Source organism: Gouania willdenowi, chromosome 19, assembly GCF_900634775.1.
Source record: "Gouania willdenowi chromosome 19, fGouWil2.1, whole genome shotgun sequence".
NCBI lineage: Eukaryota > Metazoa > Chordata > Actinopteri > Blenniiformes > Gobiesocidae > Gouania > Gouania willdenowi.
The window spans coordinates 22,001,270-22,145,448 of NC_041062.1; the positions used below are offsets into that span (position 1 = coordinate 22,001,270).

The following is a 144,179-nucleotide window of genomic DNA, read 5'->3' on the forward strand; positions in this document are numbered from 1 at the left end:
TTAATTAAAAAAAAATAATGGACCTGGTTAGTGAATGGTAGACCTCATGAATTTACTTTTTCTCAGTGAGAACTCATACTGTTTTTTTCACACTCGGAAATCTTGCTTTACCATCAATAATAATAATACCTTTTCAAAAACACTTTACAGTTGTTAAAATAACTACAAAAGTCAAGAAAAAAAACAAACTACCAACAATAAAGATAAATAGAGAAAATACAGGAGTAGGAAGCAGAGGAGGTCAGTTGCTTTAATACTGCATCTCCCATCGGTTTTCCAAAAGTGCTCGGATAAGTGCATCATTCCCGGGTAGAGTCCAAATTCCGCCTGCTGGAGACCTAGCTAGTCGGTGTTTTCGTCATCCAGGGGAGTATTTCATCAATCTCAGCTCAGGGTTAAGTCCAGGTTTAACCTGAGAGTCCGGCTCCTTTAACCCAGGTTTTAACTGGAACAGCTGTTTCATCAACGGTAAAACACCTTGGTTACCATAGTAACACAGTCCGTGGGTCGAACCGGCTCCTGACCAGGTTTAAGCTGCAGGCTTGGCTAAAGCTGCAGACGCACTCTCATGAAACCACGTCATCATTATTAAATAATTCATTTAGTGATGCTTTAAAACACTCAACAAAGATCTGCAAAAGGATACAAAATGAGTAAAAAAGACTTCTGTTATACTTTTACTTTTTTTAAATACCACTTTATTACGGTATTTTAAAAGGAAATGAAACACGAATATCATGGTAAATGTTTTAATGTGATTTTAAATCCATACAAATGACGACATAATCATTGTTTTATTATATGTTTAATGTGTACCGTACTTTTAATGAGATATCACAGTCTCCATGTGTTTAAACCATCAGTAATTAATATATAAGGATACGTGCGTATCCATCTCCTCCGTTTACTGCACGGTATAAATGTGTCCATTCATTGATCAGAGATTAATTATGAGAAAGCTGTGGATATACAGAGAGGGAGGGGCTTCAGGGACAGTCACAGAGCAGAGCACTAAAACTCCCAATGACAAAGATACACATCCCATGCACAGCTCACCTGCACCTGCAGCGTCTACAGTGTTGGACGTGACATCCAGCAGCACCGCTGCTGCTCCCGCTGTTCATTTAGTGCTGAGTTTAACAAACTATTCATCAAACACTCACAAGTCTCAGAAATTACACATTATTTAATTGTGAATTACATCATCTCTTTTAATAAATGCTGACAGGTATTAAAAAACTTATCAAACGCACATGATCAGTGCGTGATCACATGGTTAAGGTTGTTTGCTATGATAATTTGACTAAATAACACCTATTTTTGACACCTTTTTTTTTTTTTTAACCCATTACTACTTTTAAAATGTTCAAACCACAAAACCTTTTTTTTTTTTTAAATTTTTTTTACGTGTCTGTTATTTATTTTCACTGTTCAGTAACAGATGATGTCACGTCCTGTTGGTCTAGGCATTGGTTCCTATTGGCTTTTCATTCATCGTAAAAGCTGCAGCGCAAGCGCCGTCACTCTCCATTAAATCGGTGATCGATCTCGTGGGTCTTATGACGGTGTTCGCTTAAGCTAAACACTGTCAGCTGGCTCTGCTCAGCTGGAGAGATTGAAGCTGAGAAGAGTTTAATGAAATGGTAAAAGCCAGCATGGTCACGGACAGCTTAGCTGAACCAGGTTTAAACCATAAGCCTGGCTCTACCTGAGAACACTTTGATGAAATGCCCAGGGGTCACCTGTGTGGAAGCGAGGGGACTGCCCTGGCTTCCATACTGCTGCTGAGCTGCTTCCATTGGTTTTTAAAAGCGCTCGGATCGGCCGTAAGTGACATCAGCGGAAAACCCTGGTCACGTCCTCGATTCTGAATATGTGTAATATTGATAATACGAACATTATTAAAACACTAAAGATCTCTGGAATAACATTACAAACACTGTCAGGTTGGAAATATCAACAGAGCGAACAAGCTGGCTTACGTTTTTGTACCTCTCAACCTATGACCCCCCCCCCCCCCCCACCACCACCACCACCCAGGTCGCGCATGCGCAGCTCCAAAAGGATTATACAAAGAGATGAATTTGCATTTGCAACAGGGCAAAAACATTTGGAGAGTGGAACCCAATCAAACTGACAAAAGCAATAATAGATACAATTGGAAAAGTTAAAGATGTGAAAGTGTTGAGAAATGGATCATTACTGATTAGCCCTGGGTATCGCCAGGTACCTCGCAATACATTGCAATATTTTCCTCGCAATAACGATATCGCAGGAAATTTCATCCACGATATCTGTGTCACTGAAGAAATTCAGACTTTATCTACTACACTGAATCCATTTCACAGGAATTACAAAACATTGTCAATCAATTTCACATGAATGACAGCCAAGTAAAACACAGTGTATACTGCACAGTGGCTCTTCTTAACACACACTGACTACAACTTGTCACATGTCCTTGTGTCATATTTAAGCCTTTAAGAGAGGACTGATACAAAGTAATGCTTCTGCATATAACTGTAGGCGGGCAAAAAAGCGCTTAAATCCAGACGGGAGAATAGACCCCTTAGTGAATTCGCCCCTCAGTCTGCAGTCACTCACTTATACCGTCTTTCAAAGTTTCAACGAATATTTGTGCTTATTTTTAATGGAGGATGGGTTGCAATCAGTGACGTGCAGTCAGGGTAGACAAGGTAGGCAGTGCCTACCCAAGGGTGAATTGATATTTTGATTATTTGTTTTAATTATAATATTATTATAAATTACTTATTTTTCAATTTCGGATAGCCTACAATACCTATAAGTTTGAGAGTGTCAGCATTTTGTGTTTTTCGTAGCCCAAATTGCTAAACATCGCTATTTCCTAATCGCTGTAAGGCAGGAGGAGGCCACACCCCTTCTCAAAGGCACGTTGCTGCTCTGCCTCTGTTCCTATAGTGTTTTTTTGTGTTTGCGCATGCAGTCAGTTCCCCAAGATCACAACCATTTACGTCCAAAGGCAGCTCTCTACGCTGCCTTTGGACGTAACCGTGCTATGCTAAATGCTATACGTAAGTTCACAGTGGATTAGTGAATTGATATCACGTGACGTTGCTATGTTCTCTAGCTAGTGGGCAGGTTAACACTACAGTCAGGATGACAGCGCTAGAGACTAGGGATGTAACGATTCACTCAACTCCCGATACGATTCGATTCACGATACTGGGTTCACGATACGATTCTCTCACAATTTATTTTGCAAAATGGGACTAGACAAAAAATTTTATTGGGAAAAAAACTAGAAAATATTGTACTATTTTCATTTTATTTTTCATTGTCAAAAGAATTCCTTGATAAACAATTCAAAACAATGCAATTTAACTAAAAATAAATCTTGAATGAAATAAATAAAGGAATAATACAAATGAAAATGAAGCCTATTAATTTAAATTCTGGTTCTATAATAAACAATGCAAAACTGCATAATAGTTATTTTTCTTTTAAAAGTGCAACTGAAAATGTATTTTGTGCCTTAACAATTGGACTTTAAAAAAAAAAAAAACCGTGTTTACACTGATTTATGTCATATTTGTTTGGACCAGCAGAGGGGGCTGGTAGCACAGTGGTCGGTTGACATGCAGATATCTTGCAGTGAAGAAGAGAAGCTATGCTAGCAGACAGAACTAATAGAAAAACGTGACTTTTACAGATATTCTTTCGGTGCTAAAGGGGTAATGAATCATTTATAAACATATTTCAGAGTAGAAGGCGGCCAGAAAGAAAGTATTAGCAAACTCCGCCCGCCGCTTACACTTGTGAATAGCGCCCTCTGCTGGTTAAAAAAAAGTACTGCGATTCAATTTTCAGAAAATCGATATCAACCGTGATACCTATGAATCGATTTTTAACTGCCTTACGATTAATCGTTATATCCCTACTAGAGACAATAAAAAAACTTTTTTTTTTGAGGAAAAACTACAGCTTTTAAAAGATGGGAGACCAACACCTGAGCTACCAGACCTTCAATAAAGGTAAGGTCAGAAAATTGTTCGTATTTTCCACAGTGGATGGAAGGATTGACTTTGTGGATTTGCCTCACTGAGGCTGTTCCAAGTTGTTGTCATTTTCTCTGTGTTTCCAACACAAACAACGGATGTGCTGCCGTGTCATGAGATATATCTTGTTGGGAGAGTATGGAGGCTATATTAAATAATTGTTATTGTTTATTTAATGGTGTTTTACGACATTGATTTTGTTAAATGGCTAAATACTTGTTCATGTGGATCTTGTTGGGTTTTTTCTTTCTTATTATGAATTTTATATTTTGATAAGCGCATTGAGATGACTTTGTTGTAAATTGCACTATACAAATAAAGTTGAATTTAATTTAATTGAATTGACACTTGTCAGCAGAAACATATGAAATTGTCATTGGTGTTGACATTGGTGGTCTCCATTTGGAACGTCCTGCCTACCCAACCCTAGTGCTCACGGCACGTCACTGGTTGCAATAAAATTTGGTTTGCTAAAGATTTTCTGCTGTCAGTTTTACTGGAAAGATTAAAAAAAAATAGTAAAAATTGAGTGATTTCAGGAAACCACAACTGCTCATTGGAGGAGGTAAAAATCAAATCAAAATATTCCATGATTGCTACCAACAGTAAGGGCAGCCCACCAGCATCACACAGATCTTATATTAATGTGAATAAAATGGATAAATATAAATAATATTATGAATAATCATACATTTATGGTAGTGGTACTGTGAGATGGTGAAAATACACAGAAAAGAACAGAATATACTGTGCCTATCACCTATTTCTATTAATTTGAATCTGACCATTATTATGGCCTCTTATCATATTTAGTACTGTACATGATGTACAGTACATCATACCATTGCAGTATACTCTGAAAACTTGGATTATGGAACCTAGACATTGTAGACAGGACCCATAAATCTGCCAAAACAAGTTCCATTTACTTATTTTGACAAATAAAATTGATTAATTAGTAAACTCTGTAAACATCATGAGATTTATTAATTGGTCATTTCTTTTACTCCACCATAACATTTTTACTTTATCACTGATTTTTGAGGTTTCATAACAACATTTTTCAGACTACATAACCAGTTTGAATTATTTTTTCAGATGCCCAAAGTCTACTGCTGTGTCCCAAACTGCAACAGCAGTACTTATCATCTCAAGAAATGGAAGCAACAAACCTGTGAACGGCATGGAATTAACTTTGGTGTCGGCAAATGCATTTGCAACCCACCCTTTCAACTCTTTCCATTTCCCAAAGAGGAGGACACTAGGAAGATGTGGATCAAGAACGTTGGTCGCAGGGATGTGACTCACTGTTGGAAGAGCTGGACCCCGAATAAAGATTCTAGGATATGCAGTAAGCATTTCAAAGACGGAAGTCCAACCAAGGAGCACCCATACCCGACCATTCACATGACCAACGTTTCACGACCAAAGAAAGGAGGGAGGATCATCAAGAGAATAGCAATAGTCGAAACGAAGAAAAAGATCACCAGCAACAGAAAACCTGCAAACACTCCACAGCCTGTTGGTCATGATGCAGTTGACAGTGCACCAGTTGTGATGGAAGTTTCTTCTAGTCATCAGTTTACCACAGCTAGTATTCTTGATGAACACAATTACATGTTTAAATGTGACTGTTCTTCTTCATGCACATGCATTGGATGTATGGTCAAACAGCGAGAGATAACGAAGCTGCGGCAGAAAATTTCAGAATTAGAAAATGAACTGTTGGCAGAAAGGCACAAAAGGAAGCTGAAACAAAGCAAAGTTCAACAACTCCTGACATCAAATGAAAAAGTTTAATTTCAGACTGGACTACCATCCAACTGAGTGTTTCAGGAAGCTTTCCAATTTTTTAAGCCACTTGCACAGAAAGTGTGTTACTGTAGAGGCATCATGCCGATCGAATTCACGTGTCTGTATCTACAGCTTCGAGTAGTCAACACTTGGATTCGGTTGCTCAGCAAGAATTTAAAAAAACTAATATTTTTGTTAAAGCTTCGATGCCAGAACAATTTTACATGATCCATACACAAGCATTAACATAGTCAGACTACAAAAAGAATAACACTGTGAAATTTGCTGTGGGCATAACCCCTCAAGGACATATCAGATTTGTTTGCTCAGCGTGGGACAGATGAACATCTGACAGGGTAATTGTGCAAGAATCAGAATTTCTCATGATTATTTTCTGATGTCCAAACATTATTACATGTATTTTACAAGTTACTTTTTACGTATTTAAAAATCCATAGCGTTAAACACATCACAAACAGAGTTGGAACTTTGTTGCAAAAACTCTCTGCTTAATATTCTTAAAACTATTGTAAAAAAATATTTTCACGTTCAAAGGATTTTTGATGAATGAAACACTATTTTCTGCATGCATCTGAAAGAAATTTTTAGTGTTGTCCTGCCTTTTAAGCTATCAATGTCTGGGTTGTAGATTTATTAAAGGTTACAGTAGGCTTGGGCGGTATCCAAATTTTGATACCGTTATACCGCCTCTGTATGTTATTGCGGCATACGGTAATACCGTGACGATTTAAAAAAATGTCTGTCGGTCGGTGCCGAGTGATGGCAATTTTTTTGATTGTTTGTTCACATTACTATTATAATGTGACCTTTATCAGACTCCAGTGTGAATGGTTTGTGGCTCCAATCTGACCCACGTGTCCATTGTCGCGTTTGTCCCAAAGTTTTTGTGCAGCGGAGCCGGAGAATGAATGAGCAGGTGGAGGAGGCCAAGGAAAAAGAAAAAGAGAGACAAATATTTTGTTTTGGATTTTTGTGGTGCGGACCTGCTTTTAAACCATTTATGATGTGAACCTTATTCAAGCTTTGACCAGAACCCAAAAAAGCAAAAGTGAACCTACAGGTCCGACAGACATTGGGTATTTATATCAGAGCCCGACCTGAAACCGACAGTTAAAAACTATTTTCTCCTCATACAAATGATATATTTACGTTTGTTTTAGTGGTAAGCCTGCTTTCATTAACAGACAGCTGTCAACGTCGGTTCAGCGCAGGGGGAAACCAGCACGTCAAACACACAGGTGCAGAGTGTGCCCGCAGCACCAGAGACAGTGGATCTACTTACCGTATTTTTTGGACTATATAAGGCGCACTGAAATTATTATGTGAAAATGTTTTAGTACAACTTCGGTAAACTATGAAACTGCACCACTTGATGGATTTTTGGCGCTTCATGGCTACCGTAGTCAGACGCCTCGTGGAGTGATATGTACCTGTACTGTGGTTCAACATACTGAACTGAAAAAGTGTGTAATGTTCTATATTTTATGTGTTAAACCTGAACAATGTTGAGTTATTGTTAATGAGTTGAATAAACTTTGACTTATCTGACTATTTTGTTTTGCTTAATGGGCCTTAATAATAATAACAAACCGGTGCGCCTTATGTATGAAAATACACCCGGTCAGACCCATTCATTGATAGTGCGCCTTATAATCCGGTGCGCCTTATAGTCTGAAAAATACGGTACATAATCCACGTATCAAATATAAGGGTAATCCATGTTCTTGCACAGAAAAGGATTGATAAAATATGGGTGGATGCTCATTTTTTACACTTTCATTTTTTAAATTCTGTTTTTTTTTTTTTTTTAGAAATATTTATAATTTTTTAAAGAAAATATTAGTTTTTAACTCCTGTGAGGAAACAAAAAAAATAATAAATTAAAAAAAAACTCATAAGTAAACAAAAATGTATGTCAAAAATAAAGTACACACAATTAAAAGGTAGATAAGTTGTAGTGTCATGGATTATTCTGACTGTTCCTTTTTAATTATTTATGTCATATAAAGAATCAGAATCAGAAATGTTTTTATTGGCCATGTACAGTTTTAAGGACAGTACAAGGAATTTGTCTTGGTAGTTGGTGCACAAAACAACAAAAAACCAAAAAAAAAACAACCAAAGAACAACCCAGCAACAACAATAATAATAATAATGATAAATATAAAGGATGAGGGATAAATAAAGGATAGATAGAGAATAAAGGATACATATATATATATATATATATATATATATATATATATATATATATATATATATATATATATATATATATATATATATATACAGTGCAGCAGATGTATGAGAACAGCATTAATGTGACCTGATTTCCTCTCAGGGATCAATGGTTTACTGAATATGATCAGGTTTATTAATTAGGTTCTGATCAGCTTAGTTTAAATTAACCTAATTTAAATGATCTTATCTTCTGTGAACTGTGGAATTTGAAGTTGACTAGATGTTGCACTTTGTTACTTTTGTCTCCCATAGTCAGGACGAAAGTAACACCATCAATACACTGAAGTTAAAAAACTAAAGAAAACAAAATATATTTCTAAGGAAAACAACAAAACAAAACAATGTTCTGGCTAATAAGCCATTCACTCTCGAAATAGAAAAAAAATATTACGTTTTTCATTGCTTTATTAAAAAAATAAAATTAAGTATAAACTTTGATTGTTTTCATTATTGTGTTTCATTAGTTAATTTTTTATTAAGTCATTATTTCAACATGTAATAAGATGTTAGAATGTAACATTCTAATAACGTTGCTCCAACAGACTTTTGTTTTGTAAACCGGAAGTTCCCACTGAAACGGCTGTATTTGAGGTAGCTTGCTGACTGAATGTGTACTGAGGAGACGCGGACAAAAAGCTGGAATAAAAAGAACTAAATTACAACACGGACTGAGTTATTCTTAGTTAACCAGGCATAACAGTTCTAACACTGAGCAGGTGAAGATGATTAAAGCTGATCACGTTGTCATGGAGCGCTACACGAAGCACGGACGGAGCTTCACAGGCACAGCAAAGTTAACGGGCACTAGAGGTTCTGTATTTAGGAGTCAGTGATGATTTGCGTTGTTTTAGAGGGTGTTTGTGTTGGTTTAAGATGAGTTTAATGCAGCCAGGACAGGAGGAGAGAGGGCGGTGCACCTAATAAGCGGTCCCCAGAAACAATTCCCCATAAAAAAAACGGTGACGCCGTTTCATGCCCATTTCCGCGTTGAAACGTTTTTATTGGGCGATTCCGTGATTCCGTTAACGCGGATTTTTATAGGGCCCTACTTGTGCTTCAAGCCTGTCTTTAGTTCCCTCTCTGCTCTGAGGACAGCGCACTTTACTGACAGCTGAAGCACAACACTCTTTTTTGCAGTCAGCATTCACTTAAACAGCTGTTGCTGGTCATATAATTATGTTTAGGCATTAAATTAAACATGTTTGATTTTTAATCTATCTCCTATTGAAGTGCTTTGCATTTTTTTTTCTTAAACTGATACCGTTGCTATTTCATGACACTGCAGTAAACGCCCAAGCCTAGGGTACAGCATGTATAGTTGAATTGAATGAATGCAAAACATTATCAAATCTAATTATCTCAACCACAACTGAAACACAGTCAGAAATTTTTAGTTAATTCCCTGCAGTTTTTGGACAATCTGGTACAAGGATAATGATACCAGTTACTACAATTGTCACAACACACAGAGTACTCAAATTCATTCTCAGTGTCCTTTTTACACACTCATTGACATTCAGCAGATGTAGTTGGGCCTCAAACTCTTCTCCTGCTTTTCTGCATTCTTTTACTTCTTCCCGAGGTTCAAGTGTTCGCCGATGACAGTGAGTCCCGCAGTTAAAATGATGAATAAGTAGCATGTGACAGTGGGCCTGTTGTGATGGAGGTTGAAGCACACGGCAGACCCACGGTTGAAGCATTGCCCGATGGCAGGGTGAATCCCACGGTTGAAGTTCTTGATGAAGAACACTCATAAGTAGCCTGTAATGATCTTGAGACAAGCTCAGGTGCAACAGTATTTTTTTTATTTAATTTATTTTTTTAATAATCAGATTTTGCAAAACTCGCTCCCAAAACATGCATTGTCATTGAAAAAAGCATTTTTTAATTACAAAGCCATGCTAACTGTAAACAAATAACATAGACTTGATGTTAACTTTGTATTTGTTACCAAAGTTAACAATTTAACTTATGCAACGTACTTTCAGCAGCAATGTGATCAGTGGTTTGATGGAGATGTTGCGCCTTCTGCGTGGATTGAAAAATTCCTGTTTGCAACACGTGTGGTCATCCTTCCAGCATCTGAAACAGAACAGATTGAGATTAGTTATAATGACTGACTTTCAAGTATGTTCAAATGCACACATGGTTATGGCATTACAAATCTAACTGGATATGCATTGTCTGGGAGATTTTGTGTACCAGTATCCACCACCAGCACAATCCACAGCTTAACTTGTTGCTGTCCTATTTCATAATCATAAAGCCAACTAGTGAAATTTGGTACATGGTGAGATCCTAGGCTCACAGACAGCACATTGTAAGTCTATATTATCCATGGCAATGGATACAATTTGAAATTAAAGCAACCAGTGGTTTTAAGTACTATTATTGACATTACCAATACAACTGAATGTATGATGCTTTCTAGATATTTTGAAGCGTGGGTTCTCCCACTGCATATCTTAGTTTTGGTTGGCTGTCGAAGGTCTTTCGTCTTGGAGGGCTGTTTCCATCTGTGTAGGCTGGACTTGTCACAACAGCTTTCCAGGCTGCATCCATGTGGAACAGAACAGCAGTAATGAGTGCATGTTTGAAAAAGTTTTAAAATAAACAATATACACCTGTTTTGTACAAAAAAAATCACACGTCGAAACAACACCATGAGCAAAATCATATATGTTTGCTTGGCTGTTTTTCAGCAGAGCAGCATTTGGCTTTGCAGCTCTCAGACTTGCCATGGAAGCTCTAACTTGGACACTCATCTTCACTTTGTATTTATAAAATGTTATGTTTATATCAAGAAGGTGTCACATCATCACATTAACATTTAGATAAAGGGGAACCCACCACACAGTGCAAGCCACTTTCAAGAAATGGTGGGAGAACTCTTTGTCAGTCAGGTGGAATGTATTTCCTTTACCCAACATGCAAATGAAAATATCCATTTACATGAAGTAATTGACATGCTTGTATTGAAACACTGAGCAACAACAGAACCGCAGTGCACATATCACTGCATGTTTTACTGTAGGTCATAGGTTTTACAGTCACTTTCATGTAACCTGAATGAAGGCAAAAAAACTTGAAAACCATAACTTACTTAATTAAAAACCCATTGTTTTTCACGTTTTGACCTGCCACCAAACTTACCATGAAAATAGTGTTGTATTCTCAGTCATGACGGCTAAGCCGTTGCTGCATTTTGTTTATTCTGAGTTTGCATTGTAAATAAAAAAATAAAATCAACAACAAACAAACCTTAACAAAGGCAAAAGAAATGAATATTGAAGATGTTTACTTGATGTAAAAATTGAAGCTCTTGCAATTTTTGTAGTCCTTCATGAGTCGCTGAGTCAGGTCAGATGTTCCCTCAAAACCCATTAGTCCCATGGTGGGTGGCCATTGCGACATCCCACTCTTTTCGTCCAGCCAGTCAGGGAACGATTTACCTTTGCCATTTTGCAAAAGGGCAGTTAAATGTTTTGCCTGCTCTGTTGTAATAAAACAGTGCCTGTTTCCCACATCAGAATAAGGACAGTTTTATTGCCAAGTAGAGTTTAAAATAATACAAGGAATGTGACTTGGTCTAATCTTGATGTGTTCATGACCAACAATTGATCCATATCACATGTATATAAACTAGCCATAATATGACACCAGATGTGGACCAGGCATGTACTGTATTACAGTATGAGTTCTCATTTTTAAATGTACACACATATTACAATACAACCAACATAATTTAATGTAATCAATAATGTAATTATTATGAATTTTATATTTTGATAAGCACATTGAGATGACACTTGCCAGCAGAAACATATGAAATTGTCATTGGTGTTGACATAGGTGGTCTCGATTTGGGACGCCCTGCCTACATTACCCTAGTGCTCACAGCATGTCACTGGTATTGATGTACTTAACATTTTGATAATAAAGGTTTAGGATATTACTACAGTTATTATTGCTATAGCACACTGGGCCTCATTCTCACTAATACTCAAAAAATGAAGGCCTCTCAGGTCTGCTGAGGACATACATGTGTTGAAACTGTTGACCTTAGTTCAAAAGAGTATAAACCTTAATATCAAAATGTTAAGTACATCAATACATTACAGTACAAACAGCACACAAACAAGCAAATCCCGAATTTTGAAAGGAAATGGTGAACTATTGTCGTGTTTTTGGCTGTACTAATCGGTCAGAACGTGAAATACATGTGGAGTTTTATAGACTGCCACAAGTTATAACAGATCAGGAGAGAACAATGTCTGTATTTTATAATCAGTTCTACATCAGGAGAGCAGTGACATGAGACTAGCTCACCGTTGTTGCACCAGTTGTTATTGATGTTTATGCAAACACCGCCGCCCTCATCTCCCGTCTTACATTTAAATTCACCTTGAGGTAGTCCAGTTTGTTCTCCAGAGAGCGGACATTAGAACACAGGATGGAAGAAAGCGGCGTTCTCTGAGTATTAGCTTTTAGCTTGGTTGCTAGCCCTGCTCCTGCTTCCGATCACACCGCTTACATGTACACGTATGCTGGCAGACAATGCTGGTACAAGATCAGCTTCTCCACTGGTCGCTGGATGTAGCTGGCTTAGCAGTCCGATGATCGAGGTCCAGAGTAGTCACATCTAACGGACTAGAACTGTTTGATTTGCCTAAATCTAAGATAGCCTGATGGTCGTATACTATTTTAGAGTAACTACGCTGCACGGTCACTGTGAAATTATTAGAACTGACTAAGTTACCTGCGATATATATCCATTGCTAACGCGAAGCTCTGCAGCCGACCTCCAAACTTCTATAAGATTCCGCTGTGTATGGGCTTGGTGAAATCCAGGTATTTGATGATATAAGGATACATAAAAGTCTAGATTTTTGCCTCGTACCTCCTGGTTTTAGCTTCGCTAACCACAAGCACCTCCTTTCCTCTGATAACTTGTGAGACTGTTCTCCCTGATTTGTGATGACAAAAAAACACGGCAGTTCTTCACCTCAAAATTCGGGATTTTCTTGTCTGCGTGCTGTTTGTCGACCTGCTGCTTTATCTCCAAAATGGCGACTTCCGGGTTGAAGACGCGATTTGATGACGCGTCGTGAAAACCCTCTATTCAATTAACACAAACTGCTGCGGTGTTAAACACTATGCAGTACTAGAGCACCATCAAAGGGAGAATGTGCAATGACACTGAACTAATATACTGTAACGCAGGGAGTAATGCTGCGTTCACACCAAATACGTCTTCTGTGTCTTAGTGGCTAATGCTATCCTAGCTACAGAGATAACTTTTACCTGCTACTATCACCTCCTCGCTGATTCTCCTCCATGCCATATCCTTCCTAGTCCAGTCCCAGTTATAAAGGATGTGTCATACAGCTCCAGGTGGTCACACACAGCTTCTACTCCATGGTTGAATAGGTGAACAGACCGGTGTCCGTGTTGACGGCCCAACGTCATCGTCAACAAAGACTCTGATTGGCTTTCGTCATGCGGATCTAACCGCACCATCCCACAGGAAAGTTTTCACATCTGGGACGCATCTATCCATTGACTTTGTATGTAATCTGGACGAACGAACATTTTGTGACACATCCGGTGTGAACGCAGCATAAGGGGTCTATTCTCCCATCTGGACTTAAGCGCTTCTTTGCGCGCCTGTATTTACGCACTTCTCTCCTACTTGTATTCTCCGGTCCAGGCTGCTGACACAGCCACCATGCGTAAGGTAGACCAAAAGCTTGTATGTTGATTGTTACACATCATCCTGCATGTGCATTATATATAGTATAAATGTGTAGATTTAACCAACTGTTGGAGAAACCATTGTCATTGTCTTTCAGTTACTGGAAACATTTCATCCAAGTGTTGAGCGTGGTGCAGTTAATAAAAAAATCCAACCAGATTTGTCTGGAAAAGCCAACAATTACACCACTTGTGCATATTCCAAATGGCTTCAGTTCATAATTAGAGTCAACATGTTTTCAGCGTAGAACTTTTAATGGTGGTGAGGGTGTACTCACACTGGCAACCAGGGCTGTTCCTAACCAGCTTTGTGCATGTGTGAAACCATGTGGGATCTTTGTCTGGCCTGCGTAGGTGTGAACTGCACTGCAGGGGGGGGTAACGGCCCAATGGTCCTGCTGGAAGAGGTGGGCCAAACAGCGTGCCAGATTGGCACGGTGGCCCGCGCATGCGCAACACACAACTCGAATCTACTAGTGCGCAAAACATGATGATGTTTGTATATACAGTATATATATATACATGAACAGCACCACAGAGAACTCATGGAGGCAGAGGACAGGACTTCTCTTTGCTCAGCCGACAGCGGGACAGTAACGGAGTGTAGCAGCTCATCATCGGGTTTGGGTATTTCCGAGGGTATAAATATACATATAAACACATTACTGGTATATTAACCCATATAAATAAAAAAATATGGAAATGTACATTTGCAGTAGTAAAATGTTCCATTTCCATATTTTTTTAGTTTATATGGGTTAATATTCCAGTAATGTGTGTTTATATGCATGTTTATACCCTTCAAATTACCTTGGAATTCTGGATTTTACTCAAACCCCTCATCATCACGTCTCTGCAGAAGAAGACCCTCCCCTGCACCTCAGCACTTTAACAACTCACTAAATTCACAATTTAAATACACAATTTCTACCTTCGTTTTTCTGTTTGCATGTCGTTTGTATTTAATAAAATGGTTTCTCCAACAGTTGGTTAAATCTACACATTTATACTGTATATAATGTACATGCAGGATGATGTGTAACAATAATCAGTAAAATTAGCTGTAAACATATTTTTTAGAACTAAATATAAGGTTTTGCTGTGAACAGAAAGAAACAGATACAGATAATTCTAAACTTTATAATATAATACAATCATAACTTTTAATCATAAATACGATTCCTCAAAATAACAACCTTTGATATCTTTGTCACACAATATCTAAGCTTCCAGTGAATAATTTACAAATAAATAAAAAAAAAAGTTCACTGATGGTGACATTGAGATCTCAATGTCACCATCAGTGAACTTTTTTTGGATTTGTATATTATTCACTGGAAGCTTCTCTAGTGGCGTGTGCAGTTGTTGTTGTTGTTGTTGTTGTATGAAGCCAATATTTCTGCAGCCTTGCACATCATTGTTGTCCTGTTAAAGTATCTTTATACAAAGACTTAAAAACAATCTGAAATTAGTGGTGACTCAAGTAAATCACCTTTATTATGCATTATAACAATCTGTCCTTGAAACACATCATATAAACCTTCCTTAAGTCTCTAAATTAATGAAAAAATGAAAAACATCTACTAGAAAATAAAATCACAGAACATTAACTAATCATGTAATATACATTTCAATAAATAAGTGCATCCCATGTTCCCATGTTGACTCTGAGCTTTATTCTGTCTGTTGTCTGTAGAAGTGATGGGTCTAGATCAGATGATGGAAACTAGGATCAGCTCATGGTTTTAATGTCCAGGGAGGGGCGTGTCCACTCTGCATGGACTTAAAGAAGAATAATAAAAGAAGAGTTAGATAATGTCATGTTCATCAAAAGGAAAACTGAAAGTGATGGAAATAAATATCCTCATATGGACACACACACACAAAGTTTAAACAAACACACAAATACTGTCCTAAACTGTCTCACACATTAAAAGCATCTATTTACATTAAACTTACATTAATGTACACAAAGACTAGCTCCTCAAAAGCAGAACAACATTTATTGATCCAGAAATTAAACTGATCTTACCTTTATAGGCTCAGTTTCCTCCTTTGTTTTCAAATCCCTTTGAACCTCCATTCATGGTGGTTTTTATCAAGAGTTTCATTTTCAATAAATCCACTGTTATTTGGTCTGTTTTAATCTCTTTCTCTCTTTCTTTCTGACTCACTCTCTGTTCCTCGTGTCGATTTTGTCAAAACAAAGCGGCATCTTTAATGTTTCCGTTACGTGTGAGTAAAATTACCGCAATTTACCGACACTGATTGTAAAGAGCAACTTCTTATCTTTCATAAACTGATGATATTTCTCCGATAGAGCAAATTTGAGCAGAGTTACGGTCATTTAAATTAACATGTTGCGTTTAGGGGCCCTGGGAAACCCAGTCCGTTTGTATAATCTAGCAGTGAAAAGACTTGGCACGTGTCTGGGTAAATATTGACATATACACCTTTTTGCGGTGACATCATCATCCGGGACATTTGCCTTAGCAACGTCCTCTGTCATCTTAAGAGTGTTTTACATTTGCCTGACAACCGCTAATTACACTATTTACCACGGACAACACAAAGGTTTTACTCAATGTTGTATGAATATTTCAGCAGATTAGAGCCAAATGCCAAGCACCGATATGCAGGGAAGTTACATCTGGTTGGTTTGGAATCATGTCCATACAGAGCACCTCAAGGTTCATGGAAAAACGACCCGACAACATGGCCAGATCTCCGATTGCCTGATATTTATGAGTACTTCATTAACAGCCCTGGCGTCTATAATGGAGAAGATGAGGACTTACAAAAGCTTGGTTGCATATATTTTCTTTAAGGTAGGCTTATGTATTTGTTTTTGTGTCTATATAGGCCTGTGTCATCATGATAATTGGCTCGTTGCGCGATGTGGCTATGCTTGGCTATTAGCGCCGCTAATGATATAATAATAATGATAATACAGCCTAAATTAAAACATAAATCGATATATGAAGCACCTTTGTTTATTTAGTATACTTACAGTTCATATACAATTCAAAACATTGCATATTTACTGTTAATTTCACATTGCTTGTCTTCAAGTTAGACATACTAGCCATAAACATTTCAGTCATTATCTCAAAATATAGTGCAATTTAAATGTAGGATAATTCATAATCAATGTCATAAAATCAGTCAGGAAGAAATTAGATCCCCAAAATACACAACCTACCATTAACTAAATTGGAAATTGCTTTGATCCATAATTTCCATTTCTGGCCTTTTTCTGTAGGTATTCCGTAAAAGGCTATATTTTCCTTCAGCTTTGAGTGGGAACAGCTAAAGCCAAATACTACACAGGATTTGGGCATTATACGATAAAAAATCAGCCAGACTGCAAAATCTCCACCGTGATATCAGCGGTAAATAGCGGTTGTCAGGCAAATGATTTACCACTCTTAAAATGGCAGCGTGCATTGCTAAGTCAAGTGCTGACGTCATGCGAAAAGGTGTGTAGTTACCCTACGCAACAGAAGATATGAAATTAACAGCATGTACTGTCAATAACAAACCCAGAGTCGCTTAATGGTGAGGTAATGCCATACGTGTGTCATAAATTAACGTAATGACGAGTTTGTCTGTGGGAACCAAGTTGAGCTGGTGATCGAGTCCGTTCTACCGTGCCAGAGGAGGGACGAGGAGGGTGGGATTCCTGCTGTGAGCTTCGAACGGCCCAAGCTGGCAGTATGAGTACGCCCTCAAATGACCTAGACATCAGTCAATTTCTTTCTTTCATCACCTCAAACAGATGACTAGATTTATTAATGCAATCAATAACCCTGATACATGTAAAGCTTCAACATCCATTCTCGGCTTCCTTTACAGCAAGAGACATTTTACTCTTTCATGCTTCTGGTGCTTTTACACCAACAGTTCAACGTTTAGGGGTGGTGGTTGCAAGATGGCAGCGCCCCTAAACGCTGTGTTATGGCTTCTTTGAGTTGGAACAGCTACAGTGTACACCCACTGGTTTATACATTTACCAAGTCCAGTTCCCGAATAATGATTCTACAAAATAATTCAGGTTAGAAGCTAACGTAATGACAATGTTTTAGCTTAGCTTCTAGAATCTGAGTACAGAATCTGACAATGCCAAAGAAAATTGGTTCCAGGGTTTACATACATGAGTTACATCAGCTGCTTCCTTTGTCTTCATTCCACACCACTGGGGGCAAGAAATTTCAACAGATGTCTCACTGTAATATGGGTCACCATGTGTCCAGCTTGAATACATTTTGGGTGGTGAAACTTGTATACATAAAGCCTCTCAAGGTTCTCAAGTTGATCAATGAGGAACGCTGCTACCTCCAGAGGATCCGACTGGTTTTTCCTTCTGTATAGCCCCATAATTTTAAGCTTTCTCCTCAGTGTGCACATACTAATAACAATACTATCCACCAAATAAAGCATCATCAGAATTTCTCCATGCCTCAGTACAAGCATGAAGTAAAGTTTGAGCAAATCCTGTGAATTGATTGTACAATTTAATTGTTTGCATGAAATAATTACATTGTTTGTACCACATAATGTTTTGTACAATATAACTGTGTTTTACAACATATATTGCTTGATCAATTTAACATGTTTGTACAATATAATTATATATACATTTAATTTATTATACAAGTTGTATAATATCGATTTATTTATTTATCATTTATTTTCTACTTCTTTTGTACATGTTGTAAGAAATAGTAAGTATGAAGATAAGTACAAGACATCCCAACACTGACGACAAACCAATCAGCACATTCATATTCTTCCCTGTACCTGCAAAACAATTGAAAAAACAAAACAATCAATGTTGAAATAATTTGACAGATTCCAAAGGTCTTTGTAATAGAGTTCACAGAACAAACTCAAAGAGCGTTTAATTGTTGCTCTTTGGAACTGAAAGTGACCCCTTAAATGTGATAAGATATGACTTTACGGCTGTTGGCTAATGCATGTACAGACTGTTGTGTTGCTAAGAACGTTGAGCCTCATCTTACTAATATGAAGTCTATGAGGCTTTTTTAAAACTTATTTTTGAAAGCAGGTAAACAGCAAATGATTTGCATTGTTGGACGTCTATGACAGCAATGTATTGCCTGACTCATCCGAGCCAACAGGGGCAGTAGATAGCACCGTAATGTATAGGCAGCTCATTAGAGTGAAGGGGAAGGCCTTCAGTGTTAGAGGGAGGAGAGCGAAATGCACTGTGCTGTTTGTTAAAGGGCACCTGTACAGTTATGCATGTAACATAAAATGTGTTATTTTGTCACCAATCAAGAATATATGCACATTAAATAAAATTTAAAAAAAGTCATTCTTTTTGAACGAGATGTGGTGTGATGTGTGCTTTGGGGTGGGATGATATGTTTACGATAGACGGTAATGGACTCGTGATAACGATGCTATATTTTTGGAAGGAAAAAAATTGCAGTTGGAAAAATGAAAAATAGCCATGCTTTTATTTCGCTTTGACTCTGAACATACTTACAGGCTTACTCTGAGTATGATCTTTTAAACTCAAAATGAAGAAAAACCATAACAATCTTGTCAGAAGACAACCTCTCTACCACCTGAACCACGGTCCCTAGATCATATGAATATAATTTTATCTGACCCCACCCCCCGACTTTACTTCTCGTATTATATAAATATGATTTTTTGATAGATCTTGTACCGTATTTTTCGGACTATACACTTAAAATCCTTTAATTTTCTCAAAAATTGACAGTGCGCCTTATAATCAGGTGCACCTTATATATGAAATGAATATGTCAAAATGTTTTAGTACAACTTTGGTAAACTATGAAGCTGAACCTCTTGATGGATTTTTGGCACTTTAGGGCTAACGTAGTCAGGCGCCTCGTGGAGTGATATGTACCTGTACAGTGCTTCAACATACTGAACTGAAAAAGTGAGTGTAATGTTCTGTATTTTATGTGTTAAACCTGAACAATGTTGAGAGTTATTATTAATGAGTTGAATATAGTTTGACTTATGTGACTATTTTGTTTCACTTAATACCTCTTAATAATAATAATAATAATAATAATAATAGTAATAATAATAATAATAATAATAATAATAACAACAACAACAAACCGGTGCGCCTTATAGTCCGGTGCGCCTTATGTATGAAAATAGACCCAGTCAGACCCATTCACTGATACGGTAATTAAAAATCACCCCTTAAGTAAAGTTGCTAAAACGTTTGTTGTGACAGCTCTAATATTACAGGACAACACAAGTAAAATTCAGACTGAGAGCCTTAAGTGGTGTTTAAATTTGACTTGTGCCTCATTTTAACAGGTGAGTGAGTCTAGGGACAGTGCACCCAAAGATTTATTTCAGAACCTAAAAATAAGAGATTATTTTGAATTGTGCAATTAACTTTTTTCTTACTAATTCATGTAAAGGTACTTACCATTGCTGTGACCTTCTGTGGTTACCTTGGGAAGAAGCATGTGTTTCCCATTTTCCAGGTGTCCATCATGGACTTCAGGCTTTATTCCCAGAAGGTGGCACATCAGCGGGTACAAATCCACAAGATCAAAAGCATCAACTATTACATTTTTCTGGAAATCTGGTCCTACTGCCCTGAAGATGGACTTCATATCCATGACTTCATTATCAAAGCCATGATCTCCTTTATTATTGTTCAATGGAAGAAACTGTATGGACAAAACAAATCAAATGTTTGATTTAAAACATGACGATGAAATAACTTGTCTACCAAAAATCAAGATTTAAACTAAATATAAAGCATGTATTTTAGACACGAACATGGTTTGTTTGGATTACAAATTTAATCTACTTTTGAGAGCCCTAACATGGTTTAGGGTTAGGCGTTAAGAATATGAACATTTACTCAAAAGATAATGTTTTTAAATATGTTATCTGAACACTGATCAAAGACAAGGAACTGGAAAAATTTCAAGCTGAGGTCTGGTGCTCACTTCTGGACCGCTCTGAAGCAGTCGGTAGTGGATTCAATAATTTTCCTCCACAACATGTAGCCTAATCTAGATGTGTATAGTTTTCCAAAATTAACCCCAAAATTTAGTGTTGAATTTATGAAAAACTTTAGGGCAGCTAAAAAAACAATAGCGCGCTATGGTAAAAACTTAAAATTTTCTTACCCCATTGACAATGTATCCGGGATCTGCTATGAGGATTAGGGGTAGGAGACGTGGGTGGTTACTGTAATACAGGCGAGCTGGTATATCCTCTTTTTTAAACACATGGAGGTGAGGGTGAGCTCCCTTTAGAGCCTTGTAGACTTTGTCAAGCTTTCCTTCTTTTGGAAGCAGCATTCCAACAGGCCCATAATCCAGCAGTTGAAATTGAATGTCTCTAAAGCTAAAGTTAGGAATCTTTGAAAGTACAATCTTCTCAACAAGTTCTCCATGGAAGATCGTAGCCATTCCATGGTCAGCAGTGATAATAATATTCAGCCGATCAGTAAGACCTTTGTCTTGGATCTTTTCTCGAATGTAGCCAACAGTACGATCTACTTGCTGAACCATTTTCTTCAATTCTGGTGAATCAGGCCCTTGTTTATGACCAATTAAATCAGGTTCTCCAAAGTACAAAGAAACAAAGTCCAAGTCCTGTTGGTGGAACCATTCTCCAATCACTTTGTCAATGTTACACCTCCAGTCAGTCTCATTGGAATGATTGTAAAAACGAGGCTCTACTTTCCTTATTTTGACAGTTTCCCCTCTGTATGTGGCAGCTGTCCCAGGGAAATGGAGAGAACCAGCTTTGAGACCCTGAGGGAGGACAACATATAACAAAACATACCATACTGATCACATTATGATGAACATACATAATATATATATATAGAAATAATTTTAAGAACCTGTCTCTGTGCTGTTATCCAGATGGGCAAGCTCCCGTTGTCCCAGTAGAAATCTACAAACTGAGTCTCATAATATTGCTTCTTTTCCTGCGTGGTTGTGTTGAACCATATGTTGTGAATGACTCCATGATTCTCAATGTAACGTCCTAGTGAGTTGAGAGCAAACAAAGGTAAGAAATTGGCAAATATTCATCAAGTACTTCACGAAGAACTTCATAATTTTGTTCTAGATGCACACAGAAAAAAAGTTGCTGACATGGACAAGCCTCATGGAAGCCACAGAGTTTGAGTCTCAAGTTTTTTCTGTTTATAAAAAAGTTTATTCAGTAAGAACCAGAGAGGCTGAAGCAAACTGGGAGGAGCTAGTTTGGTGCTACAAACCAACCTGATTCTCTCCTGGAAGTGAGAACTCTTCCCTAAACTATCTGGTACCAAGGGCGTAAATCTCACCCGTGGTTGTCCTATCGGGGCTGCTGTTCCCAGCACTAGGGAACTACTTCTGATTTTTTTTGCGTGAGTTCCCTCTTCCTCTTCTGTGTTTTTGGAGGTGGTTTGGTTGGGAAACAACGTGTCTTATAAACATGTTTTGTTAATAAGTTATATAACATATGTGATTTATACAGTTACAAAAATATTGATAGAAAAAAGTGTATTATGTCACTTGGTACCAGCAACAACTGCTGGTTTCTAGCGATACTACAGGAGATTCAGTGTGTTTGTTTGTGTTTCATTAACAGCAAACAATGACCGACATGATGTAGAGGCTGGGGGTGGAGCGCAGACATAAAGTTATGTTTAAAGTCTACAGCTCAATAAAGCTCAAGTTTTGAAATAGTACATATATGGTTAAGTAGGTAAATAATAATTCAGAAATAAATTGCATTTTAAGATGCTTAAAAAAATATGAAACATTGTTTACTGTGACCGGAAGATAAACAAGAGCTTTTTAATGTTTCTTTGAAACCACATCCCCAAGCGGCATGGCGGGCAATTGCATAGCGATACATTCTCTCAACAAAGAAGTGCTTTTGTTTAACCTCTGCGTCACATCGACGCCGTACCTAGGCGTAGGTCCAGACGCAGTAGTATATATCAGGCTTTAGGGTTAAGAGACTTGCTCAAGGTTTCTCAGAGATGGCCCACAATAGAGTTGAACCGGTGACCAATAAATTACATTTGGCAAAATGGACCACGATAAAATGGATAAGGTGGTCACAAAGTGCTCTACACTGATGGTTGAAGGGGCTTTGTTAGTACCTCTGTTATTATCTTAGCTTTGGCCAAAAGTAAACAACAAATATTTGTATTGACATTCTATGCAAATGTTGGTAAAGTGAACTCAGGAGTTTTGGAATATCAAAAATAAAACTGGTGAGAGATGAAACATGAGTCTTGTAAACATGAGTGCCTATTATGCATTCAACACAAATAGCATGCCTGAGCATTAGCCAAATAATTTTGAAACTAGCCACAAGTAGACTTCATATGCATGTAATAATAATGTAACAATGTGTCATGGAAAGTGCCATGCTTACCTGTCAGCATTGTGAAGTGGGAAGGGCTGGTAATAGTGATGTAGGGTGGTGTAGCATAGAGGGCTCTTACTCCATCCTGGGCCATCTTGTCCAGATGTGGTGTGTCGGTGTTCCGGTCATAGTCCCAGCGGAATCCATCAAATGAGATTAGCAGCAGCTTGTTTCTTTGGGGCTCCGTAAGGAATGGTAGCTCCAACAGTGGAGCAGCATCACAGAGAGAGTTAGCAAAGACGCAAAGAACAGCTAAGAATGGGAACAACATTTTCAAAAGTAAAGGATTGCTTTACAAGTTTAAGATTTTCACTGTTTCCTCCAACATTCTCCGTCTCCAAATAGAAGTGTACAGGACGAAGTGAAAACAATACCCACTAACTCTTGTTAGCATACGCCCACATGTTAGTGAGTCTAATAAGAGTTATCAGTCTGCTCTTATCTACCCACAGCATAGATAAAGGTAGTGAAGGCATATCTACCTTGTCTGAAATTGTTGTCAGCAAATACAAATGGTGTTTTACAAAATATGCAGTGTGTGTGAATGTCTATACAGGGTATGTTGTTTAGGGCGGCCATATGTCTGACTTTTTCTCACACAGTCCAGTTTTATGAAGGCCTGTTTACAGACGCAGCCATTTGTCCTCCTTCTGAGTTAATCCCCTATTATTGATTTCCTCCAAAACTAAACTTATGGGTAATCAATATCGATACAGTTTTTGAGGTTTGTAAATACTGGCACTAGAGCTGTAATCGGGCATCAAAAATGTCCAGTGTGTGTCAGGAGAGTAATAAACAGAGATTGTTCTGCAACTAACTGCAAACACGAGCCACGACTGAGACCCAGTAATAAACAGACTTATCACATGACAGAAGGTAACAACACAGACATATGCCTAAAGCAGTCACAGAAGGAGGGGGCATGATAACAAATGAGGCTGACTAGTTTTGGGATTGTTTGTACACAAGTCTCACCATTGGTCTCAGTCATTAACAGAATTGGAGGTGAGCTTTTTAGTCACGGATTGAAACTTAAAATATAGGTTAACAGTTTTATACATAAAGGCTGATATTACACTGCGATTATTATGACGTGACACCTGTCATTAGCATGAATACGGTGTCATGATTTGAAGGCTATCATTAAATGTTGTTCGTTACCCTAACCCCAACCCTTACCGTAACCTTAACCATAACCCTACCTAACCCCACGAGATCCCTCTACTCAGGAGCATAGCACCACACTGGTTACAAACCGTCTTGTTGGACCCCTACTGTAAGTTATGTACACACATAGGGCCCTTTTCATTTCAACACTTCGTTACACCTTATTCATGCTAATGACATATAATGACAGAGTAATGTCTGCGTTATATCTATTTATAAAAGCAAAGAAGTTCTGTGTGCGTGTGTGCATGCGTGTGTGTGTGTGGAGCAAATATCTTCCTGACGCGGTATGAGTTCAACCTGAAACTTAGTCAACGGCTTCCAAATACCCCAAGTATGTGTATCTGTTATTCGTTATTTTGGAGTAATTTGGTCATTTCCAAATGTTTATTTTAATTTTATTTAACTTCTGGACAGCCCAGAAGTGAAACCTATTCAGCTTTTGACCTCAGCGTGTGAGGTGGCGCTCGCGCACCATCTATATCTATTTCACTGCACAGCTCTTCACCCAAGCAAGAGTCACGTGTGCAGCCAGAGCCAATCGCTGCACACACAGCCAAGCAGACACGGACTGCAAAGACTGGCCGTTTCTCAGTCTGTGTACTTCTGCGGACTTGTGTGCTCGTAGACTCGTGAAACTTCATCACGCGCAGCCCAAGTTCTGTTCCAATTCAAAGTCCGCTTCTCAGCAAGTACGCTGTAAATCCCCGGATGAGAACTTGCTTTGCCCATTTTACCAAGCATGCATCAGAGGAGACTTGTGCGTACTCCGTCAGCCATATTTTCCAGCATGCAATTCATAAAGGCGCATGATTTCAAAGATGACAACGGAGGAGGATAAGCCGCACATGTGTAAGTTACAAAAAATACATTGACCAGCATATTGAATATAATAATAATAATAATAATAATAATAATAATAATAATAATAATGCATTCGATTAGGAGTTTAATTACATACCTGAAGTGGTGCAGATTTTGTTTTGTCCTAAAGAAAATATTTTGATTACAGAATTATGTTTTATTAAAAAACCTTATTCAAAACGGAAAATTACTTTTACATAATTTTTATTATCATTATTATCAATATTATTAATAATATTATTTCTTATGTTCTTATGTTCTTTGTGGGCCTAAATTATTTCTACAATCTATCCTGAATTATTTATTTATTAGTTTCTAGCTTATTATTATTATTATTATTATTATTATTATTATTATTATTTAACAATGATTATGAATTAAATACCTAAAAAATCTAATTATTAAGTAAGAATTAAAATACCTTATTTTGATATAAAATATTTTATTATTGTTGTTATACATAAAATGTTCATAAAATCTGTTCAGAATTTTTTTTAATTTATCACCAAATGTTTTATTGGTTTACAAAATATTTATTATTTACAACAATGACAACTACTTTTTTGATGTCTACAGTGGAGCGCATATATAGATAGATAGATAGATAGATAGATAGATAGATAGATAGATAGATAGATAGATAGATAGATAGAAATGGAAAAAAAGGAACCCAGAAAACTTTCAGATGTGCTCAGGTGTTTATTGACAACATTGTTTAAGGCTATACATTGCATTTGACAATTATTATTATTGTTATTGTATAATTGTACTACTACTGTTCAATTATTGCTGTTCTTATAATTATCGTTATATTCTCATATTATTATATTTTTTATTATTATTAATACTTTAGATTATAGTTAGTGGTATTCTCATTATATTATTATTATTATTATTATTATTAATGTTGTTATTATTATTGTTATTATTGTTATAACCATTACTATCACTATTACTATTAAAATCAACATCATTCATTTTTGTAGCCAAAGAACTGAAATATTCAAGGATGTGGGTGTGGAGATTAAGTGTTGAGTGGTATAACCACCATTTTGAATATCTCCAAGCACCTTGTATCATAGCTACATCTGAAACGTTTTTTAAAAAATTAAACAATTTAGAAATCGGTTCAAAATTCAATGAATAATTCTACTTAGAGATTGAGAAATACCTCTTTCTGTCCTAATGTCCATGCATCGCTGCCTCCACCACCACCGGTCCAAGATGGTGGCGCTGTTGACGTGTCCCTCCGCAGTCGGTGCGGCATCTACGTATATGATGTCTGTGGTCCCAATAACCCGGAAATAAAGAAGAATGAGAAGATGATTGCTTGGAGACTGATAGAAGGCAAGCACAGTGGACTAAACTACGGTTTGGTTCCATAAATGTACTCAGAGGCATGTGCACAGGCCTTGCAGTAAACAGTCACATGAACGGCGAGTAAATAAATAACCTTGTCATAGTTAGAGTGCTGATCTGGCCGCATTTTCTTGTCCAAGTCCGACCCGACAGTGAAAACCTCATTTTTTTCTCAAAGAAATTACATGTACGTACGTGTGTTTTAGTGGTAAGCACCCATTTTATTAACAAACAACTGTTAATGTCAACATCAGATCAGCGCACGGGTAACAAGCAAATGTGAAACACAAACAAGAGGCACGCAAGAGACCCATCGGATCTATTTACATAATCCATGTATCAAAGATAAAGATAATCAATGTTATTGTGCAGTAAAAGGTATGTTTCAATGGTGTATTCCTTTATAATTGTCCTCTGCTCCATTCTCCTTTCCCCGCGGATAGGGTTAGGGTTAGCTCCGATGATAAACAAACATTTGATGCGTGTTCCGGCGGTGGCTTGGTTGATAGCTGCAGTTACACTAACCACCATGGTGTCACTATGGAGTCTGATTTATACATCCTGCCCTATGCTCCTTTAACTCAGAAAAATCATGAATAATCACAACTGAAATTTATAATTATTCAACAGCACTAATCGAAACGCTTCACCTGAGACCGCTTATTTACCGCACAGCTGTAAATATTGTAAAATGGTAAAAAATTAAGACTGGCCCATACATGTTGGGCTCAAACATACTCGGGTGGACTCCGTGCACAACAGACACCGCACGGACTGTCCACACTCCTCAGACCTTACATACTGATCTTATATGGGCGCATTATCGCATTTAACACAATTCTTAGTGCTTCTCTGTAGTCCTTGTACTTCTGGGATGTGTTTTAAAGGTGTCTGTATTTTTGTAGCTTGCTGCCAATCTCTCTTCTAATCTCGTGTTCATCTCTCCTGTTTTACCAGGCAGGTGAAATGCAGGTCAGTGTTACATTTAATGTATACGATCCCGAGCAGTGTTTTTGTGACACCAACTAAGCGGACACTCCGCGTTAGTGAAATCTGGGCTTTTCAGTAAATTGGCGCCCGAGTATGTTTGAGCCTTCAATGTTTTACTTCTGCCGCTGCGAACAGACCTTGAAATAGCATTTGTCTGACAAACAATCACAAAAGTTTCTTAAATAGCCATGTGTTTCACTGCTATGTGCAGTTTTTTGCCCGAAAATAATTAACAGGAGTGAGTGGATAGCCAAAGACAGTTATTATGGTACTAAGCAGTTGGAATTCCAAACACAGATGCTGCTATGCTTCGACATGGCTTATCACACATTTTAATTCTGAACTCACCTTAGCATTCACCAACACTCTATTCTTTACTCGAAGAGACTTTACATGCTTTACCTATCCACACACAAACTGGTTGTAAGCTTTCTAGGGATTTAAACTTCTTTTAAATCATTCAGCACGTTGTTTGTTTACTAAGTAGTTCACAATGTCTGGATAACAAATAGCTAGTAAATCACCAGGTTCTGTCAGTCTGACAGATGGGCCTCATATGGTAAAAAATCCCTGCTGATTAGCTGTAGTTTCTGATATCTTTGCCTGTGTTAAACATCAGTTCATCACCAAAATCGGCAAGAGTTGGCCTGACATCACTCCAACTGGACTTAAAAGGCCCATGTTAAGTTGAATTAACTTTTCTGTGTTTTAAACATCATAAAAGTGCTATTTGGGCTTCATACTGTTGGGAACCAAACCACATCAAGCCTAAAGACCCTCTTTCTAACAGGAACTAACCAAGGAGCCTGTTTCTTTATCACGAGCTGTTTACAACATAACTGCCCCCGGCAACTCTGAGGTGCATAGCTAACCCCACTATGCGGCCTTTTGAACCCAATAACGCAGCCGACAAGACTGGACCAACACTTTGAAATGTTCAGTACGAACTCTTTTTACGACTCCACACGGGGGAAGAACATCCGTTTTCTCCCCCCTTTACAAACAGATACTTTTGGGATGCTGTAAGATCACAGAACTGTCCCACTGACCCCTGACCCCCTGTGGTGAGCTGACACACAAGGACACTACCCAGGCCTTTTCTGAGATGTGTCCCCAGTGAAGAAGGGAGAACAAAGAAATTGCATTATGTTTGAAAAGTCACAAATGAAAACATTATTGGAACGGTTTCTGCAGAATCTGTCCTATTCCACTCTTTTCAGATGATTTTATACCCACAGAATGCTATTTTAAATGTTTCATCATTTAAAAAGTGCTTAAAAATACCAGAAAACATCACAAAAGTTAGTTTAAGGTATCTATTGCAACCATATGGTAAAGAAGAGGCATAACATGATTTTTGACATTTATGTTTATGAGTAATTACAAGTAAATTTCATTAACCGGTTCCTAAAGTGATCCTAGGCTATTTTCCAGTCGTGTTTGGTATCAAACACTTTCGTAATACATGATATTTCAAGATATGATGTTGAAAAGATTATTGGAATATGCTGAACTCATTATTATGGTTTATGTGTAAATCTAGGAATCATCCCTCCTGTTTGTCTTTGTCTCACATAAACACACACCCCAGACACACCCAAAGGCAGCCAGCTGAGATACTGGCAACTTTAAACTAATCAACGAAGCCTCCCTCTTGGGAGGCGAGTCTCAAAGATTACCATTTAAAAGAAAGAAAACTGTCCAAAATTTCAGTTTTGGGATGCTGGCGTTTCATGCTCAACGCGTTTCCCTTCCCCACCTTTTCATTTATTTCATTTTATTTTTAGTTGAAACAGTTAATCCAGAATCCAGCATCTAGTGACGTGCGTAACAGCCGAAAGACGTCCGGCCCTCGACCCATTGGGGTAAGCCACGAGCCATTCTCTAACCCAGCTGTGAAGGCCAGAACCACCTGGATCGGCTGAAGGGGTTATACTCTGTTGAAACGCAGCAGAACTCAACGGTGGCACGTCCCGCAGCATTTCTACAATACAGAACCTCCAGGTCCAACCCTGACATCATCTTTAAGGTACCTGAACGAACTTGCATCAGCAAACTTGATCCACATTAGTTCACATACATACTCCCATAACTGCACACTTACATACACTCACAACATGTTTCACACACATTTCATCTCATTCATGTCTGTTCATCTCCCCTGTCTGTCTTCCCTCTTGGTTTTATGAGCTCTCTTTGATTTTAATAATCTTATTATTCGAATATGTATTCTGCATTTTTATTCAATATTTAGTAGACTAGCATTCTCCTAGAATAGTGATTTCACTTCATTATATATAATCCTCACTTTTATTAGCCTAGAAATGCATTTTATCATGATTTAATTATTGATGTTTGACCCTGTTAATTGTTGAATTGTGAATAAAAGGTTAAACATAATCTTTGATTCCTCTGATTCATTAAAGCTGTGATTATGGTGTAGATTTGCTGTTAGAATTCACTTTTCCCTGGTTTCACATTGATGAGTTTAGTCTAAAAACTGAGACATATTTCTCCTGTTAAAAGGAGTGGCACCCCGCAAAATTTGAAGTAATATTAATAATCATAATTAATACTCTTAGTTATATAACCCATTAATAATAACTCATCCTCCTACAATACACATGCCTAAAGTGTCCATTGATTCCTTCAATCGTTAGTTAGAGGGTGATTTGCTTCTTTCTCACTGCAGGGCAAGCCCAAACACCTTGCTCCAATTTTATGACGCGTTCCCACTTTGATGAAGAATTTGATGCGGGACTGTGCTGGAGAAGCCACGCCTCTAGGAAGCTGAGCATTTCAGCATCCTTTGCGCAGTGCTATGTATGTATTTTCTACAGTCTATGTATGTACTGGCAAACGCCCCGCCCCCACGCTCTGTCTCATGTTTATAAAGCAGCATGAGCTTGGCTACGGAGTCGGTGGGAGGAGGGCGGGCCGTCCTCTGGCCCTACGTCACCGTGCGGGGAGGAGAAAGTCAGTGTCCCGTCTATAGACACTCCCACTCGTGAATATGCATAAGTAAGCCATAAATCAGCCTGTTCGTGTAGAGTTGTTCAGAAAGTGACTTTTCAGAGCCTAAAACTCTGGAAAACAGGCGAGTTTTGGAAAATAAACCTCAAATACTATGTTTTTGGGGTTCTTAGAACAAATGGAGATGGGTGAAAAATAGCATGACATGGGACCTTTAAGCATGTTAGAATGAGGCCCTTTCCACCAACTAATCAAAGTTTTGCTTCTACCACAACAAGTTTCCCTTGTAAGAGACATGCTGAGTGCTGTGTACGTCAACATGATCAGTGGGGCGGAACGGATGTCATGTTGTGGGCTGGCATGTCTGCAAACTTCAGAACACCACTATCATCAAAGGCAATTTGACGGCCAGTCGATACATTGATGAGGTGTTGGAGACGACGTATTGGACCATCCTGATGTCCGGATTCTGCAGCAAGAAAACGCACGTCCACACAGTGCTTGGGTAACCTCAGCCTACCTGTAACAAAAACAATGTTGATGTGCTCCCGTTGGCGGCCCAAATTTGTCACCCATAGAGCACCTTTGGGATTAGAATCAGAATCAGAAATACTTTAATAATCTCAGGGGGAAATTATTTATCAATTGGTTCAATGCGTATCCAGATGAGCTCCAAATCCCATGAATCACCAAGAGCTGGTGGCAGCGCTGTAAGAAGAGTGGCAGAACATCCCCCAGGATATGGTTCACTCCATGCGAAGGTGATGTCAAGCTTGTATGATTGGTGGTCATATCCGATATTGACTTTTGTTACTTTTGATTTTTGACCTCCCAAACAAAACTGTGGAATTATCATAACTGCCGTTATGCCGTTTTCTTTGAGTTGCATTTTGTGTTGGTATACTTACAATAAAATAAACCATAATCAATGCAAAAAAACAAATGCATATCTTTTCTACAGACAAAAAAATGTGTGTAAAGTTTTCATAGACATCGAGCGTGTTTCTGTCAAGGCAATTGTCAATGCTTTCAAAATGTAAAGTCCTTACCCCATTGTTTATGAATGACAAATGGCTTCCTCATCTCTAAACTCATTCAGTGCCAACCATTTTCAAAATTTCTGCCTCCTCAGTGCCAGGTGTTTTAGAGCATTTTGACTGATTTTTAAAGACCCACAGAATATTTTGTACTATGACAATCTGAAATCAGATTCTGAAAGATTAGACTCTTTACTTTCATCAAAAAAAATTATTTGGTTTCAAGCTTTTTTCGTTCTTCCATAATCAGCAGTTGAATAGAGGCAAGTTTCACACAAATTGCCAGTTTTTGACAAAAAGCTGAGAAAATGGCTTTTTCTGAAAAAACCTATTCGTAACTTTGAAGCATTTTTTTTTGCTTTAGGGACACCTCAACATTGGTTTCCTTCTATAAAACTACAAAAACAACACTGCGACCGGGCTATTGATGGCAACAATATTATTATTTTGCTATCTGGGTCAGAGTTGAATGGTTTTCTTACTGTATTTGTCTTCCTCCAAGTTCCCACACACGCAACTTCCTCCTCCTCCCGGACATGCCGAGTCTCACCGCGTGCACCGTTTTTTGATCGTTTTCTCTCACCAATCGCCACAATCTCAATAGTCCACTTAGTTCCACACATGCTCTGGTCGAGTGTGCACTGCTGTGAGCTACTGGGAACTTCAGCATCAACTATTGTAGCGCCATTCTCGTAAACTCCTTTCCTCTCCCTCTGAGGGAGATCTCTCCGGAGAGCTTCGTCACACTGTCTCCTAGCAACCCCAGCCAAAAAACACAATTCACGTCTATAGACGTGAACGTGTTATGGTGGAAATGAAAGGTTACCTCGTCTTTTAGCTTGTAAAAACACCCTCTGCGTTGGTGAGCGAAGAAGATCAGACTGAAGAGTTGGTGAATTAATAAAAAATGATTTTATTCTAAACTAAATTAAAGAAGGAGTACAAAGATGGACAAAAATGAGTGACCGTCCGGCCGGACGTTCGAAAGACAGAGTGGGGCACAGTTCCAACACATCACAAGCCTTAAAACTTAAAGAATAAGGTATATGGGCAAATATATGAGTAAATATATTAATAAACATAACTAACGAATTTTGCCCCAACAAATGGCACTCAATGAGTTGATTGTGATTTTTTTTTCCCAATGCTAAAAAAGTCAGCTCTTAATGACACAAACAGTCAAGACAGTACTCTAAGCAATTTAGACAGCCATTTGAAAACTACAATTAAGAATTACACATTACTGCATTTAGTTAGGTAACTGAGTACAAGATTACGGAAGCCCTAAAGGGCCATGCTTTCATATATTTTTTCCCTCCGTTTTACCGTGATCACGGCTTAATTTTCTCGAGATCTCGAGATAACAAGACATAGTTTTCCTGTGATAACGGGATAATTATCTCGAGATAACGAAGTGTAGGATAATAAATCATTGCAGGAAACATCATGCAGTGTAACAATGTCAGAGGAGCAAGAGCATATAGATCACCGCATCAGGACTTCAGTAAAGTTAGAAAGACCCAAATAATGTCTCAAACAGCAGATAATCTTCATTGAGTGTTCTTATATATACTACAGGAAATAAATGATATATATAAAACACTGGCACTTCTTATTTTATAGGTCATTTTTTACTCAATTTTGCATTATTTCTTTCAATAGCTTCTACAAAAAACCCAAGAGAAACCTAAAAACCACAGATAATGTGTACAGATAAGCTCGTACTGGGCTTAACCTTAGACACGTTGATATCAAATACAGTACCAGTTTTAGATGTAAAAATAGAAAGAATTTTTTCAATATTTAAATAAAAATCATCAGTGTTTTTCCTGTCATTTTGTAAATGAGTTTTTGAAAAAGTCATTGAAAACTAAAAAAAGATAAAAATAACAAAAAATAATTAATGTAATATGCATATAATCAAAAATATACAAAAGGGTATTTTAAAATGAGACATTATTTAGGTCTTTCTAACTTTACTGAAGTCCTGGTGATCTATATGCTCCTGCTTCCGTACAAGACACTGAATATGTACGTTTTTCATTTTGATCGCATAAGCTCTGCAATTAGCTCACAGCATTGTGCAAAAGGAAAACATGGAAGCTTGTGCACCCTTGGCTATAGATAATCAATAACAATGACTTTAACAAGCACAGTTCTTTTTTGAATTATATTGAAAAACAGAACAGCCTATTCATGTTTTAATGTTTGTGTTATAACAGCAAACTTTAGATACTGTGTGCAAGGAACTTTGTTCAAAAACAAAATGGAAATTGGTGACAAAAACTTGTTTTACGGCCAACACTCAAACTGAGATATGACACATAAGTCAACAATCTGTAACCTCCAATTAAGTACATGTAACTATGGTGCAATTTCAACGTGACAATAAAGAAAGTGACTAAATGCAATTATATGGTCTGACTGGTTTACTGTTTTTATTGTGTTTATAATATTCTTGGAACAAAATGTATTTCTATTTACTATATACGATATATGTGTATTTGAAAGATATTCTAGTTTGTCCAAATCTGCGGTCTGCAACCTTTGTTCTCAAAGGAGCAATTTTGCCTCATCTCACCTGGATTAAAGTCCTTCCGGAGCTGAAAAAATTGCAATGTTTTTTAGTTGATGTATTTGTAGAGCTACAAAAAAACAACTTGAATTTGATAACACATGGTGTCATGTCAGTCAACGCATACTAATTGCTAATTTCTTGCAACATATCAAGCATGCATATTAAGCCGGCACACTGGCAGTTAATTAAATATTTCCCCACTGAAATGAAATCTCTATTTTCTTCCAGAATAGTTTATTTTTGTTTATTTAGTTACATTGCCAGGGATTTAAAACTTAAGGTTAGCCACAGGTGAAAGGAAAGTTGATGGTCTGTAGAGGTTTTAGGAGGTGAAGTAAGAAGGTGGCACAGTAATTGCACAATGCGATTAATTTTTAGGTTGACAAATTGTTATATCATGATTTTATTTGGTGTCAATGTCATTTATCATCAATACCCTCTGTAAGAAATAATAATTCATTATTTTATAGCTATGGGGAGCCATTGCAAAAGAGTCAAAGAGCCATATGAAGCTCCATAGCCGCAGGTTGCAGACCCCTGGTATTAATCAATATCCAACGTTTTCAAAATCTGGTGTCTCTGTGATCCTCCACAGCAGCATGCTTTGATTTGTAGCTGTAGAAGAAGAGAAAAAACATTGATGAGATGTGAAGCAGAGCAAAACAATAGTGATTGGTCATTTGTTCTTTTATAATATAGACATATTTTTTATATTGACATCAAATAATGTGTCAAATATGTATACCACAAATCGTTTTGGACACATCACAGATGTAATTTCTACAAGCAAACATTGAGGTAGATGACTAAAATATTTTACAGATGTCAAATAGCTAAGGTAAACCTCAAGTTTTTAGTGAAAAAGTGCATCTTTCACATTATTGTACTATAGTTTAAACTATTCCTCATGTAAACAACTGTACATAAAACATTTGGAATTTCCTATGCTTCTCAGATACAGATATTGGCATTAAATAAGGATTTTCTCAATAATTTCATTTTTTCTAGTAATTTTGTGCTGGACTGCTGGACAAATCGTTTTTGCTGACAAGCAAGATTTCATGTGGCCACAAGTTTAATAGTCCTGCTCTAAGGATAATGAACCCTATTCACACCCGTAGCAAATGTTTATTGGTAACAAAATGAAATAGTATGACTGTACCTCCTGCTTGCTTTCCTCTTTGACACATGATAAGTGGCGGTCACTGCGAACACCAATGCCAGAAATGCAGTAAGTGTTGTTAGGCCGATGACAACTTGATAGAGGCTCATCTTTTGTGGATCTTCAAACACAAGTTTGAAGAAGCATGACAAATTTTACAGTGCAAAGTACAGTACTACTGTAATATTTGATACATTTGAGTTACACCATTAAGAGCCATGTCAATAACTTGAGGTTTATGCAAACATGAAAATAATGTCAGTTTTAAACATTATGAAGACTGAGTGGATAACTAAAATGATTATTATTGTTATTGTAAATAACAAGTCTGATTCCAAATATCATGAAAAGAACTTTAGATTTCTTAATGATTACAACAAACAAGGCTTGTTTATAATCAAATTGTATCGATTCACAAAAGAGATAATGGTGCTAAACTCTGACACAGTGTTACTTACTGTTGGTTTCTCCAGTGCTTTCCTTTGAGATCAGCATGTTTTTTGTGGAGTTCAAGTGCCCATCATGCACCTCTGGTTTTATTCCAAGTATGTGGCACATGAGTGCATATACGTGAACCGTCTCAAAAGGCTCCACCTCCAGATCTTTCCTAAAGTCCGGACCCACCGCCCTGAAAAATGGCTTCATGTCCATCACCTGATTGTCAAAACCATGCTCCCCTTTGTGGAACTGTAATGGGAGAAACTACAAAGAGGAAACATAGTTTTTTTTTCAGGATAAACATCCCCATGCTTAAATACTATAGAAATAGTAGTGAACAGAAGGAGGAGATGTAGCTTCCAAGTGTGACAAGCAATTTGCTCGTAACAAACATTTTGAAAGTCTGTGTAAAGCACATACATTTGTGTTATAAGTTTGTCACACCACAGAAACATGTGTCATTGACCACTGAACCAAATTTGAAAGATGAAAAAAAATGCTAAGTATATCAAATTAGGTCTCAAAATCATGTTAAAACAAGCATTTCTCTCAGCTCTTAAATGCTGGGGGCGTGTAAGAGGCGCTGGAACCACCCACGCATGGGAAGGAAGGCGCCATCTCCGTGTATTAACCCTATGGAAGAGAGCATTGTGAAAGACCAAAATGCTTAGGCCCGCTAGAGGTGAAAAACAAAATCGCTCAATTTGAATTATCTGAGGCATGTCTTTGCAGCTTATTGCACATGTTGTGTTCACTGTCTTTTCTTCTTTTGCAAAAGAGCTCAATTCAGTGTGCACAGTGGCTTAATGCATAGCACGTCCACCTCACAGCTTTAAATACAGGCTGCCATGGCCTAGTGGGGAGTTATTGTTCTGGATTACAGAGCAGGTAACACCATGTTTGAAGGCTGAGTCTGGTTTGATGGACACATATTCACCCTGTTTACTTTGCTTCATTGTAAATTAAAAAAAAAAAGTTTTTGCTCAATATTTTGTAAATTCTTGTTCTGCAACCTTGGGAGGCCAGCTGTAAATGTATTCACGATGGCGGAATCTTCTCACTACGTCTGTGTTTTGCCAACTCTTTAGAATATTTTTGAAAGAACCCCACCACACACACCACACACACAAATCTCACACAATCAAACAAGATATAACAATGTGATCTAATGCTGCATTCGAAGCAACACTGGATTTTCCAAGTTCCTTCTTGAAAAAGTGATTCAGAAGGCTACCTGAAGTTGGAGCTTCAGGGAAAAATCTTGGTAACACTTTACTTGAAGTTTTATACATGAGACTGACATAATGCTGTCATTATTATGACATGACATGAACAAGGTGTCATAAGTGTAGGAAGATGAGATGAGTTATTATTAATGGGTTATATAACTGAGAATATTAATTATGATTATTAATATTACTTCAAATTTGCGGGGTGCCACTCCTTTTAACAGGAGAAATATGTCTAAGTTTTTAGACTAAACTCATCAATGTGAAACCAGGGAAAAGTGAATTCTACCAGACATCTACACCATCATCACAGCTTTAATGAATCAGAGGAATCAAATATTATGTTTAACCTTTTATTCAAAAGTCAACAATTAACACAGTCAAATATCAATTGAAATGGGATAATTAAATCATGATAAAATGCATTTCTAGGCTAATAAAAGTGAGGATTATATGTAATAAAGTGAAATCACTAATCTAGGAGGATGCTAATCTACTAAATATTGAATAAAAATGCAGGATACATATTCAATAATAAAATCAAAGAATAAAATAAAGAGAGCTCATAACAAAGAGAGGAGGACGGACAAGGGGGAGACGAACAAACATGAATGAGATGTACTGTGTGTGTAGCATGTTGTTAATGCGTGTAAGTTTGTAGTTATGGAAATATGTATGTGATCTATTGTAGATGAAAGTTGCTGATGAGAGTTCATTCTTGTACCTTGAAGATGTCAGGGTTGGACCTGGAGGTGCTGTTTGAGCAATGCAGCAGGACGTGCCACCGTTGGTTCTGTTTCGGTTCAACAGAGTGTAGCCCCTTCAGCCGATCCGGGCGGTTAGGCCTTCGCAGCTGGCTTAGAGAATGGCTCTTGGCTAACCCCAACGGGTCGCGGGCCGGGCTTCCTTTCGGCTGTTACGCACGTCCCTCGGTGCCGGATTCGTCCGAATCAAGCAGCTGTTGTCTCAAACATCTAACTGTTTCTACCATGAAATAAATGAAAGCTGGAACATGAGGGAATTCGGGTGAGCATGAACGCCCGCGTCCAAAAACTGTTGTTTCTGGTCGCGCGTCTTTTTTTAAAGGGCGTTTGGCGACGCCTTTTGGAGGAGGCGTCTTCGTTGATTATTCTGTGATCATGTCGGTGATTGGTCAATGTCTCTGCTTTCAGCTTGTGGGTGTGTCTTGGGTGTGTGTGAGTGTGAGACAGAGACAGACGACAAGGGATGATTCTAAACATAAAAGAATGCCTAATAATTAATTCCACATATTTCAAAACATCTTTTCAACATCATATCCTGAAATATCATGTATTACGAAAGAGTTTGATACCAAACACGACTAGGAAATAGCCTCGAATCACTTTAGGAACTAATTAATGCATTTTACCTGTAATTACTCATAACATAAATGTCAAAAATCATGTTATGCCTCCTCTTAACTATACGGTCGCAGTAAATACCTCAAACTAACTTTTGTGATGTTTTTCTGGTAATTTTAAGCACTTTTAAATGATAAACACTTTAAAATAGCATTCTGTTGGTTATTGTCTTGCATGAAACGAGTGTGATTGAACAGCAATATTTGTAATTCCAATTTCTGGAGAAATCATTCCACAACAATGTTTTCATTTGTAATTTTTCAGTCAAACACATGTTCGTTGTTCTCATTTCTAACTTTTCAAACAATACAATTTCTTTGTTCTCCTTTCTTCACTAGGAGACCTCTCAGTGAAGGTCTGGTAAGCGTCTTCCTGTGATATCTCACCACAGGGGGTCAAAGGGCATTGGGACCGTTCTTTGAACTTATAGCATCCCACAGTATCTGTTTTAAAAAGGGGGAGAAGAGGGATGTTCTTCTTTGATCATAAATGTCGCAGGGAGGTAATATAAGGGAAAACTGTCCTTGGATTCTCTGGTCCTTTTGTTTGGCCGGAAGGGGAGTCATAAAAGACGGGTTCATACTGAGTACTTCACATAGCTGGTTCAGTCTTAGCGGCTCCGGTATTGAGTTCACAGACCACATAGTGGGGTTAGTCCTGCATCTCAGAGTTACGGGGGCAGTTGTGTGTAAACAGTTCGATGATAACACAAAGACAGGCTCCTTGGTTCATTCCTGCTAGCAAAGGGGGAAGATTTATGCTTGAGGTGCTTTTGTTCCCTACATAATCCCCCTGTTGATAAGGTTTCAATGCTTTGAAGCTCTTATCAAATAGTTCTTTTGGGGAACAAAAGAGGGAACAAACCTTCAAGTTGAGGAAAACGGGAAACAGGTAAAGGTGTGTTGAGGTCCTCACACGACCTGACAAAAGTTCAGGAGCGACAAAAGTCCAACGTCCTTGTTGGAAATTGGAGGTGTTTCCCCCTGTAGGGTAGGGAAATCACTCTCACCTTGGCGTTGAGATGAGCAGCATTGCCAGGAAGTCAATACTGGGGCAATGCTGGGAGGTTGAGGCTGGAGCCCCTGGTGGTTGAAGGCTGGAGCCCGGGAGGTTGAAGGCTGGAGCCCCTGAGGTTTGAGGCTGGAGCCCCGGAGGTTGAAGCCTGGAGCCCCTGGTGGCTGGCGTTGGAGCATTGCCTGGTGTTAATGCCCGTGGGCCATGGAGGTAGGAGTTGGGCGACCATGGAGTCGATTCTGAGGTGCCGCTTGGCAGTGGGCACCCGTAGACCAGGAAGGCAGACTAGGTGTGTGTACTATATGTTGCTATGTGTCCCTCAACAATGCTCGGTGCGAACATGTAATTTGGGATCAGCAGTGTGGGGTAACATAAAAGTGTACACATAAGCACATAGATAGCGTGGTATCGGTCAATTACTCCTGGTGCACATCAATAAGACAAAGACAAAGCATGCAGGGTATAAAAGAATCAAATCTAAACACACAAAAATAAATCCCTAAGGGATCTTAAACTGAATGAGAGAGAAAGAAGAAAAGTTTTCTTTTGCTCTGGCTAAATTTGGCCTGTGCCTATCTAATGAGACGCGTTGTGGTCTCGGTAGCAGGGTGTTAGATATGCTAATGTTTGGGGCCTGATCAATGGGATGGCTGATTGAAAGTTTACGGATCAACCAGCACGTTTAAGTCCTGACCCTCAGGTGTGTCCTCGGTGGGACCAGATAGCGTAGTGGATTCTAGTTCCTAGTTCTTAGTTTATGTCGTCCTTGAGGTGGTAGATGTTATTGAACATGACGACTGGTACGTTAATTAGGAATGCTATCTCTCGGCTTGTAGGGTTTATTCAGCTCGCGGTTGAAGGTTTGTCTGTTGATTTTGGTGTTCTGTATAGCTTAATTTGGTTTCGGTGGACCCATTTGAGCTTTGATTCGGTTTTTGTGCTTGGACTCTTTATTTGGTACACCACTGGAGACAGTTTATCGGTGACCAGGTAGGGTCCTGTTCATTTGGAAAGAAATTTCTTCACCCGTTTGGTTGCATGGTGATCATTTTTGCCGGCGGGCGGAGCAACGCTATAATACCAGACGCGGTTCTCCACCTGTAGTTCCTCTTGTGAGGCTTTTTTGTCGTAGTAGGTTTTACGGCCCTTCGCGCTCTCTTTGAGGTGTTTTTGAGCAAACGCGAACGTAGCTCGAAGGTGGTTCTCAAGATCGGTCGTGTATTGGTGGGTGGTGTAAGCGGTAGCGGTGTTAGCTTGGTTTTGGTTTTGACTCCTCTGTGTCTGGCGTAGGGCATGTCATGGGCATGTGCCAATATCACCCCCCTTTGGTTCTGTGGGACAACGAACGCATGCGTTTGGGAGTCCGCAGAAACATGGACCAAGGTGCCCTTGACTATCTGTAATGAGCGACGGGCAGCGAACAGATGGCTGGATGTGGAGGCAAAGTCCGAGGAGACTTTTAACGTTATTGGGTCATTGTCGGTGAAAGCGGGTTTTACCGGTGCGATGACCTGCGAGGACATTGGGGTGTCGGTCTCGGCAGCTGCACGAGAGCGCGTAATAGCATTCACTGACAACGGGTGGGGCTCAGCGAGCTGGGTGGGGTCAAAGGACCAGGATGTCCCTGGTAGCGCCCTTTGTTTGGCGAGAGCATCGTTGGTTTGTTGGTTCTGAAACGCAAGACCATCGGTAGCGAGGGGGTTGTTGGTTAACGAGCACAGGGAGGTACTTCTGGTCGTTAGAGTACGGTCTACGGTTTTAGTAGCCGGACGCATTTGGGCCGGAGACCGGCTTGGGGTCTCCTTTAGAGCCCGAGAGTGGTTCAGTTGGTAGCACTGAACTCCGTCGAGTGAGTCATGCTGCAGCGGCAGTGGCTGCCTGACTTGTGCCCAGATTTTCAGATTTTGAAAGTCGATCAGGGGCTCAAATCGGTTGAGCAGATCGATACCTATGAGAAGAGGAATCTGGTTGTGGTCTGAGATGTAAAACTGGTGCACCAGGGTCAGGTGCCCTATGGTGACTTGTACGAGAGCCTTCTTCGTGATAACGGTGGCATTGTCGCCATAAGGTTCAATGTCAATGTGGCAGTCTTGGAGTATCAACCTTAGGTTGGTCTCCTTGGCTAGGCTGCGCAGCTCATTGAACAGTTGGGCGGACATGAGGGATATGTCTGCTCCTGTGTCAAGTAAGGCTTCATTGGTAAGCACACCTTCAAAAGTGGCTGATATATAAAACTTTCGGGCGATTCCTCTTTCGTAGAGGTCGCACAAGAATTGGTGAATTGGTGGTTCACCCTCAATGGACTGATGTCCATTGGAAAAACGGTGGTTTGGTGCATGTGTTTGCACCAGCAAGACAGCACTAGGCGGATCATCGTCATCTTTTCGTTTTGATTGTTTTGGTTTATCATTGGTTTTGTCATCTATCATTTGTTCAAACATTTTCTTGATGGATGCCATTTCTTTAGTGATTTGGTTAGATAACCTAATTTCTAAACTTTCTATTTCATTAGATTCATCGTTTGATCTTGATCTGTTTGGCTGCTGGTTGTATGACCTTTGGTTATTTTTGTGATACCAAGGTTTTGAGTGTTCGTTTCTGGGTGGAGGTGTTCGGCGGTCGTTGTCGTGTCTTTTCCACTGGTCAGAACGGTTGTAATCATACCACGGTGGTCGCGGTCGGCGATCTTGGTGGTGTGAGTTCGGGCGAGAATTTTGGTGCCGAAAGTTTTGTTTTGGCGCATAATCTCGATAATCGGTGTTATCTTGGTATCGTTTTGGCTTTATTTTATGGTACGGTTGCTGGTTGTACCGCGGAGGGGTCTGTGGTGCTTGCGGTGGAGGCATTTGAGGACTGTCGGGTGTCCTTTTTGTGCCTTCCAATTGCAGCGAGTGAGAGTTATTCTTTATCGGGAACATTTCGCGAGGTGTGGATTTTGTCGAATTTTGTTTGTACAAGAGGAAGCCTCTGATTGCAAGATCGCGAAGTTTCTTACTAGACATGGTATAGGGATCTGCCGCGACGCCGAGATGGGTGCTCGTGCTGTGGTGAAGGTTTCTGAGGAACAGTTTTTTGAACTGCTCTTCTTCCTCCATACCTGGGTCGTTGCGATTACCAAAGTATGCCTGTAGCAAGGTGTGGTAATATTGTTGGGGTGATTCGTTTTTCCCCTGTTTAACGGTGTGGGCATAGTCGAAACCTGTTTGGTGAAGTGCGTCAGAAAATTCATCCACCAGGAGGCGGCACAGTGTTGTGTAATCATTTCTGATCTGAGGTAGTTGAGGTTCAATGAAATCATTGACAAGCCTGCTCGAGGTTGCTTTGATTAGGTAGATTTTATCTTCAACATTAGCCATTGGATAACTTTTTAGATAAAAATCAATGTCTCTCAAAAATGCTCTAGCATTTTGGGGTTCGTCGAACTTTGGTTCGAATCTCGGAATGTTTCTGGCGATTTTATCCAGGTCGCGGTTGGACGGTCGATTGCTATTAGGGGGCCTGGCGGGCGTCGGTCCGCCGTCAATAGGAGGGTCCGCGGAGGCATCCCGGGGTCTCCTTAAGCGACGCGGACGTACCGGTGGGTCGGTGGTGCGCCGGACTTGTCGAGTTGCGTCTTCGCCGTCGGAGTCAAGATCGCCATCGGCCTCCGACATTGACAATGATGAGAGAGCATGCCCGAGCTCATGTCTTGCGTCTAGGAGCTCTCTCCTGGTGAGGTTCAATTGTCGTTGAACCTTAGCAGTAGCTACTTTACCGTCAGCTACTTGTTGTAATAAGTCATTAACCCTCTCTCGTTCTGCGTCTAATTCTCTAGAGAGCAGTTTAGTTTTGGCTTTTGAGGCTTTGATCACCCCTTCTGCCTCAAGGAGGAGTTTCTTCCCATCATTTGACTCGTGTAGTTGTGCGTCTAATTCCCGGGTGGTGGTGTCGAAATCATGTTCGAGAACGCGTATTTTATCAGCGAGTAGCACTTTGGATTTTTCTAATTCTTTATTCTCAGTGATTAATTGATTAACCTGATCTTCCGCTTCTTCTAGGTAAGTCACACGCATTTGGAGCAGTCCATTTTCTTCACGTGTTTCGTCATACTGGACCGTGAGGTTCGCGCAGCGGGCTTCGCGTTCCTCGATGGCTTCGAGTTGAGCGTCTCGTTCGCGCTCGAGGGTTTTAACCCGATCCTGTTCGTATTTTAACTGGGCGGAGAATGCTGATATTACAAAGCCGAGCTGTTTAACCAGCTCCTTATCTTTCAGCTTTTTTGAAACGGCTGCAGTGACGCAATCGGCCACAAGGTCTCCTAATTCTTGAGGGGGAGATTCTCGGATTTTGGCATCAATTGTGGATTTTCCGTCCCCTAAAATTTCTGTGAGGAGGAATTCTAAGTTCTCGGCTGGATGGTCTTCTGAGGAGACAGACATGTTCATTTGTTGTGGATCAAAATCGTACGAAGAACTCTAAAGAATTTCAAAATTTCAAATAATTTTCCAAATAGTTTGAAAATTACAATGGTAGTAAATTGTTTTATCTTATTTTGTTTGTTCTTAGCAATTCACTGTTTGGTAAATAAAACTGAGTGGTAAACTTGAAAAAGTTTGGTGTGGTTTGTTTAATTTAAACAATTGTTCTTACTCATTTAAGACTTGTTCTTACTGATTTAAGACTTTTATTTAAATTAACTTTACTTTAATTCAATTTCGTTGAATTAATCAACAGGTATTTTTAATCAATTAAAAAAATGTTTTTATTGAAATTAAATTCAAATCTTATTGAATTTATTTTAATCAATAAATGTTTTCCTCAATTAATTTAAACTTTAGTTTAAATTAGCTTTACCTTGATTCAGTTTCCTTAGATTAATCAGGTGTTTTTAATCAATTTGAAAAAAAAAAAAAAAAAAAAAAAAAAAAAAAAAAAAAAAAAAATTTTTTTTATTTTTTTTTATTAAATTCAAATCCTATTGAATTTATTGTAATCAATAAATGTTAATTTTAATTAATTAAATTCTGTTTTAATTTATCAGTTTTTATTTCAGTTGTAATTTCTTTTAGGTTGATTTTTAAGAATGGTTTGTGTTTAAATTCGGTTGTGTTGAATTTAATTACCTTAATTAAAACTGGTTTAACTTTTATTAAACTTATTTTAATTAATAAATCCTTCTTAAATTAGTTGCTTTCATTTAATTAACTTCCTATTCAATTTAATTGTTTTTAATCAAATTGATTTAATTTTAATCACACTGGATTAATCATTTAGTAAAATGTGTATTTTACTTTAATCATTACTTTATTTATTTAAACTGTTTTAGTTTAATTATTTTTTCCAAATTGGTTTAAATCTTGTTAAACCTTGATTTTAGTGCGTCACTTGTATTTAAATGAGTTACCTTAGGTTTAATAAGATTACCCTTTTAATGGCTTAACTTCCGTTTAGTTATGGGCCTTGTGTGTGCGTGCGTCCGTTTCTGAGAGATGACAAAATCAAATCTAGCACATTTAAAACCACACGATTTCAGCAAAGTGACGGTAAAGACAGCTGTATCGATGCACAGCTGTCAAGCAAAACGTGTCTAAAAGACACGCTGTAACTTAAATGTGTTTAAAGCCTCACTGGGCGCGTTGGGTTAGCCGGATGCTAACCGCTTAATAGCAAGCTTCTGCTGCTATGCTGAGGCTCTCGTTAGCCTGTTATTCGCGAGCTCGCCACGAGGGGCAGTCGCGTCTCAAAAAGGGACAGGAAGGCCTGTCTTTGTGTGTGAGCGGTGGCTTGACACATTTGCTTCCGGTTTCCGGAGCGTTACCCACGTGTTCCAACCACAATGAGCTAACATGAGCTAATACAACGATAGCTTGTCCGTTTTAAGGAACGGAAGATTCAGACGACTTACTCTTTGTTTGCGTCGGTAGATACCAGAGTTTCAGAGCTCTTCGGGGTAGCAAAGTCCTAGTTTGCACTGTCTGCGTATCTTTTCCTTTTATACGGGGTTTTCCCGGTTCTGGCAACTTACTGTTTACCTCTGACGTCACAGTCACTGACGGCGCAGTGATTAATTTTAACTTTTTCTTTTGGTGCGGCGGCCTTTCATAACATTAGCGCTTTAAACACAGAGACACGGCGGTCTTATTTATTCAGTTTCTAAGCATTAGCGCGGCGGCTTTGCTTAGAATACAACATTGGTCGGGGCTCGGCGGCTTCCGAACCAATCTGGCAACACGAGTGTTCAGTTTTTAGACCGGCTTTTGATTCCAATGATTATTCATTAACGCTGCGTTTATGGCTTCAGCTAGTCCCATCTGGGGTGCCAGAAATTATGTAGGAAGATGAGATGAGTTATTATTAATGGGTTATATAACTGAGAATATTAATTATGATTATTAATATTACTTCAAATTTGCGGGGTGCCACTCCTTTTAACAGGAGAAATATGTCTAAGTTTTTAGACTAAACTCATCAATGTGAAACCAGGGAAAAGTGAATTCTACCAGACATCTACACCATCATCACAGCTTTAATGAATCAGAGGAATCAAATATTATGTTTAACCTTTTATTCAAAAGTCAACAATTAACACAGTCAAATATCAATTGAAATGGGATAATTAAATCATGATAAAATGCATTTCTAGGCTAATAAAAGTGAGGATTATATGTAATAAAGTGAAATCACTAATCTAGGAGGATGCTAATCTACTAAATATTGAATAAAAATGCAGGATACATATTCAATAATAAAATCAAAGAATAAAATAAAGAGAGCTCATAACAAAGAGAGGAGGACGGACAAGGGGGAGACGAACAAACATGAATGAGATGTACTGTGTGTGTAGCATGTTGTTAATGCGTGTAAGTTTGTAGTTATGGAAATATGTATGTGATCTATTGTAGATGAAAGTTGCTGATGAGAGTTCATTCTTGTACCTTGAAGATGTCAGGGTTGGACCTGGAGGTGCTGTTTGAGCAATGCAGCAGGACGTGCCACCGTTGGTTCTGTTTCGGTTCAACAGAGTGTAGCCCCTTCAGCCGATCCGGGCGGTTAGGCCTTTGCAGCTGGCTTAGAGAATGGCTCTTGGCTAACCCCAACGGGTCGCGGGCCGGGCTTCCTTTCGGCTGTTACGCACGTCCCTCGGTGCCGGATTCGTCCGAATCAAGCAGCTGTTGTCTCAAACATCTAACTGTTTCTACCATGAAATAAATGAAAGCTGGAACATGAGGGAATTCGGGTGAGCATGAACGCCCGCGTCCAAAAACTGTTGTTTCTGGTCGCGCGTCTTTTTTTAAAGGGCGTTTGGCGACGCCTTTTGGAGGAGGCGTCTTCGTTGATTATTCTGTGATCATGTCGGTGATTGGTCAATGTCTCTGCTTTCAGCTTGTGGGTGTGTCTTGGGTGTGTGTGAGTGTGAGACAGAGACAGACGACAAGGGATGATTCTAAACATAAAAGAATGCCTAATAATTAATTCCACATATTTCAAAACATCTTTTCAACATCATATCCTGAAATATCATGTATTACGAAAGAGTTTGATACCAAACACGACTAGGAAATAGCCTCGAATCACTTTAGGAACTAATTAATGCATTTTACCTGTAATTACTCATAACATAAATGTCAAAAATCATGTTATGCCTCCTCTTAACTATACGGTCGCAGTAAATACCTCAAACTAACTTTTGTGATGTTTTTCTGGTAATTTTAAGCACTTTTAAATGATAAACACTTTAAAATAGCATTCTCTTGGTTATTGTCTTGCATGAAACGAGTGTGATTGAACAGCAATATTTGTAATTCCAATTTCTGGAGAAATCATTCCACAACAATGTTTTCATTTGTAATTTTTCAGTCAAACACATGTTCGTTGTTCTCATTTCTAACTTTTCAAACAATACAATTTCTTTGTTCTCCTTTCTTCACTAGGAGACCTCTCAGTGAAGGTCTGGTAAGCGTCTTCCTGTGATATCTCACCACAGGGGGTCAAAGGGCATTGGGACCGTTCTTTGAACTTATAGCATCCCACAGTATCTGTTTTAAAAAGGGGGAGAAGAGGGATGTTCTTCTTTGATCATAAATGTCGCAGGGAGGTAATATAAGGGAAAACTGTCCTTGGATTCTCTGGTCCTTTTGTTTGGCCGGAAGGGGAGTCATAAAAGACGGGTTCATACTGAGTACTTCACATAGCTGGTTAAGTCTTAGCGGCTCCGGTATTGAGTTCACAGACCACATAGTGGGGTTAGTCCTGCATCTCAGAGTTACGGGGGCAGTTGTGTGTAAACAGTTCGATGATAACACAAAGACAGGCTCCTTGGTTCATTCCTGCTAGCAAAGGGGGAAGATTTATGCTTGAGGTGCTTTTGTTCCCTACATAAGATAAGATAAGATAACCTTTATTCGTCCGATAAGAGAAAATTTGCACAATTCCAGCAGCAGATAAATAAATAAATGAAGAAAAACAGCATAATAAAAAAAAATATGTCTCTGTACACAGAGAGAAAGAGGGAAGAAAGGACATTGCCCAATAAAAAACAGAATACATTAACAGAATATATTAAACTAGTTGACAGCTGCAGGCAGGAAGGAGCGGCGGAATCTCTCCTTCACACAGTGCGGGTGTAAAAGTCTGCCACTGAAGGAGCTGTGTGGTGCTGTCAGAGTGTTCTGGAGGGGGTGGTGAGGGCTGTCCAGCATGGATGACAGCTTAGCTACCATCCACCTGTCCCCCTCTGAGTGTATGGAGTCAAGGGAGCAGCACAGAACAGAGCTGGCCTTTCTCACCAGTTTATCCCGGTCAGAGACTCCTCCAACCCAGCAGACTACTCCATGAAGGCTGTCATTAAGTGTTGTTCACTACCCTAACCCTAACCCTTCCTTACCCTAACCCCTAACCCTACCTAACCTCTCTAGATCCCTCCACCTAACCCAAAAAATGACAACATAGCTCCAAAGGCTTCATAATTTTAGCGAACGACAATGACACCTTATAAATGCTAATGACAGATAATGACAGCGTAATGTTAGCCTTATGTATAAAACTTTAAGTAAAGTGTTACCAAAAACTTTAATCTTATAGGTCAGCCATGTTGGAGTTGTTTTCATGTGCTGCCGCTGAACTCGGAAATCAGAATTTTAAACTCAGAAGAGCTAAATTCCAAGTTGCCTAGCTCAACTAGCTCCTTGACTGGCTACTTTCCATTCCATGTCATAAATCACTGGGTCATTAGTCGGGAGTTGTCGGCTTTCCTCACACACACAAAGAGAGTTTTGTTGAAGATACTGAACAAGTCTAATATTTACGATTGTCGGCCCCGACCCGTTTCAGAGCCAATTATTGATACACATTTACTCTGAACACACCTCAGACCACAGGATGATTTGATAGGATAGTCTTTTAAGACACAACAAAATTTGGCGTTTGCCGTCCTTGGTCAGAAAGTGGTGAAATTAAGACAAAAACAGCCCTGGCTTTATGTGTACCCAGTTTTACTCAAAGCCAAATGCAGTTAATTTACGTTTTTCAACAGTCTCTTTGGGTACAACAATTAAGAAACACTTATATTTGCAAAGACACATTTATAAAATTTCTGATAAAGTATGTAGGCACTAACTTTGCAGATCAAAGAAATACATGTACACAACAAGGTTTTTTCTAAGTTAGTCAAGTGTGCATTGTCTCACCCCATTAATCACGTATCCAGGGTCCGCAAAGAGTATGATGGGCAGGAGTCGTGGATGGCGACTGTAGTGCAGGTGAGCTGGCATCTCCTCCTTTTTATACACGTGAAGGTGAGGGTGAGCTCCTTTCAAAGCCTGGTAAACCTTTTCAAGTTGACCTTCTTTAGGAAGCAGCATTCCAGAAGGACCATAATCCACCAAATGAAATGTAATATCTTTGAAATTGAAGCCAGGAATCTTAGAGAGGATTATTTCCTCTACCAGTCCACCTCGCAGGACAGTGGTCATGCCATGGTCTGCAGTGATTATCATGTTAAGCTGATCAGAGAGGCCAAAATGATGGATTCTTTCACGCATGTAGCCCACAGTGCGATCTACTTGCTGAACCATTTTTTGCCGTTCTGGTGAATCTGGTCCATATTTGTGCCCTGTTTTGTCAGGTTCTCCAAAGTACAAAGAGACAAAGTCCAGGTCCTGATCGTGGAACCATTCTCCAATCACCTTGTCAATGTTCCACCTCCAGTCTGTCTCATTAGAATAATCATAGAACTGAGGCTCTACTTCCTTTACTTTGACAGTCTCTCCTCTGTATGTGGCAGCTGTCCCAGGGAAATGGAGGGAACCAACTTTAAGACCCTGAGGGACGACATCAAAGAAAACAAGCAATATTGACCAGTCACTACACATTAATACTCAAAAACTGCAAAGTCTATTATTATCTAACCTGTCTCTGTGCTGTAATCCAGATGGGCAAGCTCCCATTGTCCCAGTAAGAGTCCACAAACTGAGTGGAGTAGTACTGCTTCTTCTCCTGGGTGGATGTGTTGAACCACATGTTGTGAATGACTCCATGGTTCTCAATGTAACGGCCTGGTGAAAGGGTGAAAAGTACTCAATATTTGAGTATAGAAAATTGAGAAACGTTTTGATGACAAGTCTGCTAATGATCAGCACTTATCACTTAACTTTACACAACCCAAGTAACTTTATTTTGGTAAAGTTAACTTTTCAAGCGAACAAATATGAAATAATTAGTAACTTTTATACATATTTACCTGTACCTATGAAACTTTTGATCATCTATTAATTTTACTGGTCGACTTAAAGCAAAAACTTGAACTCATGCCACCTACTAAAAGATCCTATACTTGTGTTACACAAACTAGCCAACAAAGAGTGTTTAAAATGATCATATTAATTATTATCAGTAACATTAAGATTTGCCTGGAGTGCCTTCTAGGACTGAGTTAAAGTGTCCTGGACCACTTTATGAGTTATTACCTTTCCTTCAGGTGGATTCTGGGATTGGTTCACATGTCTTATAAGTTATAAAATGAATAACAAAGCAGGTAAAATTAATGCATTTATTATTACAAATATTGATAATGTACAAGCATAATGATAATGGTGAATTTAAATGGTGATTACGAAAAGGTTAAAAAGCAAGTTAGATAATCAAAGAACAAACAAAATCAAAACTGCAAGCAGTGATAATGGAGTCTCGCACCTGCCTTGCCCAAAGTCAAACTTCATACCAGACGGCACAACGTCTGGTTGCAGAGTGGGGCATCTGTCTCCCGTGAGGGTCTGTGTGGTGCCGGTGAAAATTATGTTTCATAAAATATACTTATGCTCTAGAACAGTGGTGTTCAAAGTGTGGGTCGTGTCTCCGCTGGGGGGTGCCAGAGTTCTTCAGGGGAGGAGCGGCATGCGAGAAAAAATAAACCAGAAGAAATTGTGGTAAACTTTCTCAGAAAAATTAGAAGAAAAAAGGGGTAACGTGTCTGTGACAGCCTGTATCCAGGTATTTCTGAGGCTTTTTGTTTCTTTTTCCTCATCTTAGCTGGTTAAGGTGTTGTGTCTATAGTGAGCATATAGGGTGTGTGGGATTGTGATCATTATGGTGATCTGTTCTGTCTCAATTTTCAGTTAAATTCAAAAACGCTGTATAGGCATGGCAAAAACATTTAAATTGCCAAAGCGTCCAATTGTGTGACATTGAACAATGTATACACAAAAATACATTAAAGAAGCATCACTTACATACTGTAACACACAAATAATAAATGTTAAAAGATAGCAACATTCATGTAGTGTCATTTAAACTGTCTTTGTCCTTCTGTGTGTCTCCATTTTTGTCTCTGTGTCCTTGTCCTCTATCTGTCTGAAGTGTGTGCGTGTGTGTGTGTGTAACGGTTACACACTGGTCTCAACCTGACACAGAGGACCAGTTTGGGGAGGAGTGAGAAATCAGTCACACAAGCATTACCTTTGAAAAATGTAGCAATACAACATAACCACGATAATTTAACAAACCAATGAGGAGATTAAAAGTTTTTTAGCCATGCTTTAAATGGTAAATTGACTTGATTTATATAGCGCTTTTATGACCACACTGAAATAGTCTCAAAGTGCTTTACAAAATATCAACTAATTCACCCATTCACACACCAATGGGACGGAGCTGCCATGCAAGGTGTTGGTCAACCACTGGGAGCAACTTAGGGTTCAGTGTTTTGCCCAAGGACACTTCGACAGGTATAGACTGGGATCAGAACCCCAACCTCTCAAACAGAAGAAGACCCATCTACCATCTATCTTTTATTTTTGAACACTTTGCTGGGTAATTCTTTTGCTTTAGGGCATTTTCATTAACTCTTGTTGACAGAACTCTTTCTAAGCTGCTATCCCCTCTCGCCTGAAGCTGAGAGACATGACTTTAACACCAGGCATGCATCACTTGATGGCTTTTCCCTTCCTGCTTCTCGGAGGAGTGAAAATATAGAACACTGGCCAACAGCCATTATTCATTTAACAAATAAAATAGCTTTTAAAAAGAGTTTGAAGAAAAAAATTAAATTATTTCTAGACTTTCTTTTAGGATATATTGTAAATACTGTTTGTCATTAGTAGGTTTATTGTTTATTGTTTTTATATTGTTTTGATTTTATGTGTTTTATTGTGTTTTCTTTAAAATAAATGTTATAATATAATGTTGACTTGTATGAAGTCTAGAAAGAGTAGTTATTACATTTTAATAGTGACTAAAGAGGATCCAAATAAATATACAAATCAATAAAACAAATCATCACATTGATCATACATTAATTTACAGAAAATACTTCCTTCACAATAAATCAAATGTCTTCATGGTTGTGCTTCTATAGTCATAATTTTCTATGTATGAAAAACAGGACATACACTACATGTCCTAGTACCATTCTCCAATGACCACTTGAGACACATGAGCTACTTCTTCCTTTAATAATAAACATTTTTTCTTTTCTTTTTTAAGTACCTTAGAAATCAAAAGCCAAGAAGCTTTCTCAGAGATGCCATATCTTCTTTCCTCAGGAGCTCTACATGTTCAAAATAGATTCTCTTCCTCCTTTTTGCAAGTGAGTTGCCCTAGATCGGTTTTATCTGTCACTGTCTATGAGGAGTCATGCTGCTTTATCCTCTTTTTAGTGATCCTTTAAAGCCCTATTGTCATGTTATATATTTCTTTATTTCTTTTTTATGTCAGAGCATAGTCTGATTTTATCTGTTTTTTTTTCTATAAGAACGTATTTATCAGAAATTCTCCTTTTGTTCATTTGGTGGTGGCTTGAGTTGGTTTGTACGCTGTTCTGGTTTTGTTTGTACTCAGTTGTGTGTCTGTCTGTGGGTTTAGGTTTCTGAATGTGTCTATACACTTCGGACGCACTCACACCCATTTTCTTTCCCTTACTGGACTGCAGTTTGTGTTACACTTTTAAGAATTTCAATCTGATCCATCCTTTATGTAGCACATCACAACTCACATCAGTTCTAACGTCAGTGCTTCCTGACTTCCTGACTCTGTTAGTGACTGGAGTCTGCTTCTGAACGCACGTTACTAGTTAATCAAGAACATTCACATTACAAACATGTAATCGTGTAATAATTCAAACTGTAATTCATTCATACAATGGCTATAACCCTATACTCTAAACCTAAGGCCTCAGTAACCACAAACAAAATAACATCACAAAGCTTCACACTGCAGAGGGGAACCAGACAAGGTTGCTCACTCTCACCCTTGCTTTTTGCAATATTTGTTGAACCTCTCGCAGCAGCTGTTCGTCAGAATACTGTTATTAAAGGAATTCACTCATCCATTTCAGAACACAAAATTAATCTTTATGCGGATGAAATTTTACTCTATCTGGAAGAACCCCAATCCTCATTAGAAGAAGTATTTAAACTAATAAACAGCTTCTCTAAACTATCAGACTATTCCATTAACTGGTCAAAATCATCAATCCTTCCATTAACAAAAAATTCATGGAACCCAGCAACCCAAATCCCACAATACCCCTCCCCCACAAATACAATTAAATATCTAGGCTTAAATATATCACCAAACCTAAATGAATTAATTCAACTGAACCTGGATCTGCTGTTGGATAAAGTCACAGAAGGTCTGCGGAGATGGAACAATCTCCCCATCTCACTCCTTGGCAGAATAGCCTCAGTTAAAATGAAAATCTTACCTAAAATAAACTATCTGTTCTCTATGATCCCACTGAAACCACCAACACAATGGTTCAAAAGATTAGATTCTGCAATTACAAAATTCTATGCTAGGAATAAAAAAACAAAAATAAGCCTTTCAACCCTTCAAAAAAATAAAAGCGAGGGAGGGTTGGAAGCCCCTAATTTCACGCATTATTACCTAGCAAGCCAAATTCGATATTTAACAGAATGGCTAAACCCAAAAGAATACCACAACGCCTGGCTAGAAATAGAACAGCTAGACTGCAAACATATTAAACATATTGATCTCCCTTTTATCACTGTGACCCTCAAACGTCATAACTGCTTTAAAAACACACTGATTGCCTCTACCCTGACTGCGTGGTGGAAAGCCCTGGACATTACAAATGTTCAATTAAAAACTAGCATGCTGTCTCCAATCTGGCACAACCCCGACTTTAGAAACAGAAAAACACCGCTCTATCTAAAAACATGGGAAGCGCACGGAATTATTCATCTCCAAGACTTCTTCGAAAATGATAAGCTCAGGACATAAAACAATCTAACCCAAACATTCAATATAAATAAAAGTAATTTTCTTCAGTACTTACAAGTAACAGAGACAATTACGAAAAATACGACGATAGATTTATTCACTTTACAACCTCCAGAACTGGCCATATATATGAAAAAAATCTCACCAAAAACAAAAAAAACTCTCAAAAATATACAGAGCACTCTCAAACACTGACTCTAATCACTTACCAATCACTAAATGAGAAGCTGAACTCTCAATCACCACGAACACCGATTTCTGGACAGAAATTTGTTGTAATACTTTTAAGATGACTAAAAACACAAATCTTCAGCTAATTCAATACAAGGTCCTCCACAGATCTCACATCACCCAACATAAAATGTAAAAAAATGGGCTTCTCCCCAACAGACATCTGCTCTCAGTGCACCCAGTAAACAGCTGATTCATATTTACATGCCGTATGGCTTTGTTCGCCAGTTCAACAGTTTTGGTTTCTAATCACTGAAAAACTGTCCTCCATTTTGGACTACAGGATACCTCTATCTCCAAATCTATGTCTGTTAGGAGACCTGACTATGCTTGATATTCCAGTAAACCAATCACAATCCATCCTTGCAGCACTCGCCATAGCAAAAAAAAACAATATTACTGAATTGGAAAGATAAAAAATCGTTAAGCATAAACCAATGGCGAAATCTCCTCACAGAATTTATTTCCATGGAAAAGATGTCTGCTCTCAGAAAAAAAAAAATAACCTGCTTTGAGCGTTAGACTCTTTTTCTAATTGCATTGAATCTCGATTTTTCATTTTTAGCCTGATGATCTAGCCTGCAAGCAGCACCACTCTTTAATAACACACTGATCTAACTGTAGTCTTGGACCTCCATGGGATTGTAGGGTGGCCTTGACCTGGGTGGCTTGAGTGGGTTGCTGGGGTGTTTTGGGTGCCTCTGCGGGGGCGTGCGTCCCTTTCGGGTGCTCTCGTGGTCCCTGTGCGATTTGGTGTTGCTCTCCTGCCCCCTTCGTACATGTCTGGGTGGCCTTCGCTTGGGGGGCTGGTGTGGCTGCGCCGGATGGGTAGCTTGGGGGTTGGCTCGTCTGGGGGCCTGGGGTGGTGGGGTTCATGGCTTCGGGACGGGGAGGTCCGGGGTGGGGGTGGCTGCTCTTGGGGGCAGCGATTGCGTCCTGGGTTGTTGGGTGGCGGGGTGTTGCGGTGGGTTGCTCCTCCGGCCGGTCTGGGCGCCTTGGCCTGGTTCCCTGGGGCGCGCCTTCGCTGAGGGTGCCGCTGGCGCGGTGGGTCGGGCCGCCCCCTCCCCCCCTCCCCGGGGGCTCACTTGGGGGACCGCAGGGGCCGGCTTGTGTAGCTTCGTGGGGAGGGAAGGGTGAGTTGAAGGGCCTCGCCTGGGTCGTGCTGGGTGGGTGTGTGTCGGGGCGTGGCCAGTGGCTCCTGTCCTGGCGGATCCGCGTCGGGAGTGGTTGGTCTGCTGGCTGGTGGCGCCGGGCCCCGTGGGTGCCATCTGGGCGCGGGTGTCCAGTGGGTGGGTCTTTGGGTTCGGCGTCTCGGGGCGCGCCCCCCCGCCGTCTGCCCGGGGACTGGCCGCGGTTCAGCGGGTTGCCGCGCCGCCTTGGGCGGGTGGCTGGGGCCCGCTGTCCTACGGGCTGTGCTGGCGTCGGGGGTGTCTCATGTCGGCGCTTGGGTGATTGGGGGAGACCTCCGTGGGAGGGGGACCGAGCCAGATAAAAGTGAGAGGTTTATCAATTTTACCACCCAAGGACCAACAACATCAAAAACGTTTAAAAGCAGAGAAGTAGGAACAATGTCTACAGAGCTCGATGAGGGTTTCATCTTTCCTACTAAAACCTGAACATCCTGTAGGCTGACAGGAGTGAAGGAGGACCATGAGCTCACAGGGGCTGATGCACTGCACAAGCTAACCAAGGGAGGAGTGATGCTAGCCCTGATATCTTGTACTTTATTTACAAAGAAATTTAAAAAATTGTTACAGTCCTCCTGTGTGTGTACAGGCACATGGGACGGTGAGGGTGCAACAAGATTTTCAAGAGTATTGAACAAAACCTTGGGGTTTCTCTTATTTTGCAAAACAAGATTAGTAAAATAAACAGAGCGGGCATGCTTTATTAATTCATTTAGCTCCATTATCTTTTCTTTTAAATAGAGTCTGTGCACCTCTAGTTTAGAGGTTTTCCACAACCGTTCCACTTTTCGGCAGCTTCTCCTAAAGCTAAAAATAGCTTCATTTATCCACGGACAAGGTTTCTTATTAGAGCCTGGAGTATTTTTAGCTGGTGCTACTGTGTCCAAAACAGACAGACAAAGGCTATTGAAGTTTGTCGTAAAAGTGTCATCATCACAACTAGCAAATGTAGTTGGATCGAAAGAGGCAGAAAATCCACTGATTGCTGCTTCATTAAGAATGTGTCTCCGCTTTTTCACATTAGAAGTAGTCTGTACCAGTGTGATTGACAGATTAAATATGATACAGCAATGGTTACTTATTTGTAAGTCTTCAATACCTAGATGGTCAATCATTAAACCAAAAGAAAAGACCAAATCTAAAGTATGACCTTTAGTGTGTGTTGGACCTGACACATGTTGCACAAAGTGAAGAGTCCATTAGAGACATCAGCTCAGCTGCCATAGGACAGGACGAATTATCAACATGTAGATTAAAATCACCAAGGATTAATACACTCTCCAGCTTAACAATAGCTGACATAAACTCAGAGAATTCATCTAGGAATAAACGAGCAGGACCAGGAGGTCAGTAAATTAAAACACAGTAAAAAGAGTGTTCATTTCCAACCTTACACATCTGGAGCTCGAAGGAGTTGAATTGCCCCATGGCTTGCGCTGTCCGGTGGGGGGCGGGGCCTGGGCTGCTGTTCTTGCACCGCCTGGGGCTGTGCGGTCTTCCTGGGTTGTGGCCCTGTCCTGCGGTGGTGCCCTTGGTGTCCGGCGGGCCTGGCCGGGCCGGTCCTGGCGGGGGTTTTCCGGGGCGGGTGGTGGGGGCAGTGCCCTATCATGCCTGTGGGTGCGGCGGGTGGCCTCGGCTTGGGCGGCACCCTGCGAGCCAGGCTCTGCGGTGTGGCTGGGCCCTGTGGTGGGGGGGTTTCTAGGGCTCATCAAGGAAAGGCGATCTGGCGCACTCTGGGGTGCCTGGTCGGTGTGCCTGGGGGCCGGCAGGGCAACTTGCAGCATCCCCTTGGTGCCCTCGACAACTATGGGCGTGGTCGCTGTCCCTGGGGGCGCTGCTCTTGGTGCTGCTTCCGTTCCGGGTCCCTCTGGCCTGGGGTCTGATCCCTGCTGGCTATGGGCCTGCCGGCGAGTGCCCGCTGGCTGCCCGCTCTGCTGGGCATGGGCCTTGGCTCCGCTGCTGGGGTCTTGGGCGGGGGGCTCTCTGGGCCCTCCCCTCGGGGGTTGGGTGCTTGGGTGTGGGGGGGTGGTGGGGGGGCGGGATGCTGGCGGGGGGCCTTGGGGTTGGGGTCGGTGGTGGGATGCGCTGGGTGCTCGGCTGCTTGGGGCTTCCTCGGATGTGTGTGTGGGGGGCGGTAGCTGCCTCTCAGCCTGGGATCTTGGGGGCGTCTGGGGGTTGCTCGACCGTGGGGGGTAGCCTGGGGCTCCCTGGCCCCCACTCTTTCTGCTGGCCTGGCTGCATCTGCGGGCCCGGGACAGTTCCTGGGTTTGCGGTAGCGATTTTTTTTTACTGGTCTACGATGCACTGGCACGCCTTGGGGTGTGGGATAAAACTCATACTGGGCTTAACTTTAGACATGTTCATACCAAATACCTGCTTTAGGTACTACCACTCACTCATTCCCCTTGTCAACAGCCACTACCATTATAGCTAATCAATCAATCAATCAATCTTTTATTTGTATCGCGCCAAATCATAACCAATGGTATCTCAAGACACTTTACAGTAGAGCAGTCTTAAGGACGGACTCTTCATTTTATGGATACACACATATGCATATATACGTATATGCACATACATATGTATACCACACCCAACATGAATTCATCATGGCGGCAAGGAAAACCTTCTTTTAAGCAGCAGGAACCTTGTGTGGATCCCATTCCTATGATGAACAGCCATCCACGTTATGCTGTGTTGGGTGTGTGCAGAGGAAAGGGTGGAGACAGAGTTGTTGAGACTCTGTAACTCCACACTAAGGATCCCACGGACCTGCAAGACAAACACCAGAAGGAGTACAGGAGCAAACACACAAGGGAAGAAGCAGACATAGAGGGAGTGTTTGAGAGAGGAATGGGACCCTCTCCGGTCCCTCTCTAACCTAAATGACCTCTCTCTTAACGCCCTCTCCAACCTCTCTCCAACCGAGCATGCCAGACCCCCCCACCGGCAGTCTATGCCTATTGCATCTTAACTATGAGCTGGTTCCTAACTAAAAGCTTTACCAAAGAGGAATGTTTTGAGCCTAACCTTAAAGGTAAAGAGGGTGTCTGCTCCCCGAACCGTGGTTGGTAGATGGTTCCAGAGAAGTGGGGCCTGATAACTGAAAGCTCTTCCTCCTATACTACTTTTAGAGACAAATGGAACAACGAGTAGTCCAGCATTTTGAGAGTGTAGTGTTCTGGGGAGATTGTATGGCACTACAAGCTCCTTGAGATAGACTGGTGCCTGTCCATTTAGGGCTTTATAAGTGAGAAGAAGAATCTTGAATTCTATTCTATATTTTATGGGAAGCCAATGCAGAGAGGCTAATACAGGAGTAATGTGATCTCTTCTCCTAGTTTTAGTCAGTACACGTGCTGCAGCATTTTGAACCAGCTGAAGTGTCTTAAGCCAGTGGTCCCCAACCCCCGGGCCGCGGACCGGTACCGGTCCGTGGATCAATTGGTACAGGTACAAGAAATAATTAATAATTTCCGTTTTATTTATTATCAGAGTATGAACAATCTTTTATTTTGAAAAAACTTTTATTTTGAAAAATGACCGGATTCGCTCGTTTGCATCCCGGTCACTTGTGCGCCAAATTTTAACCCACAAGCTAGCAAAATGAGTAAGAAACAGACGTCTTTGGATATTTTTTCTGCGAAAGGGAAAAGGCCTAGTGAAGAGACAGAAGAAGAGCCTACGAGTTCAAAGAAAAAGAAAACTTTTACCAGACAATACCAGGAGACCTACTTAAAATATGGGTTTATCGCGACAGGTGATTCCCATATTCCAAGCCCGCTCTGCGTAATATGCGGCGACCGGCTTGCTAATGAGGCAATGAAGCCTTCAAAACTGCTTCGCCACTTGGAGACCAGGCACCCTGGATTAAAAGACAAGCCCCTGGAGTATTTTGAAAGAAAAAAACAGGAACACGAAGGACAGAAGAAATTACTGAGGGCCACCACATCAGTAAATGCGAATGCACTTAGAGCGTCATACTTAGTGGCTAACCGTATTGCCAAGGCTAAAAAGCCATTCACTATTGGTGAAGAATTGATCTTGCCCTCCACTAAAGACATTTGCCGTGAACTTCTAGGGGAGGCCGCTGTTAAAAAGATAGCACAGGTGCCTCTGTCGGCTAGTACCGTGACTCGGCGCATTGAGGAAATAGCCGAAGACATTGAGACACAATTGTTGGAGAGGATTAATACATCACCGTGGTACGCCCTCCAGGTTGATGAATCTACAGATGTTGACAACAAGGCAATACTACTTGTTTATGTGCGATATCTTTATCAGGAGGATGTGCATGAGGACATGTTCAAGTCGCTGGATGGTTATATATCAGGAAAAATGAAATGGTCCTTTTGTATCGGCATATGCACAGACGGAGCTGCTGCCATGACCGGACGGCTGTCTGGTTTAACTGCTCGGATTAAGGAGGTTGCACCTGAGTGTGAATCTACGCATTGTATCATTCACAGGGAAATGCTGGCAAGCCGAAAAATGCCACCGGAATTGAACAGCGTATTGACTGATGTCGTTAAAGTTATTAACCATGTCAAAGCACATGCCCTTAACTCGCGCCTGTTTGAGCAGCTTTGTGAGGAGATGGACGCAGAGCATAGATGCCTTCTCTTATACACAGAAATAAGATGGTTATCCAGAGGGAAATCGCTGGCCAGAGTTTTTGAATTACGAGAGCCGCTGCAAAGACTTCTCTCAGAAAAGAAGTCACCGCTAGCAGCACATTTCAGTGACGAGGAATGGGTCGCAAAACTGGCTTACCTGTGCGATATATTCAACCTGCTCAATGAACTCAATCTGTCACTTCAAGGAAAAATGACAACTGTCTTCAAGTTGGCAGATAAAGTAGCTGCATTTAAAGCCAAATTGGATTTGTGGGGACGGCGAGTGAACAGAGGCGTATTGGACATGTTTCAAACATTATCGGGGATTTTGGGTGAGACTGAGCCTGAGCCTTCATTCTCCCAGCTGGTGCACGATCACCTGTCTTTGCTTTTAAAGGGCTACTTCCCAACCACAAAGGACCCACGAAGTGGCAAGGAATGGATCCGCAACCCATTTGTCAACAAACCAGGTGAATCTAGCATATCTGTGCAAGAAGATGATCAACTGCTGGAGATCGCAAATGACGGCAGCTTTAAAATTATGTTCGAGACAACAACTCTGCCGGTGTTCTGGATTAAAGTCATGGCAGAATACCCTGATATCGCCACCACCGCACTGAAAACCCTGTTGCCATTTCCGACATCCTATCTGTGTGAAGCGGGGTTTTCTGCAGTGACAGCAACCAAAACAAAACAACGGAGTAGACTGGATATAAGCAACACACTTCGGGTGTCATTGTCTCCCATCACTCCCAGATGGGACCGTCTCTGTGTAGAAAAACAAGCGCAGGGCTCCCATTGATTTGGCATTATGGTGAGTAAAAATTTCCATGCACTTTATATTAGTTTTTGTGGTGTATCTGTATCTGTGCAGCCATGTAAAACGTACGCACGTAACTCTCAAAGGGGCGGTGCACTAAGCTAAGCTTTACACTTGTCACTATACTGGCTTGATTACACAACATAATAAGGACAATATATTCTACAACTTCACAATAATAGTAATAATCCTCAATTAACTTTGTTTTAATCTCAACCTATTCTTCCATGAACTTTTTTATCTTTTTAACTTATAAACTCATCTACTTAACAATAAAATCCCTTACTGAAATTGGGTCTTGCATATAAACTCTTATTTTGAAATTGAACAAGACCACCATATTTAGCTGGGTTTTACGTGATTATGACGCGCGAAGGAAAGACGGAGGGCAGGAAGTAAAAATGGAAGAATACACCTATGGGTTTAAATGTCTTTGACATGTGAACGCTTCATGGTCCACCATTGCAAGCACAATGTATTTTGGGATCACGCATAGAGGAAGTGAAAATGTTTCAATGTTCATGCGTGAAATTGGATAGAGGGCATTGCCTCTTATCAGGGCAGAAGCATGTCCTCATCTCACGGTGGGTGAAACGGAGACTTTTTTCATAAATAACGATGCTCCAAGCATCTTTATTTTGAAGTCTGAGGCTCTGCTACACAATAGTGCAACATCATCGCTGGCTCTCATCAATTTAATTCTGAGGTCCACTGAATTCAGCAAAAGTCTTTCGCATGAACAAAACATATGTGTGTAGAGCCCCTAGAAGTTGTACTTCTTTTGCGTTTGAAGGAAAAGTGGATCTTTTATCGAATCCTGCATTAACACCATTTAGTACCCCTGCTGTATCGAATGTAAATAGACCTGCGCCGAATTGTGATTCCAAAGTGTCGCAGGAATAATTCAGCAATGATTCTAACATCGCTCTATAGGGATGCGTGGAGCTGCTTTGCGATATTAATCGGTCCCCTAGAACCATGTCACATTGGCTGAATAGTGTATTTAGCGGATAAGTCAGCATTTGTAATCTTAAGTCTGACGTACAGCAGGGTGTCGTTTAAATCCAGATATCTCTCCCCCTCGCCAGGGATGTAGAATTCTATCACGCCTCTATCAGTGTGAGCAGAAACTGGTGAAACCTCAGTGTATATCTTATCCTCAATTTGCAACTGGGTCAGGAGCAGAGAAGAGATCGAGTTCGGCTAATGTACATTCCTGCAATTTCTGACGCAATAAAGCCATCCTTTATATTTTTATTAGCCGTGTGAGAAAATGTCTTTTATTGCAGCCTTTCTCTGTCGATGCCAGTTTACAACTGAAATCTTTCTTCTGGTTTTCATCTTCTTATCTATATGACCAGACTTCACTCTCACACCAGGAGGTCGACTGTGAGGTCGGTGAGCAAGTGATAGGAGGCCTCCTGCACCCCCTTGTTGACCTTTATCACCAAAACTTCTAATTGCATGAGTAAAAAGGCCTAAAGCGATATTTTTTGCTGCAGATTTCAGATGTGGTTTGGCAATACTGAACCCTGATTTTATCAGAGGTGAAATAAATCGCATTAATATCTGTATAGCACCCGGGTGTAATTGGAAATCAATTTCTTTTTATTTTTCTTTCTCTTTTTTTTTTAAATAAAAAAATTTCATTCCTTTGTTAAATAACATTTTTTTTTGTCTACTTTATAATACTGAGGCCTAGTGATCTTTTGTGATTCCTTCTCATAAAATGATCCTTTGAGGGCCTCACTATCATAGTCCTCCAGTTTATAGACAGGAGGATGACGGGGAAGACATTCTGTGATTGTAAAAACCTCATCTGAAAATCTTTGTTCGTATTTCTTTTCAAATAAACCTCTAAATAAACCTAGAAATTCGAACTGTCGCCCATTTTAAATCTAAATTTACTCACTCCGACACACGATTTGCTGTATAAGTTACTGAAAACCTGTGCCGCGTTATCAGAGGTGACTTGCTTTGGGGCCATCTTTATACCCGTTATAACTTTTGATTAAATATTGTAATATGTCTACATACCTCCTGGATTTTTAGCTGTAAAAAATCTCCACATCCTCGATTTTAGAGTACGATTAAAGCTTTCTACCACTGACACTTTAATGTTGCTTGAGGTTGAAAAAATGTGTTAAAGAGTGCTTTTCATTAAAAGCCCAAATATTTTATTGAAAAAACTCTGTACCGTCGTCCGTCTTTTAAAATTGATTCAAAAGCTCGGCACACCTCGGCGGCTGATTTGGATTTTATTGCACGCATGTAAGCTTTTTTTGAGAAAACATCTATAACGGTCAGGATATATTCATTTCCATCATTAAATTCTGATAAATATTGCATATCACAGAGATCTGCTTGGAATTGATTCAGTGGGTTTAAAACTATAACCAGAAGAGAAAATAATCCTCCAGCGGTTCCAGACATTCATGCTGTCGTTGACTCCCGTGCGGAATTCTGCAGCCGTTGCAGCTCTCAACTATGAATTTATTGATCTGAGCAGCAGATGCACCAAAACAGTTTTATTCCAAGAATAAAAGCATCGGAAATTAGTCCATCAGTTTGATCCTCTGAAACGGTCAGTAGTTTTCCAGGCGGTAATCCGTCAGCAGGTGATCCAACAGCAGCAGCAGAGCATACATCATCAGAAGTGTCAGAGAAAGCGTGAGGGCTGTCAGCTGTACTGTCAGCTGGGTCGTCAGATGAAGGAGAAGAAGAAGAATTTGGTAAAGTAGGAATCAAAGGTCCATTAGGAAGGAACGTCTGATTCATGTCCGATGAATTCCGAAGGCAGTAGTATGAAGGGCAATATGGTTTCTCCGGTGAAGCAGGCCATAGATCTGGGATAAGCCTTTGAGAACCCATGATCATTGGTAGTCTGGCATCAAATGTGAATCAGCTTGCACAGTGGTCTACTCATATCTTTGTGGAGGAGGCAGAGCTCATTCGATTATTGTTCTTTCCATCGGACTTTGTACGGCAGTTTCTGAAAAGTTTTTTGACGTATCCAATACGTTCCTCAATCAGTTTCCCCTTAAATGTGTTGTACGGAATAATGATTGACGGTTTCACTGACGAACTGTCGTTCAATTGTAGTTTGATTTTCTCCTCGCCATCTTGATCACGAAAGAGTGAGAGGAAGAGGAACCATTTCACGCTGGACCAAGTCTTTGTCCTCCAGGTGGCTCTGACCAATTCTCCTTCAGAACTCTGTCCAACAGAAGTCTCTCCAATAGCACTTTCATCAAGAAATCTTCTTGATTTCCTTCTTTTCTGCAGCTTTTCGGGTGATATAGGTTCTGGGTAAGTGGTTCAACTGATAGCGAGCCAATCCTCCTCTGTCAAAGAGATAATATTATTTAATGCTTCCATAGGATTGTCGTCGTCGATGACGTATATCGCCAGTTGACATTTCTCATGTCTAAATGTATATCCCCATCGTTTTGTCGTTCCTTGTATCGCCCATTCACAACAAAAGCCATCACTCGGACCCGGCCATTGCATCTGTTCAATGGTTAACATCTTTCTCACCCTGGAAGATGATGTTGATTCTCTGAAAAACAACACGTAGATCGCTTTCCCTGCTGGATCAGGTATCAGTAACTCATCCTCCTCATTGTCTGGAGCCGAGTTTAGAAACTTTGACTCCTCTTCCAGGGTCCCCGCGAATGATGACTTTTTTTTTTGCAGAAATTCAAACAGCGTTTGGCGCGAGGCATTAGTTTTGGAAAAAAACTTAAGATGTACTGCAGCATTTCTTTGACCAATATGCACACACACACACACACACACACACACACACACACACACACACACACACACACACCCACCACCACACACACACACACACACACACACACACACACACACACACACACACACACACACACACACACACACACACACACACACACACACACACACACACACACACACACACACTGTGGGGAAATGAAGGCTTATCTTATCTCATCTTTTACAAGCTTAAGCAGGTTTGAGTTTTATAGGAAGACAATGACCCTGAACAAGACAGAAAAACAGACTAAAGTGTTTATCACATTTAGCTTTCAGTGCAGAGATCACAGGATCAAATCCTGCTTGCCGCAGTATCTCTGGAGAGGTTGCATGTTCTTTTTGACTGTGTGTTGTTCCTTTCACATTTTCTGATTCATTCCTGATTTTGAAAACATAAAGCTTGTTGTTATGGGATTTTCTGAATAGGATATAACTTGTTTGTGACAGTAAGGCTGTTTACACTGCAAGCCTTAATGCTCAATTCTGATTTTTTGCTCAGATCCAATTTTTTTGTTTGGCAGTTCACATTATCATTTAAAATGTGACCTGTATCAGATTCCAGTGTGAGCGGTTTGCAGCCCCAAACTGACTCACATGATCATTTTCGCGTTTTTGTGAAGTGGAAGCTGGAGAATGAATGAGCAGGTGCAGAGGAGGACGAGGAAAAAGAAAAAGAGAGCCAAATATTTAGTTTTGGGATTTGTGGTGCTGACACCAGTTCTCAATCTAGAAATCACTTAAATAAGACTATCCTGTGAAGTAGACCAAAAGATCCTGAAAAGCTACATTCAGGAACAAATGAGAAAAAAGTAATCTGGAAAAGGTTATAAAGCCATTTCTAAAGCTTTGGGACTCCAGCGAACCACAGTGAGAGCCATTATCCACAAATGGCGAAAACACGGAACAGTGATGAACTTTCCCAGGAGAGGCCAGCCAACCAAAATTACCCCAAGTGCGCAGCGACGACTCATCCAAGAGGTGACAAAAGACCCCACAACAACGTCTAATGAACTGAAGGCAAGGCAAGGCAAGGCAAATTTATTTGTATAGCGCATTTCATACACAAGGCAACTCAATGTGCTTTACATGATAAAATGTTCAATTTATGCTCAGCTCTTCTACAGTCAGATTTCAATTTCTGCATTATCTAAGTCCTCCTCCAAGGTGTTTTCTGTGTGTTTGGTTTTCTCTTAGTTTTGATTGGAGCCACCACATCTATGACAATACAGACTTTTGTATTAAACTCATCCAAAAGATCATCAACTGTCTCACCACTCAATGTTGGTGTCATTGCTATGGCTTCCATAAACTGTGCACTTGTGTTCTCATTTATGTACCTTTTCTTTAAACACACAGAAGTAGGGCGAAAAGATGTTACAGTCTCTAGGTCAAAAAAGATACAGAAATGATCAGATAGAGCTAAGTCTCTTACATCAACAGCAGAGATATCAACACCTTTAGAGATAACCAGATCCAAAGTGTGACCTTGAGTGTGTGTCGGACCAGTCACATGTTGTGTAAGACCAAAAGTGTCCATGAAAGCATACAGTTCTTTGGCAGTATTGTCCATGTTATTGTCTACATGAATATTTAAGTCACCTGTTATTATTAAAAAGTTGTATTCAGTGCATACAACTGAGAGCAGTTCAGCAAACTCATCCATGAATTCTCCAGAATATTTTGGGGTCTATAAATGACTAAAAACAGAACTCTTGAATCACCCTTCAGTAAGAATGACATATATTCAAAGGAGATAAAGTCACCAAATGTTATTTCTTTGCACTGAAATATTGATTTAAAAATGGCAGCAACTCCACCACCTTTCCTGCAAGTACAACACTTATTGAAATAAATGAAGTCTTGTGGTGCACTTTCATTGAGAACAGTATTACTGATACCATCATTCAACCACGTTTCATTAAGAAATAAAAAGTCCAAGTGATGTGTCAAAATAATATCATTAATTAGTAGTGACTTGTTAACAAGAGATCTAATGTTAAGAAGAGCTAATTTTAAAGACTTTACTGTAGACACTGGTGGACTTTTTGGATGACAATTTTTATCTCTATAAAGCTTTTGGTTTTTCTTTAATTTCAAAATTTTACCTGTGTTACCTGTCACCACAGGAATTTAAGAAGCTGCATTAACTCCTTAAGGCCCTGACTTTTTCTGGTTGTTCCTAAAAATAGAGCTATTGCAGTCCGGACCCAGCACACATCAGACCTGTGTCGCTCTAATTTGAACACAGCTGGCCTGAGGAGAAGAGTGATCCTGGTCCTGGTATCGTCGAGGAGGGATGGGTGGTGCAGATTAGTTCTTTAGAGGAGATAAGATGGGACTGTGGTGGGGTAATGGGTGGGGTGTCAGTCTTGTGCCAGCCAGAACCAGCTTGTTCATCTGGGCAGTTAAATCCAAGAAGGCAGGGGTAGGAGAGAAGCTGGATGAGGTGGAAGTAGGTGAATTTTGGGGTGAAGCAGCACTTGCCTCAGTTAAAGTCAGTGTTCATGACTCCACCATAAGAAAAGACAAAAGTTTAACTTCTTGGAAGGTCTGTGTCCCATTACATCTGGTATAATTGGCACATTTCAGAAAAAGAACATCATACCAACAGTAAAATATGGAGGTGGCAGTGTGATGATCTGGGGCTATTTTGCTGCTTGGGGACCTGGAAGACTTACTGTGATAAATGGAAGCATGAATTCTCCTGTCTACCAAAAAAAACCTGAAGGAGAATGTCTGGCCATCTGTTTGTGACCTCAAGCTGAAGCCAGCTTGAGTTCTACAGCAGGACAATGATCCAAAACACAGCAGCAAGTCCACCTCTGAATGGCTGAAGAAAAACAAAGTGAAGACTTTGGAGTGGCCTCGTCAAAGTCCTGACCTCAGTCCTATTGAGATGCTGTGGCATTACCTTAAAAAGGCGGTTCATGCTCTAAAACTCTCCAATGTGGCTGAATTACAACAATTCTGCAAATATGAGTGGGCCAAAATTCCTCCACAGGGTTGTAAAAAACGTAATGCAAGTTATCGCAAATGCTTGATTGCAGTAGATGCTGCTATGGGTGGCCCAACCAGTTAGGGTTAGGGGGAAAAATAATTTTTCACACTGGGCCATGTAGCTTTGGATTTTTTTTCATTAATAAAACCCTTCATTTGACAACTGCATTTTGTATTTATTTGTGTTATCTTTGACTAATGTTTAAATTTATTTGATGATCTGAAACTTTTGAGTGTGAAAAACATGCAAAAAAAGTAAGAAATCAGGAAGGGGGGAAAACGCTTTTTCACACCACTTATATACATACAATGTAGTTAATGTATTGCCAATGAATAAAATATGTGCAGATTTATCGCACGCGCACGCGCACGCGCACACGCACACGCACACACACACACAATAGGGGGAAGATCCATTCTTCTTTTTCTCTCTCTTTTTGTGGTGGTGTGGACAGAGGGAAGAAGTGAGTGGTAATACCTAAAGCAGGTACCGGGCCTGCAGATGCAGCCAGGCCAGCAGAGAGAGTGGGGGCCAAGGAGCCCCACGGCCGAGCAGCCACACAGCGCATCGCGCCACCGACCCCAACTCCCAACCCCAGACATACAGCCCCCCAGAGCCCGCCAGATCGCCTTTTCTCAATGCCGCCCGCGCGATAAGCCTTATTCACCACCGCCCTAATTTGATGCCTCTGCACTTCCCTATCCCCTGAGTAAATGTGTGTTTAGTTAATGTATGAAGTGCTATTAAAAAAGGTGGATGGAGCGTAACATCCAACCTATGTGTATATATGTGTATGCAGTGCAATAGCTCCGGAGGGTGGAAGTGGTGGTCCCACCCTCCGGGGGGTGGTGTGTTGAGGTGTAATTAAAATTGGAGGGATTAGTAGGGCAAACAGAGGTGGGAATGCCGCCCCCGCACTACTACTTAGTAGGACAGGTGGCGGCCCTCCACCCCTAGCCCAATTTTCCAGCCCCCTAAGGGTTGGGTATATGTGTGTGGTGCACCAAGTGGGTGAGCCAGACCAGCTGGGAGTGAGTGCAGTGAAGTGTCCATGTAGGAGGCCTGTCTGGTATGAACCCGGCCCGTCCACAATGCAGGCCACCGGAGAGGGTAGATGGCGCAGACGGGCACCACCACGCCAGCGACATCTTCAGCAAAGGCGCGCCCCAGGGAACCAAGCCAAAGTGCCGCCCCTGAGCAGTAGCCAACCCCAGCGCCAGCCCCATCCCAGACCCCCCCGTCCCGAAGCCATAAATCTCACCACCCCAGGCCCCTCAACGGGCCCACTCCCAACCCACCCCACCCGGTGCAACAAAGCCCGCCCCCCCAAGCGAAGGTCGAGACAGGCGGACAGAGAAAAAGAGGAAAGAGTGGCAGAGAAACACGCAGGTCCCCAGCCCCAACGACCACCCAGATGTGCAGGAGGGGTCAGGAGAGCCACATCAAACAGCCCAGGGACCACTAGAACACCCAAAAGGGACGCACGCCCACGCAGAGGCACCCAAAACACCCCGGCAACCCACCCAAGCCACCCAGGTCAAGGCCACCCCACAAGCCCATGGAGGTCCAGATCTACAGTTAGATCAGTGTGTTAGTAAAGAGTGGTGCTGGCAGTCGCTTGCAGGCTAGATCATCAGGCTAAAAACAAAAAAATCAAGATTTAATGCAAGTAGAAAAGGAGTCCAACGCTCCTCAAAGCAGGTTATTTTATTTTTTCTGAGAGCAGACATCTTTTATAAATAAAATCTGAGGTGATTTTGCCATTGGTTTATATTTAAGGATTTTTTATCTTTCCATTTCACTAATATTGTTTTCTTTTGCTACGGCGAGTTCCGCATAGCTGGATTGCGATTGGTTTGCTGGAAGATCAAGCATAGTCAAATCTCCTATCAGACATAGATTTGGAGATAGAGGAATCCTGCAGTCCAGTTTTTCAGTGATTAGAAACCAAAACTGTTGAACTGGCGAACAAAGCCATACGGCATGTAAATATGAATCAGCTGTTTACTGGGTGCACTGAGAGCAGATGTCTGTTGGGGAGAAGCCCATTTTTTTACATTTTCTGTTGGGTAATGTGAGATCTGTGGAGGACCTTGTATTGAATTAGCTGAAGATTTGTGTTTTTAGTCATCTTAAAAGTATTACAACAAATTTCTGTCCAGAAATCGGTGTTCGTGGTGATTGAGAGTTCAGCTTGCCATTTAGTGATTGGTAAGTGATTAGAGTTAGTGTTTGAGAGTGCTCTGTATATTTTTGAGAGTTTTTTTGTTTTTGTTGAGATTTTTTTCATATATATGGCCAGTTCTGGAGGTTGTAAGGTGACTAAATCTATTGGCGTATTTTTCTTAATTGTCTCTGTTACTTGTAAGTACTGAAGAAAATTACTTTTATTTATATTGAATGTTTGGGTTAGATTGTTTTATGTCCTGAGCTTATCATTTTCGAAGAAGTCTTGGAGATGAATAATTCCGTGCGCTTCCCATGTTTTTAGATAGAGCGGTGTTTTTCTGTTTCTAAAGTCGGGGTTGTGCCAGATTGGAGACAGCATGCTAGTTTTTAATTGAACATTTGTAATGTCCAGGGCTTTCCACCACGCAGTCAGGGTAGAGGCAATCAGTGTGTTTTTAAAGCAGTTATGACGTTTGAGGGTCACAGTGATAAAAGGAAGATCAATATGTTTAATATGTTTGCAGTCTAGCTGTTTTATTTCTAGCCAGGTGTTGTGGTATTCTTTTGGTTTTAGCCATTCTGTTAAATATAATATTTGGTTTGCTAAGTAATAATGCATGAAATTAGGGGCTTCCAACCCTCTCTCGCTTTTATTTTTTTTGAAGGGTTGAAAGACTTATTTTGGTTTTTTTATTCCTAGTATAGAATTTTGTAATTGCAGAATCTAATCTTTTGAACCATTGTGTTGGTGGTTTCAGTGGGATCATAGAGAACAGATAGTTTATTTTAGGTAAGATTTTCATTTTAACTGAGGCTATTCTGCCAAGGAGTGAGATGGGGAGATTGTTCCATCGCCGCAGACCTTCTGTGACTTTATCCAACAGCAGATCCAGGTTCAGTTGAATTAATTCATTTAGGTTTGGTGATATATTTAAGCCTAGATATTTAATTGTCTTTGTGGGGGAGGGGTAATGTGGGTTTTGGCTTGCCGGGTTCCATGAATTTTTTGTTAATGGAAGGATTGATGATTTTGACCAGTTAATGGAATAGTCTGATAGTTTAGAGAAGCTGTTTATTAGTTTAAATACTTCTTCTAATGAGGATTGGGGTTCTTCCAGATAGAGTAAAATATCATCCGCATAAAGATTAATTTTGTGTTCTGAAATGGATGAGTGGAGACCTATAGTAACAGAATTCTGGCGTACAGCTGCTGCGAGAGGTTCAACGAATATTGCAAGGATGGAGGATCCATTCTAAATTATTATGCGCGCGCGCACACGCGCGCGCACACGCGCGCGCACACACGCGCGCACACACGCGCACACACACGCGCACACACACGCGCACACACACGCACACACACACGCACACACACACGCACACACACACACACACACACACACACACACACACACACACACACACACACACACACACACACACACACACACACACACACACACACACAATTTGAATTATCATATACTTTAAAATACAATCCATGGGGTGCAGTCTTTTCTGGTGGTTCTGGTGCAGTATTTCCAATCAGTCACACCGGATTTCTCAGATTTTACTTTGATTTAGTATTTTTTTCTGTAGAGATAGCTGCATGGCAAATGTAATTAGGAGAAGGCGTGGACCGATCAGGGGATGACTATAATTGGCGGCATTTCATTCATGTTTCATGGGATTGTCATGTATTAAATAAAATCCTCTTGAGAGCTGAGAAAACATTTTTTAATGATTCCTACCGAGGGAAGCTGCTTGGGTTTTTTGGCCTCATGAAAAAAAATCTTACTGCGGGTCACAGGCCGGTGGGAAATAATGCTTTCTTATCCTAGGAAACACTGATGCATTCTTTACCAAAGGAGACCAGATAATGCTGCCCCACAATTCTGTGCGGGGACAACATTTAAAGGGACACAGAAATTCACGAAGACTGAAGTTCATGTAAGTTTGATGCAATAAAATGCTTTGAATAACTTTAAATAATCTAAAACCGATATATCTTATGATATGCAAGCCATATTATCAGATTATATCTGACATAAAACACGGCACTCTAATGTTCAAGAAAAATGTATCAGAGAAATTTTTAGCCACATTATGTTTTATTCAACATATTTATTTCACCTAGGAATGCTTTGTGCGATTACAGATTTGTATGCGCACACCGTTATGTAGACCTGTCTACATAACGAAATAATTGTAACTTTTTCATAAAATTTTAGTTATTTTGGATTAAAATTGATTTCGGAGTGGAAGGTGAGTGTGAGCAACCATTCTCAATGTGAGGTTCTTTTAGTTTCACTTTTGTTCCTCGTAGCCTCTTTTTCTTTGAGTTCAATTCAAACCTTGTGATATTTTTTTTTTTGGGGGGGGGGCATTGAGAAATGTATCCAAAACAGAAAAAAAAAAAAAAAAAGTTATTGTTAATAAATACATGATTGTAAATAAAATTCATGTGTGATTGTGCGTTTATCACAGTGTTAAATGGTCATTTTGGGTCTCCCCCCCAAACTGATGCCTGACCAAGTCACGACCCCAGTCCAGATTTGACAAACTTCCCCAAATTTACAGAAAAATAATTTCAAACAGTGGAACTCTTCAGCATGTGACTGTAAAGAATTTCTTAATCTCTTATCATTCAATTGTGTGTGAAGATGTTCAGAGGTCAGTCAGATCATGATTGCTTCACATGTGATACAGTCACCAGAGAAGGGTAACATTGCATCATTCCTTTGTGTGTTACTCTGTTTTAATGGGGGTTGCTTTATCAACACCCTGATTTGCATGAAAAGCCAAAGGACAGCCAATTGCCAGTGTCATGCTGGGGTAGGAGTAAAAAACCCAAGAGGAGATATGTGCTGGCTGTGAAGTTTGTATTCTTCCTTCAACCTATGTGCTTGGTGCATGCTGTAGTGAGTCCTGCTACAGTCTGTGAGCCAATCATGATTTCCTCAACTTAGAATAAACTACACAAAAATACAATTCATCTTGTCATCTAAGCTGTTCATCAAAGAACTAGGAAAGTAAAGGTGAAAAAACCTTACACGACGTAAATAAAATACTAAGTTCTGCAACTGCAAAACAAGTTCAGGGCAAAAGGCTGATGATTTAAGGATAATACCTGTAAGCAGAGTGAAGTGTGTCGGGCTGGTGATGGTCAGAAATGCTGGCGTGACGTATCGTGCTTTTACTCCTTCCTGGGCCATCTTGTCCAAGTTAGGGGTGTCCACATCTCGGTCGTAGTCCCACCGAAATCCATCAAAAGAGATGAGTAGCAGCTTGTTCCGGATAAAAGCTCCCCCAGCAGCATCCCGAGGAGCAGCAGTACATGGAGCAAGGATGAGGAAAGCACAGACAGCAAAGCAAAGGCTCATCATGGAGCTTGAGCTACAGTTAAGCTGGACTTCAGTATTAGCATTAAGAACAGGCCAAGCCAGTTTAAGTAAAGCTGTTCTTATCTGTGTCCTCTCAAAGTTGAAGTGTATTGTTTTGTGCTCTGTAGACTTTATCTCCACTGCTGTACCTTAGGTTAACTTATCACCTGATCTGACACAGATCAGATAAAGCAAATATATAACTGCTCACGTTACCACGTTTTTGACACACCTACAGAAAATCTCTTTTTAGAAGGTTTTCTTTCTGTAGCAGGGATATTCAACTAAATTTGTGAGAGGTCCAGTAACCTTCCACCCCTGCTGAGGTCAGAGTAAATACATAGCTACAAATGCAGGTCGTACAATCTCACATTTACACATTACTGGCTAATGTACTGTATGTAAATAAATCTAAACAAAAATCAAACTTTTAAATGTTTATTGAAAAAATAGTCCTCATTGTTTTAAGATTTGCAAAAACACATATTTGGCATAGCAATCTTGAGAACAGAAATCTAATCTAACAAGCTTTAGACATATAAACTGAAACAGGCAAAACAGAGTGCCTATACATTAGATACAAACTGAATGAAAGACCAAAGTGCTATAAAAAAATATATATTAAAAAAATGTTTTTCTGTCCACAAAAAAACCTCTAAAGTGCCTTTTTTTTTAACTCGGAACTGACCTTTACTTGAATAAAATAAAATATAATCTCTACTTCCCTGTATCCATAGGATAATTTACACTTGGGCTTTCAGAAATACAGCTTTCACTTCCAGGTTTTTTTTTTAATTTATTTGTGTCTCTTTATAAGTGCTTCTTTAAGATGAACTAACCTTATCAATAAAATTGATAATTCATTGAAAAACCATGGCAGAAATTATACTAAGGCTTTCACAGATAGTTTTTTCGTCTAAAAATTAAACCTCTATATAGGAAAACTAAAGTCCCAAAAAATCATAGTGAAAGAACGTTAAAATTATTAACTGAATTTTAATATGTTGATAATTTTAAAAAGAAAATGTCTATTTGTACGGTTGCTGTATGGTGCTATTGGTATGGTTACCGAAGTACACCTGCGTAGCGTCTTAGGTTCAGGGTTAGGGTTAGGTTCTAACCCACTATCGCAACAATTTTTAGGGTTAGGTTTAGGGTAAGGTTTAGTCTTAGTCACGTGACCTAATCTGACCAATGACTGACCTATCACGTGACCTAAACTGGCCAAATAGGGCCGCTGTTTTTTTTTTGCTATCTCTTATTTATGAAGGAGAAATGTATTCCAACCTTTATTTATTCTGCATAATGTTAACACTCCACACCTAATAACATAACCTAATTATTTTATAGAGCTGAATTTGTCTGTTCATGTATTTTATTATTTTCAATCATAATTGTTATTTGAGACATCATTTCCTTAATTTTGAAGCTAAGTTGGTGGCAAAAGTGTCTCCTCTTTTGTATCTGAACCAGAGTGAAGCAAGATTATTGGCCGTTTTAAGGTTAGGCAGAATTAAAGTTAAGTTGAGTCCAACATTCATATTGTTTTTTGCTCTCTGCATTTATCCGATTCGTAGGAGTGATGAGCCATAGCATGATTTGGAGAGCTTTCTTAAATGCTTGGATGTTACTTAACTTTAAACTATCTCATTTATATCAATTATTAAGAATTTCAGGAGGACACTCTTTAAATCTCAGGCAACCCAGATTGGGCCACCAACCCAAAGTTGAGAACCCTTAATTTTACCCTTAAAAATGTCTAAACCCAGTGAAAGTGTGGCCTTGCGCACTAAGTGCTGGTGGGGGAAGAAAAGGATTGGAGGGTTTTGAGGTATATCATTTTCCTATGATAGAATACTAATCAAAAATCAGGGGGACGTTGACCCTCTCCTTTCCCTTTTTTTTTTTTTTTTTTAGATAAGAATACATTTGGATTCCTCAAACTATATGATAAATATAATTGGAAAATCACTTATCTGATCATTTTGGACGTGTCTCCGTTTTCCTCTCTCTTGTGCCCGCCTGGTTTTGTAGCCTCCAGCCTCCTCAACCTCCTCCTCCTCAGCCATAAAGGTCAAAGCCAGGGTCAACTGGCTCAGTTATAGTTATGGACAATACTTCCCTTTAATTCCCATTCATCATCAAAAGAAGCAGTGAGATAAGTGGGATCGAAATCGAAAAGGCGGTGGCATTTTCTGTATGGAAACACTCAGAAACAGAAAGGGGGGAAAACATTGTCATGGCAAATTTGCGGTTGACCTCATTTGGAGACATGATTTATTGCTCTGGTTGAGTGATGGAGTCCAGGCGAGGCATTGATGATTTTATAAAAAAAAGGTTTATTATAAAACTAAGTAAAAAGGAGTACAAAGATGGACAAAATTAGTGACCGCCCCGGGCGGACGTCCGATGATCGAGTGGCACAGTTCTAACTCATCACGTATATTCCCCCTCAGTCCCCCTCCCTCCTCCCCCCAGGAGATAAAGAGGACAGGGTGGAGGTGAAAGAAGAGGGTGAAAAGAGACAGTTTCTTCTTTGGGTCAAAACAACCAGTTCTCTGGTATCTCCTGATTGTCGTGAGTGTTGGAGGTGTGTGCGTGTATGGATGTGTATGGATGTGTATTGGGTGTGTATGTGTGACTATGTGAGTGTGTGTAGGCATGTGAGTGTGTCATGCCTCTGTGTCTGAGGGATAAGATGTGTTTTGGGAAGCTGACCTCGAGAAGAGAGCAGAAAACATGAGACAGCAGAAATGAAAAGTCTCAACTTAAAGCCTTAAAAAGAATAAGGTCTATGAGTAAATATGTTAATAAACATAACTAACAATTTTGCCCTGACAACATTAAGACAGATGAATCATTTAAAATGGCCCTTTTCTTTTTTAGAATTTGATTGGTCTCCTTCAAATTTTCAGCCAGCGACCTGTATATATATATATATATAAGAAAAACAATAACAACCACGAAGACAAAGACGTAGACAAGGGCACACATCAAGAAGCATACACATACTGTACAACAATAAAAAACATGGAAACTCAACGTGAACAGTAAGGTCAGTCAAGGTCAAAGCTAGTCATTCCCCTGAAAGTGGTGCTATATAAACAAAAACATTGTTTGGTGTTTTTAAACACCCAGAAAAATGTTTAAAAAAATTTAAAATCTGTTCAACCACTGAGAAGGCCCAAAGCCAAAACATCACAATTCCATCACCAAGCAGCAGTGAAATCTGAGCACCCCACTACATAATTGCCAAACCAGAATGAAGATTCAGTGCCTCGAAACCCAGGAGGAAAGGAAGGTGAAAGAGAGGAACATGTGTAGTCAAACAGCCATTCATCGATCAATCACTCGATGACACGTCCACTGGCACATTCGCACTCACAACGCGTTTCTCTCAGGCATACATAACGTGTCATCATTCAGTCATTCATGCACCGCACACGTTCATGCCTCAATTTTCACATCCATACACTCACAAGATATTGCTGCGCAGTGTCTAAGTAGAATACAGGCCTCATCTGAACCACCAGCAGTGATAGCCAGTCCACCTCCTCTCTCGGGGTCAATGAGCTCTTATTGCCCCCCCATGCTTGGCAACCTTAGCGGTGATCAATCGCTTTTCACTGGCCAGTGCTTCGGATTGCTGTCCGAACCTATCCCAAACTCAGGCTACACGACCGTATTAGACACTAAAAGAGAACCACTCAACCAGAAAGTGAAACACAAACCTGGGAGTCTACGAAGTAACGAATCTAATCCGTGAAGCTTCTTCAAACACAAGTTACGACCGTATTAAGACACTAAAAGTCTTTCCCGGAAGCCCGTAACCCACTCGACCAGAAAGTAAAACCTACTTCTAGGAGTCTAAGAAATCACTGAATCTAATTCGATGAGTTTCTTCCCATTGCTTCCACCAAGAATTCTTACCTAATCTGAATTCCGGGAGCTATACTGTACGATTGCAGGGTACCACTGTCAAAGAGCAACCGTAGCAGTGGAGGCAATCAATGAGGCAACCAGGCTCCAGAGTTTTGATGCATCAGGTTTTTGTCTTTTTATTTTCCATTGGCACCACAAGCACAGTGCATTCCAATCTCCACTCAACTCACTACTGACCAGAATGGAGGTCCCTATATACAGGTGTATCCTTAATTAGCCTGTACCAAGCATGGGGTGACATTTGATTTACATATTAAAAGTACAACATAAATATTTACACAAATAATTCTTAACAGACACCATCATAAACAATAACCCTCTATTAATATAATTACCCTTATTCAGATCCCCTAAATGATTAAACTAATTATTTACATTGATTTCTAAACATCAAGCTCCCCTGTTCCTTAGTCCCTCTTGGTCTCTCCCACCTGGAACTATAAAAAGGTTGCTAAGTTATTTATCAATTATCTTAAAATGTATTTTCTGTTTTTATCACTAGATGAATGCTGAAACCCTGTGGCCTGAACCATGTGCTTCATCACCTGTCCTCATGATGTCAATTTAAGCAAATTCATTAAATCAATACAACAGAATGTGTCTTCTTACTTTCATTACGCACTGCCAGTCTGTTCACACAATTTACCATGTATACATTATAACAGTCCATGTGTAACGTCACCTCGTCGTTACATTTCCTCCCCCTTCTCCGGCAGTACAGTACCTCCATTCTCATGTACTCTGGAAAGACAGTCTGCTACCAGGTTGTCCTTTCCAGCAATGTACTGTACTGTAAAGTTGTAAGGCTGCAAAGAGATATACCAACCGGTAAGACGCATATTGGAGTCTTTCATCCTGTTTAGCCATTGTAGCGATCGATGATCCGTCTCAAGAAGGAAGTGACTTCCCAGCAGATAATACCGTAGAGCACTGATTGCCCACTTCATTGCTAGGCACTCCTTCTCCACTGTTGAGTACCTTGTCTCTCTGTCCTGTAGTTTCCGACTCAGAAAAAGAACAGGGCGCCGCACCTCCTCAATGTCCTGCAGAAGCACTGCACCCAGGCCAACACCAGAAGCATCCGTCTGTAGTGTAAACGGGCAAGAAAAATCCGGACTGTGGAGAACAGACTCACTTGTGATAGCTGCCTTGAGGTCGCTGAACGCTCTGTCACATTCGTCAGTCCACTTTACTTTGTTCAGTGCTGAGGCTCTGGTGAGTTCAGTCAATACGGCTGCTCGAGAAGCAAAATGAGGAACACATTTACTGTACCAACCCACCAATCCAAGAAAAGAGCGCACCTTTTTCTTTGTGGTCGGCACAGGATAAGAATGGATAGCATCCACCTTCCCCACACGAGGCTTGACAACCCCCTGTCCAACAACATGGCCTAGGTACTCTACCTGGTGGCGTGCAAGTGCACACTTGCCCGGGTTAATGGTTAGACCAGCATCCTTAATCCGGTGTAGCACCTGGCGAAGGTGGGAAACATGGTCCGTCCAGGAGCGACTGTAGATAATCACATCATCCAGATAAGCTGCTGCAAACTGTGACACATCTCTCAGCACTTGGTCCATAAGTCTCTGAAAAGTTGACGGTGCCCCCTGGAGACCAAATGGAATCACCTGAAACTGGAATTTGCCATAGGGTGTTACAAAAGCTGTGAGCTCTTTTGTCTCTGGCGCAAGGGCCAGCTGCCAATACCCTTTACTTAGGTCAAGCGTTGTAATGAACTCTGCCCTTCCCACTCTTTCCAGCAGTTCATCAATACGAGGCATTGGGTAGGATTCAAGCTTTGATACAGAATTCAGGTACCTGAAGTCAATGCAGAACCTTAATGAACTGTCCTTTTTCAGAACCAATACCACCGGGCTGCACCATTCGCTGGTTGACGTCTCAATGATGCCCATCTGCAACATAGAGTCGATCTCCTTCTTAAGCCGTGGCACCAACCTCTCCGGGATCCTGTAGCTCTTGCGCTTGGGAAGAGCATCCTGCTTAAGGTGGACTTTATGCTGGACCAGGTCTGTAAAACCCGGCTTGTGTTGGAAAAGCTCCGGATCCAAAAGTACTCTCACCTCCTCCTGCTGGACCACGGTCATATGCGATACATTCACTGCAGCATGCTCAGCGATGTCGGGAAGAAGTAATGGCTCCTTTTCATCCTCTTCCATTGCAGGACAGATGAGAAGGTTCTGGATAGACTGCTCAAAGGAAGGCTCCTTAAATGCTTTCAACAGGTTAACATGAAATACCTGATGTTTTTTCTTTTTATCATGCATGTACAGTTCATAGGTGACCTTACCCAGACATTTCGTAATCTCATACGGTCCCTGCCATCTTGCCAGCAGCTTACTGTCATTGGATGGGAGCAGCAGCAATACCTTTTGCCCCAGATGGAAAGTTCTTTCTCTGGCACTCTTGTCATACCAGGTCTTCTGGCTCTCTTTCGCCGATCTCATGTGTTCATGTGCCAGTGCCGTCATCTGCTCCAATCTGTCCCTCATCTTCAGGACATAGGCCACCACATTGTCACGCTCAGCCTTTGGTTTCTCCCAATGTTCTTTCAGAAGGTCAAGTGGGCCTCTCACCTGCCGACCGTACAACAGTTCAAAGGGGGAGAACCCTGTCGACACTTGTGGAACCTCTCTGTAGGCGAACAGTAGGTAGGGAAGCCACTGGTCCCAGTCTGACCCAGTTTGGGATACAAACTTGCGTAACATATTTTTCAAAGTTTGATTAAACCTTTCAACCAAACCGTCTGTCTGGGGGTGGTAGGGAGTGGTCTTAATGCGCTTTATCCCGAACAACTGATACACCTGCTTTAACATCTTAGAAAGAAAATTTGTGCCACAGTCAGTGAGAACCTCCCTAGGGATGCCTACCCTTGAAAAGAGCTGTAGAAGACAGTTAGCAACGTGTTTAGCTTTCACAGCCTTAAGAGGAAAGGCTTCGGGGTAACGAGTGGCATAGTCACAGATTACTAAAATGTATCGATTCCCTGAGCTTGTCCTCTCAAGGGGACCCACTACATCCATGCCTATTCTTTCGAATGGTGTATCTATGATCGGCAGTGGCTGTAGTTGAGCACGGGCTACCATTCTAGGGAATGTTAACTGACATGTCTCACAGGATGCACAGAAGTTTTTAATATTAGTATACATTCCAGGCCATGCAAACCTACTGCCTACCCTGCGGAGAGTTTTTTGGAACGCTAGGTGGCCTGCCCATGGGATTGAGTGACCCAGCTCCATTACCTTATATGTAAGGCTCTGTGGTACCGCCAAAGTCTCAGCTTCACCTTGACGCTGGTAAAGTATGCCATTTTTAATCACATAGTCTATGTCAGAGACACAATTTACTTTGCCATTCCTCACTATGAGAGAGCGGTAACAGCTTTGGCTCACGTTGGATGCTAGGTGTCCTCCCTGGGGTAGGTTGCTGTAGCTCCTCCTGCTGCTGGAGTTGGTTTGGAGCTCCACGATGATAATCAATGTCATCATTGTGTCCGTCTGGACCAAGAACTCTGTTCTCATAGTCCTCTTTTAATTCTCTCATCTGTGCTTGAATCTGAGTAAACTGGTGTTGCATACTTCTCCATCTTTGGTCTTGGCGTCCAGACTCCTTTTCCATCTGCTGGTCCCTTGATGCCTGGGAATGGACCAGTGATTTGACCAAGTTTGTCAACTCCTCCAAACCGTCCGGGCTGCTGGCTGCTGATGCACCTTTCCGCTCTGCTGAGGTAGCTGGTTCACCATCATCTGGCTCCACCATCAGCTCCCCTTTCTTTCCTCTGGTCATGGTTCCTCCTTAAAGTCCTGTTGCATCCCACTTCTGACACCACTTGTCAAAGAGCAACCGTAGCAGTGGAGGCAATCAATGAGGCAACCAGGCTCCAGAGTTTTGATGCATCAGGTTTTTGTCTTTTTATTTTCCATTGGCACCACAAGCACAGTGCATTCCAATCTCCACTCAACTCACTACTGACCAGAATGGAGGTCCCTATATACAGGTGTATCCTTAATTAGCCTGTACCAAGCATGGGGTGACATTTGATTTACATATTAAAAGTACAACATAAATATTTACACAAATAATTCTTAACAGACACCATCATAAACAATAACCCTCTATTAATATAATTACCCTTATTCAGATCCCCTAAATGATTAAACTAATTATTTACATTGATTTCTAAACATCAAGCTCCCCTGTTCCTTAGTCCCTCTTGGTCTCTCCCACCTGGAACTATAAAAAGGTGTCCACAGCCCCCGGGGAATTCTTTCACCAGGACACCACAGGAAAGAGGAAGAGACCATGCACAGGTAAGCATTGCTGTATATTGCATTTCAATCACACCCAGAATAAGAGAACATATTTAATGGTTTTATCTATCATGTCACTGCTAAGTTATTTATCAATTATCTTAAAATGTATTTTCTGTTTTTATCACTAGATGAATGCTGAAACCCTGTGGCCTGAACCATGTGCTTCATCACCTGTCCTCATGATGTCAATTTAAGCAAATTCATTAAATCAATACAACAGAATGTGTCTTCTTACTTTCATTAAGCACTGCCAGTCTGTTCACACAATTTACCATGTATACATTATAACAGTCCATGTGTAACGTCACCTCGTCGTTACAACCACACTGTTGGCAGATCTGCCCAGGGCACGTCACGAGTAAAAACCTGATAAGAGCACCGTGAGAAGACCTGTTAGAGATGTGGAACACCACGTAAAGACCGTCAAAGTGCAGCTAAGTTATGCGTTAAGCTGTGGCGCGTCACAACAAAGTGTGTGTCCTCTAACAGCCCCCACCTTTAGGCAAGCGAACGTACAATATTAATATCATAAACTGAGAAATTTGCTCAGATTTATATACGGTTGACAAGCATGTATCAAATCAGGTGAACCGCTATCTCCTAGAAAGACAGTCTTGTTGAGATGTGTTCCCATTTTCTGTTATTGTTAAAAATTATATATTTGTTTTCAATGAATTGACGTCATGTGACGTATGTCAATCATGTGACTGACGGTGATTGATAAATGGCTTGCACCTGTGTGCGTAATAAAAATGTGAGTGTGCCACGAGACTCGTGGTGATCACTAGAAGCAAAATATGGGTCTTGCTGTGTTTTAATGGTCACGATCTCGCTGTGACAGAGAACCTGCTAACAGGTTATGGGCCCAGGTCATTTTAAACACAGATTGACGGTGAAAGTTGCAACGTTATACACGTGCACCTGAGTTTGTCCACTGCAGCACTCACAATGAGCAGGAAGACACGGCCCCGAGCTGCTGGGGAAGGCTTGTCTTTGATGGAGATGAGATGGGTTACGACTTGTGGGAGACAAAGTTTTTGGGCCACCTTCGTCTCTAAGGGCTTAAAGAGACCATCCTATTAGAGCCCGCTCCAGACAATAGGGAGGATGAGGAGAAAAATGCCAATGCCTATGCAGAGCTCATTCAGTTTTTGAATGACAAAAGCCTGTCGCTGGTGATGCGCTTGGCGGCAGATGACAGACGAGCAGCGCTGAAGATCCTCCGTGAGTTCTACGCTGGAAAAGGCAAGCCCCGAGTGATCAACTTATACACAGAACTGACCTCATTACAAAAGTCTCCCATGGAGAACGTCACTGAATACGTTATCAGAGCTGAGACTGCAATCACTGCGTTGAGAAGTGTGGGCGAGGCGCTGAGTGACGGACTTTTAATAGCAATGATTTTGAAAGGGCTCCCTAACTCATCTAAGCCATTTGCTATTCTTGTGTCTCAGAGTGAGGACAAAATGACTTTTTCTGAGTTCAAGACTAAACTTAGAAGTTATGAGGACAGTGAGAATATGCACGCCACTGCGTCTGAAGCCAATGTGATGAAGGCAAGTGCACAGTTTGGCACGAGACGCACACAGGAGAGCGCAAAGGACAATCCAGACATTGTGTGCTACAAATGAGGAGCAAAAGGCCCCATATCCAGAGGCTGTCAGCGTAAACAGTGGTGTTATCACTGTAAAAGTACCACACACAACAGTGCAGTGTGTGGAAGGAAGAAGCAGCAGCGGGATAACACAAATGCTTTTGGTATTTCTTCTGTAGCATCGATTATGGCCATTGAGGTGGATCTATTGGATCTGAAACCATATTGGCCTTCACTAATTAAATAGTGTTTTTGTATGACATTTTCTAATCTTTTGTCAAAAACTTTTTCAAGGATTTTGGAAAATTGAGAAAGAAGTGAAATGGGTCTGTAGTTTGTGAAATTATTCCTATTTCCATTTTTGAACAGTGGTATGACCTTAGCAATTTTTATTTTTCTTGGAACACAGCCGTTTTTAAGCGACAGGTTACAAAGATGTATTAGACGCGTCAAGATACTATTTATTGCTTTTTTCAAATTAGAACCATATCGTTTGAGTGACAGTGTGTAGAGAACTTCAATATTTCACACTCACTGACAGCAGACAGAAAGATAGTACTGCTATTTCTTTCAAAGTTCAGCTCCAATTCTTGGTTAGGAATTTTGGCTGCTAATTCAGGGCTAACATTTACAAAAAAATAATTGAAGTTATTAACTAATTTATTCATGTTATAATTTTCACCATTTGAGTCAAAAAAATAATGTGGATAATCAGGTTTTCAGGCCTGGGACAGTATTATTAAATACTGTCCCAGGTTTTTTTTTTTTTAATATTGTATAATATAATAATTTTTCATAATGTTGTTTTTTCCATCTAAAAGAGTTTCAGACATGACATCTGTCAGATTCTGTAAACTGGTATGCATGTGCAGAATCATTATTGGGGAATTGGTAAAAGTGTAAACTGTCACACATGTAGGGGAACAAAGGGTAATTCATATTCAAAAATATTAATTATTAATTTTAATATGTTAGTTGGCAGAGGTGTTATCAAGACTTGAGTTTTTAAATGTCCTAGATCACTTTATTTGTTGATTTTTTATTTTGTATTTTATTTGTAGTGGGTTCTTGATGTCAGAATAGAGGTTTAATAAAAGAGTAAATGTCAATAAAACACAGCGTTTACAGTATGTACATGTTTATTTTACAGGCTATTAACATTAAGTACATGGATGATGATAAATTAGGCAGTATTCACTGTTATTTTGACTCATTGGCATCACACAAATTGTACATTATAAACAAGGATGTATAGTAAATAGACATTCTGAGTGTTTTAGATGTTTGTGTGAATTTGGTATTTATAGGGGTTTTCTAACGCTCTGAGGAGAAGGAGGAAGAAGGAAAATGAAAAGTTAAAGTAATGAAATTAATAAAACTTTGCCACTACAGGGGAGCTTTTTATTAATCTGATTGGCTATTGTCACGGCAAATTTGCGGTTGACCTCATTTGGAGACATTATTTTTGCCCTGTGATGAATGAGGATATCCAGTCAAAGCTTGATGATTTTATAAAAAAATATTTATTATAAAACTAAATGAAAAAGAGTACAAAAAAAGGAGAGTGTCCCATTTTGTATAGGATGGGCTAAGCATGATGGTCCAAAAAGTCTTTCCCCGGTTCAGGATATGCAGGACTAACTAACAGTTTCACAGCTTAAGCTTTATACAGATATGAGAAAAAGTCCCAGCCCTGAAGTGAGGAGAAGGTGGGGGTCAGATGCCCAACAGTGGAAACGTTGGAGGATGATGAAGACGTGTATATTATGAGGAAGGCCTGCGCCACTGGTATCTGTCCTTGATAGTGTGTGTGTGTGTATATCTGCATGTGAGTTTGAGTTTGGCCTACAGATACAATACGATCTGTACTGTTAATCTAACATGACTCAGCTGTTCAAAAGTACAAAGAGTAATGCAGTCATTGTGTATTAAAACATGACAAATTGTACACATGAACATACATTTGACGATATGATGATGAATATAATAATTGCCATAACATTCCCCACTTTTGGTCGCCATCAACAACCAAATCAAGAAACGAAATTATTTTATTCTAGTAGAATAACCTTAGATCCACCTTTGCTGTCTGTCAGGCTTAACCATTAGCATCATTATTGTCATACATTGGATATAATCCTCTTTTGTGAGACACAGACATATCTGAGAGAGCAAGAAAAATGTGGAAATAAGCCTTAAAAACTTCATCATTATTATCAATGGCATGAATCATCAAAAATTAACCTCTATTACCATCTAGATAAGCAAAAATCATCCTTTACGTCAAGGACATCACTCTTGTTCATTGACTAAGTTCATTGGCCCCGTTGGTAACTGGGGTCACCAATAGCCAGAAGAATAGTGAAACCATGGTTAGAATCACTGCACTTGATTGGCGGCATCATGAGTTAAATTGTACACATGAACACACATTTGACGATATGATAATGAATATAATAATTGCCATAACACTATCAACTGACTGTGTAAATGGACTTGGTAAATGGACTTGATTTTATATAGCGCTTTATCACCACACTGAAGCAGTCTCAAAGCGCTTTACATATCAGCTCATTCACCCATTCACTCTCACATTCACACACCAGTGGGACAGGACTGCCATGCAAGGCGCTAGTCGACCACTGGGAGCAACTTAGGGTTCAGTGTCTCGCCCAAGGACACTTCGACACATAGTCAGGTACTGGGATCGAACCCCCAACCTCTCGATCAGAAGACGACCCACTACCACCTGAGCCACGGTCGCCCACCTGTGTCCATTCACAGACAGCGGACGGGAGTGTGCTCCATAGAGATAATATATACTGTGGTGTAATTTTTTAACGTTTGTGCTATAGAAAGTACCCTAGAGCTGTTATAATGTGTATATGTCTATGGCCTGCTCTGTTGATTCACGTGACGTCACTCACATTGCTGCTTCGCGACAAAGCTAGAGCGCTAAATTCAGATGGAGAGCAGGAAATCATTAAAATGCCCATATTTTGTGTAGTTTATGGCTGCTCCAATCATTCTAACCTAGAAATGGAAAAGTTATTTTATAGAGTACCAAAGATGGTCGTTCACAAGGGTGAGAAATGTACAAAGCTCACAGAACAACGCCGTAAAAAGTGGATTTTAAACCTACGTCTGTGGTCGGGAGGAACGGAGTTTGCTGATGCTGTAGCGACCACTTCATAAGGTATGTTAGCAAGCTAACTTTGTTTTTGTGGCTGTGTTTATATAGCATTAGGAATCCGTGTACCCTTCGTTCTTTGGTCATTTTGTTTTAAAACTAAATCAAAATAACAAATAAACACTGTGATTATTTTGTTTTTCTGATTTAAAACCAAAAAATAAATACAGAAAAAACCAAAAACCAGATAAACAGCGTTTTTCTGTTTTTCTTTTTGTTTCTTTTACTTGTTCTGTTGTGTGATATTTATGGAGAAATTAGAGCGAGAACTGAAGTCCGCTGCACCTGGTTTCCATCCCCAGGTCCTGGACCAGGTCTCCTCACACGATAGGACTGTTTAGGATTTATTTCATCAGTTTTCTGGGCCTGCTCATTTTTTCATTCAGTGTGTGGATGTTTTAGCTTGTATAAAGCTGCTCACGCTGGTATTGTTTCGCAGTGTTATGGTCCAAATAGTATCCAAATAAACTGGTGACTGGCTATTAACTGTGAGGCTGGTGTGAGGAACAATAGGTGTTAGAACTTCTACCATTTGACACTTTCGCAAAAAAAAAAATTACAGCTTTTTTCAGGGTAGTAAAAAAAAATATTTTGCACATTATAAATACCGCTAACAACAGCACGGAAGTTGATCATAAGAAACGAGACGCACCAGTAAATTTATTACACCGATTTATTACACCACATTTATGCATGTTTAATCCATCCATTTTTTTGGTTTTGATTTATTTATGTATTCATAATAGTGTTGTGTTCAAGACCGCACTATCCGAGACCAAGACTTGCCCGAGACCAGCATGCACCGAGACCAAGACAAGACCAAGACTTTCGGGAGCCGAGACCGAGTCAAGACCAAGACCGAGACAAGCCGAGACCAAGACCAAGACCAAGACCATAAACATTTTTTTTTTCAATTTAAAAAAATAAATAAATAAATAAAATTATGGCAAGGTTCAACAGTTAAATAACATCTCTCTTTAATTTTAGTTTATTTTAAATACATTTGACGGACAAAAAAAAAGGTGCCTGCAAAAAATTAACTAAAATATTAAAACTACTACTGCTACTGATAAATTCACAATTATTCTACATATTTGAAAACAAGATTTTTATGTCAGCTGAATGTACAGCAAGTGTTTAAAAGCATTTCTGCCAAGAAATAATGATTCTTTATTCTGATTCTTTCAGTTGTTCAGGTTTAACAGGTCACAGATTTCACAAGATAAGATTTTAGTTTGAAAAAGCCTTTACACAGGTTATTTTTATTAATTCACTTAGTTGATATAGTTTAATTTGGTTGCTGTAATATAACTAGATATTCAATTCACAAAGATTTCCAACTGTAACTGTAAAAGTGAAACTTTCTGAAATAAAACTAAAAACAAGTTGTCAGCAGTGTAAAAAACAAAGAGCTACAGGTAGATGTGAAACTAAATAAAACAAACTCAAACCCTGGAAAAGTCATGTAACAAATTAATCAATATATATATATATATATATATATATATATATATAATTATTATTATTCTGGATACAGTGGAAACAGAAACTATAAAAAATAATTGTATTTTGAACCTGTTTATATTGTGGGGAACATATTATATACATACATGTAATTGGAGTCTAAAGTCACAAAAAAACCACCACTTTAAAAATATTTAATATTATTTGAGTGCAACTCTGCGGCGATGACGCGCTGGTGACGACATAAACCAAGATGGCGGCGGCCCGGACCACAGCCGACATTATGTAATAAAGCCTTAAAAGACATGGATATAATGAAAAGAGTGGATGGACAGATGCATAAACATGCAGACTTTCACACGGACACACACGGACTTATTAAACACACACAGACCTCAGTAAACACGGTACACGGAACAGGCTTCACCGCTCGGCTGGCACTAGGACCCAGAAGCAGAGTAAGTGCGTCCCCTATCCAGCATTCACAGGCTGTAATATCATCAGTTTATCATTTTACCAGTTATTAGAGCTACTGTCTTTACCAGGGAGTTAATATTTATTACTGGTGATTGTTTTCAGGAGTTTTACTGGGATTTTTACCGGTGATTAGTTCATTTCTCCCTTGCGCTCCGCGGTCCAAACTGACACCGTAGCCACACAGTATGAATGTGTCACACACGTCACTCAGTCACAATAAGGAAGGTTGTGGTCATTATAACAGGGTGGATTAATTGATGAATAAAGGATTGTTTTATCCCGTTCTTCTCCGTGTTATTATCACATTATAAAAATGTTTAAAAATAGCAGGAATTAGTGCTGGTCTCGAACGGTCTTGACGGAAAATCCCGAGTCCGGGCAGCCCGAGTCCAAGACAAGACCGAGTCAAAATGCTTCAGAGTCCGAGACAAGACCAAGACCTTTAAAATTTGGTCTCGAGACCGGTCTCGAGACCAAGACCGGTCTTGACCACCACAACACTAATTCATAACGTTTCAATTCACCAGTAATGTGACTTATGCGTTGCTTCTTTTTATGTCCGGAGCGGGAGCAAAAGTCACCAGATTATCTGGATACTATTTGGACCATAACACTGTTCGGTAAAGTTGGCAGATATTCACAGATTCAGATTTCCAGCATCAATAACTCTTTAACGAAACGTCATCAACACACAAATTACGCCTCTGCCATCAGTGTGAGGTGGACAGCATGATACAAGATCTTTTTTATCAAACGCAGCAGAATAAAAGTTCATCTGTCGGTCGCTCTGTGTGGGAGATTAAAACATGAAGCTGTCGTCCTAGTTTCCCTTAAATATCCAAATATCACACAAACAGAACCAGATTTAATTTTAAGACAGAAAAACGCTGCTTGTTTGGTTTTTAAACCAAAAAACCAACCCATTTTTCAATTTTTCCGGGTGTGTGTGTGTGTGTGTGTGTGTGTGTGTAGATGCTACTCGGAACTCACAGTGTCGTAAAAGGGGGTTGAAAGAGAGATGAAGACAATGATTCTTAGAACAGGAAACAGAAGAAAACAAAAGACCCTGAAAGTCATGTTGGTTATCACAGGACAAGCAAATGATGAAGAATTGGGTGGTAAAACCCCCACCCCTGGACTGTGAACTGCACTTTGAAAAGCACCAGAAGAGCAACAGACACACACAGACAGAAGGACAAGGGCGTATAGAGCTTTACATGAACATTGTGATGACGCTTGTTTGGAAACAGATCATCTTGGGCCCGGTGTAGTGTAGAATAAACCCACCGTGAACGTTTCCTACGGTAGACAGTGGACATGCGCACCTGGTGAACTGCGCATGGGCGTCTGTCATTTTGAAAAAAAAAAAGGTAATTATCTTTCCTTTAATTGTTTGGGTTCGGGTTCTGGTTAGGGTTAGAATTAGGGTTTATCTAGTAGGAAAAATTAAGGTAGATATTGTACGTATACGTGTAAATGTTTACAATGCTTATTAGGGGTCTAATCCTCCGTCTGGATTTAAGCGCTTTTTTGCGCGCCTGCAGTTACGCACTTCTCTCCAACACGTATTCTCTGGTCCAGGTTGCTGACACGCCCACCGCACGTAAGGAGCCAAAAAGCGCGTATGTGTGAATAAAGGAGGGCTGAAGGAAAGGAGGTAGTGATGTCATTTTTTGGGCTGTCTAGAAATTACGGAAAATGTCGTTTTCCCAACACTTGTAAATGTCTTTGAAATCCATGAAAATGATAAAGTTCACTTTTAATTTGAAAAGCCTTCAATGAACAATGTAACAGGTTGATTTGATCAGATCATTGCACCGTGACGAGGATCGGCCGCGTTCTGTCAGAGTCACAAAATCTCTCTCTTTGATCACCATCATCATCATCATCATCATCATCATCATCATCGCTATAAAGCGTGACCGAGTTAGATGCACTGGAGATATGAAGAAATAATCCGGCCGCAGAGCGTCCTGCTTTGAATCTACTGTTTAGTTAAGCAGGTATGAATTCTGAGTCATGTACTATCCAATGTAATATACTTGCGTTTTGCTCAAATTTTCTGTCCTTGAGTATTTTTTTCCCCAGATGTTCAGTGGAACTATTACACAGGAAGGAAGTTTGTTCAGATAGTTATTTAGAAGGTTTATGTCTCCTATTAGTGAAGGGAGAGGTTTTTTTCATTAAGTCTTCCATTTGGCGTCTTAGGTGGGGTCACACCAACAAATTAAGTAAAGTATTTGTGCTGCTCTATAATAATCTTCTGGACAGGGCAGACCCATCCCACCTCTGTATTTTGGGAGTTGTAAGGTCTGAAATTTTATCCTTGGTTTTTTCCCGCCTACTTGCTCGTTCTGATTGGCCGAGTCGTCTGAACGGCACCCTCATAAGCCAATAGGGTGTGGTCTATGTTAGGCTGTGGCATTTGTGTGAGTTTTTCTTAGAAAATTGCTAAAGCATTGTAATGCGACTGTTGTTTCTTGTGGTGTGGATGGTGATGACAAAAAAGGTGGTGTGGAAAAAGCATTCAGGACCAGTGACTTGTAAATAATAGGCAGTTTATTAATACAAACAAAAATCCTAAACAAGTAACACAAATGTGACCTGCTGAGAGCTGCGGGCCGGATCATTGCAAACTCTGAGCAAGTAGCAGGAAAGCGAACGTATATATCTTTGGGGTATGTCTTTAACCTTAGCTCATCACCATATAAGGAGTTAACTCAGTTCTGGGTACCAACATAAGGGAAAAACAGTCAATCAATCAAATGGAAACTTAAGACAGGAATGTGAGCCTGTCACCCCCCCAACAGGCACAGTAATACACAGACTTGTGGAAAACAAGTATTACATCTGGAATCATTCAAGGTTTCCCAAGTCTTAGAATCACAAATAACACCTGTGTCAACATTCTCATTGCATCCAAAAGATGTACACATCCCGTTAGTATCAACTTGGGTACCTCCAGAGCCTTAAGATTTATTACTCAAAGAGGAACTTTGTGGACACAAAGTCTAAAGGCATGTTGTTTCCAACCTTACCATAATACACCCAAATTCTTGTGAAATTAGTCATGGTGTTATTGCTTAAATCAGGGCCTCTAGCCTATAGTATCTCTCATGTGCATTTTGCCTGGAGTCAACTCTTTATTCAAAAAGGACTAAAAACCTTTAATATCATATGTTAAATGCTTTAATACACTTCACGGCCAATAAAACAGTGCGATTTATAGCCCGTAAATTACGGTATTTACGTTTGTTTTAGTGGTTAGCCGGCTACTAGTAACAAACAATTGTTAATGTCAACATCAGATCAGGGCATGGAGTAATAAGCGCAAGTCAAACATAAACAGGAGCATAGTGCGCGAAGAGACCCAGTGGATCTATTTACATAATCTATGTATCAAAGCTAAGGATAATCCATGTTCTTGTGCAGAAAAGGGATTGATTCAACGGTGAATGCTTCATAGCTGTCCTCTGATCTATGGTGAGCAGAGGCTGTCCTCGGCGCTCCGACTCACTGCTACAGCTGTGACTAATGACATCAACGTATCAAACGTGCATCAAATTCACCTTACACGTTCACACTGAGGTCACATTGGGAAAAAATCTGATCTGTATCTGATTCAGGACCACATATGAAATTGGTCTGAATCTAATTTGAGAAAATTACATTTGAGTGTTCACACTGCTTTTAAAAAAATGGGATCTGGTCACTTGACCTCCAAATAACTGGATGTGTGAAGAAGCCTTAGTGAGAAAATCATGTCCCACATGTTCCAAAAAATTATGGCTTCTGTGTATGGTTCTCATGTGATGACTTAGGGCAGTTGCTTGGTTAAATCTTCTCCCACATTTTTCACAGGAATATGGCTTCTGGCCTGTGTGAATTCTCACATGACATTTTAGATTTTGATGAAAGACAAATCCTTTTCCACATATTTCACAAGAATGTGGTAATTAGTTACAGATTACAGATGCCCAAAAATGTAATTTGTAACATAATCTGATTACTTAGATTACTTACACAATAATTTAGATGTTTTTAAAGGAGACATATCATGCCTTTAAATCCTTCCTTTTTACATATAAATCATACAGTTGTGGTCTATATAAAGCGGAACTGCAATGCTTGGGTCTGAATTCCTCATTATTATAGCTTCACAGGCCCCTTTTCTACCCCTTTTCTGATGTGCTTCTGAGAGCAACTCGTTTTGGTGCGGTCTCTTTAAATGCAAATGAGACACTTCATACCCCGCCCCCTCTCCAGGTTGCAGAGGTGACAGTGTACAAAGCTGACAAATTGTACACTCAAACTACAAAAATGTTCGGCCATTTTTGTAGTTTGATAGAAGAGATACGATTATCTAGCGGCGCAGAAACTTTTTATTCACACGTAATCTACCTATAAAAGCAAGGGAGGTCTGGATGTCTGGATGTGTGGATGTGTGTGTGTGTGTGGAGCAAATATCTCACACACACACACACTATTGTTATTGCTATTCTTATATTATACTTTTTTTTTGTATTATTCTTTTATCTTAATTACCATTTGTTACGGTGAAATTTACGGTTACCTGGTCTTTGACTTGAAAACACACTCTGCGGTGATAAATGATGAAGACCAGACAGGAGAGATGATAAAGTAATAAAAAAAATGATTTAATCTAAACTAAATAAAAAGGTACAAAGCGGGATAGACAAAGAGGTGGTCTCCTCTGGCCAGAGGAGAGGCGCGTAGAAGAAGGGCCCAAAAGTTCCTTTCACACACATTTATACCCCACTGTCCCACTTCCCCCCTTCCACAGACAACAAAGAAGAGACCAGGGGGGGAGGTCAGTCTGGTGACACCTCCGATGTCGGGGTGAAAGTTAGATGTGTGTGTGTGTGAGTGTGTGTGTATGTATGTGTGTATGTGTATATGATGTATGTGTGTGTGTATGTGATGTCTGGGGGGGGTTTGGATGTGCTCTGGCCTTGGAGATTAAACTGAGGCCAACTGACATTCCTTTAGAGAAGCTGTATTATGGGAGTATGGGCCCACTGACTTTGCAGGAAGAGGAAAAGACATCAGATAGGCGTGGAAAGTTACAAATTGGGGTATTAAGTTGAATGAGATCAAAAAGCAAATATATGAGTATACATAATTAATCAATTTTGCCACCACAATCCACCCTTTTTGGACAAAGTCCAACACAAAAAAAAAAAAAGCAAAATTAATTAGTAAAATGTGTAACCTTAGCAAAGCACAGTCCAAACTCATAAAACTTAATTAAACAAAGTTAGTGTAACTTTAGCTCAACCCCTCGTAGTCCATTGGACAAACAATGGTGACCGGGAAAGACTTGCGATCGATATTTTTCGCACGACGTCCTCAAGGTTGGATTTCAATGTTTCAACAGACCATATGCCTCGTAAGAAAGGTCAGCTTTGTGACCCCCTGAGGTCTTTTCCTTTTTCGTTCGATTGCAACTTTCAAAGCAAACAAAAGGCTCCTCAAAGCACTGCTCCCGATCTGGAGGAAAGGAAACGCTCCCTGGCACTGCTCCCGAAGAGAAGAAACAGCTCTCGAAAGCGCACCTCTTTACTGCGGTTCCTCGATCGGTGGTGATGTCAGTTCTTCCTCCGTTGGGCCAGTCGCCTCAAGATCAGGGTCAGCTGGTGTTGGCACCTTCCTGCAGTGTGATGCGTGAATCCACGTGGCTCACTCTGCGACCTTTTCCGTCTTGCGTTGTGCACAATCACAAAGTCACCTGGAAGAATGTCATGGAGGTTCTCGGTGGTAGTCAGTGGGAGGGCCGCTCGTACTCTGAACCTGTTGAGAGTAAGAATCGTGGAGAGTTGTGCACAGTATTTTATCAAACTGTCGTCCTGGAGAGTTGTCTCAGCCCTGGACGAAACAGAGGGGGATAGACCCACATTGGGTGGCCGCCCAAAAAGGATTTCAAAGGGTGAAAGTTTAGATTTCGGATGGACCTGTTGTCTCATCTGAAGGAGGACAAGCGGTAAAGCTTTGATCCAGTTCAGCCCTCCATGCACTTGTTTAACCTGTTTTTCAGAGTACCGTTAGCTCTTTCTACGGCCCCAGCGGACTCAGGGTGATAGATGCAGTGTTTTCTAAGATCCATGTCTAATCTTAGCCCTAACTCTGTTATCCCCTGGCTGACAAAATGTGTGCCGTTATCAGAAGAGATTTTGTATGGAATGCCCCACCTAGGAATGATGTCTGTTAGCAGTGCTTTGGCTACTGCCGTGGCTGTCTGGTGTTTGGTTGGAAAGGCCTCAATCCATTTAGAGAACATGTCTATGATGACCAAACAGTGCTTCTTTCCCTCACATGGTGTTAGCTCAACAAAATCCATCTGCAGGTGATGAAAAGGCATGGATGGCTGAGGATGGGCTGTCTGGCTACTCAATGGTTTCTTTCTGCCTGGGTTGTTTTTAGCACAGATCATACATTTCTGACAAAACTCGGCTGCAAAGGAAGAAAATCCCTTTGTGTACCACACTGTCTGAACAGCAGATACCATACCACCCTTTGACACATGGGCTTGACCGTGTGTCAATTTTGCATAAGCAGGGAAAAGAGCAGTCGGTAGGCAAGGATTTGAATCGGGGCCATACCAAACCCCACTCACCTGGTGACAGTCTGAGGCCTGCCATTTGCGGCGGTCGGCTGGTGTGACAAAGGCGGAGAGTTCGAACAGAGAAGGACATGCAAGTCAGACGGAAAGTGTGGAGCGTGACGACATGTCTTCTCAAGATGAATGCATACAATTGGGAGACATGGAGATGTGAGAAAGCCAAATAAGTTTAACCAAAGAAATAAATGTTATTTATTTAAATTGTTTGTTTTATTTCTCTTTGCTAGCTCTTGTTTATGAAGGAGAAATCTTATTCTATCCTTTATTTATTCTGAATAATGTTAACACTCCACACCTAATAACATAACCTAATTATTTTATAGAGCTGAATTTGTCAGTTCATTTATTTCTAAATTGGTGGCAAAAGTGTCTCCTATTCTGTGTCTGAACCAGAGTTAAGCAAGATTATTGGCCCTTTTTAGGTTAGACAGAATTAAAGTTAAGTTGAGTCGAACAATCATATTGTCTTTTGCTCTCTGCATTTATCCCATTCGTAGGAGTGCCAAGCCATAGCACGGTTTGGAGAGCTTCCTTAAATGCTCGGAAGTTACTTAACTTTAAACTATCTCATTTATATCGATCAATTATTAAGAATTTCAGCAGGACCCTTTTTAAATCTCAGGCGACCCCGATTGGGCCACCAACCCAATGTTGAGAACATTGGGTTGGTGGGTCAATGAGCTCATATTGCCCCCTAATGCTTGGCAACCTTTTAGCGTTGATTAATTACTTTTCACTGGTATTCAAAACTTTTCACAACATTCTTCATCTGATTAATAAGAGGTACGCTCCTTTTCACTTCCCCTTTGGAAGCCGATTAACTTTGATTGTTGCTCATAATTCTCCTCACGGTCCGTTTTGTGCTGATCAGGCACCCTCCACCGGCCACGGAATGCCGCACACTGCTCAAATGAAACAACAAAAGAGCCCCGTTCAACCCAGTCGTTAGAAGAGAACAAAAATATATATATATTATCTCTTAGCAGACGTGGAGAAAAAACATCCCGACTCTTTGCTAATCATTCTCGGGGATTTTAACAGAGCAAATCTAACCCACGAACTCCCTAAATACAGACAGCATATAAAGTGCCCCACCAGGGGTGCTAACACACTGGACCACTGCTACACTGTAATAAAGGATTCATATCACTCTGTTCCCCGTGCAGCTTTGGGGCTCTCTGATCACTGTCTGATTCACCTCATCCCGACCTACAGGCATTAGTTTAAATCTGCTAAACCTGTAGTAAGGACTGTAAAGAAATGGACAGAGGAGTCAAAGCAGGAGTTACAGGACTGCTTTGACTGCACTGATTGGAGTGTTTTTGAAGCTGCATCAGACAACCTGGATGAACTGACGGATACTGTGACATCTTACATCAGCTTCTGTGAGGACATGTGTGCAGACCAGGACCTTCTGCACATACATCAACAACAAACCCTGGTTCACACCTCAACTTAGGATGCTACGTCAGGCTAAGGAGGAAGCCTACAGGAGTGGGGATAGGGACCTGTTCAGACAAGCCAAGTACACACTATCCAGGGAGATCAAAGTAGCCAAGAGGTGCTACACTGAGAAGCTAAAACAAAGCTTCTCAAACAAAGATCCTTCTGCAGTGTGGAAAAGCCTGCATGAAGTTACCAACTACAGGAAACCCTCCCCCCACCCTACTGGTAACAAAAGACTAGCTAGAGACCTGAACAGCTTCTACTGCAGGTTTTCACACCCACCCCCCAGCTCATTAGCATCAGCCCATCACCTGGACTCTGCCCTTCCTGCTCCCCCTACTCCCCCCCCTACCTCACCCTCTGTCCCCCCACCTGCCCTGAAGATCAATGAAAGAGATGTGTGCCAGCTTTTCAAAAAACAAAAGATCAAAAAGGCTCCAGGACCAGACGGAGTGTCTCCTTCCTGCCTGAAAGCCTGTGCTGAGCAGCTGGCCCCCATCTTCACACGGATCTTCAACACATCACTGGAGCTGTGTGAAGTACCTTCCTGCTTCAAAAGTTCCAGCATCATCCCAGTCCCCAAGAAACCTGCCATCACAGGACTTAATGACTATCGACCCATTGCTCTGACGTCTGTAGTCATGAAGTCCTTTGAGAGGCTGGTTCTGAGCCACCTGAAAAAGATCACAGGACCCCTGCTGGACCCCCTGCAGTTTGCCTATCGGGCAAACAGGTCTGTCGAGGATGCAGTCAACATTGGACTGAACTACATCCTGCACCACCTCGACTCCCCAGGGACCTATGCTAGGATCCTGTTTGTGGATTTCAGCTCTGCATTCAACACCATCATCCCGGACATCCTTCACCAAAAACTCACCCAGCTCACAGTGCCAGCCTCCACCTGTCAGTGGATCACCAACTTCCTGACTGACAGGAAGCAGCAAGTAAGGCTGGGAAGCATCACATCTGGCACCCGGTCACTCAGCACTGGCGCCCCCCAGGGGTGTGTTCTCTCCCCACTGCTATTCTCCCTCTACACCAATGACTGCACCTCAGGGGACCCCTCTGTGAAACTCCTGAAGTTTGCAGATGACACCACCGTCATCGGTCTCATCCGGGACGGGGACGAGTCTGCCTTCAGACGGGAGGTGGAACAGCTGGCTCTTTGGTGCAGTCAGAACCACCTGGAACTGAACCCGTTCAAGACTGTGGAGATGACAGTGGACTTCAGAAGAAATCCACAATCTCACAGGACCTGAAGTGGTCCTCCCACATAGACTCAACCAGGAAAAAGGCACAGCAGAGGATGTACTTCCTGCGTCAGCTGAGGAAGTTCAACCTGCCCCAGGAGCTGCTGATCATGTTCTACACCTCCATCATTCAATCTGTTCTGTGCACCTCCATCACTGTCTGGTTTGGATCTTCAACCAAACTAGACAGACACAGACTACAAAGGATAGTCAGGACTGCAGAAAAGATCATTGGTGTTGATCTGCCCTCCATCCAAGACTTATACCTGTCCAGGGTCAGGAAACGGGCAGGTAGCATCACTGCAGACCCCTCCCACCCTGCACACAATCTGTTTAAACTCCTCCCCTCTGGCAGACGCTACAGATCACTGTACGCCAAAACAACCCGCCATAAAAACAGTTTCTTCCCCCAGGCTGTCACTCTGATCAACACTAAACAGTCAAAGAGTGTCAGTCCTGTTTCTGTGAAAAAACCCTGGAACCAAACATAACAACCTTGGATCAATCTGACACTGAGAATGTTCATGTACATACCTTTAATTTAATTTAAATGTTCTACTGCACTACTTATCAATGCTCTACTGCACTATTTTCCTTTTATTATTATTATATTTTGTTATTATCTTTCTTTTCTATTATTTTCCTTCTTTTATCTTATTTTTTAATTTTTATTTTGTATTTATTTATTTTTTATACTATTATTATTATTATTATTATTATTATTATTATTATTATTATTATTATTATTATTATCATCTTCTTATTTGCACATTCTAGTCTAACTACTGTTTATATTTATACTTATGTTTATACTTATTATCATCTTTTCTAGTTGATTGTTTATTGTTGAATGTTTTCACTATTGGAGAGAACACAGTTGACCGAGTCAAATTCCTCGTGTGTACAACATACACTTGGCGAATAAAGCTGATTCTGATTCTGATTCTGATTCTGATAAAAGGGGAACCATACACACTGCTCAAATAAGCCACGTTCAACCCAATCGTAATAAAAGTGGAACCTCCGTTAATAACAGACCGCCAGGACCCTGGACACTATATTGTTACTCAATGGGGATTGGAGCCAGCCTCTACAACCCTCACTCTAAGAGAACGTACAATATTAATATCGTAGACTGAGAAATTTGTTCAGAACGATATTCGGTTACCAAGCATGTATAAAATCAGGTGGACCACTATCCCCTGGCAAGACAGTATAACGCATGTTCAGCGAGTCAAAGATGGTGTCCGGGAGAGTGAAGCATTCCCCAGGAATTGTTCCGTCTGTCAGAAAAGAAAGACCCCCCCCAAAGAGCGCTTCCCCTAGCAAGGTTTATCCTTTTTCTGCAGATTAAACCAGGACTTCTTGTTTGAAAAGTAATTGCCTATGTACTCGTAGCAACTAATGGGACAGTTTTCTCAGGAAAAATTGGTACCCCCCCTGCTGTCCAGTGGTTTTGGGCCGGCAAGACAGTCCGACGCGGTAAGGAGGAGGCGCGCATAATGAAAACAATAAATGTTGAACTAGGCTGTCTGTCGCAAGCAGTTTCAAAAGGGTAAGGTACAGATTGTTTACGAGGGTATCGGTCAAAAAATGTCAAAATGTAAACTTGGTTGAGGCTGCAGTCCTCATTCTCTGTCTCAACTTTCCTGAAATTGAGTAAAAACAAAAGAGTAAAAGAAGAATCGTTTAGAAATAACAAAGAAGAAAAACGTGTGAGCTCAAAAAAAAATCATGGCCAATAAAAAAATAAAAATAAATAAAAAATAAAAACTTCAGCTCCAAAAGCTGAGGCAGCACAACAGATGTAGCCATATCTTGTATTGTGGGGGGCCTCCCCTCAACAAGAAAATAAAAGGAAAGAAAAGCAAACAAAAACAAAACCATTAGTAACACTATTTTCCTCCCTTTTGTTTGTCTTTCTCATAAAGGCAAAAGCAGTGTAAATAAATGTGGGTTCTGTGTGAAGTTACGGTGGTCTTGTGTTTCAGCTCATAGTTATGAACGTGAGTGTGTAACTATATGTCTGGTCTGTCTGCTTAAAGCTCACCTTCTTCTAAGTGTTTCTCAAAGCGTGTCAGAGAATAAATGAAAACAAAATAATCTAGCGTACAGTCAGAAAATATAGGGGTTAGTATTGTCCTATCGAAGGAGAAGCTTGTTGGCTATTTTCTAGTTGTCCCCCCCATGCCAAAGTTCAACTACCACCAAAGGCTGTGGTGGACTTCATGTGAACTTGGTATCCTCGTGGCTTTGTGAAACAGGGTCTTTTTTGGTGAAGATGTTCCAGCAGACGTGTGATCAGTCTGCAGTTGCTGCCCATCATTCAGGCAGTCATCGTGGCGTTCAACCATCAACTCATTGGTGGGGGAGTGTCCAACCAACTCCGACGCCCACAGGTTCTCAGTCTTTGATGATGGGGCAGGATGTGTCAATCCCAGCATTGGCCCATTCCATAGAAGATGAAGAGTTGACTTGGGACTGAGCGAGTCATTTCGTTGCAGCATTGCTTTGCTGAATGGGAGAGTTGAGTCCTTTGATTGTCAATTTCCTTCTGAAGCTTGGTCCTTTGAATGATGTTGACATTTCATTAGCATAAGAGTTGGAGGTGATTTCATTCATTAAGAGCTTTTATTGAAGATGTCTCTTCTTCAGGGACAACCGCAAAAGCCAACAGAAACTAACAATAAAATAATAAAAATTATAATGATGATAACAGTAATATTAAAATAAAATAAAATACTGTAATCATCTGTTTGAGCGTTGCAATGGCTTTGCACTATTCTGCAGGCAGAGGGAAAGGTGAGAAACCACAACGTTGTGTCACTAACGCTGTTAGTTTTGGGAATCTATGTATTAATAGCAGACCCTATTACAAGTATGTAGTGTCTTAATCATGTGACCTTTCACTAAACTGGCCAATGAGGGGCACTACGCCTGGATAGAGTCAATGTGTGTGTACGTGTAAATCATCTCTCTGTGTGTGTGTGTGCCTCTCTCTCTCTCTCTGTGTGTGTGTCCCTTTCTCTGTGTGTGTGTGTGGGTGTGCCTCCCCGTGGCGTGCGCACGGGGACAACACACGTCCGCACGTTCAGCTGAGAAAAAAGTTACTCTGTCGACGATAAACTCTCTGAGTACAACAGAGGAACCCATGCTCACTCTCACGGACACACACTGAGATACCGGTACTTCTTCTTGTTTTACAGCGGTTGGCATCCAGTTTAAAGGTGTATTACCGCCACCTTCTGCTCCGGTGTCATGGTCTGCATTCATATCATACTTCTTCTTTGTTAGGGTTTTATGACAGTTGGCAAACTAAAAAGTGCATTACCGTCACCTACTGTTTCTAAGTGGATCAGAGTTTAAGATGACCATAACTTTCAAAACGAGTTAAATAATAGTAAAATAAATAATGAATTAAATCTCTTTATTTTCTCCACTTCCTCTGCTTTTTTCCTCACCTCACATTTCCTATCCATAACACGATGTTCACCCCCACAGTTGTTACGTTTCAGTTGTACGTCCTCGCTACACTCCTCCAATCTGTGTTCTTCACTACACTTTGGATATTTCTGTTTTCCTCTGCACACAGCTGCCACGTGTCCGAATCGCTGGCATTTGTACCATCTGAGTATGTGTGTGTGTGTGTGTGTGACCATTCTGAGTTTGGTGTTTCTTCTTCTTCCTTCTGTGAAATGTCACTCTCATCCATGGGAGTCCCACGCGCCTCCATTTTCCGCTGCAAACTTTCTCCGCTCATCCAAAAAACTCAGCTACCCAGCTCAACGGCCACCCCTGCCTGAACCTTCTAGGCGCTACAGTTCACGTCGAGATTGTTTTATTATTATTAATGTTATTATTGTTATTATAATTATTATTATTAATAACAAATGAAGCTTGCAGGCTTACATTTTTCAAAGAGCAGTTGCACATTGAGCATGGAAAAAAAAAAATCAGCAGAAAAAAGAACATTACAATTTGTAACAATTGTATAAACCAACGACATTAAGGTGCAATGGGGTCAAAAGACATAGCTATCAGATTATTATAAAGCCATACAGCCTTCTTGGAGTTACATAGTTTTAGAGAGTCCTTCAGAGATAGTAGCTCTTTTAGAAACACAATAAAAACAGGTTTAGTGTCACCAAATTTACATTTGTGTACAAAGAATTTTGCCATAATGATAAGATTATTAATTGTAAACTGTTTTTTCTTGTTCTTCAAAATAGCTCTGAATTTAACATCATTATAAGTCAAAGACAGTATTTCTAAATTATTATATGAAACCCATAAACAAAAACTGTCCCAGAACATTTTTGTATAAACACACGTAAAGAACAGATGTTCTTCAGTGTCTGTGTTGTTAGTACAAAAAACACAGTCATTTTCACCAATATTAATTTTTGAGTGTAAAAAATCTTCACAGGGATAAATATTGTTCATAGTTTTAAAATTAACTTCTTCAGCTTTCGGTGGAATAAGAAATTTAAGATAATTGCATCTAATATTTTTAGCGTTTTTGACTGGTAAATCTTTGTACTAAATTTCGTCTTCTAAGAGATAAAGGGAAGTATGCATTGGTTACCACTGAGAAACTTGTTGTTACATTTCTTGTCCACAAAGGGGCAGTAGTGGACCAGTAAGGAAGGCACATGATGCACAAGGTGTGAGTATAGTAGAGAACCTTTTAGAGTGCAAATAATAGCTTGTGGTATTGCATTAATGACATCAGAAAATTGTTGCATTGTACAAGCAATATTGTATTTACGCTTGAAATCATCAAAATTAAGTAAATTTCCTCTCTCATCCATTAAATGCAAAACTGACCATATTCCTTGATCATCCCAGTCTTTAAAGTAAAATGACTTTTTTAATAAGGATATACCGATTGTTTCATATCGGCGTGTTATGGGGTGTGAAATTATGTTTATATATTAATTTCCAGTAGTGTAAGACTTGTTCATGGAATTTTGATATTTTTATGGGTAGTTTGGACAGTTCAAAATCACAGTGTAAAAGCAATTGAATGCCGCCTACATTGGAGAATATTTTAGCAGGGAGATTAAACCATAAAGTATTCATATGGATCGGATCAAAGTCAATAGCATTTTTACTCTTTTTAATTGTATTATCAAAGTTGCTTTTTAGTCGGACTTCTGAGTTTTTTGAGATGGTAATCCCCAAGTATTTCACTTGGTCTTTAACACGTATTTGAGGGTGGTCATGAATTGCCATTAATTCACATTTATCAATATTTAAGTGATGGACAGAAGCTTTGGAAAAGCAACTGACTACTTGTAGAGCTATAGGTATTTGTGTCTCATTTTTAAGGAAAAGGGTGGTATCATCTGCAAGCTGAATTATAGCTAATGGGTTGCCTTAAACATCTCATTTTTTGACCTCTTCGCAGTTTTTGAACATAATGCTAAGAATTTCCACAACTACAATGAATAGTAAAGGGGTTGCAGGGCATCCTTGTCGAATACCTCTTTTAACATCAATTTGTTTACAGGTACCAAAAAGGAGCAACACAGAACTATTGGTATCACTGTATAATATTTGGATAATTTCACAAAAGGCGTCTCCAAAACCAAATTGACGCAATGTATCCAACATAAACGAATGTTCAACCCGGTCAAATGCCTTATGCAAAAGTCCAAGAAAAGAATAAAACCATCATCCTCAATTTTGTCCTGATAATCTAATAAGTCTAGCACCATCCTAATATTGTTATGGATAGAGCGATCTCTTAGAAAACCAGATTGCGAATCACTGATAATTTGTGAAATGCCTTCTTTAAGTCTATTAGCAATAACATGAGCAAAAAGTTTATAATCCACATTGAGTAAGGTTATCGGTCTTTAATTGTTCAAGTACTTTTTATTTTTACCACTTTTGGGGATCAGTGAAATGAGTCCTTGTTTCATGGTGTTGTATCTTTGATACATTCTTGTATGGCAAAGAAAAAAAGGTCTTTTATATCCTCCCAGAAGTGTTTGTAAAAGTCTGATGAGAGGCCATCCTGACCAGGAGATTTCCTAAGGGAGAGCTGTTTAACTGCAGTATCTAAGGGTGTACTCACACTGGCAACCAGGGCCGTTCCGAAACCATGTGTGAAACCATGGGGGGCCATTGTCTGGCCTGCGTAGGTGTGAACTGCACCACAGGGGGGTTTACGGCCCGATGGTCCTGCTGGAAGAGGTGGTCCAAACACCATGCAAGACTGGCACGGTTGGCCCCGCATGCGCACACACAACTCGACTCGCGCGCAAAATGTGATGACGTTGGTACCGCGCGACGCTTTACGCCACATAAACATCCGCATTCTGCAATGATAGCGGTGTCAGAAGTGCTCGTTAGCTGATGAAAAGTTCATAGTTGGCGTTACCTGATATATATGAACAACACCACAGAGAACTCATGGAGGAAGAGGACAACATGACCGTCAGGACTTCTCTTTGTTCAGCCGACAGCGGGACAGTAACTGAGTGTAGCAGCTCATCATCAGGTCCGGGTATTTCCGAGGGTATAAATATACATATAAACACATATTACTGGTATATTAACCCATATAAACCAGAAAATATGGAAATGGGACATTTTACTGCTGCAAATGTGTAACATATTACTGGTATTTTGTGGACAGGACACATGTGGTTGGCTATCATATAACCCAGAAAAAAATGGAAATTGGACATTGTACTGCTGCTAATGTATAAATAATATAAATATATATGTGGTTTTTCAGTGTTCTGGGACACATACTCACTAACTCTGTAGAATGAAAACAAACAGTGTCTTGGGGAGCAATGTGTAGTGTATTAATTTATTCATCTAAATGTAACCAAAAACAGAACATCACAAATACAAGCCCAAATAAATGAAATGTCTGAAAGAAAGGGTAATAATTTTCCAAACAAAAATCAATAAGCCAGAAATAAAGTGCAACCTTTTGCAAAATGTAACATGAACCTTAAAAACAAAACATTGGAAGTACAAGGATGGGAATATTATGACAGCAGAACCTGGAACAAGACTGCAAAATGTTGCAACTATTTATTTATTTTTAGTATTATTTTAGTTTTCTTCTTAGGTCGTGTCGTGACATGTGGCAATACCAATTTTCAGTATGTGGAGTTCCTGTTAGTCCTGCACAACTATAATGAATTGCTCAGAAATCTACATGTGTCCTGTTCTCAAAATACCAGTAATATGTTACACATTTCACAGCCGTAAAATGTCCCATTTTTATATTTTTTGGTTTATATGGGTTAATATACCAGTAATGTGTTTATATGCATGTTTATACCCTCAAAATTACCATGGAATTTTGGGTTTTACTCGGACCCCTCATCATCACGTCTCTGCAGAAGAAGACCCTCCGCTGCACCTCAGCACTTCAACAACTCACTAATTTCATAATTTAAATAAACTATTTCTACCTTTGTTTTTCTGTTTGCATTTTGTTTGCTTTGTATTTAATAAAATGGTTTCTCTAAGAGTTGGTTAAATCTACACATTTATACTGTATATAATGCACATGCAGGATGATGTGTAACAATAATCAGTAAAATTAGCTGTAAACACATTTTGTAGAACTAAATATAAGGTTATGATGTGAACAGAAAGAAAGGAAGACGAGCCAGATAATTCTAAACTTTAGAATATAATACAATCATAACTTTTAATCATAAATATGACTCTTCTCAAAACAACAAACTTTAATATCTTTGTCACACAATATATAAGCTTCCAGTGAATAATTTACAAAAAAAAAAAAAAGTTCACTGATGGTGACATTGAGATCTCAATGTCACCATCAGTGAACTTTTTTTATTTGTAAATTATTCACTGGAAGCTTCTCTGGTGTGTGCAGTGGTTGTTATTATTATTATTGTATGAAGCCAACATTACTGCAGCTCTGCACATCATTGTTGTCCTGTTAAAGTATTTTTATACAAAGACTTAAAAACAATCTGAAATTAGTGATGACTCAAGTAAATCACCTTTATTATGCATTATAACAATCTGTTCCTTAAGTCTCTAAATTATTGAAAGAATTAAAAACATGTAAAAAATAAAATTACAGAAAATTAAATAATCATTTAATATACATTTCAATAAATAAGTGCATCCCATGTTCCTATGTTGACTCTGAGCTTTATTCTGTCTGTTGTCTATAGAAGTGATGGGTCTAGATCAGATGATGGAAACTAGGATCAGCTCATGGTTTTAATGTCCAGGGAGGGGCGTGTCCACTCTGCATGGACTTAAAGAAGAAGAAATAAAAGAAGAGTTAGATAATGTCATGTTCATCAAAAGGAAAACTGAATGTGATGGAGATAAATATCCTCAGATGGACAGAGACACACAAAGTTTAAACAAACACACAAATACTCTGTCCTAAACTGTCTCACACATTAAAAGCATCTATTTACATTAAAGTTACATTAATGTACACAAAGACTAGCTCCACAAAATCAGAACGACATTTATTGATCCAGAAATTAAACTGTTCTTACCTTTATAGGCTCAGTTTCCTCCTTTGTTTTCAAATCCATTTGAACCTCCATTCATGGTGGTTTTTATCGTCAGAGAGAGTCTGTCATTTTTAATAAATCCACCGTTATTTGGTCTGTTTTAATCTTTCTTTCTCACTCACTTGGTTCTCTATTCCTTGTGTCGATTTCGTCAAAACAAAGCGGCATCTTTAATGTTTCCGTTACGTGTGAGTAAAATTACCGCAATGTACCGACACTGGCTGTAAAGAGCAACTTATTATCTTTCATAAACTGGTGGAATTTCTCCGATAGAGCAAATATGAGAAGAGTTACGGTCATTTAAATTAACGTGATGCGTTCAGGGGCCCTGGGAAACCCAGTCCGTGAAAAGAGCACGTGTCTGGGTAAATTTTGGTTTATAGTTACCCTACGCAACATAAAATCTGAAATTAACAGAATGTACTGTCAACAACAAACCCAGAGTCGCTTAATGGTGACGTAACGCCATACGTGTGTCATAAATTAACATGATGATGTGTTTCTCTGTGGGAACCGAGTTGAGCTGGTGATCACGTCCGTTCTACCGTGTCAGAAAAGGGACAGGGAGGGGGGGATTCCTGCTGTGAGCTTGGAACGGCCCCAGTTGCCAGTGTGAGTACACCCTGACTCAAACATATCAATGTCTGCATCACACATTTCCTTAAAATCCAGGCTGATGGTAGGAATGTTGGGTTTTATACTGTCCAGGAGAGATGAGTCTTTATCAGATGTCGATGAATAAAGATCCTTATAAAATTGATAAACTTCCTCAGCAATGACTTTGGGATCCATGAATTCAACATCATTAATCATATGTGAGTCAATCAAATTCCTCTCCAGTCTCCTCTTTTCAAATCCACAAAAATATGCTGTTGACCTTCTTTGATCCATTTGGCTCTCAATCTAACGAAAGCTCCTCTGGCTCTTTGAGAACTTAATTCATCCAATTTGGATTTGAGAATTATAAAGGCAGCTTTGTCCGAGTCCAACATTGGAGTTTTCTTACAATATTCATCCAAATCTTGTATTAGTTTAAGTTCTTATTTCCTCAGAGTCTTGCTTCTTTCCTTTCCAAAACGTATTGAAACCTGTCTGACCATGATTTTAAAAAATTCCCATTCACAGCGGTAGTTACCAATAGTTACATCATATCTGATTTATGAAATAAGGTCCTTAATTGTGTAATATTCCTGGTTTTTCAGCAAATCTGCATTAAATTTCCAATACACATTCCTTTTGTTAGTACTTATATCTGGTTTTAAGTTAAGGTACAACAGGCAGTGGTCGGTTAACGGTGCATTGGAGATAGTTACATCTGAGACATGGTTAACCAATTCTGGAGCAGTCAATTCTAGATCTTATAGCCCCATTAGTTTTAATCCACGAGCACTGTCTGAGCTTTGGATTTTTATCTTTCCAGATATTAAACAATGAGAATGTGTTACAAAATTCAATCAAAGTGATATTAAAATGTGTATCTGTGCATTTTGATGGATACCTATCCAAGTAATCATCAAGTGCTAAGTTGAAGTCTCCTCTTGATAAGTATTAAGTCTGTATGATACAATCTTTTACACTGAGAAATAATGTGTGTGATTTCTTGTAATAACTTCTTGTTTTGCGTGGTAGTATTATAGCCATAAACATTTGTTAGAATTATGTATGCATTGTCAATCTTTGGCACTTGTTAAAGCAGATGGCAACTCCAGCTGATCGATTACTTCTTTGGCTGAAGAGGATTTTGTCTCCCCATGTGTTGACCAGTAGGTGGCGTCCGAAGCATAATTTTCATTGATATGAATTCTTGAACGTCCTTCCAAAAAGCTTTAGAAAATGAGCAATGAAAGATCAGGTGAATAATTGACTATTTCATGATCTCAGAATGTAAACCTGGGCTCTTCTTCGATGCCAAACTGTTGGAGTGTTTTTTTTTTTTTTTTTGTAGGGTGAATATTATGGATTATTTTATAATGCACTTCTTTAAGTTTATTTCTCAAACAAAAAATTTCTGCAATGGTTCAGGCTTTCCTCCAATTTATGTCGGTGTATTGACTGTTCTAAAAGGACTGAGCAGCAGAGAGCAGGGTTTCTTGGGTTAGTGTTCAAATATATTGGTTAAGGATGTTGGTAGTAGTTGCATTAATATTTTCAATGAAAATTCCAGCACTTTTTTGGAATAATAGTCGATGTATATTAGCTGCCCCTTTCAGGAGCTGAAGCACTCCATTTGGTATGGCATCAAAAACAATAGCAAATTCCTCTGGATGGAACCAGAAACTTAAACCGATTAACAAATTCTTCATAGTTTAACAAAAAACCTTGGTCATTTAACAGTTGTTTATCTAATATTATACCATGTTCCACCCATCTTGAGATGAACAATGTTTTATTTTTATACAAAATCCAGGTGTTATTCCCTATTGTGCAGTTTGTTGGAGAAAAGTTATTGTAAATGAGCTTCCAGATGATTAAAGCTTGTTTGTGAAATTGTGCTAATTTCAATGGTATTTTTTTCACATTACATCTTAGTAAGAAATTAATCCGTCCCACAGAATCAAAAATATAGTTAAGGAAGATGTTTCATATGTTACCTCCTTCCTTGAGCAATCTATTAACCCACCTAATCTTAGATGAATTATTCATGGTCGTAAATGACAGCACCTCAAGCCTCCCCTTGTCCCTTGGGTTACACAGTATGTCCTATAAATAATGGCACCTGTTCCTCCAAATGAAGTTAAATATTATTTTTTCCAGCTTTTTTGTTGTGGAGAGGGGCACCTCCAGTGCTAATGAGGTATAAACTGTCCTTGAGATCTCTTCCACTTTGGTTAATAACACTACCATTTAAAGAAGGTCTCTCATCAGCTAGGCAGAGAAATGTTTAGAGATTTTCTGTAAAATAGGGTCAAAAGTTAAGTGATGGCCACTTTTTAGGATCTTTGTCTATAGTAATACCCAAGTATGTCATGGTTTCAGTCACAGGAATACCTGCTATATCTGCCACCTCACAACTATGGACAGGTAGGATAGCAGATTTCCTCAAGTTCATTCTTAAACCGGAAACCAATGAAAACTCCTTATTACATTCCACAACTTTTCCCACCTGCTCCTTGTTGTCATCCACTAACTGTGCGACCTTAAATTCTATATTAAGTGCTCTGATGCCCATAAAAGAGTTGATTTGAACCTGTTTAGCCAAAATTTGTGTCACCAGTAGGAAGAGAAATGGACTTAGTGGACAGCCTTGTCTGATCCCCCTCTTAATGATAAATCTGGGTGTTGTTCCAATGCCAATTTTTATTGAACTATTGCATCCATTATACAGAGCCCTAACAACTTTTTGAAATCTGGGTCCAAAGCCAAACGCCTCCAGGGTTCTAAACATAAATTGGCAGCCATCACAGTATCAAAGGCTTTGTAGAAATCTATGAACATTATAAGGCTTTCAGCTGGTAAGAGTTCATTATATTCAATCATATCAAGAATTAATCGGACATTATTCGTTATATTTCTGCCTTGCAGAAGAAAATGGAAAGGTGGGAAAGAGTTCGATACAACATCCTCCCTTGCAGGGAGGCAGCCCCGGCCCCCCAACAAAAAAGGACGCCATCAGCCGCCCAAGCAGGGCCACTCCGCCACCCACTGACCAATAAGCAGACAAACCCAAGCACCCACAGCCAGGCACAGCCACCCCACACCAAGTGCCGCTAGCAGAGCCCCCCCGATCACCCACGCTCTGACATGAGACACGCTCCGACATGAGACACCCCCCGACGCCAGCACAGTCCGGAAAACGGCGGGCCCCAGGCCGCCAGCTCTACCCCGCCAAAGGCAGCGCCGCGCCACACCAAACCACAGCCAGTCCCTGGCGCACCCAGCCAGCAAACCAACCTCTCCCGACGGGGATCCGCCAGGCCAAGAATCACAGGCCGCGCCCCCACACACCCATCCAGCACGACTCCAGGGGAGGTCCCCGCACGGGCGAGGCCCCATTGTGCTCCCTCATTCCCCCCGGCACATGCCACACACCGGCCTACGTGGTCCCCCCAAGGGGGGGCTGGCCCACCACGCTAGTGACATCTTTGGTGACGGTGCGCTCCAGGGAACAAAGCCAATGCGTGAAGACGGGCTGGCGGAGTGAACCACAGCAACACCCCGCCACCCCCCAAGCCAACCCACCCGGCGTGGCTTGGGGGGTATTTCATCAAAGTGTTGTCGGTAGAGCCAGGCTTCTGGTTTAAATCTGGTTCAGCTAAGTCGTCGGTGACCATGCTGGCTTTTACCATTTCTTCAAACTCTTCTCCTCTTCAATCTCCCTGGCTGAGCCGAGCCAGCTGACAGTGTTTAGCTTAAGTGCACATCCTCATAAGACCCATGAGATAGATCACAGATTCAATGAATAGAGAGTGACGGAGCATGCGCTGCAGCTTTTACGATGAATAAACAGCCAATAGAAACCAATGCTGAGACCAACAGGATGTGACGTCATCTGTTACTGAGCAGTGAAAATAAATGACGGCCACGTAAAAAAAAGTAGTAAAGGGTTAAAGAAGGCGTTATTTATTCAATTTATCCTAGCAAACTACTGAAGCATGTGATTACACATTGATTGTGTGCATTTGATAAGTTTTTTTTAACACCTGTCAGCATTTAATAAAAGAGATAATGTAACTCACAATTAAATAATTTGTAATTTATGAGATTTATGAGTGTTTAATGAATAGTTTGTTGAACTCAGCACTAAATAAACAGCGGGAGCAGCAGCGGTGCTGTAGGATGCTGTTGGATGTCACATCCAACACTGTAGACGCTGCAGGTGCAGGCGAGCTGTGCAGGGGAGGTGCGTGCACTATGTGCACATCCCAAAAAGCAATAATTGGGAGCCTTAGTGTCCTGTGACTGTCCCTGAAGCCCCTCCCTCTTTGTATATCCACAGCTTTCTCATTATTAATCTCTGATCAATGAATGGACACATTTATACCGTGCGGTAAACGGAGAAGATGGATACGCACGTATAAACATTGATACTGATGGTTCAAACACATAAAGACTGTGATATATTTTTAAAGATACGGTACACATTAAATATCTACCTATAAAAGCAAGGGACGTCTGTGTATGTGTGTGTGTGGAGCGAATATCTCCCCGACGCGATACGAGTTCGACCTGAAATTAGTCGACGGGTTCCAAATACCCCAAGTGTGTGTATCTGTTATTTTGGAGTAATTTGGTAATTTCAAAATGTTTATTTTAATTTTATTTTACTTCTGGACGGCCCCGAAATGAAATGTGCGTATGCGCGTGCCCGGCGGAGATGGATGTAGAGACACACACACACACACACACACACACACAGTATTTATAATAAAAATATACTAAATGAGTAAAATAAAACACAAAACTTGACACATTGACTCCAGAATCACTCTATAATGGCAACCAAAAACACTTTTAAAAAAAATGTACAAAAAGACAACTGAAAGATAAAAAACACACAAAATGACTCCAAAAAACATACATTACAGAAAAATACACCAAACAACAAAAACATAAAAATGACTCAATACACAAAACTAAATATTTATACAAAAAATACACAAAATGACAACAGAATCACACTCCAATGGCAACAAAAAACAGAACAACAGAAAAATACACCAAACCAAAATGTAAAAAAATGAGTAAAAAAAAAAATGTTCATGTCCCATAGAATTAAACCAGGGAAATTGCACACGCTGTAATTAATAATAAACACCTTTATAACACTACAGCTCTACACCTCTTTGTACATCCAACCTTCAAACCAGTGTTGTGCTAGTTAGTGAAAAAAAGTAACTAGTTACCATTACTAGTTAATTCATTCACAAAGTAACTCAGTTACTATTTTGATTACTTACACCAAAAAGTAATGCGTTACTGGAAAAAGTAACTTTTGAGTTACTTAGAATTAAAGAATGTATTATTTATTTTGGGTCATTTGTGTCCATACAGCTTCATATTAGTGCTGTAATATGATAATAATCCACTGTTGATCAACTGCTATAAAACAATCATAAATGATGTGCATATAAAGCACAATACAGCTGCTCCAAAATTAAAACAGTATTTTTTCAGCCTTAGCACAGTAATGTAAAGTAAGCTGTGCATATTCCAGGTGCACATTCTGCTGTTGAAAATGCTTATCAAAATAAATGTGGAAAAACTAATTCACAGCATTTTTCTCAGCTACACAATGCTAAACATATCAGGCAAGTGACGTTTACCGCCCAACACTGCTTCAAACACATACTCATTTGGCCATAATTAACTTTACTTAAGCTCCCACATGAATGCATACTTCCGACGGGCACTGTACTAGTCTATCTATGAAAGCAAAAAAGGTCTGTGTGTGTGAGTGCGTGTGTGTGGAGCGAATATCTCCCCGACGTGGTGCCTGTTTGACCTGAAACTTTGTCAACGGCTTTCAAATACCCTGAGTTTGTGCATCTGTTATTTTGGTGTAATTTGGTCATTTCTAAATGTTTATTTTAATTTTATTTTACTTCTGGATGGCACAGAAGTGAAACCTATTCAGATTTTGACCTCAGTGTGTGAGCACTGAGAGAGAACCAACGGAGGAGATTAGAGTCCCATAGAGAGTCTCACACACACATCGATCGGTGCACTTCACTATTGATCACCGTCTATGTGACATGCATGCAGGCGTGTACACGTGTGTAAGTGTGTGTGTGTATAACGGACCACCATTTAGTCCGGTTACAGTCTGTGTCACGACACCCGTTCATAGGGTGGTAGTGACTGTAGTGTTATGCTCTGAGTCAGATCTAAGTGTTTACATGTTACGTGCTACATAGTGAAGGGCACCTGATTACTGCAGCTTCACTCACAACACACCTGCCACTACACCTAACTACTGAAAATAGATAAGTTTAGTGAAAGTTAGGCAGGCAGGTACACGTGGATGGATGGACTGCGCATGAACCCCCCCCCCCGTACTAAATATTTATACAAAAAATACACAAAACACAACAGAATAGCAAAAAAATACAATATATTAAAAAAATACACAAAATAATTCCCGAATCACACTACAATGACAACAAAAAACAATAATTATACAAAAAATGCTTAGAAAGACAACAGAAAGATACAAAAATACACAATAATGACTCCAAAAAACAGACATTACAGAAAATAAAAAATATATAAAAATTAGTTAAAAAACAACACATTCATCATGCGCCTGTCTCATAGAATTAAACCAGGGAAATTGCACACGCTATTTTACTTTGCACCTGCAAATATATCCCTACATATTGCTAGAGTATTTATTTTATTATTCCCAATTATTGACAACTCTCCTTAAGCTCCCACTATATGAATATATGAATACATACTTCCGACTGGCACTCTACTAGTGTAAGACAATGATTCTATCGTCATTTGTATGAATTTCAAATCATATTAAAACATTTACCATGATATTCTGTTTGCGAGAAAGTGTTTTATTGAAAAGAACAACAGATTGGGAATAAATTTTGACCTATGTGTCACACAGCTGTGAGAGCTACAGCATTCATCCTCTGCTTCAGTGAATTAATGACATCTGAAATGAAAAAGATAATGAAGGCACACATTTAATTCCTCCTAAACATTTGTAACTTTAAATGTGAATCCCAAAGACAAGCTCCATAATTGTAGAGCAATGGTTTCCAGGAATTTACTGAACAAAGCTGACTGCATTTTAACTGTAAATAATATATATGCGAAGACTATTTAAACTGTAAATGAAGAATTACGGGTCTGGACACAAAACTTCTTCACACTGTGTGTAATAAACACTGGTTTTCATCCTGTAGCTGTTCACCATCATTAGTGTTATTAGCTCACATACACACTGTGTAACTCTGTATGTAGCACGGATTCTAGCATGTTGCAGTAAGTTCGACCAAGTATAACTTCTCTGATGAATTACAGACAACATTTTCACGTTTTACTGTCTAGTTCACTTTGTTACGGCAGAATTTACGGTTGACCTCATTTGAAGACATGATTCATTGCTCTGGTTGAATGATGGAATCCAGGAGAAGCATTGATGATTTTATATAAAAAATGTTTATTCTAAACTAAGAAAAAAGGTACAAAATGGAACAAAGTGAAACAAAATTAGCGTCCGTCCAGGCGGACGTCCGAAGGAAGTGCCGCGCCCCGCTCCAACAGTTTCAAAGCTTAAGCTTTTTATACAGATAAGAAAAGGTCCCAACAGTGAGAGACAAAAGGGAGGGAGTCAGATGCCCATAGTGGAAATGTTGGAGGATGATGAAGATGTTATGAGAAGGTTTGGCTCCAGTCTTTATCTGTCTTGATAAGTGTGTGCGTCAGTGTATGTCTGCATGTGAGCAGAGATTCTGGCCTTGGCAGAGACTGTGCTGCACTGAGAATAATACGATCTGTACTGTTTAATCAGATGTTCAAAAGTGTAATGAGTAATGGAGTCGTCATGTATTAAAACATGACAAATTGTACACATGAACATACATTTGACGATATGATGATGAATATAATAATTGACCATAACATTCCCCACTTTTGGTCGCATCAACGACCAAATCAAGAAACAAAATTATTATATTCCACCTTTGCTGTCTGTCAGGGTTAACCATTAGCATCGTTATTGTCATACATTGGATATATTCTTCTTTTGTGAGGCACGGATATAGATATATCAAGAAAAATGTGGAAATAAACCTTAAAAAAAACTTCATCATTATTATCAATGGCATGAATCATCAAAAATCATCCTTTATTGCATCTAGATAAACAAAAATCACTTGATTGGCGGCATCATGAGTGAAGAACCTTGAGTATTTTCCTCAATCGTAGCAAGAAGGGTTTATGACTGTATTCCTGCAGCTAGGTGTGAGGTTGTCCATCCTCAACCTAGCTATGAGCATTTGGTGTGGCTTATAAACAAAGCTAGGCCCTTGTTCTAGAGCGTTTTCTTGTGTGTGTCTCAGTGGCCTTGTCGGTTCCCCCTTCATTGTTCGGTCAGCCTCCGTCTCAGCATCAGCTGGTGTCGGCAATCATCTTGGATCCATGTTGCCTGCTCCGCGACCTTCACTGCCGTGTGGGTCGTTCGTTTCCGGTCGGCGTTGTAGATGATTGGTTGTTGTCTGAGGAAGGGTAGTCTCCACACACCTGGCAACCTCTCTTGGGATCGGAAGGTACCTGAACAGAAGAGGGGGAAAAACACCGAAACAGAACTCTTGGGATTGGCTGGTACCTGAACACAGGCGCGATCCCACTACTGAGGCTTTAGCTGGTACCTGGTACCTGGTAGGCTTTAGCTGGTACCTGGACAGAAAAAAGGGGGGGGGGAAAAAACAAAACAGAACAAAACAAAACAAAATAAAATAAAACGAAATGAAATAAAATAAAATAAAATAAAATAAAATAAAATAAAATAAAATAGAATAAAATAGAATAGAATAGAATAGAAGTTTAGGGGTGTTAGGTTTAGTTAACTAACTAAATGAATAGTTAGTATGGCCAGGAAGGCAGAGACAGGTCAGAGGTCAGGATCTGAGAGCTTTTCAGATCCTAAAAGGTGCTGCTGCACAATCACACAATGGTTAGGTGTGGGTTAGTGAGCTTTTAGCCATGCTAGCTCAATGTTATCTGTAGCATTCGCACGCGAGTGGGAAAATATGAGGCTGAAAGAAAAGCAGGAAGTATTAATTTGATTTTCTTTTCCTGGAGTAAGGAGAAGCATAGCTGGAGTTGCAGTGATTATCTGTGGTACGTCTACTTACCTGGTGAGAAGCAACAATTTGAGAACCACTGTTTACAAGGGCATGCAAGTCGGACGGAGAAGGACATGCAAGTCGGACGGAGAAGTGTGGAGTGTGATTACATGTCTTCTCAAGATGAATACATACAATTGGGAGACATGGAGATGTGAGAAGGCTAAATGAGTTTAACCAAATAAATAAATAATGTTATTTATTTATTTAAATTGTTTGTTTCATTTTTCGTTGCTATCTCTTATTTGTGAAGGAGAAATCTTATTCTATCCTTTATTTATTCTGAATAATGTTAACACTCCACACCTATTCACATAGCCTAATTCTTTTATAGAGCTGAATTTGTCAGTTCATTTATTTCATTCATTTCCCTCATAATTATTATTTGAGATGTAATTTACTTAATTTTGAAGGTCAATTGGTGGCAAAAGTGTCTCCTATTCTGTGTCTGAACCAGAGTTTAGCAAGATTATTGGCCCTTTAAGGTTAGACAGAATTAAAGTTAAGTTGAGTCGAACAATCATATTGTCTTTTGCTCTCTGTATTTATCCCATTCGTAGGGGTGACGAGCCCCAGCACGGTTTGGAGAGCTTCCTTAAATGCTTGGAAGTTACTCAACTTTAAACTATCTCTTATTTCAATCAATTATCAAGAATTTCAGGAGGACCCTTTTTTAAATCTCAGGCGACCCAGATTGGGCCACCAACCCAATGTTGAGAACACTTAATTTTTCCCTTAAAAGTGTCTAAACCCAGTGAAGGTGTTTTATGGTCTTGCACGCTAAGTGCTGGTGGAACAAGAAGAAAATAGTTGGAGGGTTTGATGTATATTTTCCTATGATAAAATATAAATAAAAAACCAGAGGGACGTTGGCCCGCTCCCTTCCCTTTTTTACATAAGAATACATTTGGATTCTTAAAACCATATGATAAATATCATTGGAAAATCACTTATCTGATCATTTTGGATGTGTCTCCGTTTTCCTCTCTCTTGTGTCCGCCTGCCTTTGTGCCCTCCAACCTCCTCGACCTCCTCCTCCTCAGCCTTAAAAGGTCAAAGCCTGGGTCAACTGTACGCTCCTTTTGGAAATTTGAAGATCTGTCCCCACTTTTGCAGTTGGATTGGAAGTCGCTGTAGTCTCTGGAATAGATATTATGTTAGAACATCCACAATATGTCATATTGTCACGTGTCTATTTCAATCTATTTCCCCTTTGCTTCCCAGTTACAGTTATGGACAATACTTCCCTTTAATTCTCATCCTTCATCATAAGAAGCAGTGACCAGGCATGGCGGCGAAGAGGAAGGATCGGAGTCGAGAAGGCGGTGGCATTCTGTTAGGAAACACTCAGAAACAGAAAGAGAGGAAACCATTAAGACTTAACTGGATAATTTAAAACATCTCTTTTCTTTAGTTGGATCTGATTCGTCTCCTTACAGCGACCTGTATTTTGGAAAAAGCTACATAATAACAACAACTAAGACGAAGACGTAGACAAGTGCACACCACAACGAGTATACACATATAACAACAAAAAACATGGACACTGAACATGAACAGTAAGGTCAGTCAAGGTCAAAGCCAGTCATTCCACTGAAAGTGGTATCATATATAAAAACGTCGTTTGGTGTTTTTAAACACCCAGAAAAAAACCTTTAAAACCTGGTAACTTTTTAGAAGGCCCAAGGCCTAAAACCTTAATTTTTAACAAGCAGCAGTGTTTTCTGAACACCCCACTACATAATTGGCAAAAACAGGGAGAAGATCAAGTGCATCAGAACCCAGGAGGAAAAGAAGGTGAAACAGAGGAACATGTGTAGTCAAACAGCCATTCATCGGTCAATCACTCAATGACACGTCCACGGCACATTCGCACTGACAACGCGGTTCTCTCAGGCATACGTAACGTGTCATCATTCAGTCATTCATACACCGCACACGTTCATGCCTCAATTTTCACGTCCATGCATTCACAAGGTTTTGCTGCAGTGTCTAAGTGGAATATAGGTCTCATCTAACCCACCAATGGCGATAGCCAGTCCACCTCCTCTCTCGGGGTCAATGAGCTCTTATTGCCCCCTCATGCTTGGCAACCTTTTATTGTTAATTAATTGCTTTTTACTGGTATCGTCTGATTACTAAGAGGTACGCTCCTTTTTACTTCCGCCTTGGCGGAGTCTACACTTAGAGTATTGTCCCTTGCAGTACTGACAGTCTACTAGCTGCTGATCAGGCAGCAATCGCACAGCCGTGCACAATAACCAAACTCAACCCCGGTCCGCGGGGGAAACTCAACCGCTGTCCATCTCCAGAAATGTAAAAAAGAATCTCTGAATCAGCAGGAAACTCAACCACCGCTCTTGAAAAATAAGAGTTTGGGAATAACTCAACCACCATAAACTCCAGAAGTCTAAGAAAAAACCTCTGAATCAGCAGGAAACTCAACCGCCACTCTTGAAGAATAAGAGTTTGGGAATAACTCAACCACCATAAACTCCAGAAGTCTAAGAAAAAACCTCTGAATCGGCAGGAAACTCAACCTCGGTCTGCAACCTGAGGGAAACTCAACTGTCAGAACTTTCTGGGCACCTCTAATATCACTCAACATTGAACGGAGCACGCAACCTCTAATAACCCTCACTCTAAGGGAACGTAGAAATTTGTTCAGAACGGTATTCGGTTACCAAGCATGTATCAAATCAGGTGGACCGCTATCCCCCAAAGAGCGCTTTCCCTAGCAAGGTTTATCCTTTTTCTGCACATTAAACCAGGACTTCTTGTTTGAAAAGTAATTGCCTATGTACTCATAGCAACTAATGGGACATTTTTTTCTCAGGAAAAATTTGGTACCCCCCCATGCTGTCGAGTGGCTTTGGGCCGGCCAGACAGTCCGACGCGGTAAGGGGGAGGCGCGCAAAATGAAAACAATGAATGTTGAACTAGGCTGTCTGTCGCAAGCAGCTTCAAAAAGGGTAAGGTACAGATTGTTTACGAGGGTATCGGTCAAAAAAATGTCAAAATTTAAACTTGTTGAGGCTGCAGTCCTCAATCTCTGTCTCAATTTTCCTGAAATTGAGTAAAAACAAAAGAGAAAAAGAAGAATCGTTCAGAAATAACAAAGGAGAAAAACGTGTGAGCTCAAAAAAATCATGGCCAATAAAAATTAAAACTTCAGCTCCAAAAGCTGAGGCAACAGAGGGCTCTGTCTTCAGCGGATGTAACCATATCTTGCATTGTGGGGGGGCCTCCCCTCAATCAAGAAAATAAATGAAAGAAAAGCTTCCCCTTTGTTTGTTGTTTTCTCATAAAGGCCAAAGCAGTGTAAATAAATGAGCAACATAATGAATAAAAGCAAAGATAAATGATGGGCACACTTGATCTCATGTGGCAAACAGAAGGGTTCTGTGTGAAGTTCTGGTGGTCCTGTGTTTCTCATAGTTGTGAATGTGGGTGTGTGACTGTATGTCTGGTCTGTCTGCGTGTGAGAGAATAAATGAAAACAAAATAATCTAGTGCACAGTCAGAAGATAGAGGGGTTAGTATTGTGCGAAGGAGAAGCTTGTTGGCTATTTGCTAGTTGTCCCCCTCCATGCCAAAGTTCAAGGCTAAAGTGATTTAGCACTACCACCAAAGGCTGTGGTGGACTTCTTGTTGCTTGGTATCCTTGTGGCTTTTGAAACAGTGTCTTTTTGGTGAAGATTTCCAGCAGACGTGTGACCAGTCTGCAGTTGCTGCCCATCATTCAGGCAGTAGTCGTGGCGTTTAACTCGCAACTCATTGGTGGGGGGAGTGTCCACTCCGACGCCCACAGGTTCTCAGTCTTTGATGATGGGGCATTGGCATGCGGCCCATTCATAGACGATGAAGAGTTGACTTGGGACTGAGCGAGTTATTTCAGCATTGCTTTGCTGAATGGGAGTTGAGTCCTTGAGTCCTGAAAGGTCACACACCTTTGATTGTCCATTTCCTTCTGATGCTTGGTCCTTTGAATGATGTTGACATTCCATTAGCGTAAGAGTTGAAGGTGATTTCATTCTTTCATTGAAGATGTCGTTTCTTCAGGGGACAACCACAAAGCCAACAGAAACTAACAATTTAAATAATAAAAAATGATAATGATGGTAACAGTAATATTAAAATAAAATAAAATGAAATACTGTATTCATCTGTGTGTGTGTGTTTGAGTGTGTGTTGCCCATCAAACATGAAATCAAAATAAAATTTAAAATTAAAATAAAAATAGTGTCTGTGTGTAATGGCACTATTCTATCGGCAGGGGGCAAGGTGAGAAATCACAATGTTGTGCCACAAGTGTGTAGTGCACTAAACTGGCCAGTGAGGGGCGCCACCTCTCTCTCTTGGGATGGGTGTGGCTGTGCGTGTGCGTGCGCCCGTGCGCGTGCCTGTGCGTGCGCTGTGCGTGCGCGTGTTTGTGTGTGATCTGATCTGAGTTCACATCATACCAAGATTGTATATGCGTATGCATATATTATTTGTTTATTGGATTCTTCATCTGTTTGATTCACAGAAACACAATTTAGGTTAGGTTCGGGGTTTTAATCTTTCGGTACAGAGGTGAACTCAGATCATGGCACCGCTGGGATGTTTTGGAAACCTTGTTGCCCGTCTATCTATGGTCAGGACCTCACAGGCTGTGGGTGTCCGAACAAAACCAAAGTAAATAATGACCAGCCGTATTTTATGCCTAAACAAAATATCCGAGCCCGAAGAAAACCAGAGAGAACCTACAGCATTAAAAAGCAAAGAACCTCAACCATTTGAGCCCTTCTCATAGCTATTCACTGTCAAAACACAGAACAGCTGAGGATCAAAATCAAAGCTCAAAGCAATGCTTGACTGGTTCCAAAAAAAATCAGCACAGAGCAAATATATATGTAAATGAAAATTTATATATATATATGTTTATAAAGGCAGCTTTACCTTAGTCCGAATTGGTGTTTGAGGTTCAACCGATGGTTCGTGCTCCAGTCTCTGTCCGAGGGCGGACCACCGCGGGCCAGCCCCGGGGCTTCAAATGTGTCGACCCAGTGCTGGTCCACGATCGACGCCCCACAGAGCAGAAGATGGATTCAGTTCGTCGACGCCAATTGTTACGGCAGAATTTACGGTTGACCTCATTTGAAGACATGATTCATTGCTCTGGTTGAATGATGGAATCCAGGAGAAGCATTGATGATTTTATATAAAAAATGTTTATTCTAAACTAAGAAAAAAGGTACAAAATGGAACAAAGTGAAACAAAATTAGCGTCCGTCCAGGCGGACGTCCGAAGGAAGTGCCGCGCCCCGCTCCAACAGTTTCAAAGCTTAAGCTTTTTATACAGATAAGAAAAGGTCCCAACAGTGAGAGACAAAAGGGAGGGAGTCAGATGCCCATAGTGGAAATGTTGGAGGATGATGAAGATGTTATGAGAAGGTTTGGCTCCAGTCTTTATCTGTCTTGATAAGTGTGTGCGTCAGTGTATGTCTGCATGTGAGCAGAGATTCTGGCCTTGGCAGAGACTGTGCTGCACTGAGAATAATACGATCTGTACTGTTTAATCAGATGTTCAAAAGTGTAATGAGTAATGGAGTCGTCATGTATTAAAACATGACAAATTGTACACATGAACATACATTTGACGATATGATGATGAATATAATAATTGACCATAACAACTTGAAAAAGCATGTAGAACCAACAGTTCCAGTGCCTAAGCAGGCCATTCTACTGTGTAACACAACATGGAAACAAACATGAAAATTACGCACAAACTCAACGCGACACAAATGGAAAAGTGACTTACATTGCGTCGGACACTTACCTTGTTTTAATGGTGTTGTATTTAGAACTGAAAAATCTGTAATCCTCTTCTTTCTTTTGCTTTTTTTTTAGAGAAGGGAGTGAATGGTTTATTTATTTATTTTTTCTTTACAGATGTACAAACAGTATTTACAAATTATATACAGACAGACAGACAATCATTCCACAACTAACAATTTTCTGAGAACAGAACACAGAAGAAGGAAAAAAAATGATAACAATACATATTTCATGCAGGGTTGAGAAACAAACAATAGAGGCGGTTACACAGTTGTAATGACGTATTTGTTGTAGATGTTTATAAAGGATATTGCTTTTTTTATTAGTAGAATGTTTGGCAGAGATTATATAATTGTTTATTTCGACTAAGAAGACTTTTGGTATGGGTATTGACTTTGAGAATTTTGCTTTATGTATGCTGTATTTTTTTGATCAAAATGAAGATGTTGGTTAGTATTTCTATTTTTCTATTTTGATGAGTGAAGTAAGTGATGATGTTTTCCATTTTTAGCTCTATTATATTATGAGTTTTTTGTGGAAGATAATGTTCTATTGAATTCCAGAATGTGAGAGTTATTGGACATTGAGGTGAGTAATATTTTCAGGATGTAAATGACAGAATGTACAGTTTTTCAATTTCCAAAAAATCGTGATAAATAGTTGTTGGTGGGATAGTAAAGGTGAAGAATTTTAAAGTGAGTTTTGCGTCTTTTATTGTTGATTAAAAATTGAAAAGATGTCATCCAGGTTCTTTTCTCGTTAATATATGAGAATTGAGAAGTCCAGTGATGTTTACAACAAAGGTGGGTTTGTTTTGTGATCTGAATACAGTATCGGATGTGTTTGTTGTTGCATTTTTTATTGAAGAAATTTTTCCCATCAACAAAGATTATGTAGTTGAGCCCTAATGAAGGGCTTTGACAGCTCTTCATTAACTGCAGTAAATTGCTAGGTATACATTTTGTGACAGATTGATAGTCTTTGAAGACAATAGGGAATTGGTGTTTTACCGTGAATTGTTCATAACTTAAAAGTTGTTAAACAGAGTTATCCAGGAGGTCTAAAACAAAAATATGTTTTTATCAATCCAATTTTGATAAAACAGGGATTTTTTTTTACGTTTAACAATATGCTCATTATTCCAAATGATGCAGTAGTGTGGGGAGCAATTGTGCTTGGAGCACAGTTTCCATGCTTGTTGATGGAAATTTGCTAATTTGTATTTGCATTTTAGGGTAAATCATGAACCACCAATTTTCTTGAAAATATTGTGAGGGATAAAGTACCATAAAGAATCACTTTTACTAATGTATTCTTGAAGCCATTTGATTTTAAAGGTATAATTTAGGTAAAACAAAGTCCAACATTTCGATACCACCACAGTGTTTGGGTCCGGTAAGTACAGATTTCCTTACATTGGAGCTTGTTTTTCCAGACAAAGTTGATGAGTGCTCGGTTTATGTCTGTAACTGTTGAATCCATCACATACAAGGAAAGAGCAGGATGAACCAGTATTGAGATGCCTTCTGCTTTAGTTAGTAGCATTCGTCCGGACTCCAAATAATGAAATGTCTCTTTGCAGCCACATATTTAGTAAGTATTGTTTTAGTCTTTTGAAGTCTAGTGGGGAAATGTAGCTCTTGTCTGGTCTTATATTTAATCAGTAAAAAGTTCAATTCATCCATTAATTTGACTTCATATAGCATTTTATTTTTTATTTTTTGTTTCTTTTCTTTGTTTTAAGGCATTTTCCCTTATTTTGTATTTGAAGCACTTCCATTCTTGCGTTGCTCCCACTTCCTCGCCATTGAACATTTCTCCTGTTAACTTTTTACAAAATCACAAAAGATTAAATCATTCAATAAACTATCATAAAATTTCCAGTAGCCACATATATTTTTGCTACAGTTACCATTTGTGACTTTCAGTGAAATCGTTATTATTTTATGGTCAGATAGTGGAGCATTGATGATTGATTTAAAAATGTATTGGATACCCTGAGGAGCTGTGAATCATAAGTCTATGCGTTATTGTAAAGATCTACTTGTGTTGGAGCATGTGAATTCAGTGGTTTGATGATTTAAGAAACGACATGCGTCCACAACAGTCAGCTGTTCTGATACAAAGGAGGTGCATTTAAATCTTGATCACTGTGTAGTTCTAGGTGGAGAACATTGTCCCCTCCTATGATGATCAGTATAGCGTCCTCATATTTTGTTAGCAGCTCTTTTAATTTAAAACACCCTTGATTAAACATAATTCTGGCAGAAGATGCATTATTGTGGCTATACAGATTGCATAAAATGAATTTTACATTGTTGAGCTTAATGACAAGTTTAATCCACCTCCCATCACCAGACATTGAAGTTTCTATTATATCTGCATTACATTTGTTCAGGAGTATGAAGACCCCTGCTGACTGTTGTGTGCCATGGTTGAAGTAACAAAAGTCACCCCATTGATTTTTCCAAAAAGTTCTTTCAGTTGAGTTTTTTGTAAAACAAATCTGAGCATTTCTCTGCCTTCATAATAAAAAGCTTTTGTCTTAACACTATCTCAAATGCCTCTAACATTTAGTGAAATTAAGTTGAGTGAATTAAATACTGTAATCATAAAACATATACAGTAATAACAAAAAACACCAGTAGAATGAGTGTCTCGGAATTATATATTAAGAAAAAAGGGTTGGAGGGCCAAGTTTCTTACACCTATTTACCAATTTTGTGCTACCCTCCCATCCATACAGGGAAAACACAGTAGATTTAATATGGAGGGGTGGTGATGTAGGTTAAACTTTACGAACTATATTTTAAGGTTATTTCAAGCCTTTATTTGCCAGCCAAAGAAAATAAATAATAAGGGAGTGTATGTGTCACGGGACTGAACTGAGGCTCAAGCGCAGACAACACAACAGGAGGCACAGATACAATTAAATGATTTATTCCATAAACAGAATATAACAGAAAACCTACCAGCGCCCTAAGTGGGGTGGTGGAGAAACTAAAGAAGTGCTGAGCAAACTGAGGGAGACCTAATACTAAGATTAAATAAAAACGATCAGGAAACTACTGACGAACAAACAAAATCCTAGGTCTAAAGGCATAAACTCAGAATGGGCTAAACTAACAAAGAAAACCTCTGAACCCCAAATGGGCAGGAACACGGAGACGCTCGAGCTGCAGCCAACACGGAAGAAACGACGGAGCCTGGCACAGGAGTGGGGAAGAACCAGCTGAAGGGTGGAGTGAGCTTAGGGATTTCAGAGGTGATGGTAGTTGCAGGTGGGAAGGAGGCAGGAGAGATCCCAGCGGCAGAGAGGGTCAAAGTGAACACTGTTTATGGTTTGGCGTTGGTTTGTGGTCTGCCGATGTCTTAAGTAGTGGTGTGAATACTTGCAGGTGGGGAGACCACTCCCCGCCGCAGCTGGAAGCAATCCTGATGATCAGAGGTGAGTAGTCCGGACAGTGATGAATGGAGACCACCAGATGGTGCCAACGGACCAATTCAGGAGATGCCAGAGGTAGAGGGCATGACAGTACCCCCCCTCCTACGTGCGCCTCCAGGCGCACGACCAAAACGTTCAGGACGCCGCCGCTTGAGATCCCTGATTAGGTCAGGGCAAAGGATCTGACTGCGGGGGACCCAGCTCCTCTCCTCAGGCCCGTAACCCTCCCAGTCCACGAGAAACTGGAGGCCGCGACCCCTGCGGCGGACATCCAGCAAGCGCCGAACCGAGTAGGCGGGCGAGTCATCCACCATCCTGGGAGGAGGGGGGGGGGGAACAGGAGGAGCCAGGGGGGAGTCCCTGGCGGGCCTGACCTGCGAGACATGGAACGTGGGGTGAATTTTCAAAGTTCTGGGAAGGGTGAGACGTACCGCTGTCGGACTGATGATCCTCTCCACGGGGAAGGGACCGATGAACCGGGGTGCCAGCTTTCTAGATTCGACCTTCAGAGGGAGGTCCTTGGCCCTCAACCAGACTCGTTGGCCCACAGAGTAGGTTGGTGCCGGGCAGCGACGGCGGTTGGCCTGCCGCTCCATCCTCTCAGTTGATTGTATAAGTCCGGCCCTGGCCCTGTCCCAGACCCTTTTGATCTGGCTGACGAAGGCTTGAACAGAGGGAACGGAGAGTTCTTGTTCCTGGGAGGGGAACAACGGAGGTTGGTAGCCGAGGGAGCACTGAAAAGGAGACATCCCCAGAGAAGAGTTTATTTGTGAATTGTGTGCATACTCCACCCAGGCCAGATGCTCAACCCAGGCAGTGGGGTTGGAGGAGACCAGACACCGGAGGTACGTCTCCAGAGACTGATTGGCCCGCTCCGCTTGGCCATTAGACTGGGGGTGAAAGCCAGAGGTGAGACTGAGGGTGGCCCCTAGGGCAGCGCAGAAGGCCTTCCAGACTCCGGAGATGAACTGTGGACCACGGTCCGAGACAATGTCTGCTGGTATCCCATGCAACCGGAAGACGTGGTCAACTAGGAGGGATGCCGTCTCCCTGGCTGAGGGGAGTTTGGGAAGGGCGACGAAGTGTGCTGCTTTGGAAAAACGATCAACAATGGTGAGGATGACCGTGTTACCTCCAGAAGGGGGTAGCCCCGTGACGAAATCCACAGCGATGTGTGACCAAGGCCGAGAGGGCACCGGGAGTGGTTGAAGGAGACCCGAGCTGGGTCTGGAAGGGGTCTTGCCCCGGGAGCAGGTGGGGCAAGTGGCGACAAAGTCCCGAGTGTCCCTTTCGAGAGAGGGCCACCAAAACCTCTGCCGAAGGATGGCTGTGGTCCGGAAGCCCCCAGGGTGGCAGGCGAAGCGAGAGGTATGAGCCCACTGGAGCACCTGGGTACGCACAGACTCAGGAACATAGAGAACATTAGGCGGGCAGTTACCTGGGATTGGTTGTTGGGACTGTGCTTGACGGACCTGATCCTCCACTTGCCAGGTTAAAGAGGCGACAAGACGAGCAGGGGGAAGGATAGATTCAGGGTCACCAGAGGGTTTGTCGCAGGAGAACTGACGAGACAGGGCATCCGGCTTGATGTTACGGGACCCCGGGCGATACGTGAGGGAAAACTGGAAGCGACCAAAAAACAGCGCCCAGCGGGCCTGCCGAGAGTTCAATCTCCTGGCTGAACGAATGTACTCCAAGTTTTTATGGTCTGTCCAGACAATGAATGGGTGCTCTGCCCCCTCCAGCCAGTGACGCCACTCCTCTAGAGCGAGCTTGACCGCCAGCAGTTCCCGGTTCCCCACATCGTAGTTCCGTTCTGCTGGGGTCAGGCGGCGAGAGAAGAAGGCACAGGGATGCAGCTTTTGGTCAGATGGGGTCCTCTGGGAGAGTACGGCCCCAACCCCGGAGTCAGATGCATCCACCTCGACCACAAACTGAAGGTGGGGATCTGGCTGAACAAGGATAGGAGCAGAGGTAAAGCGTACCTTGAGGGACTGGAATGCTTGCTCGGCCTTGGGGGTCCACTGGAAGGGAATTGAGGTGGAGGTCAGGGCTGTGAGAGGGGCTGCCACCCTACTATAATCACGGATGAAGCGGCGGTAAAAGTTAGCGAAGCCCAAAAAACGCTGTAACTGTTTCCGGGTCTCTGGCTGGGGCCACTCGGAGACAGCCGATAGCTTGGCCGGGTCCATCATCACACGTCCTGGGGAGATGACAAAACCCAAGAATGATACAGTAGTAATGTGAAACTCACACTTCTCCGCTTTAGCAAAAAGGCGGTTCTTCCACAGGCGCTCCAAAACCAAGCGGACATGGCGGACGTGTTCCTCCTGGTCTCTGGAATAAATCAGGATATCGTCTATGTAGACAAACACAAAGCGGTTGATCATATCCCGGAGCACATCGTTAACCAGGTTCTGGAAGACGGCGGGAGCATTCGTGAGGCCAAAGGGCATTACTAAGTACTCAAAGTGTCCCAGGGGGGTATTAAAACCCGTCTTCCACTCATCTCCCTCTCTTATTCTCACTAAATGATAAGCATTTCTCAGGTCTAGTTTGGAGAACACTTTGGCCCCGTGGAGAAGGGTGAAGGCAGAGTTTATCAGAGGTAGAGGGTACTTGTTCTTCACGGTTATATTATTTAGGCCCCGAAAGTCAATACAGGGTCGCAGGGACCCGTCCTTCTTATTTACAAAAAAGAATCCCGCACCTACCGGAGAAGTGGAGGGCCGAATGATACCTGCTGCCAGGGCGTCCCTGATGTATGTCTCCATGGCAGCCTGCTCGGGTTTAGAGAGGTTGTACAGACGGCCAGAGGGCAAGGTGGCTCCAGGCAGGAGCTCAATGGCACAGTCGTAGGGCCGGTGAGGAGGCAAGGATAGGGCATCCTCCTTACTGAAGACTGGAACTAGGTCATGGTAAACCTCAGGAACGCCGGACAGGTCTGGAGGCCGAGGATCTGGCCTGGGATTTACAGGAGCAGGGGATGGGGCTGAACGGAGACAGTTAGCATGACACCCAGTACTCCAGGACTTAACCTGGCTGCCGCACCAGTCAATAGAGGGGTTATGTTTAATCAACCAGGGGTGCCCCAGCACCAACTGTGGGCGAGAATGCTCCAGCAAGTGAAAAGTTAGTGTTTCGTGATGGTTACCTGCTAACCGGAGGGTAACAGGAACTGTCTTCCGGCGGATCGTGGCCAGGGGGAGGCCGTTGAGAGAACGGGCCTCTACGGGAGAATCCAGTGGCATTGACGGGATGTGGAGCTGCCTGGCGAGGGCCGAGTCCAGGAAGTTCTCCTCGGCCCCAGAATCCACCAGCACGGTCACAGAAAGTGATTGGTTCTGGTAGCTGAGTGTAGCGGGTAGCTGTAGCAGATGAGGGGAGGTGGAAGCAGTCCGACTCACTCGTAGACTCCCTGTCACGAGTGAGCCCTCTTTTTTGCTGGTCCCTTGGGGCAGGAAGCAATGAAGTGCCTCCATGACCTCGGAGGCAGCCTCAGGGCACGGTGTGGGCGTAGCAGGCTGGAGAGTGGGACTCAGTCGGCGGGAGGGTGCAGAGTCCCTCCAGTGTGAGCGCTCTCTGCGCCTCTCCCTCAAGCGATTGTCAAGCCGGATGGCGAGGGAGATTAGGGCCTCCAGGCTGCCCACCTCCTCCTTGGTGGCGAGTTCATCTTTCAGAGCCTCGGACAGTCCCCCATAGAATGACCTCTGGAGGGCCGGATCGTTGAACCCACTGGTAGCTGCAAGGGCCTGGAATTCCACGGAGTACTCTGCAACACTGCGGACCCCCTGCCTCAGGGCCATGAGGCGATCTCCAGCGTCTCGCCCCCGAACTGGGTGATCGAAGACGCGCCTCATGTCTGCAGAGAAGCGGGAGTAGGAGGTGCAGATCTCCCCCTGTTTCTCCCACACAGCTGTTCCCCAGTCCCGTGCAGGCCCTCGTAGAAGGCCAATTAGATATGCGATTTTAGCCCTATCGGACGCGTAGGAGGTCGGTTGTAACTCAAAGACAAGTGAAACCTGAGTCAGGAAGGCCTGGCACGAGCCGAGATCTCCAGCATAGCGCTCAGGAACCGGAACCGTGGGTTCACGGCCTACTGTGGCCAGAGCAGAGGGAGAACCTACAACCGTCGTCTCGGGGGCATTAATGGGGGTAGGCTGGCAACCTGACGCAGCTAGTGAAGATGCTAACACGGACTGCTGACCAGTCAGGTGAGACATTTGGCTGATTAGAGCTTTAACGCTAGACACGAGAGTCTTGAGTAGCTCCTCATGCCGGCCTAGAATCGCTTCATGACTAACTACAGCATGATGAGCGGCTGAGGCCTCATCTGTAGTGCGGTCTGCTGAGCTCATTATGGCCAAACCATACTGTCACGGGACTGAACTGAGGCTCAAGCGCAGACAACACAACAGGAGGCACAGATACAATTAAATGATTTATTCCATAAACAGAATATAACAGAAAACCTACCAGCGCCCTAAGTGGGGTGGTGGAGAAACTAAAGAAGTGCTGAGCAAACTGAGGGAGACCTAATACTAAGATTAAATAAAAACGATCAGGAAACTACTGACGAACAAACAAAATCCTAGGTCTAAAGGCATAAACTCAGAATGGGCTAAACTAACAAAGAAAACCTCTGAACCCCAAATGGGCAGGAACACGGAGACGCTCGAGCTGCAGCCAACACGGAAGAAACGACGGAGCCTGGCACAGGAGTGGGGAAGAACCAGCTGAAGGGTGGAGTGAGCTTAGGGATTTCAGAGGTGATGGTAGTTGCAGGTGGGAAGGAGGCAGGAGAGATCCCAGCGGCAGAGAGGGTCAAAGTGAACACTGTTTATGGTTTGGCGTTGGTTTGTGGTCTGCCGATGTCTTAAGTAGTGGTGTGAATACTTGCAGGTGGGGAGACCACTCCCCGCCGCAGCTGGAAGCAATCCTGATGATCAGAGGTGAGTAGTCCGGACAGTGATGAATGGAGACCACCAGATGGTGCCAACGGACCAATTCAGGAGATGCCAGAGGTAGAGGGCATGACAGTATGTGATTCGTATAGTTTTGTCCAGATGACCCTGTGGCCCGTGACGTTGATGGGTCGCAGCGCATGCATAAACTAAGATGACCATTCTAACTAGAAATTAAAATAAATACATTTCTGTACTCTTTTCACTGCTTCAGCATAGCTGATGTCATTAAATCTTTAAACTTTCTCCACTTCCTCTGCTTTCTTCCTCACCTTACAATTTCTATCTATAACTCGGTGCTCTCCTCCACAGTTGCTGCATTTTAGCTAAATGCCTTCCCTGCAATCCTCCAACTTATGTTTCTCACTACACTTTGGACACTCTGCTTGCCTCTACATACAGCTGCCACATGTCCAAACCTCTGGCACTTGTGACATCTGAGTTGAGGGGGTACATAGGCCCTCACTGGATAACTCATAAATCCGACCATTACTCTCTGAGGGATAACCACTCCTTCGAACTCAATCATTATTGAAAAACTTTCTACCCTCCTTCCTTCTTCAGTCCTATATAATCTTTTCATTCTCCTAATCTCTTTTTCCAGTTCCTCCAAATTACCCTCGATTGCAATCCCAGTTATTACTCCTCCTCGTGTCACTTTAGTTTCTCAAATCACAAACCTATCACCCACCATCCTTCCACACACTTTTCATTTTCATCACCTTATCTTTTTGTTCCTTTGTTTTACAAATAATCAGTAAATTACCATCCCTCACAAATCTTGCCATCTCAATATCTCCAACTTTATTTTTTAACTCTTTATTTAAGTTTAGTTAGTGAACTCAGTCCAAACGCCTGTGCACCCGCAGGCTGGAACTTCAGTATGATTTTTAATCGTTTTCTTTCTTACCATCCTTTCCCTATCCTCACCACTGCTTTCGTCTTTTTTTTTCTTCTTTGTCTGCACATGCTGTCAAAGGTCAAACAACAAGAAGTGCAATTATTTTATTGCATAATTGTGACCATCACCAGCCCTCCCTAAGGAAAGGTAAGAATAACTATTATAGGGAGGATATAAAAAGAGAGGGCAGTGTTACACCTAGGTGAGGGGGAAGGGAACATGGAGGAGAGACTCAAGGTAGGAAATGGAAAGGGTGGGGAAGAGTTGGTTATTTAAAAGTGAGATGTGAAGTTGTAGTTGTGCATATTGTGCTTATTGTGTTGTGTAATCAAGCCAGTCTAACAAGTGTGAAGCTTAGGTATAATGGTGGTGGCTGTGGACAGAGGGAAGGAGTGAGTGGTAATACCTAGAACAGGTATTTGGGATCAACGTGTCTAAGTCCAGTACGAGTTTTATCCCACAGCCCAAGGCGTGCCAGTGCATCCAAGACTAATGTATGAGCAAAAACCACGACTGCAAACCCAAACGCCACCCCGGCCGAAGATGCGGCCAGGCCAGCAAGAAGAACGGGTGCCAAGAAGCCTGCGGCCACCCCCTCCCCCCCACAACCGAGCAGATGCCCCCGAGATCCCAAGCCGAGAGGCATCCACCGCCCCCCACATACACATCCAAGAAAGCCCCAAGGAGCTCCTCCTCGTGTTCCCAGCAAAAAAAAAAAAAAAGTCAAACATTTGAGAACCAATTTGAAATGTATTGTTTTTATTTGAAGTGTGTGTTTATGTTCACCTGTTTTTGTATGTATATATTTGTATGTAGATATGTTTATGTACATATATGCCTTTTTTTCTCAGCCAAAGCTCACAAAGACACTTCAACTGAAAAATCACATCATCCCAGATTTATCCGTTTTTGTTTACAGACTAACCATTTTTTGCTATATTTAACCCCGATCTCCTCCTGATGTGCCTATGCTCCGATTTATATTTTTATATTCATATATACAGTATATTTTTGTATGCCTCACTCATATGGGAGCCCTGATGCACCTTATGTGTTGATTTGCAATATTTTGTTTTTTATTTTCCTTTAATGTACCCCCTTTTGTTCTGTTTTTTTTAATTTATTCTTTGTTAGAAGATTTTATTATCCTCATCGAGGGTTTGTATTTTTTAAAATACGGTCACACCCTCAACGGGTGGTAAAGGAGTTTTTGTTGACGTAAACGGGAGTTCCATAGGCCCATTTCATGTGACGTATGCATACTAAATTAAGTGCATGCGAGTGTAGACTCGGTGCAAAACAACCGGAGAACTGCATTGTACTAGCATCGGCACGCGATTGAAACACTTTCTTTTTCTTCTAAAAACAACACAATGCCATTGTGTTGTGTTGTTGATTGCACAAAAATGAGTACCAACAATCCAGGACTTAAATTTTACAACATACCTGGTGGTGTGAATAGCCGAGACTTTAACTGAGGCTGACAGCTGACGTATCTGACACACACAACACACGCACACACACACCAACACACACACACACGCACAGGTGTAAAACTTGACCGGTTCTTTCATGTATGAGAACATGCATAACCTTACACTTATAATGAAACTGCAGTCAAGGAGTAGAGTTGACGCTATTTATTATAGACACGGTTTATAAGTGAGAATTGCTGGCCCAGTTGCGTTTCTTCCCTGGTTGGTTCCGGAGATTATGAGAACAGGGTAAATAATCTAAAACCCATATTTTATTATATGTAAAACATATCAGATTATAACTGCAGAGATGCCAAGCGTCACGCTTTGAGCGTGACAGTCACGCAATTTGACCCATTTTCACACCACACGCCACACTTGACATTTTTCACGCTTATATTTCTCCATTCAATACACTATTTTTTTCATAATAAACTTTGGTTCTTGCGACTTGCCGTAGTTCGAGTAACTCTGATTGACTGACCAAGATAACCAATCCATGTCTCCTTGTGCCTAAATTTACCCAACCAAGGCAGCACCACGCAATAATAAACCAATCAGAAGCAACGTAAGGCGGGTCTTGATGAGCCGTCTCTATGGAATCAGAACAGTATCATAATGAATGAACTCTTGCAGGGTTTTTCACAAATGCACATGCTTTGTTTCGTAGTTGTATTTCATATTCACAAATGCACACGATCTGTTTCGCAAATATATATTTTATGCAAACTTGTAATATAAATTCTGAAATGCACATGCTCTACTTCACAAATATGATTTTGAGGCACACTTGTAACATACATCCACAGATAATGCAAAATGCTGAATGTGCATTTACAAACAGCTTCTGTGCTGTGATCACTCAGCTGCTGCTGAGCGATTAATTAAAACTCTGACAGACGCAGACTTCTGTCCACATTGGTCACAAGCGATTCAACTATTTTCATACTATGTCCAACATAAAGTCACAGTTTGATCCACTACAGAGTGAAACAAGCTGTCATGTGCAGATGACGATGTACCACAAACTCTTCCCACACATATTGTGGCTCAGCTCAGGTCCTTTTAAACAAATTATATTTAAAACTCATTTTCTCAGATTTCAATGACATTTATAAGCGTTAGGAAAACTCCATGTTCCGTGATTTCTAGACATTTCTTCAACCCGCCTTCATTCATACATATGCGTTTTTTGGCTCCTTATGCGCGGTGGGCGTGTCAGCAGCCTGGACCGGAGAATACGCATAGGAAAGAAGCGAGTAACAGCAGGCGCGCAAGAAAGCGCTTAAGTCCAGACGGGAGAATAGACTCTTTTGTGAATAGCATAAGCAGTTACGTTGTGAAGGAAAAACTTATCCGTTCAGTTTTTTCGTCTTTTTTGAGCTACTAGTATTAGTACTAACCTCTATAATCTGATCAAGACGACGTTGGTAGAATTTCCAGTGAGAAAGATACTTATGTTCTTGGCGTTGCTGGGCTGCGTAACTCATGAGGGCAGTACGCTAAATTGGCGGAGGCGTGTTACCAGGTTCAAGAACGTTGCGTGAGAACAGCTACAGTGCACGCCCACTGGTCAAAACTAACGTAATATGCTTTCCCTAGCTCCTATCCTAACACCTTTCCTTAACCCTGTGACGTCATCCACGGGGCTGTAGAAAAGTGGATAGGAAAGGAGATGGAGGGACTATTTGGACGCAGCCAGTGGCTCAACCTCGTGGACCAGAAGGGTTTTTTCTGGTAGTGAAATTGAATTAAAAAAAATATTTAAGTGTTTGTTGAAACTGAAAAATTATCTTAATTTAGGTTATCAGGAAAAACACAGTCATCAAAACAATAGTCTGAATAGGAAAAGCACTTTTGGTTTAATGATGGTCAACAGGAAAATATTAAATACAAACACAATTGTTCATTGAAACTCCACAGACTCTGTAACATAATGTATTATGTAAATCCTCACACGTTTATTTTGTGAAAAGTGTCGTGTGCATCTTTTCAGTCCCAGTGTCTTTCTCAAGTTGTGTATTTGGGATGACGCATTCACATACACGCTCTAATTGAACATGTGCTTGTCCGTCTAACCTCTGGACTTGGTCATCAGCTTTTCAATCAAAGGAAAGACTGAGAGCTGATCCCTGGTGTGGCTCTGAAAGCATCATACCATATCACGCTGAGCTTCTCTGTCCTTCACCATCAGCATGTTAAATGCAAACATTTTCATCAGTAGTGCGGTTTAATGGCATGAAGACAAAGGTGAATAAATATTCAGTCACTGATGTGAATGATTCTATAAATGTGTGCGGGTCACCCAAAGGCTCTGCTACATCTAGGTCACACTAAGCCTCCTCCTCCAGCTCCTCTCAACATCACGGTTGTCATGGTTACAGCTGCTTGCGGCTCTCCGATCTTCAGTTCATGAAAAAACGTCACGATGTCCTCAACGGCTGACCCCGCCCCGAAACGCGTGATGGGAGGCGCTGCTGCGTTCAGGGACTTGGGTTTGGCCTTCGGTCCCTCCCCCGTACCTCCTTCTCTGACGTTTGTGTGTGTGTGTGTGTGTGTGTGTGTGTGTGTGTGTGTGTGTGTGTGTGTGTGTGTGTGTGTGTGTGTGTGTGTGTGTGTGTGTGTGTGTGTGTGTGAGAGAGAGAGCGAGAGAGAGAGAGAGAGAGAGCGCCAGTTTCAGCTTGTTGTTTCCAACTATAAATCATGTATCTCTGATGTTGTGAACGTCATCCTCCCTCCGCCCACACTCGTGTTATTCTGAGTGGAAAATAATGGAATGACAGAAATCGTGGACGGAGCTCACGGAGCTGATGAGCAGCAGGTGATGGAGACGCTCCAGTGAGCAGAGGTTCGTCTGCGGTCCAGAGGGACACAATCCGGGCTGAGAGGAAGCGGATTCACTGGTACCGTGGACCTGCGTCAGGGCTGATGGTAAGTCTGCACGACCAACGCGGCATCATCGTGATCATTTATATTCTACATTAATCCAATTCCAACATGTTCCAAACTGTACAATTAGCTAAGTAAACAAAGGTTTTCTGTCAAAGACAAGTCGGATTTTAGTCATCACCATTCATCAGTTTTAGTCTAGTTCAGTCAACTAATAAAATAAAATCCAACTGTCCCGCACTTGATGGACTCGGGACCCACTCAGAAAACGTTTGGCAGAAATCTACTCGGACACCAGGATTCTTCCCTCATTTCTTTTATTTTGTTGTAGCAGTTAGCAATGCCTTTAGTTTTAAGGTAAAAAACCTGAAACACAAACAATTAATGAAGTATCAGAAAACTGTATCACAGGCATTTTCATAAATACTCTTTTAACCAAAATGTACATACATTTACCCTGTCAAAATACATTGTAATCAAATAATTAAATATGATTTAAGTTCACATTGTAAATATTGAACATATACACTTAAACATGATTTATTCATTTGAAATTAAATAATTGTTCATATTTTAACTAAATTGTTTTATTTTAATATATAGAATATTCCCATATCTCGTGTCTATAAGCACTTAAATCATAACCAAATACTAATTTAATCTGATTCACAACAAAGGCAGCAGATATTAGGTCAAATTTGAAAAGTACAGAGCGTCCCTGAATGCAACATTGTTCCAAACATTTGAGATGGTGAGTGGAGCGCATCCACGGAGCAACTTGCTCACGTGCACGGGCGTTTCTAGACCCCCTGGGGGCCCTAGGCAAGAAGGACTATGCGGCTTCCCGGCCCCAGAATGATGATGAATTAAGTTATATAGATATATTTTAAACTTTAAAATGTATTTTAAAAAGGTAAACTAAATAAGTTCCTACTTTCATGTAGAGAGGTCTGCTGTTGCTGCTGGTGATGTTGGTGTTGTGGTAGTGGTGATGGTCCAAAAAACTTTCAACAAAGCACCTCGAGGAAGAAAAAAGAAAAGAGCACAATGTATTTGGTTGGCTTGTATAAAGTAAAGTAAAGAAATGTGCATGCCACACAAACAATAAACATTGAGATATGTATGGAAAAATTAATGAACATTAATTTGCAGTAACAACTTTAATGCTTCATGTTAACATTTTATTTATTATTATTATTATTATTATTATTATTATTATTAATAATAATAATAGTAATAATAATAATAATAATAATAATAATAATGCATCAATTTTATAGCGCTTTTTGGACACTCAGTCGCTTTACAAATTTAAGGGATTATTCTTTCACTCCAGAGAGAGATAGTACCTACTTCTCAAACTTTTGACAGTTGTACGTCACATCCATTGTCCCGCCCCCTAACTGGAAGTCCCGCCTTATAGTCCCCGCCCATAATGAAAAAAATTTAAAAAATGATTTAATTCGTCCCACCAAATTACACCTGTTGGTGTGTGTGTGATATTCTCCCAGCAGCTGTCATAGTAATCTGACCGTGTCTGACTTAAAAAATGCAAGAAAAATATTTCCACTCTTGTCCTGACCTCTCTCATGACCTTTTCAATTATTAGCTGTTAGCCAATATTGGGAAACACACACACAGTCTCTTGAAACTTATGGTGGGCGCGGTAGCTGGGGGTATGTTTTCAAGTATGAGACGGGTGAGCTCTGTCTTTATCAGAACAATGTTTGTGAAACCCTGCAAGACCAGACCCTGTGGCAGATTTGCGTACACACACACACACACACACACACACACCTACACCTCTGAACCTCTCACATTATCACATGAGCCCTCTCTTCTCTGCCTCACACTATAAGAGCTTGGAAATAAAAACATCACAGCTCTGCCTCGTAGCACCTGAGGGGTATTCCATAAAGCAGGTTATGTTCAAACTCTGAGTATGTTCAGGCTCAAATGAGGGAAACTCTGAGTATCCCATTCCTAAATGCGAGGCATGTTCTTCTCTGAGTATGTTACCATGGCAACATTGTTCGTGAACTAAACCTGGTCGCTGGCAGGTTTTATCAAAGAAACCCTGGGTTTCTAACTGGCTCCGCCCACCTGAACACCGTTTCTTAACACTTTATTGAACCTTAACACTTTTCTCTGAAACACATTAGTAACATCACACACCACAGACGTGTTCACATCATTACTAATGTTGTGTCGCTTTTTTAGTTTTTTTTTGTGTGCAAACGGTAGTTTTCTTTCTAACATTGTGAATACAGATCATTAAGTGAAAGACACTGAGAGGTTGATCTGCATTAAAACATCTACTGACGTCTGTAGTAAAGTTCACTGAATACAAACCTGTGGATAATATAAAGGAGGAGATGATAATTTAAATAAATCCACTTTTAAGGCTCCGATTGTTGTTTTATATTGTTATACAGTTAAATCTGTAGATCATGTCTCTTTCAAAGTATGATGGTGCAGTGAATTGTGATGCTGCCTGTGAAAGCAAAGGGTCGCGGGTTCGCGTCCCGCTTCAGTGCTTTTTTTTACGACATTTTTTAGGACGTCGAGATGACTCTGGTGACAATATTACATTAAAAATCAATATAAATGATGCAATATCAAGCAGTATTTACTGTCTTAATATCCAGTGTAACAGGGGGGCTCTCTATGCAGCCATCCTATGCTGCTGCCACGCCTCCTCAAACACATTTTATTCATATTATTCACCACCTGTCACTTCACTGAAGAGATAAAGTGATGAAGCGACCAAAAAGTGTGACTAATTACGGGTGATTTAAGCCACCATAGTCACTGAAGACTGAAGACCTTTAGAACAGGCTCATATTCCTCATACACCGGCTTATTTTTCACCCATTACGGTGAATAAATCACTATTTTCCGAGGGTGGTTGTCATGGCAGCTCAAGTCATCTTCGATCCATTGATGATGGCTTTTTATCGCGCGCGTGCACGTAAGTAACCCAAGGTTTACATACTCAGGGTTGATTGACCCACTTCATACCAGCTGTAATAGAATCCGATACCCAGAGTTTCCCATCGCGGGGTATGTTGACCCAGAGTTTATGGATAGACTCAGAGTTTGTTAACCCTCCTTTATGGAATACCCCTCTGTTCCATAACATTGACATTTCACATTCAGCATGCACACACTAACAGATCCTCTGCATTTGCTCTCTCTAACACACACACACACACACACACACACACACACACGCACGCACGCACGCACGCACGCACACGCACACGCACACACACACACACACACACACACACTAGCTGCATGTTAACGTAAGCATTTTATGGTTGTGAAGGCTGTGAGTGTAGGTGCGTGTATGTGTGCAATCCTTTGTAGAATCATCCTATTGAATTTAATACCATGTGAATAACCGGTTTTAGTTTTTTTCAGTTTTTTTTTGTTAAACCTTTCAAACTAAAAGGTGGCTATTTTTTTTTTCAGTTTTTTTTTTTCTAATTAAAGTCTCTCACAGTTTGATTTTTCCAATAAGTGATGCAGCAAAGTGGTGTTCTAGTCGCTGAATAAGTTAATAGTCTCATACTTTCAGCATTAATTCACCTGCCTCTCAATGAACTTTTAAAGAAAAACAAAGGCCTAAATGCACAATATTTTTCACCCAATAAAAAAACCTTTTTCAAACAAGTACTTTTATTTGATTAACGTAACAACGGGGTTATTACTGCAGCTTTATGTAGAAATCAAAAGCAGTGAAGGGTTTGCTTTGCCACTATTAACCGACAGCCAAGATTACGTTGAACAATCAAAGGTTATCAAACCAGTGTGAGGAATTATTCTTGTATTATTCAATGCACAATCCAACACACGCCCTGAGTTCAGCCGACTTAAAATAAAAATGGGTTGCTTGAATTTAAAGCACCAACTGGTGCGCAATGACAAAACACTGTATGTTTATTCAAGTTTAAACTAAAATAAGTAATTCTGATATTATTTATGAGATAAATATCAGAATTGATTTTTCAAAAAAAAACTGTTCAGCTCATTCATAAAGGCGGATATGTTATTGTAATAGCCACCTCTAAATCTCTGCTGATGTACAACGCTTTCTTTCACTGGTTCTTTGGGTTTTTCCCTCCAATAAAAATAGGCATCGTTCTGCGTTATGGTAAAGAAGGTGTGCGGATATGAAATTTGCGTCATGGCTACCTCCCAGCGCACCATCTATATCTATTTCACTGCACAGCTCCTCACCCGAGCAAGAGTCACGTATGCGGCCAGAGCCAATCACTGTGCACACAGCCAAGCAGACACGGACTGTAAACACACGAGTGATAGAGAAGAAGATAGTTCAGACCAAAACACGGGAGCTCTCTGAATAGATCATTTGAAACCGTCAGCCACTGGTGAGTCTTTTGCACACGACTTAATACATACTTAACTTAGCATCAAGGAAAGGTGATCTGGCGCGCTCTGGGGTGCCTGGTCGGGGTGCCTGGGGGCCGGCGGGGGAACTTGCAGCATCCCCTTGGGCCCTCGGCGACTATGGGCGTGGTCGCTGTCCCTGGGGGCGCTGCTCTTGGTGCTGCTTCCGTTCCGGGTCCTTCTGGCCTGGGGTCTGGTCCCTGCTGGCTCTGGGCCCACCGGCGAGTGCCGTTCGGCGCGGCTCTGGCCGTCTGCTGGGCGTGGGCTGGGGTCTCAAGCGGGAGGCTCTCTGGGCCATCCCCTCGAGAATTGGGTGCTTGGGTGTGGGTGGGTGGGGCGGCTTGATTACACAACATAATAAGCACAATATATTCTACAACTTCACATCTCACCCTCACTGTAAAACAATCTATTCTTCCCCACCCTTTCTATTTCCTACCTTGAGTCTCTCCTCCCTGCTTTGTACCAGTAGCTCTCTCACTGTTTGAGTGTCAATGAAGGGCAACCACCTTTTCACTTAACAATGTTGGTCAAAATATTTCTTCAGACGAGCTGCGAAGACTGCTCCACACACCTGGGCCTTAATTGGGCCCTGATGATCAAGTGGAGTCAACTTTCCTGCAGCTCGATAGGCCACCATCTCATGAACTTGACCAGCGTAGGTAGTTTTCCACTCTGGCTCCCTTGAGAAGTGCTTATCTGTTTTTAAAAAAATTGGTTTTGACACATTTTCTGTTGTTTACAAGTATTGCTGGGTCTGCAACCGTGGATAGCTGCTGTGGCAGTGTGGAGCACCGCTGTGCTCATCGCTGAGGATGTATGAATATCTGTTCTTCACCACTTCCAGGTCTCTTTCTTCTGCATAGTCCAGCAGGCACAAGGGTGAACCTGGTTTTGTTGGACAAAGTTTTTTTCTCCCTTCTTTCAAGTAGTTTTGGGCATGCTTATCATGAACATGTCCAATATGCCCAAATCATCTGAACATGGGAATTTTCTATGATTTCATGGTATTAATTTGCATGAAACACATTATATTTGTGAAACATAATGTCATATTTCTGTCAGTAAGACATTGAATACCCAAAGTAAAAAGTAAAGAATAGTGCAAAATGTTAAAAATGTTAAAAAATGTTAAAAAAAAGTAATATGAATTTTCTACCTATTTGTCAAAGCCCAGAAATCTAGCAATCGTTATTCTATGTATTCACGAGGATTACAGTGTCTCATTCAAAGACCTTGGAAGTGAGCAGGTGAACATGGCATACTCACTAAACTGGCAGATTGTAAACAGAGGCATGAAAGCTTCAATATGTAGAATGGAGAGACTTGTATAGAAACAACTACGCTCCCCCCTCCCCACACTGTTTCGAAACTGTTAACTTTCACTGCTATGCTGATGATACCCAACTGTGTGTATCAATGAAGCCAGGTGAGACAAATCAGCTATCTAAACTTGAAGCCTGTGTAAAGGACATTAGGGCCTGGATGGACCAAAATTTTCTTCTTCTTAACTCAGACAAGACTGAGGTCATTGTACTGGGCCCACGACACCTTAGAGAAACCTATGCTAGCCTAACTGCCCTAGATGGCATTACTCTGGCACGAAGCACAACTGTTAGAAACCTTGGGGTTATATTTGATCAGGATTTATCCTTCAACTCTCACATAAAACAAACTTCAAGAACTGCCTTCTTTCATCTCCGTAACATTGCTAAAATCAGACCTATCCTGTCTCAGAGCGACGCCGAAAAACTAGTCCATGCTTGTGTTACCTCTAGACTGGATTATTGTAATTCTCTTTTAGCAGGCTGCCCAAGCAAGTCGCTTAAGACACTTCAGCTGGTTCAAAATGCTGCAGCACGTGTACTGACTAAAACTAGGAGAAGAGATCACATTACTCCTGTATTAGCCTCTCTGCATTGGCTTCCCATAAAATATAGAATAAAATTCAAGATTCTTCTTCTCACTTATAAAGCCCTAAATGGACAGGCACCAGTCTATCTCAAGGAGCTTGTAGTGCCATACAATCCCCCCAGAACACTACGCTCTCAAAATGCTGGCCTACTCATTGTTCCATTTGTCTCTAGAAGTAGTATAGGAGGAAGAGCTTTGAGTTATCAGGCCCCATTTCTCTCAAAACATTCCTCTTTGGTAAAGCTTTTAGTTAGGAACCAGCTCATAGCTCATAGTTAAGATGCAATAGGCATAGACTGCCGATGGGGGGGTCTGGCATGCTCGGTTGGAGAGAGGTTGGAGAGGGCGTTAAGAGAGAGGTCATTTAGGTTAGAGAGGGACCGGAAAGGGTCCCATTCCTCTCTCTAACACTCCCTCTATGTCTGCTTCTTCCCTTGTGTGTTTGCTCCTGTACTCCTTCTGGCTTTTGTCTTGCAGGTCCGTGGGATCCTCAGTGTGGAGTTACAGAGTCTCAACAACTCTGTCTCCACCCTTTCCTCTGCACACACCCAATACAGCATAACGTGGATGGCTGTTCATCATAGGAATGGGATCCACACAAGGTTCCTGCTGCTTAACAGAAGGTTTTCCTTGCCGCCATGATGAATTCATGTTGAGTGTGGGATACATATGTATGTGTATATACATATATATGCATATGTGTGTATCCATAAAATGAAGAGTCCGTCCTTAAGACTGCTCTACTGTAAAGTGTCTTGAGATACCATTGGTTATGATTTGGTGCTATACAAATAAAAGATTGAGATTGATTGATTGAAACCTATCGTCCCTTGCCAGAATCCTGGTGAACACTCCAATTGTGGAGCTCTTCGTGACTTTTTCTCCATAGAGACTAGTGACAAATGTAGGGACTTTATCTTCTATCATTGGAGTGTTTTCTCATGTTTTAGAGACATGAAAGCTCATATCACTCTCTTGTTATTGTGCTCCAATGCAGCAGCAGCTGCTGCTGTTGCTCCTCCCCCGCTCACACAAGCAGCGGTGATCCCAGCTACTGGCCAGAGACACATCACTCCGCATCCAGTCTGCAAATTAATTGCGTCTGTTTTCTCCACCTTGGGTGTACTTCTTTTAGGTTTACATGCAATTTATTCGGTGTGTTCACACTCTCCCTCTGAAACCAGTACGTGGGGTAGACTGCGCATGGTCACAGACCTCTTTGGATTCCATTCTGTATGTAGTATGTTTGGTCCTTAAGACTGTTGCCTCTCCACATAGGTCTTCCTTTTTCTTCTTGCTAGGCCGTGTAACCGTTGTGTCTAATGCTGCAATGGATATTTCTTCTGCTGGAATGTCCTCCATTGTACTTTTCTACAGAGGACGTGAACATGCATCAGTTTTAGTCAGGCAGCCAATAGTAACACCCCAAAAAAACTCATGGAACACTGTTTGTAAAAAGATCTCTGATTAGCTGAAAGGTCGTGCCATGCTCCTGGATTTCTAAATCTCTTATACAGGGCCAAAAGAAGGAGTTAAAGTGCACTGTCCATTCTGAACACTTTGTATTACAATATGCTCAAAAGTGATAATGGATTTTTGACCAAATGAAGCAAAAACAAAACTTATATACTGCAGCTTTAAGAGTTAAACAGCATCGCAATGGCGAGTCCAGGTTACTGTGGTCCTGAAGCATCCTACACTGAAGCATATGAAATCTGGAACAGGTTTAGAGTTCTCTGGAAGAGCAATTGGGCAGAGGAATTTGTTTGTGTCCTTTTTCCATCCAAAGTCTTCTGGGTTCAGTGGTGGCGGGTTAGAACATTGGCACCTACTTCACATTACTGGAATAAATAATGTAATGACCCTGAGTAGATGGCATTCAGGTCAGGAACGCTGGGTTCACCAATCTTCACAGATTTACTAGAATCTTCTCTAGCTTCTTAGAGATGGTACTGTAAAATTCCTCTGGCCATGGTCAATGTCTTTTAACATTGGCTCTCCAATCACAATGGCATTTTCATCATTTACAGATCCTGGCACTAGTTTTGAAAATATGCTAGCAAATACTAATTGTGAGTGCTTGCCTAATCCTATTAAAACACAATTAAAACTGGCCTTAAACTTGATCAAACTTTGAACATACACGATTAATGTAAGTCCTTTTACTTACATTAGGTGCCCTCAAAACAGTGGATAGTCATGGTTTGCTGTTTTTCCTAAGCACTAAGTGTCATCAACCTGGAAGTTGCTGTTTTGGAGATAAGCAGCATGTTTACAAACAGCACACAAACAAGCAAATCCCGAATT

General features: G+C 40.7%; 3 protein-coding genes and 2 long non-coding RNA genes across 7 annotated transcripts in view; 2 read left to right on the forward strand and 3 right to left on the reverse strand.

Moving 5' to 3' along the window:
• Positions 1–17,599: 17,599 nt before the first annotated feature.
• On the reverse strand, positions 17,600–24,432 carry LOC114481393 (ectonucleotide pyrophosphatase/phosphodiesterase family member 7-like). The gene is made up of 5 exons (XM_028476193.1): positions 23,268–24,432; positions 21,733–21,878; positions 21,008–21,640; positions 20,293–20,539; positions 17,600–18,647 (listed from the first exon to the last, which is right to left on the reverse strand). Exons 1-5 carry the CDS (start codon positions 23,527–23,529, stop codon positions 18,535–18,537), a joined length of 1,401 nt encoding a protein of 466 aa, XP_028331994.1. The 5' UTR covers positions 23,530–24,432; the 3' UTR covers positions 17,600–18,534.
• Positions 24,433–26,511: 2,079 nt separating this feature from the next.
• LOC114481391 (uncharacterized) lies at positions 26,512–43,291 on the reverse strand. 2 transcript variants are annotated; one of them, XM_028476190.1, is made up of 2 exons: positions 39,447–43,291; positions 26,512–26,571 (listed from the first exon to the last, which is right to left on the reverse strand). In XM_028476190.1, the coding sequence occupies exon 1, from the start codon at positions 43,102–43,104 to the stop codon at positions 40,474–40,476; it is 2,631 nt and encodes an 876-aa protein (XP_028331991.1). In that variant the 5' UTR covers positions 43,105–43,291; the 3' UTR covers positions 26,512–26,571; positions 39,447–40,473. The 2 variants fall into 2 exon arrangements, with proteins under 2 accessions (XP_028331991.1, XP_028331990.1); XM_028476189.1 differs by lacking the exon at positions 26,512–26,571 and adding an exon at positions 38,530–39,171 and having other exon boundaries at positions 39,302–43,291.
• enpp7.2 (ectonucleotide pyrophosphatase/phosphodiesterase 7, tandem duplicate 2) lies at positions 32,542–73,586 on the reverse strand. Its single transcript, XM_028476192.1, has 6 exons — positions 73,119–73,586; positions 49,838–49,983; positions 49,117–49,749; positions 35,847–36,090; positions 35,389–35,509; positions 32,542–34,841 (listed from the first exon to the last, which is right to left on the reverse strand). The coding sequence occupies exons 1-6, from the start codon at positions 73,372–73,374 to the stop codon at positions 34,790–34,792; spliced, it is 1,452 nt and encodes a 483-aa protein (XP_028331993.1). The 5' UTR covers positions 73,375–73,586; the 3' UTR covers positions 32,542–34,789.
• Positions 73,587–79,369: 5,783 nt separating this feature from the next.
• LOC114481397 (uncharacterized) lies at positions 79,370–79,712 on the forward strand. The gene is made up of 3 exons (XR_003676242.1): positions 79,370–79,410; positions 79,493–79,553; positions 79,665–79,712. It is a non-coding gene; the product is annotated as an uncharacterized LOC114481397 (long non-coding RNA).
• Positions 79,713–135,306: 55,594 nt separating this feature from the next.
• Positions 135,307–144,179, forward strand: part of LOC114481744 (uncharacterized) — a 47,462-nt gene continuing 38,589 nt past the window's right edge. For both annotated transcript variants that reach the window (XR_003676271.1, XR_003676272.1), the window contains exon 1: positions 135,307–135,584. This is a non-coding gene — a long non-coding RNA (uncharacterized LOC114481744). The remainder of the gene's footprint in view (positions 135,585–144,179) is intronic.

Excerpts from the sequence above, each read along its gene's own strand:
- LOC114481393 (XM_028476193.1), bottom strand. The coding sequence starts at position 23,529 with ATGTTGTTCCCATTCTTAGCTGTTCTTTGCGTCTTTGCTAACTCTCTC. Across the intron at positions 21,641-21,732 it reads GGATAACAGCACAGAGACAG|GGTCTCAAAGCTGGTTCTCT; the intron begins GTTCTTAAAATT and ends GTCCTCCCTCAG. Across the intron at positions 20,540-21,007 it reads CCGGATACATTGTCAATGGG|TTTCTTCCATTGAACAATAA; the intron begins GTAAGAAAATTT and ends TTGTCCATACAG.
- LOC114481391 (XM_028476190.1), bottom strand. The coding sequence starts at position 43,104 with ATGTCGGAGGCCGATGGCGATCTTGACTCCGACGGCGAAGACGCAACT.
- enpp7.2 (XM_028476192.1), bottom strand. The coding sequence starts at position 73,374 with ATGATGAGCCTTTGCTTTGCTGTCTGTGCTTTCCTCATCCTTGCTCCA. Across the intron at positions 49,984-73,118 it reads ACACTTCACTCTGCTTACAG|GCCGTTACATTGAGAACCAT; the intron begins GTATTATCCTTA and ends CCCTTTCACCAG. Across the intron at positions 34,842-35,388 it reads AAGAGGAAAGCAAGCAGGAG|CTACAAATCAAAGCATGCTG; the intron begins GTACAGTCATAC and ends CTTCTTCTACAG.